At 42.7% G+C, this 144179-nt stretch overlaps 4 protein-coding genes across 8 annotated transcripts; 3 read left to right on the forward strand and 1 right to left on the reverse strand.

The window, feature by feature from the left end:
* Positions 1–6771: 6771 nt before the first annotated feature.
* C11H1orf116 (chromosome 11 C1orf116 homolog) lies at positions 6772–34227 on the reverse strand. The gene is given in 4 exon segments (XM_036202203.1): positions 6772–9024; positions 10169–10346; positions 13443–13627; positions 33031–34227. Coding segments are annotated over 4 exon segments (2379 nt in total). The 5' UTR covers positions 33533–34227; the 3' UTR covers positions 6772–7510.
* A 590-nt stretch (positions 34228–34817) lies between these two features.
* On the forward strand, positions 34818–62098 carry Pfkfb2 (6-phosphofructo-2-kinase/fructose-2,6-biphosphatase 2). 4 transcript variants are annotated; one of them, XM_036202207.1, is made up of 17 exons: positions 34818–35463; positions 36167–36274; positions 42526–42651; positions 43139–43235; positions 43622–43688; positions 43821–43895; positions 44222–44278; positions 45175–45299; positions 48310–48517; positions 48887–49033; positions 49868–49972; positions 50653–50782; positions 51433–51495; positions 51946–52010; positions 52607–52786; positions 53406–53474; positions 60203–62098. In XM_036202207.1, the coding sequence occupies exons 2-17, from the start codon at positions 36187–36189 to the stop codon at positions 60266–60268; spliced, it is 1668 nt and encodes a 555-aa protein (XP_036058100.1). In that variant the 5' UTR covers positions 34818–35463; positions 36167–36186; the 3' UTR covers positions 60269–62098. The 4 variants fall into 4 exon arrangements, with proteins under 4 accessions (XP_036058100.1, XP_036058097.1, XP_036058098.1 ...); XM_036202204.1 differs by having other exon boundaries at positions 53402–53474; positions 60203–60258; XM_036202205.1 differs by lacking the exon at positions 53406–53474.
* Positions 62099–63356: 1258 nt separating this feature from the next.
* On the forward strand, positions 63357–73882 carry C4bpb (complement component 4 binding protein beta). 2 transcript variants are annotated; one of them, XM_036202780.1, is made up of 6 exons: positions 63357–64489; positions 65017–65183; positions 67183–67359; positions 67935–68028; positions 72996–73122; positions 73678–73882. In XM_036202780.1, exons 1-6 carry the CDS (start codon positions 64434–64436, stop codon positions 73831–73833), a joined length of 777 nt encoding a protein of 258 aa, XP_036058673.1. In that variant the 5' UTR covers positions 63357–64433; the 3' UTR covers positions 73834–73882. The 2 variants fall into 2 exon arrangements, with proteins under 2 accessions (XP_036058673.1, XP_036058672.1); XM_036202779.1 differs by having other exon boundaries at positions 63357–65183.
* A 12692-nt stretch (positions 73883–86574) lies between these two features.
* On the forward strand, positions 86575–133510 carry C4bpa (complement component 4 binding protein alpha). The gene is made up of 11 exons (XM_036201983.1): positions 86575–86740; positions 88962–89144; positions 90832–90931; positions 92111–92196; positions 92352–92543; positions 96028–96210; positions 102195–102389; positions 109986–110174; positions 116530–116697; positions 132838–133013; positions 133346–133510. Exons 1-11 carry the CDS (start codon positions 86575–86577, stop codon positions 133508–133510), a joined length of 1803 nt encoding a protein of 600 aa, XP_036057876.1.
* Positions 133511–144179: the final 10669 nt, after the last annotated feature.

The following is a 144179-nucleotide window of genomic DNA, read 5'->3' on the forward strand; positions in this document are numbered from 1 at the left end:
TTACAGGGATGGACTAGGGCTATCTACGCTGGAGTTGAGACAGCTTGGAGTCTGCGTTTAAGATTTTTGGTCTGGGGTCAGTGAGATGGCTCAGAAAAGCAAGGTGCTTGCTGCCAAGTCTGATGACCTGAGTTCAATCCTTAAAGTGTCCTCTTACTTCCTTGTATATCCCGTGGCACATGCATAACACAAATAAGTAAATAGATATAATTTAGAAAAATATTTTGGTTTGCATCCTAAGAGTAGTGGGGAAGCAGGCCATGATTATGTCAGCTTTCTTTTTTGAAATTTGAAACTATTTTGCAATAATATTTAATTTACAAAAAGTTGTAAAAAAACCAAAACATTGATATTGAAAATATACAAAACTTGCAAACATAGATGAATTCTCACATAGTCTTCACCCTGTTTCCCCAAATGCCAGTATCTTCCAAGGCCCTGTTATCACATCGGCGTGTCTGTTTCTGAAGCAGGATCCAATCCGCAACCACACATTGCATTCAAGTGTTGTGTCTCTTGTCTCCTCCAACATGTGATGATTCCCCAAGGCTTCAGTTTTCAAGGCCATGGTGTTTTTGAAGAATACCAGCCAATGCTTTTGTGGACTGTCTCCAAGTTTGTGTTTGATGTTTTCTCACATTAAAGTCAGGTTGTGAATTTTTTTTTTTTTTTTAGCAAGAATGACGCAAAAAATATTAACTCTTTATGATCACTGAGTTAAACATATCTGTTAAGCATTTCTTTGCAAAGATACTATTTTTCTTCATAATGATTTTTTTTTTTTTGAGACAAGGTCTCATTAGGTAACTCTGGCTGGCCTGTGACTTGCTATGGAGATCAGGCTAACCTCAGACTCCCAGACCTTTGCATGCCTCTGCTTCTAAAGTGCTAGGATTAAAGGTGTGCACTATGATGCCTGGCTTATAATATGTTTTTGTTGTTGTTTTGTAGAGACATACTTTGAGATTATACCAATATCTCATTGTATTTTCTTCTGTGAGTTTCAGCGCTAGCCTCAACTCACAGAGATCCACCTGCCTCTGCCTCCTGAGTGCTGGGATTATAGGCGTGTGCCACCACTGCCTGGCCTGTAATATTTTCTAAATTATGCTTTTATTGCGGTCAGTCATGCTGCTTTTATTTAGCAGAATTGTAGCATGTCTCCTTTTCAAGACTTAATTATTTATGAATCTATTTTTTATCAATATGGAATCATTGGTATTTACATTTATTCCAGGAAGTATAATCCATAACTTCCATTTATTTGTTGCTCAACGTCTTTCACATTTAGCTAAGAGAACTTTGTGTTGCTCTGATATTCCTCCAACATGCCACCATCACTTTTTGAATATTTCTTTACTTTTTGGTAGCATAAGACATTTCAAGCTCATTTTGTCTTCTCTCTGCACTGGTGGAGAACTCTCCAAAGACTTTTTGCTTCCACTGGTAGGAAATAGTATTGAGAAATTAAGGTTTGGATGTTAGATGTGCTCACAGCCCCGGGGGAGATATTTTTTGTTCGCAGATGATTTCAGGGGAGACAACTAGGAAAGATATCCAAATATTTGTATATACATCTTTGTCTATAATTACCCATCATGTGTCTGTCTGTCTTTCTGTCTCCCACCTACCCACAAGTTAATGATGCCTCCAATTCCACACCAGCTCACAGGGTTCATTCTAGTCTCTGTTTTAGAATTTCTAGCTCCCTTCCCCAGCAGTAATAAATTTAGCTCCTTTATTCATAACACACTTATTCATTCCTCTAACACATAGAAAGTGCTTTAAGAATTCTAAGCCATAAATGTGAGGCATACATTTATGAAATAGTGTCTGTCTTTTTTGGAAAAAAAAAAAAAAAGCATAGTCAAAATAAGGTATGTCTATGGTTACGCTCATATGTGTATGTGTACACTAGTGTGTGTGTGTGTGTGTGTGTGTGTGTGTGTGTGTGTGTTGTGCACAGGTGTATGCATGCTTGCGTTTGTGTGTGCTCATGTGTATGTGTGTATATGCATGTGTGTGTCTGTGTGTGTGTGCGTGCACGTGTGTGTGCTTGTGTGTGGGGTACAGTAAGGTGGTACTCTCCACCTTATTGCCTTAAGACAAGGTCTCTCGCTGAATTAGAAGCTTGCTGGGTTGTTGGAGCTCACTAGGTTTCCTAGTGGCTGTACCCAGCAGGACTGCATTAGAGTTTGATAGGACCACAGGCCTGGATACCAGATGGCTGTAACTAGCAAGGGGAGGTTTGTTTGTGCCACCCCTTGGCATTGTTATAAATAGCTCTTTAGAATAAAGCTCCGGGCCCCTTTGGATAAGTTTCCAGGCCCACCCGAGTCTGTCCTGTGTTTTCTCTCTGCTTCTTAACTCTCTCAGTCTCTTATCCCTCAATCCTCAAGAGTTCCTGGGGTAAATAAGTGTGTGTGTGGGGAGGGGGGGCTGGTCCCCCACACTGGCTGGCCAGCAGGCTATCAGGATCTACCAGTTTTTGCAACCCCCAACGCTATGGGTTGCAGACATAGGGTTTTTGTTTGGGTGCTGGGGATTTTTACTCAGGTCCTCATGCTTGCAGAGCAAGTGCTCTGACCCACTGAGCCGTCTCCCTAGACAAACTTCCTACTTTCTTGTCCCTGTGCCTTGATATGGTTCCCAGCACAGTTGCATTAACATCTTCTATCTGTAGTCCATTTTGGATTCCATTTTTCCCTCTACCCACACTGAGCGTTGGTTTGCTTGCTTGTTATTTGATGGCTGTGTGAAATGTTACCAAAGTTTTCAAATTTGAACTATGTAGAAAGGCATACCTGTGGATTCCCTTCTCTCTGCTCCCACTCCCCCTTATTTCCATGGCTTCCCTGCTTGTTTTTAGTTTGCCCTTGTACTTTCTTTTGCATTAGCCTGTGTACAGATATGTGTGCATTTTCCCAGGCACCCCTTTCTTACAGTGAAAACTAGTGCAATGGGACAAATATCCTCCTGGTTCCTGTGTAGGTGGGGACCGGAAGCAGACTGGTGATGTGAAAAAGTAGACCTATTTCAGCACTGTAACGGACCTAGTCCGCTGCTCCTACCTGGTTTATGAGCAAGACAGACATTCACTGGTCCAGGGCTTTCCCAGGATAGCATCACATTTCACGTTATTTTGAACTCTGTGTCCTTGGCAAATGATCAACAAGGATGAAGATTCTGCTAGATAACAGGCAAGTGAATGACAGTCTAGAAAGCTACCTGTGTGTGCTCAGTGTCAGTGGTGACTGTGATGGTAATCCACGGCATCCCGACAGCAGAAAGGGTGAGAGAGCTCATCACATGCACTCTTCACTCTTCCAAACTAGCAGCTGATTTGTGCCAGAGAGATGCTAATCTTAGTTTTATAAAGTGTTCCAGGAACCTCAAAATATTTTTAGCTTCTATATCTTGCTTTGGGCACACTTCCTTGCTGGTGCGTAAGTTAGCAGGAACATGAAGTTGACAGTCTGGTCACAGACAATGGAAGATTGGCAAGCAAGGAAGCTGGTTTTGAAAATTGAGAAGCAGGAAGCATCAGGCTCAGTCTCAACAAGACATAAACATCAGATTCATGTGGATCCTTTCCTTTTCCGACTCCAGGAAACAAAATGTGGGTGCAGTTGTATCACCTGGAGAGTGAGCCAAAGAAGAGTGGACTACTTTGGACATCATATATTGCCAATTCCTTGCAGAATTTAGTTTCCTGAGCACTTGGCTTCCAAACTTGTATTCTCCTCTGAGAAATAGGAATTTCCATCTAAAAGGCAACACTGGTTTATTGAGTTGCTAAGACTGTTGAGTGTCCCTAAGACAGTGTGCTCTGTTAATCCTGATCATCTTAAATAGCTGGGTAGTACCATCCCCATTTCACTTACAAAAATGGTAAGATTCAGAAGTGATACATACTCTCAGATTACTTGGTCTAAAATGAATATTACATTTGAGCATGGGTTTGCGTGTCCCATAGTCACTCAGAGATAAATTTCAGAGAGGCGTTACATTTGTAATCCTGCATAGAATGATGGAAATGGACATAATTTCATCTGTCCATCCTGGATCTATGAGACTGAAGCTTCACATTCAGATTCTGCCCACACAGGCAACCAGAGAAGCCATGGAAGGGAGAGGGATGCCTTTCCGCACCCACATACCTTCACCCTTCATTTCCAGGTCAGACTCAGCACATCAGTGAGAGCCTGTACACCCCCTCTTTAACCTGCCCTTCCTCCCATAAACACACACCAATGTTTGCACACTGCCCACTCACAGGTCATGGGGTGGCTTCTGCCAAACTGTACTCCCACTGTGAAGAAGCAGAGAGCTGAGTGGGTCTGTCCAGACTTCCATGTAAGCTGGCATGGAGGCCTGCTGGGCCCCTCAGGAATCACAATAGCGTGCTCCCAGGGTAGTATGTGAGTGGTGACCCAGAGAGGCAGCTATCCACACATCTAGGGGGCACGGAGTCCACTGTGCCAGGCTTGGGGGAAGCTTACTTTTATATTTGTTAGATGGCTTGCTCCCAGCAGCAGCAAGACTCTGGTGGGAAATGGCAGACTTTAAGTCCCAAGTAATAAAGTAGAATCGTCAGTTTGGCTTTTAAAATCTTACAACCTCTTACATTAAATCTCTTGAAAAGCTTTTAACCCACTCCCACCTCCCACCCCACCAGTGCAAGATGATGAAGAGAACTCCTTCCTATCTGGGTACAAGAGGATAGACCAGTCAGATCAATTGGGTGGAGTATCACTTTTAGGGAGATGGATTTCCTCATTGGACCTTTCTGTCCCTCTTCAAAATGAAGATGGCCAGATTTGGATTGATATTCTTGCATCCTGAAAAACATCCTCTCTTCCCGTGTGTGTGTGTGTGTGTGTGTGTGTGTGTGTGTGTGTGTGTGTGTGTGTGTATTTTATGTGAGTGCAGGGAGTTGAACTCAGGCCCTCATGCTGGTGTGGCAAACATTACCTTAGGCTCTCCTCTGCTCTTCTAAGCAGAATATCCTTCTGAAGAACAGGCCTATGGGGAAGCACAGATCTTCCGATTAAACAGAAAGGGGTGGTCCATGCTGAGAATGGGGGGCTGGCCTGTCACTGTGGTGAAGATCTACAGGCGCAGGTGCAGGCTGTGTGTGGCTCTGGGTGCTGTGAGTGTGAACTTCCCCTTCTCGTGGATGGAGAGGGAAAAGGAGGCACTTCTGACCAGCACAAGGTCAGCCTTGTGTTGTTCCCAGACATCCAATTAAGCCTCGGTATTAATTGAGGTTTAACTCATAGTTCTCTCTTAACTATTTAATGGATGAATAAGGAACGTACTAGTGTCTTGAAATATACAGAGCAGGTCAAGTTAGTCCTCTAGAATTGGCCTTCTGCCTTTTGGGAGCCTGTAATGATAGAGCTTGGCCAATGTGGGAATCCTCACTAGCTCTGAGAGGTCAGGTCTTCAGCTGGAGCTGGGAAGCAGGTAGCAGACGTTTGGGTGTGTGTGTGTATGTGGGGGTGTGTAAGGGTGTACACAGAAACTGCCACACCCACACCCTACATACCGTGATGGGGTGGAGTCACTTGCTGCCCTTAATCCTAACCATCTCATCATTCCAGAAGTTTTGATCTTCGACACCAACCAGAGATGACAGGACTAAGGGGCTTCTTTCCAGCAGCAGTCACTTGCCTGCTCGTCCCTTCTGGGCATCTCCACTACCACTGGCTCACAGTTATCACAGGATAGACCACTGAAAGGAAAAGAGGGTCGTGTCTAGCCATGCCTGGTCATTTAGGCCACAAGACTCACTCATTTCAACTCGAGACATATACAACTTGTTGGGAAATTGGGAGGAAGAATGATTAAGAATGAGTTACAATATACCTCCTTGTTAAAGAAAAAATAAACGGCATCATATGCTCTTCCAAATATTAATCCTGGTGTTTTGGAAGATGCTTTAGAAGTCTGAAGGGCCTAGAACAGTGGCTAAGGAGGCTGTGATGGCAGTATGGGGTGGTAGTGATGGCAGTATGGGGTGGTAATCTGACTGGCATGACGACTGCATTAGGTGAGCTGTTTCATGTGTGTATTTCAGTGATGACTGCATTAGGTGAGCTGTTTCATGTGTGTATTTCAGTGACGACTGCATTAGGTGAGCTGTTTCATGTGTGTATTTCAAGTCCCGGGGTCCAGCTTCAGCTGTTACTAAATGGCAGAATGAATCTGATGCAGCTGGAGGGAGCTTTTCTAAAATTTCCCTCCATTCTAATAATCTCTCTCTGTCTCTCTCTCTGTCTGTCTCTCTGTCTGTCTCTCTGTCTGTCTGTCTCTCTCTGTGTGTGTGTGTGTGTGTGTGTGTGTGTGTGTGTGTGTGTGTGTATGTGCTGAGTTTCTATCATTGGAACTGAGAAAACCTGAAAACTTTCTTTAAAAAAAAAAAACCCTCATAAAATGTTAAGTGTGCGTCTGTATGTGAGTATGTACAAGTGAGTGCAGGCATCCTTAGAGGCCAGAAGAGGGTGCTGCATCCCCTGGAGCTGGAACTGGAGTTGTACGCAGTTTTGAGTGGGTGCTGGGAATTGAACTTTGGTTCTCTGCCAGAGCCTTACACACTCTTAACCATGGAGCTACCTCTCCAGCCCCCAGGAAACCTGAAGACTTTTGAATAGCAGGGAGAGGTTCAGGAACAATTCTGTATTCATAAAGCCACTGGGCTGGGCTTCCAGCTCAGTGTTGACCTGCCCTGAAACCAGCCAGGGAGACAGAAAGCAGGAAGAACAGGGACTCCAGAGCCACAGGCCATGGCACAGTTTATTATTATATTCTTCAAGCCCATGACATGGATTCTTCCAGGTAGAAATGGAGGAGTGTGTGCCATTTACCCAGCTTTCTCAGACCTGGGAGTGCCTCCTGCTGTCAGTGAGCTATGAGATCTAGAGACACGGATATGTCCCACCCTGCAAGAAGCGACAGGGAAAGGCAGTGGGTAAAGAGATACTGAACCAGCTCCCCTTGGCCTCAGGCCATTTCCAGAAGACCCTGAGAGAGAGGCATGGCATATATGAGGCAGTCTCCATCCACTGCAGAAACTCATCCCACAGCTCATGTGACCGTAGTCACATGTGCAATGTAAGTCATCTTTTAAGCATTCCATCTCCTTTGTCTCACTCAACTTGTCCACTTCTCCCTGGACTCTATTCCACTCAGTTCTGGGACACGCCGAACTTTATGCCTGTAGAATCTCAACCAAGAACAGAGTTTTGAACAGTGACTCTTGAGTTACATAAACAGTGGCAGTGATATGTAAGGCTTCTCTCTCCTTCTCCCTCCCCGTCCTGTGAGACTCGTCTTTAGATCTGTGTAAGTACTGAACAGCACAGCTGCTCTGAGTACAAACATATGCTTGGACTCAAACCTCTTCCTTCTCCACAAGGAAGATGGCAGCCCTGAGCTGTGAGGCCGAAAGGCTCTCGGTAGAGCCAGTCTCTTCTGGTGGGTTGGTGCTGGCTATGCCATGGCCTAGCTACTCCTTCAGCAGTCCCAGCTTCTTTAGCGCCTCCCTCCTGTGCCCATCAGGGATGCCCTTTGGGGATATCCTGACACTGACACAGGGGGGTCGAGGAAGCTTGTCCTGGCTCTGTCCTTTGAAGGAGAGCTGCTGGGAGCGCTGGCCCTGCTCCAGGCCAACCAATTTGGGCCCCTGGATTTCTGCAAAGTCCTTTCCCATGCCCAAGGAGGCAGGCCGGGGCCGGGAGTTACGCAAGACGCTGGGTGAGGCCTTGCCCAAGATGGGGCTCTTTCCCAGCGATGTACTGGTTTGGCGTTTGGGGTCTTTCTCTGCTGCTGAGAGATAGCTGCTCAACCCCACACCTGAACGCTCCAGGGTATTGGACTTGAAGTTTATCTGCCTCAGGCCAGGGATGCTACTTTCCTGGAGGGTCAGCCGTGGATCAGGACTGGGCCTTGTCAGGGAACTGTTTTCCTTTGAGGCCTTTGGGATAGGAATGGGCAGAGACTTGGCAGCTGTGACCTTCCCTGGAGGGGTTTCCTGCGCAGGAATCCTCTTGCCCGAAGAGGCCATTGGAGTGACAGCCTTCCCTGGGGAAGTTTTCCCTGCAGCAGAAGCAGCCCCTGGGACCATGGTTGGAGGTGCTTGCTGAACCATGGCCTGGGCCCGGGAAGGGCTCTGAGCCTGAGCCTCCCTGACTTTGAGGGTACTTGTATGTTTTACAAGTAGGCTGGGATCATCTTGGTCCTGGGGCAGCCCGAGCTTTTCCAGAGCCTCTTTGCGGGCTTTCTTTTGTTCCTGCAGGGAAGAAGGGACAGGGGCAGAGTCTGCAGCCTCGGTGTGATTTGACAGCCAGTTCTGGGGGTGGCTGTGGAAACTGCTTCGGCTGCTCTTCAATACGATATTAGGAGGCAGCCTGCGTGGCTTGGGGGCTGTGAGGGGAGCCTGTTGGGTATTTGGCTTGACCTCTGATGGCAGGGGAGCCTCTTCAGCTCTTGTGTTCTGAGATGACTGGGCAGGAGGCAGCTGTGGCTGTTGTGGGCTTTCTGTCTGGCCTTTCTCAGTGGCTTTATGGGACATAGTTTCTGAAGATATTTCCTCTTTCTTCGGGGAGCTGACCAGAGTACCAGCCTGTGGTGTGTGTCTCTTCTCTCCTAGCTCTCCAGGTGGGCTCTCTTCTCCACTTTGTCTTGGCCTAACGTCTTGAAAAGCCTCCGGTGGGGGAATGAGAACTGTGTTCAGGTCAAGGGCAGTCTGCTGGGATGGGGCTAGCAGCTGGATGGGCTGGATGGGCTTAGTGCTCTGGCTGGTCTGCCCTTTCTCAGCCTCTGCTAACACCTCAGATGTTTCCTGGCTGTTCGTCTGGGTGGTGCTTTCCCTGAGGTTCTGGCTTCTGCCAAAGTGAAGGTTTCTAGGAAGGCTGTAGGAACCAGACCGGAGGCCCAGACCGTGAGACTCAGGAGGACCGGAGGAGTGGGCCACTCTCTTTGGTGTGGGCGCCTGCTGACTGTCTCTCACCTCTGGGTTTCCTGTGGGGATTAGAGAGAAGACCGGAGAGGAGTGAGCAAAGGAGAATACCCTACTGAGCAGAAAGCACACACTCCCCCATGAATGGGGTTTGTCTGACTCTGCCTGCTTTTAACAGGGCAGCACCGTTTCCTGGAGGTCACGACGATTCATAGATCAAAAATGACAGGTTCATTTTGACTGGGAATTGATTTTTCAGAATGGTTGGAAGACATCACTTCTGAGTTGCTTCAAAGTCTTAACTCGGGCTCTCCCCACCTTCTATGCATGCCTCAAAGTCAGGGAGAGACTTGAAGATGGTCCTTATGCTTTCTCATGGGTCCCAGGTAACTGAGCCCAAGGGCAGCTCTTGCTGTCAACTGGACATGCTTTGGCATTCTACTTTCACTTTCTGTGAGAGCCTGGATGACTCTGTGGTAGCATAATGCCTTGTATCAGTGAGTGACACGGTATCTTGTTAGTGATCTTGGCAGGTATGTGAGATCCACTGGGCTCAGTGAATTAGCCTCAGGGTACATGAAGTTTCCATTTCTACTCTGTCTAAGTGGAGGGCCAAAGCCCGTGTATTTCTAAGTATTTACTGAAGGAATAAACGGTGCCAGGGGGATTGTTCATAGTAGCAAGGTTTTCTGCTTACCCTGGGACGCATTCCCCAACACCTGTGTGCCATCCCATCCTCTTCTACTGAATTGGAACTCCACTGTCTTTCTGCTGTCTCTTAACAGGGGCCTCAAGGTACCTCATGCTGCTGGAACACTCTTATCTCCCATAGTCCTGTTCTCTGGGCCGCCCAGATTAGCTTCCAATGCTGAATCATTCTCTCCTGGGCCAGTTACTTAGGCCTCTCTGACTCCTCCCTACATGCAGTATCATATCTCTTTTTGAGTTCTTCCCTGACAGGAAGGGAGCTAGCCAAACCCCTTTCCCTCCTAGGCCTCTGTTACTTCATAGAAAGTCACCAGAAGTGGCTTCTCAGGAGCCCCCCACCCCCACCCCTTCCCTCTGGAGACAAGGCTGTAGTCTGGCTAGGAGACCGCAGGCCTCCTTCTGCCTAGGAGCTTGCTGCAGAGGGCAAGTGAGGAGGTGGAGAGTGTTCAGAAGGAGACACTGGTCTTCTGAGAGTTGCCTCCCTAGACAGTCTCTTACCCTGGGGAGCCTGCTGGGTGATGGGTAGTGCTCGGAAACTTCCAGGACTGGTGGCTGGCTCTGACTCGTCCGTGGAGAGTCCACTGTCAGCCTCAGCCTCCAGGGAGCCAATGGTCTTCTCCAGGAAGAGCAGACACTCCTTCTCTTCGGCAGACAGGAAGTCGTAGCTGTTGTCACTCTGCCGGGAGAAGGAATTGTGAGGTTGGGGGCCCCCCCGAAACCCACCCTGCTGAGGGGAAGAGTACTGCGAAGCTGGCAACCTTTCCCTGGTTCTGCCCTGCAACAGTAGGCACCGAGGAGGATGGGCAGGCCACAGCCACCAGGAACCAGTTCTGAAGGTGGGGTAGGCAGATGGATGGCAAGGGCCTTTCTACTGCTTAGTCCTGAGTAAGCAGAATGCTCAGTGGCCCAGATCAGAAGCAGCCCCGGGTTTTCATTCTTGTTCCACGTGATCTTGAACAAGTATGTCTCCCATCTAATTCTGCATTGTATAAGCAACAACGTGGCTAAAACTCCATTGCATCTTCTGTAACTTCAAAGCACTTCTGCCTCCTCTCAGCCACTACCTGGCAGGCCGGTGCCACCAGCAGCAAAGTGAAAACCAAAAGGAGCTACGGGGATATACAACATTTGGTCTAAGCTTTCTTTTGGCATTTCTGCCCCTCTTCCTAACGTCTGGGTCACTTCAGCACTTACTGTCCAGACTCACCAAGATTGCTGGGGAGGGTTGTCAGATAGTCCTAGAAATATCTCGGGGAGCAGGGAAGAGGCTGCTAAATAACCCTGCCAGTCTTGCCTGTCCCTTGAAGTCATCCGTCAGATGACGGGGCCTGCATACCAAGGGAGCCTTGCCCAGACAGCTCTTGGAGTTCCTTGAATAAAGATCTTCATCACTACCCTCGGATTTCTCCTTTATAGATTAGCCAATGGAATGTGACTGTTCATACCGGTGTCCGAAGTCCGAAATAGGACACTGTCTTTGGGTTCCCAGCCTCTTAGGTCAAAGGGAAAATGTGCATCTACTGTAAGCACTCTGCCTTTTCCATGCAGGTGTGGTGGGCACACTACTGAGATCCAGGATGACCGTCTCCAAACCAACCAACCAACAAGCCCATCAACGATATTAAATACTAACATTTGGTAGAAACCACTCATAACCCTCTTTCCTTTCTGCTTCTTTTTTTTTGTTTGTTTGTTTGTTTTGTTTTTTTTTTCAAGATAGATTTTCTGTCTAACCCTGGCTATCCTGGAAATCTTTCTGTAGCCCAGGCTGGCCTTGAACTCAGAGATCCACCTGCCTCTGCCTCGTGAGTTATGGGATTAAAGGAGTGCACCACCACTACCACCCAGCTTCTTCCTTTTTTTTTTTTTTTTTTTTTTTTTGAGACTGGGTCTCATGTAGCCTATGCTGGCCCTGAACTTGCTATGTAGTAGAGGGTGGCCTTGAATTCCTGACTCACCTCTCTCTAGCTGGTAATCAACTGGGGTTTTGTGTTTGTTTGTTTGTTTGTTTGTTTGTTTCTTTCTTTCTTTTCTTTTTTTTTTTTTTTTTGTGGTATCTGGGATCTAACCCAGAACTCTGTGCTTGCAGGGCAAACATTTCCCCTGAGCTGTATCTCCAGCCCCGGTTTAAATTCTCACATACAATGAAGTTCATACTCTCCGTTACAATGAATGGAAGGCATATTTACTCCTTCACCCCAACCTTATAACACCCAGAATTTAAAATCATGTACTTTATTATTTAAAATTTTTATTATTTATTTTGTATGTGTTTGTTTGTGGGCAAGTGTGTGCTACTGAGTGCACAGAGGTCAGAGGAAACATGCAAGAGTCAGATTTTCTCGGTGCCATGTGGATTCTGAGAATCGAACTCTTCATCTCCTGAGCCATTTCACGAACCCTTTTGATTTAGACGAAGTTTTGCTATACAGCACAGGCTGTTGGAGAACATGGTCTCCCTACCTTGCTTCCCAGGTGCTGAGACTGCGCGTGTGCCAATACACTCCTCAAGAAAAGCTTTTTTTTCCTTCTCCTGTTTTATGAAGCACTGGGGATGGAACTCAGGGTTTGTAGACACTAGGTAATCAGTCTACTGTTGGGCAGCACCCTAGCCCTAGCTTTCTAAACGCTGTTTAACGCTGCTTAGCTCTCCTCTAGCCCAGACACCCCCCTTTTGGGAGAAACATGTAAGACTCAGACAGCTGATAAAACTCAGATTACTCAGGGAGCTCAGAAAGCTCCAAGATTCACATGGCCCCTCCCCAAGGTTCTGTAGGCAGTAGACAAATGCACGTGGTGGGGGTGTGGGGAGGGAGAGAGGGAGAGAGAGAAAGAGAGAGAGATTCTTTGTGAGATTATCTGCAAGTTGGTCAGGGAGCAACAGGGATACAGGTTTGAAGCTGTCACCCATGCTGAGAGTCACCCATGCTCCTGTAAGGAACTCTCCATGTTAGGAATCATCTCTTTGCTCTGTCTGTGCCCTGTCAAGCCTCCCCAGAAAAAGTCACACAACAAACACATCTTATTACTCCCTCCAAGAACCATTATGATTAGGGGTTAATATTTCCCCTATTTTAAAACTGAGGAGACTAGCTCAGTGTGGTGGTGCACAACTTTAATTTCAGCACTTGGGAGTCAGAGGTAGGTGGTTCTCTTGTGAGTTCAAAGCCAGCCTGGTTGACATAGTGAATGCCTGAATGCTATATTAGCCAGGGCAATGCAGTGAGATCACAAGCCAGTGTCTCAACTACAAACAAACAAACAAACAAACAACCCCAAACCGAGGAGACCGAAGCGTAGAGGAACTGCTGATATGCTCAAAGGAGTGCAGCCTCTATGGAGGGAATCGGATGTGTTCAGCTCCACAAGGGTCCCAGTCACTCCATTCTCTCTGTTTGTTTGTGGAAAACAGAAGCCACGCTATTTGTTGCCGAGAATTTTAAGAGTCCATGTGCTATAAGAATCTACCTTCCAGTTTCCACCACGACCTAAGTGCCTGCTCCTTTTCTCCACCTAAGCCCTTTAATCTGATGAAGACAGGGTGGCTGGGTATTGATCCTATTGCTCTCTGAGGTTGTCCCACCCAATTCTCTCTAGAAGCAGAGGTGACTCAGAAGCAGCAAGAATCCAGTGATTCAGTCCCTGGTGCAGAAGATGAAAGAGAAGGTGCAGTGAGTGATGGTGGGTGGCACAGCAAGGCAGGGCAGGGCAGGGCGGGGTGGGGCGGCGGGATGCAGAGCAGGCCAGGTTGCGAGAGGGAGAGAGTACATACAGATCCAGAGTGGGTGGAGGTGGCGCTCATCATGCTGTCACAGCGGCCGATGTGGGTCCCGGGTTCTGAGCAAGGCCCTGCTGGTCAAAGCTCCCTCTTGGGCATCGCCTGAAGCAAGGCGCAGGGGTGGTGAAAGGGACCCCCAGAGGGGAAGTGAAGGAAGTGGAGAATGTCCCAAGCTGGGCCTGAAAAGAGAACAATCAAAGCCACGTGTGAGCAGAGCCTTCGGGAAAGCACTGCTCAGGCTCTGGGGCTGTACGGCGGCAAGATACCAAGCAAGCACAGAGTTGGAAGGGGGCCATGGATGGTCCTGTCTGAACTCCACCCCCAGTCTGCATGAAGGGACACCTAAGCTGGCTTAAATGCATGCAGAAGGATGGGTTCGGGGAACAGAGATGCAGGCTACTCAGGAAAGAGTCTTCCTCTTAGCTGATTTTTTTTCCCCCTCTATGAAGCAAGGAGTTTAACTTGTAATTTCATTATGCAACCCAATACATATCACCAGGTTGAGGGCTTGAGTTCTGGGTTCAAATCCTAGTTGAACCACTTAGTTGATTTTAGGCAAATTACTTGTGAAATATGATTAATGTAAGGGTTAACGGAGAGGCCAGTTAGCACACACAGCTAGCAGATAATCAGCAAGTGAATTAAAAGGATAACTACTATCATTCCTGTAAAAATCAGACCACATTAAACCCAAGCACAGGGAACAAGAGTTTTGGAGAGAAGGGTTCTGTCTAAATGGGGAATTACAGGCTTGAGAGAAGGAACAGGGCCCTTAATAATTTACTTCTCAGAGTTATTATGAGAATAGGAAAAATGGAACAGCCTATGTAGTACAGTTTATGCCCAATAATGTCAGCTGCAATCATTGTTAATAATATCATACACACGACACTGGCACCACGTGGGCTGAAGTCGTCTTTCTGCCCTGGGCACATGGCACCTGCAGTGGCTGAGAGCAGTCCCGTTTTCCCCACACGACACTTGTATTCTGCCATTTATGCATTCTCAGTGAAGTTCCCTAGGCTACGTCAAATGAACAAGAAAAAAATGTGCAGCAGAGCTCCTCTCAACCCCAGCTTCTATGGGGAGAAATAGTTCAAGTTCATTGTAGCAATAGTAATAGCAAAAACCAAACCAAAGCAAGGAACCACCTCATCTCTGCTACTGGACTTCCCAAGGACTTTTCACATCTGTTTGTGGGAAATAGTCCACCAGAGAAGGGCAGGTCATGACTGACTCTTCTTATGGAAAATGAAAATTTTAAAGAATTATGAAGAAAATTCAGTTGCAAGGGCAAAAAGAAAGTTAGGGGAGAGCTAGAATTACAATAAATTTGATATGATTCAAATCCACATTGTGCCTGTAACGCAATGCTATATTTAATCATTTCTGCTGCTCTCCTAACAGACGGTAAACTGTCCTGGGACAGTGTGTTTTATTTGAGCTCTGGGGACTGGGGCTTAGATGCCAGTATGCATATTTTGCTGCCAATAGTTGTGCCAGTGCCAATGTGAGCTTTGGGCTGGGTTAGGTGAATCAGTCTTCCAACCTGGTCACACTGGCAAGGGTAAGGCAAGGCCTCACAAGGCTCCTCCCCTGCTTAGGAGAGGTCCATAAATGGGGCATGGAAGGATGAGCAGGATCTGGGGACAGAGAAGGTCCTGAGTCACATAGGGCTCAGAGCCTCTCAGGAGATGAGGAACGGCCCAGAAGGGAAGGGACAACAAAGAAGCCCTATGCTAATCAATACTGTGTGGGGCAGCTCTAGAATTTCTCCATGAGGTCAGTTCTTCAACATCCCAAACCCAAAAGAGACAGAAGCTCAAGAACCCTTTAGTCATTTCTGCTAAGCATTACGTTAGTGATTGTCCCGGTTCAGACAATCACTATTCCTAACATTCCACAAGGCCACTCAGAACTGCGTCTGCAGAAACATGTCTGCACACAGTGCTGAGTGTAGGCAACAGGGGTGCTCAGTCCTAAACAAGACATTCATACTGTCCCACCGAGACTCAGGGAATAGGAAGAGTGGGCAGAAAGACTGAGTGAGTCAGAAATGCGGTAGGGGTGTGTGTGTGTGTGTGTGTGTGTGTGTGTGTGTGTGTGTGTGTGTGTGTAATGTCACCATCTAGGTATGGCATACCCATGTAATCATGACCCCTCAACAACTTCTGAAGACTGCACTGGGTTTGCACAAGAATGGGCCCACCAACAGCCAAGCAAGGATGGAGGAGAGACTCAGAGCCCTATCCCTCCCTGCTGAACTATTTCCTAGGGATCGATTCAGGGGAAAAGGGAGTGTGAATTCAGTGTACCCCCTGGTGATCCCACCATTGGTCACAAGATGTCCCTGAATAAATGGGCCACACAACAGAGTCCCAAGTCATGAATCTGGGGGAAAGGGAAAGGTAGGGAAGAGGAGAGGGTGACAGGGTAAGGAAGTAAGGAAGACCGTGGGAGAGAGCAACTGGAATAAATGACACACACATCTGAAACTGTCGACGCGCTAACTTAATTAAAACAATAATGCTGTCTGAATAAGCCTACTGGGTGAGCTACTTGGATGGAGGCTTCTTCTTGGCTTTAACATACCACTGTAAGCTTTTCCATAATATTTTATTTCCCCTAGAGTAAGTGACTCAGAAGAATTTAGAGAATGTTTGCTTAGATTATCATTTGTGAACACCCAATAGGCACTGTATAAGACAAAAACCATTATTTTCAAGGGGTCAGTGTGGATTCAAGGGACTATTTTTGGCTCCCTTTTTCCATGTTTAACAAGTAATAAATCTTTAAGGTTACTCGTTACAATGAATGGGATATTTTCTCCAGATGGGTGGGGTGGTGCCTCTTACTTTCAGAGAAAATTGCTACCTTTGTTCCTCCGTGTGTGCTTCAGGCTGTCCTGTGGGTTGCTGGCTTCTGGTTCCTGCCGGGGAAGCTCACTTCACCCTTGCTTCTACACCAGAAGCAACTGGGGAGGTCCAGTGGGCACAGCTCTGCTTCACACCATCTGCATGCTGTTGCTGCAAAGCGCTCTCAGACATGCCAATAGGATCTTCAGGAGAGTCTGGTAGCATTTTCTTTCTTTCTCAGCTGAGAAAACTGGGGGTCTTCCCAAATTCCTAAGTGAAGCAGGAATGCCTCACCTTACAGAAGACATCTCAAGACAGACTAGATGTCAGCACACTCAAGTAAGGGTCATTGGCCACTCTGCTACCAAAAGCCCAAAGATCCCCTTCTCCTCTACATCATACCTTAAATCCTGTGCATTATCGGGTTCAGCTTTGTATTTCTAGGTCAGTTGGTTATCCTGACAACAGACACATGAGTAAAGAAACAGCAGGCGATGCTGTTGGCGCCACATAATCTCAGGATGAGCAAGCGATCAGCTCCTGGACCCCTATCTCTACACCCGGTTCTCCGACTCAGACCATCTGAGCAGGAAACACCTCTTCTCCCCTCTCTCCATCCCCGGCCCGGCCTGACCTAGATGTGCTGTTTTCTTCCACCAAATGTATAACCTTGAAACTTGTAGGCTGTATCAGGGCAGCAATCGAAACTCTGATAAGAAGCCAGAGAAACAAGCAAAGCACTCAAGGTGAGAGTTTGGTATCTGTTCACCCTTGACCTCTTTTGAAGACTTAAGGGTAAAGGGAACAGGCTAAGAAATGTGCACAGCCTATAGTCAGGGCCACCTACCCAAAGACACGTTAAATATTAACTACTTCTCTAAAACTAGCCAAGCCTTGCAAGAGAGTAAATAAATGGCATACTGAGCCCTGGCATCCAAAGCAGTGGGTGTGGAGAGGGCCTGAGCGCCATTCTAGGCTATCTGAATCAGACCTTCTGAACAGATCCAGGCCTCCTCAACACCCTCTCCCGTGAGCACACCCTCCTGTCTACTAAGAACTTGGCCCAGGGTCACAGAGGAATGCTGCTCTTAGGCAAGGGGCTCTGCTTTCAGTTGACTCAGCATGAGCCTTGGCTGGAGAACACCCGGAAATCAGGAGAGCTCCAGAAAGACTGCAGTCTGCACCATCCCTACAATGCTAGTCCCTCTTCTACCAGTGCTTTGAGGGAGGGGCTTGGTAGAAATACCATCTGCACAGAAGAGCCTTGTTAGACATTGCAGGTGACCCCTGCGACCCTTACTGCTCAGTTTCCCGCCTAAGATAGCCTTCAGTGAGTGAAGCGGGCTGACTCTATGGGGTAGGGAAAGATAACATTTAAAGCTCCAGCACTGATGACCAGAAACTCAACATATTCATCCAGGGCAATGGTTTTCAACCTATGTGTTGCAACCCCTTTGGCAAACCTCTATCTCCAAAATATATTTACATTACGAATCATAACAGTAGCAGAATTACAGTTATGAAGTAGCAATGAAAAAAATTGTATGGTTGGGGTCATCATAACATGAGGAACTGTATTAAAAGGTCACAGCGTTAGGGAGGCTGAGAGCCACTGCTCTAGGGCTATGTGCTGATGTCTTTTCACGCCCCCTTTTCTCTGCAGAAGGTCAAATTAGCAGCTGCATGTTACCCCCCCCCCATGATGATGATACTTTATGAGCTCTTCCGACTGCATTTCCATATGCTGCATGTCTCCCCCCCACCATGATGGTGATAGTTTATGTGCTCTTCCAACTGGATTTCCATATGCTGCATGTCCCACCCCCATGATGATGATAGTTTATGCACTCTTCCAACTGCGATTCCATATGCGATGTCCCACCCCCTGATGATGATAGTTTATGGCACTCTTCCGACTGGATTTCCATAGCTTGCATGTCTCCCCCCCCCCATGATGGTGATAGTTTATGCACTCTTCCGACTGGATTTCCATATGCTGCATGCCCCCCCCCCCCATGATGATGATAGTTTATGCACTCTTCCGACTGGATTTCCATATGCTGCATGTCGTCCCCCCCCCCCCCCCCCCATGATGGTGATAGTTTATGCACTCTTCCGACTGGATTTCTATATACTACTTCCCTAGGCAGGTACACTTGCTGCACTATTTTGTCAGCTGGGACACTTGAAGAAATGCGAAGAAAAACCTCCACCCGGTCTGGTTCTCCTTCTTAAGCACTCTTCGGCATCACCTTGGCCTGAGCCCCACTTGGCAATCTGGTTAGGCTTGGTATGCCGCAATGAAATAAAATGTGGGTGAGGCACAGCATGGCCAAGTAACTTTCTGTTTTCCAGGCTCTACAGCTATTAACAGGTAAAGTCAGAGATTTAACTAGGAGACCCTGAGTGAACTTAATCTGAGCTAGATTACCTGTGGGTTTTCCAAAGATGAAATGCTAGTCTGAGTTGGAGTTTTCCCAACATTTCCAAACCTCCATTCCCATCGAAAACAATCCAGCTCAGTCTAGGCTTTACGTATCTTCACCATTATCTCCTAACACACACACTGCACCCTTTAGTTAAATAAAGATAGACATTGAGTCATGGGAGAGTTTCCTTTAAAAATGTAATGGAAAACTGAGGTACCTGGCTCACCTATATGACCCTCCTCACCGTTTTGACCCCCTCCGCTCCAATTACTCACTTTCAAAATCATTACTTGATCTTAGTTGTTCAGAGATGGAAATTTCCAAATTCTAAACAAAACAAAACAAAAAAATTTTTTTTTCCCTTTGAGACAGGTCTTGCCAGGTATGACAGACTGGCCTGGAACTTGCTGTATAGCCCAGTAGCCTGGTTTCATACTTTCCATCTTCCAGTCTCAGCCTTCTGAGTACTATGATTATAGGTGCGTACCAGCATGCCTGGCTCTGGTTTCTGTTTGTACAATATTCTTATGTAACTTAAATAAGTAAATGGAAGAGATGTTCTCCAGTCCTCCATGAAAATATTTCAACTCTGGGGGGAGAAAACTCTCATCTGGCTTAATCTTAGGCTGACGGAGATACTTGAGCAAGAGATGAAACCCCCAGGTTGGATGTAAAGAGACTCTCGCAGCACTCCCCAGCACAGCCCTGTAGCCTTCCCTTAGGAGCCCTTCCCTAGCTGCAGAATAAGCCAGAATTGGTCAGTGATTGACTCACCTTCTCTGGGTTGGGGTCTGAAGAGAAGGAAGGAATGCCCTTCTATTCCAAAGGGCAGAGATGGAGAAGGCTTGCCTCTCTGCCGCGTCTCCTACAGTTTTCTTCTTTTGACCTCCCCCTGACTTACCTAGACAGGTAAAAGCTTCAACTGTGCTGCCTGGACACACCCTGCTGCTGACTCTCAGCCAATCCTAGCTTCTCTCCCTACTCCTCATTCCAGCTGTTGAGTCATGGAGGACTCAGGAGGGCAATGAGTGGGTGGTGCTTTTCTGCGTTAGCCAATCACCTCCTGCCCCCGCCTTCTTTTTGGCTTAGAGCCAATAGAGAGCTTTTTTTTTTCTTTTTCTTTTTGAAGGGTAGAAGTAGAAAGCAAGCGCTGGTTTGGGCTGAGAATGGAGGGAGAAAGGAGAGTCTGTCAGGGTGGAAGTAGGCCAGTGGCGCTTGATTGTCCTTCTTGAAAGGAACACAGCCGTCCGCTGGCCACTGTGCATTTCCGTGGGCCTGCTGAGAAGCGGCTTTCGTGTTTAGACCAGACTTCTTCCACTGGAAGCTGGAAGTATTCTCCAGGCTACCCTTCTGATGGCTAGTTTCCTTTTCTTTTCTTTTCTTTTCTTTTCTTTTCTTTTCTTTTCTTTTCTTTTCTTTTCTTTTCTTTCTTTTCTTTTCTTTTCTTTTCTTTTCCTTTCTTTTCCTTTCCTTTCCTTTCCTTTCCTTTTTCCTTTCCTTTTTCCTTTCCTTTTTCCTTTCCTTTTTCCTTTCCTTTTTCCTTTCCTTTTCTCTCTCTCTCTCTCTCTCTCTCTCTCTCTCTCTCTCTCTCTCTCTCTTTTCTTTTGGTTTTTTGAGACAGGGGTTCTCCGTGTAGTTCTGGTGCCTGTCCTGGATCTCGCTCTGCAGACTGGTGGCTAGTTTTGTAACCGGCTTTTCTAAGTAACTGCTCATCCAGGGACAGTTTCCTGTAGAGAGGAGGCTCAGGGATCTCCAGGTAAGGGATGGAGCTGAGTCACCTGTTCCCCCCTCCTGGGCTTGCTGACGGCCATCCTGGCCTTTTTCCTTCTGGGGAAATAGAGCCAACTTCTCTCTCTCCTCTAGGAAGTCCTTTTCTGGATTTCAACAACAACAACAACAACAACAACAACAACAACAACAACAACAACAACAACAAAAACAACAACTGCTAGAATCAATAGCCAGAAAGGAGAGACCTTGAACTCTGTCATTTGGGTCTCTAGTCCCTTTTGGCTGCTTAGAGAAGGTGGTGATGGACATATTGTACATGTAAAGTCAGCTCCCCACCAGTCTAGCAAGTCCTTCTCTTGTGGGGAGATGTTTGGCGTGTATAGGAGGTATCTCCTGCTTCCAGGAAGCAATCACCCTCCAGGTAGAGGCCGCTCATGCCAGGCGGGACTTCTGTCCAGAAGTGGCCTTAGTTCCCTGAAGGTAGCTTATCCCTAAGAGCTACCAACTTTAAAGGAATTTCATTTGCTGGCAGTAAAAGGGCAAAACGGAAACTCAGAATCAATCATGCAAGGATTGCTCAATTTAAGCCCTTGCTGTGTGTTGGGTATTATGTTCAGCATTTTCATGTCTTATTTAAGTTTTGCTTCAATGTAAAAGCATTGGCATTGTTACTATCCACACTTCATAGGAGGTTAGACGACTTGCCCAGTGAGGAAGCAGAAATCACTAGTGGTCAACTTACTTCCTCCTTTTTATTCAGTCCTCCAGGATCCCAGTCATTGGAACTGTCCTGCCAGCATTTAGTATGGGGAGGGTGGAGAGGTGGATGGGGGTGTGTGTTCCCAACCCAGTTAACCTAATCTAGATAAAACCTCGCAGGTATGCACAGAGGCGTGTTTCCTACTTGGATTTTGATCCTGAAGAAGCAAGACCCTCACTCTGCAATAACAATTTCAAGAGACTAGTGAAATGAAACCTTTTTTAATATACTGGTGTAGCGGCAGCAAGAACAGCTGGGCAGGGCATTTTGGCAGGGAACAGTGGTTTGTAAAGTCCCTGCTTTTGTGTAATTCTGGCTTTTTCCTATGTGCTGGTACCCAGAGTTACCATTTTATTCTCTTCCAGCTTAGACTCCTCCCACATGCGCTGTTCTATTGGTTTGAGATAAACCAAAGCCTTATCAAATGAGTATCTTGGGGCTTGAGAATGCCTTAGTTTTTGTTGGTGGACTCAGCTATGGTCTGTCTGTCACTTTCCAGCTCTCAGAGTTCCCAGACAAGCAGGCACCAGCGGGCAGCTAGGGGAGAGAGGGCCTAGTGCTCGTTTGTGACTGCAGAGCTCTGAATTCAGCTCATACTGGAGGGACCTCACCGTTTATTTCCTATACAGTCAAACTGACAATATCAACCATCACTATTGGCAGGCACCAGTATGATCCCAGTCTGCCTATATTTTGGAAAAAAAATTCCCCAGTGGGAAGCATTAAGTTCAAAGATAATTTGCATCCTTAATTCTAACAATTTGTGTCATTCTCTATTTCATTTCTGATGTGCAGATAGATGTTCGTGTTTTCTAGGATGACACATGGTTTCCATATCTTTTCCCTGTGATCATAGATAGGAAATAACTATGTTATCCCGGGGCCAAGATGAGGAATAATGTGGAAGGAACTCTGAGAAAGCTTGGGACAACCCAGTACCCTGTCAGCATCATATGGGGCACAGATGACTAAGATCTTCAGGGCTATGATCTGTTTCTAACACATCATCAAACATATGTGATGTCATAATATTGAGAAAATAAGAAGGGATCTCCACATCAATTCACTGCAACGGGAGCTCCACCCATGGCTGAAGTCTCTGGATTTGATCTAGGTTTATATAGATGAGTGATTTACACATTTGCTTAAAATACAAGCAAAAAGTCAATGACTCTCCAAAAATACTGTAAACAGGCAACTTTTCAACTTATAATAAAATTAGAATAGTCGGGAGGGTTCTCTATCTTTTCCCAGGTGACTTTTAAATAAAATAATCCTTTTATTTTGTCTTTCACCCTAGATAATTGTCTTGGGAAATCAATGTTTCAGGTACCTGGGCACAGCACTCTGCTGTCTACTACTCAGTTACAAAACATTACATAGAAGCCTTGGCTCCTCTCCCCATTCCTTGAAGCACACATATGTCCTGGTTGAAATAAACTACCATCTGAACTCTGGTCTTTCTTGCTCCTCATTGCCTTATTATTTTCTCTTGGATCGAGCATGGTTTTGCTTTGCTTTACTTTTTGTTTGGAAACATGAACCTCCAAGGTTCCAAGTGAATTAAGAAGGTGGCCTACAGACAAGGGAAAACTCCCAAGTCAGAACTACTTGAAATAAAGCTTGGTCAATGTAGGTCATTTGTGTCTGGAGAGATATTGCTGAGAGTTGGAAATGAATTTTTGTTTGCTGACACCCAATTACAGATCAGCTTCTAGGACTTAAGTGACCCAAGTATGGGCACACACATCCACACTCACTTGAAATCAGTGTAAATAACACTGGCCCCTTGGGGTTCCTTACAAAGTCAGACTATGGGCCCCCCTCCAAACTCTTCATACTCATGTGCACTCCACTGGACAGTGTCCTCCTTCCTTTTCTCTTGAAGGAAGATTACTTCCTTTACTCTCAGGAAACACCTGGTGCCCCATCTCTTCATGGTAATATGTGCTGAGGGTCTAAGTGTGACTTCTGAGATACTGGCAGAAAGGAAACGTTTACAGTTAAGTAGAGGCCGGGGAATGCAGAGCTGATCCTAAATAAGGAAAGACGAGGAATGAGTTCAAGAGTATAACTTGGCTATAAACTCTAGAATATGCCATAGCTAATAAGCTGCCAAGCTCTCATCAAAGGATGAATCTTACTAAGCCTAACATGAATGGAAACTAAGCCATATACTACAGTGGACGTTAGTTTCTGACACTACTTAATCATAGTTTCCAGGAGTAGGTTCTTCCCTATTTCTTTTCGGAGCTTTCTCTAGCCCACCTGCTGAGGGAATCTGGAGTTTATGTTTACAGATTGGGTATGGACATCTTCTTTCTACCGAGCAAGAAGATGGCTTTGTGTTTTACACAGTACTGTTTGTTCCTATCACATCTATGCCCACATTCTCACCTTCATATTCTCTCTCTCTCTCTCTCTCTCTCTCTCTCTCTCTCTCTCTCTCACACACACACACACACACACACACACACACACTCACTCATTTTCCTATTACTACACAACTGTTGACAGCTGAGCCATTAGATACAACATGCTCACTTTTCTATGTATCTCTGGACCCTTCACCCCCATATGTTACATAAATGCCCTCTCAGTACACTCACATATACATTGTTTTCTATTAATTTCATCCTGAAGAAAAATTTCCTTCAGACTCCAGACCTGCATCAGTTTGGGGAAGAGTGTTCTGTAAGCTGGTCAATGGCTGTCATTTTATCTTCATCAAATAACTGGGAGAATCCATTTTCTGTTGAGTTCTTTGGAGTGTAGACCTTCTTAGCCTTCTTCTCTTGGCACAGCAGTTTTTGTTCATTTCCTAAGGACAAATGTTTAAACTCCTGTATGTCTGAGAAGAACTTTATTGTTCTCTCTGTACTTGATTGAGTGGCTGCACACACAGTTTTGAGTTACCTTCTGTTAGCTCCCAGTATTGCTGTTAAAGAGCCTCCAACGTATTTGACTCTAAATGTTAGGCCCTTCTCTCATTCTAGTATTTAAAAAGTTCCACAACGATGATGACATGTTTGTAAGAGTCAAAGACTTTATTTGAAGCTGTTTCTAGTCATGTCAAAAGTTCTTGGACTTCCCAGTTAAGAGCTAATAAAATTCGATTGAGACAAAGATCTGATGATTCACTGGAATGTTTTTATGTCCTTTCAGTCACTCTACAACAAACATCAAGGTCAATGTCTATTTCCTTCTCTCTCTCTCTCTCTCTCTCTCTCTCACACACACACACACACACACACACACACACACACACACACACACACACATGGAATAAGGGCTTAAGATAGCCAAAGACAGCACAAATCTAGGTCCTTGCCCACTTCTCAGAGCATCTACTTTTCTCTTCCCTCGTTTGTACTATGACCAGACAGTTAGGGAAATAATTCCATTCCTCCCACAGTACTGAGTTTACAGATGCTGCCATTTCCTAGTTCAGATGCTCTTCCTACCCTTTAAAGGACTAATTACGACGTCTAGTTTAGCTTTCATCCCTAATACCATGTTTTCTAAAAGGCTCTCCCAGACTCACCAATTTTAATTTGCTGTTCCCACCCCATTATTTTCTTCATGGAACCTACATTCTAGTTTCTTTAGAGCACTGGGTCTTCATTTTTCCTTCCGGTGCATCTAGCAACCAGGGCAGTTTGACACAACTGTGCCATTCAAGAATGCTCACTCAATGAATCTCCTTTTTTTTTTTTTTTTTGTAATCCTGAGATATGTGACTCCATGCCCAAGAAGTAGAAATTAGGAAGAATTTAGCAGCTTACTTGAAATAGCTTCTCTTAGAGAAAAATCATTTTCTCAGTTTTCATTTTGAGAGTAAGAAAGGCAAAACCGGAGGCTCGATAGCACACGTCTATAATCGTTGCACTTAGGAAATGAGGACAAACTCAATGAGGTTCTCAAGTTGGAGCCCACCTAGATTACACAGTGAGACTCTTTAAGGAAGACAAAACAAATCCACCCCAAACAATCAAACAAAACCACAAACTGGATGTTTTGATATTAAATGAACCTAAGAGGGAGGGCACTTTTGCAAAAGATCATAATTCAGTCTGTCCCATATTCTGGAGGTTTAAGAATTTGATTGGTTTCTCCTGTAATATTCATGCTGTGGGAAAAGTAATTCAATAAAGACCATAGGGAGCATTGATTCCCTAGCCCCAGTAGGAAGCAGTTTCACTCATAAAAGTCTTTTCTCCTCCTCCTCTATCTACCATTTTCAAGTTATAACCCACCCTTTGCTTAAGTTTCACGGCAGTGGTGTTGATAATCATAAGAAAAATAATCATACAGGCATTCACTTCTAGAAATGTTGAGCCAAGTAACTCAAATGAACCTCCTGCTCCAGTAATGAAGAACCAAAAAGGCAATAAAGAATTTGGTAAATTACTAGGCCTGGAACAGGGAAAGGGTAGGTATGGTGTGGTATGTGCCTGACACCTGGGACCATGTTTCTTCTGGAGAGGTCTATTCCAGACAGGGTAGCTGACATGCTGAAAGGTTGAGTGGTACTTGTGACAGCTGAACAGAACAAGAGGAACAAGTTCTATATCCAGTGTAGGTTAAAACCCCAGTGCGCTATACCCTGAATTGAGCAGGAACACATTTGATTTATAGTTATGGTCAAATTTAGTTACTCAGTCTGGTACTTGGTGCCATTCCAAGAGAGACAAAAGACATCCAGATCAGAACAAAATTTCAAAACAAAATGTATTTGTAGGGCTTCTGTTTCTTGATTGCCTTATTTCAGGTTTGGAGATATAAAATCTTTATCAATTCAAAAAGTATGCATCTGTCACAGATAGATATCCTGCTTTGCAGCTTCAACCAAATCCAAGACTCTTTCCCAAACTTTAACAGGATAAGGGGGAGGGGGAACCCTGATTTGTGTGTGTGTGTGTAATATTGTAATACCATTTGAAAGGAGAAAGAGGTTCTTTTGTAATTATTTTATAGCTGGTATTAAAATATTTTTCAAGATGGTAAGAGACCAACTGACTACTAGTATTATTCCCATAATGCAGGAGCCTTGACAGTGTTTGAGTTTTTAAAAAATATTAAAGCACCCATTTCTTTCTATTCTTGTCAGTTTCTTGTGAGTTGTATTTGTGGACTTAGGTCAAGTTAGAAAACCCAAGCTCTGGCCGACCTTAACGACCCCAGGGTTTCTAACTGCTGACACTTAAAAATGATAGAGAAGCCACCATTTTCAAACAGATGGAAGTCCATCCAGATTCTAGTAAAAACAGGTACTCTCAACCTTACCATTTAAACAATCCATCAGCAAAGGTTACTGAATTTAAACTTCAGGGGATTTAGAAAGAAATGTAGTCAATGTAGAGAAATTTTGAATGACTTTTGGCATCAGAAAAGAGAAACACTTAACTACTCAAAGGGCGTGGGAATCAGGTCCACAAATCCAAGCTGTGGTCTGGGTTGGTAATATGTAACTTGAGTGTAGTATTCTTCACTGGCCCTTTGCCCTGACCCCAAAATATGCTCACACAACAATGTTTTCACTTCATTTATTCCTTTAAAACAAGTCACTTCATACATTTAGATATTGAAAAGTCACATGTCATAAATAAAATTAATGCATCTTAATAACAAAGGCAAAATCATGAGTTGTATTAAATGAAGTTAGACATCTTCCAGATAGCAGCAGTGCATGAACTTTAAAAACTTGCTGGCAAGTAGACAAAGGAACATTCTGAAAGCAATACTGTCCATCTTCACTAAGAACACATTTTTCTTATGCCAAGAAGACAACTTTTTTTCTGTTTGGCCCCTTTGCAATTATGTTCTAGAGCTCTGTATTTCAGGCTTTATGGCTGTTTTCTTATTTAAGGAGCTCTGCCTCTACAGTCACTAATGACTACTTTTCATTTCATAGAATTTTGACAAGCTATATGTACTTATTAGGCATTCTTATGGAAAAATTAATTTGGTATATATTTCCTGTGACACCTTGAGTCCTGAATGGCACAAAATGTGAACTGGAAACCCTTATCCTTTAAGTAATTTAGGGATTATACTCAACTAAACATTCTATACGAGTTCTGGTGCCAAGTCACAACATCTCAGTAGAAATTCTTAACCTCTTTACCTATAACTTAACCAAATCATACCTTCACCATACTTAAAATTCCTATGTACAGGTCAATGTGTTCAAAAACAAAAGTTAAAAAGTGTGCCATGCAAAATGCTTATATTCATGGCCATATACATTTCCCTTTTAGTAGTACTTTTTTCTATTAAATTAAGATGTAAACACCCCATAATTCAGTACTAACATAATACTTTGTTTTCCAAATGAAATATTTAAAGCACTGTAAACAAAATGCTAACTAATTTTTGAAGAAAAAAAATTTACTACAATCAAGCCCATCTTACATTCATTGAATTGGATGTGCTGACATATTACAATGGTTATTAAGAAAAAACCTGGGGCCGGGGATGCTGATCAGTGAACAAGCACAAAGCCCTGGTTTGGTACCTATCACTATGAGAAACAAACTAGCTTATTCAAATCAAGTGTTCCTTCAGGTTTACAAATATTGCTTGAATATCTTACTCAAAAATCAATTTCCCTAAAATATGCTTACTTAAAAATGAAAGGTTTGATGAACCTATTCTTTTAAAAACTCTATGGTGTAAACAAAATTTGAATACTGTAAAACAAGTAATAACAATCATATTACAGAAGTGGCATTTCATATATTAGAGCACAGACCATTCTCCTAATAGTGACTGAAATTAGACTTTATCATAAGAAACAGTAATTACTTATGGTAATAACTGACGGCTAGCAGCACAAGGCTGTACCTTTCCTGTCCTCAAGATCTCTAGAAGGCTACGTAAACTTTTATTCTCTAATTTTTAAAGTGCTGCAAAAATAAGGTTTCAACACATGAAAAATGTAATTCTTAGTATATGTAAATTTAAGAAGGCCACCTGATTTTTAATATATAACATGTGTTATATAATGTATGTATCTGGATCACTGTTGCTTAATTTCACATACAGCCTACCGTACATTTCCAAAAGGACAGAAAATTCAACTAGGGCATCTTGAAGGAAGTAGCTAGAAGACAAGCAAGTTCGGCATTAACAATTAGGGGCTATATAGGTAGGGAAGGAATGTTACCTTTGGATTGTTTTCTGGGACTTGAACTCGACAGGATATTCAAATGGCATAATGGTATTAGTTCCTAACAACAGGGCAAAGTTGGCCAGTAACCATATGTTTATATTCATTTCTCATTCATAGAGAGCAATTAAGAAACCAACCATGTATCACTAGCAAAAGATGTGGTACCATCCGGATGTTTTCATATGGCTGTCACATCATAAAACTCCCAGGGACATTCATTTGGACTAATACCATGACTAGGGAGGGCATCTTCATAAAAGCACACTGAATCTTTAATCAAAAGAAGAGGGGGGGAGGAATGGAATAGTAGGGGCAAGAGTGTGGTTTTTATTCTACCACTACTACTCTCTCACACTAATATAAACTGTCTCAGTTGAATTAAAAAAGAAACTCCTGGAGGATAGGCAACAACTGAACAAGCAGGAAGGGGTTCATTAGCACAAAGTTGCTTTTAGTTAGGGTACAACTAAATTCACAGATCTTTCAAAATTCTCAAAATGAGTTTACTCACATTAATAAATAATTTCAAGAGCTTAATAAGCACAGGAAAAATATAAAACAACAAACCTTTTAAATTCTATAAGGCTTACTAGATTGTATTTATAATCAACATAAATTAACAATTAAATAATTTGCATATAATGCTTCACCTTGAATGTTCTACAATCAGAACACTACTCTAAAACCAGTTTTCATATCAGCAAATCATTAAAAAGCCTTTTGGAAAGCCATTTGACTATCAGTGTCTACCTGGCAACTGGACAAATCAGGTAAAAGATGAAACAGGACAAGAAGTAATCCTCTAAATAAATACTAAACAAGATCTATAACAAACACTTAGAATGAAGAGTTTGATTTTTAAGACACCAGCACTCATTCTTTTCTTTACATTTACTAAACTAATCCTTCTCTGTAGATAACACAGACTTAGTTTTAAAGTGACAGGAATTTATCTTAAAAAAATAGAACATGCCCGACACATTATAAGTTATTCAATAAATACTTGTTGCATGAACAAACTTCTGGATCCCAAATTTTAGAAACAATGACTATGGATGCTCAAGTGGTACAGGAAGGCAAACTTTATAAATATGATGCATAAAACTCGATTTGATGGATGTTACCCACTGTTACATTTTTAATGTAGTTTTAAATTAAATATTTTATACAGGAAATAAAAGAGATAAAAAAATCAACTGGTCCAAAGAGACTTTTGTGAAAGTCATTTGCACATGTCACAAATGCCAAATGTTCAGTCAGTGTCCTAAGCTCACTTATGCTATCTTTAAGGCTCAGTAAAAAAAAAAATGAAATATTTTCAATTTATATGACATTGCCTGACTTATATGTGCACAAAGGGTATTCAAGAAAAGCCATCTGGCCAGGTATGGTGGTCCCTGCTTGTTATCTCAACACTCAGGAGGCTGAGGTGGAAGGATTACTTCAAGTTTGAGGAGACTGGTCTACATAGCAAATTCTAGGCCAGCCAGAAACACATAGGGAGACCCTGTGTCAAAGCAAGAAAGAATGTCATCTGATGACTGAAGCATTCTTTGTGAATTGTCTAACTGTTCCTTAGAGGAACAAAGTTTCTCTCTAAACTGTTCACTTTAATGTTCCTTCATTTTACATGGTTACCATGGCCTAGTAAAAGGCTAAGGGTTGACCTTAATTTGAAAACATTTGCTAAGATACACGGGAAAAGATGGAAATGCTTTAAAGTACACCAATGGTTGTCAGAGCTACTTAAATGAGATCAAGATAACAAAACTCCACAACAGTATGCCTCTTTACATTGTATGACAGAATACACACCACACTGGAACTTAAAGATCCCTGATCTTTAGAAGAATTAAGAGGTAGAAGACTTTACCTGGAAGATTCTATAGTGAAGCTAAGTTTGAGTGGGTGTGCCTTGAGGATCAATCCATCAAGCAAATGGCTACATATCTGTCACTAGATAGCAGTATTCTGAGAGAGCTGCATAAGGCAAAGATTTTAAAACTTTTTATATTTTGGAAGTGAAACAAACCCAACCAATTGTTTAAAAACTGAAAGCCAAAAACCACAGGTAAACAGTATAACTTGCAGAAATGTGGACTATCCAAAAGATCAAAGTGGAGCTTTGAACACTGCCATCTATGAAATCAATCAAAGCATACCATGGACACTTTAGAGGAAGACTTGTTTGTAAGAAGTGCTTTCAGAGAACAGCAGAGGGAATTAAATCCCCTCGGACAAACTTATATGTAAAACAGCAAAAGAAAAAAACAAAACAAAAAACACTACAATTTTAAGATACTTTTTGAATTCTAAAATAAGTTAGCAATTAAGAAGGCATACCCTGCTTCATTAAAAAAATGTATCGAATGTGACAAACACCAACAGTGAATTGCATTAAATAAAACAAGAGGCCAACGGTCTTTTAAAGCTTCAGGAAGCTGCGTCAGGCACCTTTCCCCTTATACATTCCACTTTTATACACTAGAAATCTCCAACAGGACCCCATTCCTGTTTTAGATAACATTCTCCAGGAATACACGCATCCCTGTAAAATTGCTTTTTATGCACTTATAAGTTGTTAGATACACTTATAAAGTCTACCAAATTGCAATATAAAATTTTTTTTTGACAATTCTGAGTGTCTTCATTGGATGAATCAATTCAGAATTTAGAAACTACCAACTCATTCAAAGTTATTAAAAAGGAATCAACTACTGGAGACACTGCAGTGTATGTCCAGTGACCCTCCGCAAGGCTTTCCACATTACCTAAAACAGGATGTTTTCTTCTATAAGTTAAAGCCGCTGGGTGCTGGTTTACAATAGAATCCAGTCTTCAGGTCAGCATCAGAAGTGGCCCAAGCCACCTATTCCGTCACCCTAGTAGGAAGAGGGCATGCCACTAGTGTAGCCACACATCTGTAAACTTGCACACTAATTTTAATCTTAACAAGGATTTCAGTGTCAGTCATACTGGTTAAGTTAAAAGGATGGTCCAAGCACTGTGTTCTTCTATTCTGTAGGGTTATGAATAGCTGATTGGAAAACCCAGAGCCTTCTGGATCTGTGAGGTAGTAGGCTCCAACTCTTATCCATGAACACATCACACCTCTCCAAAGTTGGTATGGCCTGTCTCCTTGGCATGGTCCCTTGCTTCCGCTTGTCCAGTTAACCCCTTCTGACACACCATGCATCTCAGGGTGAAGCGGTTTACATCAGTAAACTGTCTCTTTCTTCTAGCTTCATCAGCTAATTCCAGAGCTTGTACAAGAACAATATCATCATTTGAGGAGAAAATGGTCAGAGGAGGCGTATCTGGATCGGGGAAGTTACGCTGCAGCGGGTCATAGTGGATGCCATCGTAGATGAGCAGCACCCTTTTGGTATACCCCGCATCTTCCCCAAAACGATCAATTCTGACTGTCTGTGTATCCACTACACATATTTCACATTGATAAAACTTAGACAGAATTGATATCTCAATTGCTCCCCCCCAAGTGTCATCCCTTTTGATCCATTCACAATACTCCTCATTAGTTTTCCCCAGTATCGCCTCACTATAGAAGTCTGGATCGCTTGCTACAATTTGTGCTATGAGGCATCTCATGTCAGGGGCACAAGCCGGATTCAAGACTCCTCCTTCAACGACATAGTACACACTGGTAAAGAGGCAAGAGTTGTCTGCAGGGACTGCGGTTCTGGTAAGCACAGGCAAAGGTTCCCTGACATAGCTAGGAGCACCGTGTTTGGAAAATGCAGGTGAAGCTTTTGGTCTGTTTTGGTCTTCTTCAACAATCAGCATGTCACCTGTTAAAAATAAAACAAATCCAGAACTGCAGAGAAGTTACAGATGGGGTGTTTATTAGCCAACTCGGTAAATTATGAGCCAAATGGGTTCAAGCATGAAGTGGGTTGCCAAGGAGAACATGACTTTGTAAACAAGAGACCAGTAACACCTAAGTTTTGTTGGTTTTTTTTTTTTTTTAGCTCACTGTCGCACCCCAACTTTTAAAGACAAAAACCTTTATGTAAAAAGTTAAGTGGAAAAACAAAATCTCCTATATTCTTCATTTAAAAACAGGAATCTTTCGGCTGTTCACCACAGACTAGGTAGGTCACCAGGGTGTTCTCCTTGCACTTGGCATGACCATTTGATGTTTAGAGGGGGTCTTGACACAGAACGGACAGTTTTTAAAATGGTCAACACCGATGTTCAAGTTTTAACACTGGGGGCAAAACTCTACAGTTAATACAGTCCAAGTAAGTGTACACAAAACAAATGATAAAAACAAATCAACAAAGGGGAAAAACCATTTTAGACAAAACCGGTACCTCGCCTGCCGGCCTGCTGATGAGGACAGGCAAAAAGAACCACCGTATCAGCGGAAAAGGGCCCTGCTGTCCTTTGGGGAAGCAGAGAAAACAAAACAAACGAGATGGTCGCAAGGTGGACCTGCAAGCAGGCTTGGGGAATCGGGAACTCCAGGCTTTTCTCTGGACACCTGCCCCTGCCTTCCCGGAGCTCGGTCCTCGAAGCCCCCAGCGCGCCCACCGGCACCTTGCCTTCCTGGCTCCACTCTTCTCCCCTCAACGTCCTCCAGCACTTGCCCGGCCCCAGCCGGTGCCCGTACCTGAATGGATGGGCAGGTCCCCGAGCATTGTGTCCCGGTCGCTGAGATCCAGGCACTCGGGCGGGTAGCCGACGAGGATGCGCTGACTGCCCGGAGCGATCCCGGTGATGGCGGCGATTTGGCCCTGAAGTTCCCGTAAGCGGGTCCGACAGGACAGCCCCTGCAGGACGTGGGTGCCACCCTTGGCCTTGCAGCGGAGCCGCCACATCGTGTCGGCCGGCCGGCCTCCTGCGGGGCCAGCTTTGGTCCCAGCCGCAGCCCGGGAGACGCCGCCGGAGCCACCTGCGGGGGGGACCCCAAAATGGCCGCCCTTCGCCCCGCCAAACATCGCGAGAAGTGGCCGCTGCGGCGCTGCTTCTCGCGACACCTCGGTTAGGGACCCGGCGTCGGCCCTCCTTGCAGCGCGGACTCTTAAAGCGCTAAGGGCGGCTTGAGTGCAAGGCTGGAGGTCGGCCAGCTTTTCGGGGCGCTGCGGTGGGGCGCCCCGCGCGTCCGCAAGCATTTATGCTCCAGGCAGGAGGGCGGGGAAGGAGATCCCGAGTCTAGCAGAGCAGAATGTCACCTTGCAGGGAGGTCGGAAATGATGAAACAGCAGCAGCAGCAGACCTTCCAGCAGCAGGAAAAGCACACTCGTAGTTGGGAAGGTAAACAGATGCCAACATAGGTCACAGGACCCGCCCCACCGTCAGAGACCGCACCGAACTGATTCATCGAGGCCGAGTCTGCACGGCCGGACTCCTCGATGAGACGAACTTGAAAGCGTCCATCCGCCACCCCAGAAAGACTGTATGAGGTCAGCAAGCTGTGCCTAGGGCGATTGCCTGACTCAGGTAGAGGCAGTGTCCGGGAGGACTGACTCCCGTCATCCGGATTCCAGTTCGATTCCTGGTATCCAAACAGGAAGACACTTAAGCCCTCACTGTGGCCGAGGTGTGGCAGGAGACGGGGAAGAAGAGGCATACCAGCCAGACACACTAGCCAGTTTCCAGTTTTCGTATGCGGAGAGTCCGAGACTGCCTTGAACTTTAAAAAAAAAAAATGTGCAGTAAACGCCAGATAATGACCCAGTTTATAGCACGCGCTAACACGCTGAGGTTGTAAAACGCATTCTTGGACTGTCTGGAAGATGACCCGACTCCTTGGTAAAGAAGGAAGGAATAAAAGCAGCACCAGTTTTTTCATTTTTCACACTTTAGCTAAAGCGGCAATCCTCCCGACCCCCGACCCCCGCCCACACGGGACTGTCAGTCGAATCAAGCCCCAAGGGTGTGCTGGGGGAACTTTGAAAAGTAGTTTTGGAACGTGTAAACCCCATTGAAACAGCCTCTGCCCATGAGTCAATTACAGCAAATCCTTCCCTCTCCACCCCCACACCAGGAGCGGGTGCAGTTTTCCTCCTTGGTTCTTCCAGATGACCACAGAGAATAGAGTCTGGGTCGGGGTGGTAGGAGGACATAAAGGACCGTGGTTTGGAGTGACCTGGAGAAGTCACCTGGGTCCAGGGAAGCTCCGGGTTCCGAGCACGGTTGGCTTAAGGTTCCAGGATCTGACCATAAGTCGTAGCCAGTGAGGCATCTTTAAAAGCAAATTGTCTACCTCCGGGAGACTTTGTCGGGGGGACGACCAGATCTAGCCGGGATTCGGGAGTGAAGGCGTTAATCTGCGTCTTCACCAGACACTCCCACTCAAGATGTCAGTCAAGTAGGTCTCGCGAGACAAAGAAAAAAAAAAAAAAAGGTAAGGCTTTTTTTTTTTTTTTATTAACCCCGCCTCCAGCTCCATTGGTTCCCAAGCAACGATGCCACCAAGCTCCACGGAGCCGGCTGGTCTGGGAGCCGGCTGCCCTGGGCCATCACAGGTCCTCCCTGAGGCAGGTCCGCCTCCCTAGGAGCCCGCCTCCCGCCCTGCAGGTGCTCCATTGGTTCAGCCTGCCTCCAGGTGAGGGCTGACGCGCTGGTGGGCGGAGCCAAGCGGACCACGTGATGCTCCCCCCACCCCCCCCCCCCCCGTTCCAGCAGGGGAGCCCAGACTTCAGTCAATCTGCCAGGTCTGGTTCGCGGCGCTCCGGTGGCGACACCCGGTCCACAGCCTGGAGGACGAATAGGGCAGGTCGAATAGGGTGAGCGAGAGTTGAGCAGCCCGGACGCGAGGATGGGGTGCTGCGCGGGCGCGGTGCAGGTGCTGAGCGAAGGTGCTTAGCCCTTTCGGGAAGTGTGGCTCCCCTGGCACTCCTGGGCGTGCAGACCTTCGGGGACGCTGAGCTGCAGCCGGTGAATTTGTACTGTGAGGCGAGGAGCAGTGCAAGGTTTTTCTTTTTTAAAAAAAAAAAGAACCTTTTGTCTTGAGCTCCTTGGTATCTATCTATCTGGGTTTGAGAAGTGAAACTCGTCCCTTCTACCTAATTGATATTAGGACCCAAGGCTTATTTAGCAGGTAAGTCATTCTCTTCCGCTGAGCCCCAGGGAGTAGGGAGGGAGGCTTGAGAATGGAGAACACTGGAGGAGAACGTAACGTGCTAGGGAGATCTCAGACCCGTTACATCTTCCTTCTCCTGGAGTACATGTTTCTGCCCCGTCCTTCTCTCCACCGTTCCCGCTCTCTCTCTCTCTCTCTCTCTCTCTCTCTCTCTTCTCTCTCTCTCTCTCTTCTCTTCTCTTCTCTTAAGACTGAGTTTTGCTTTTGGATTGAGATTGCTTTCTTGATAACGCATTTGACTTATTCTCACCTCCACCTCACTTCTAATAGCCACCTCTGTGCCTCCCATATTCTTAGAACTAGAACGTGAGGTCAAGAAGCTTGGATAAGCACTTTTTAGTCGGTTATCTTTGTCAGTTCTATAAAACAAAATGAGGTGATCATGATAGGAAAATCCGCTTCATTAAAAGACTGTTGGAAAGCGTGCTGGATTTGAGATAGATGAATGTGAACAAGGTCAGCAAATACGCGCAAAGTTGGAGTGCAGCTCTGTAGGTGAGGAATCAGGTTTGTGACTTATCCTAGAACAAGTAGCTGTGAATTGGGAGGGAGAGGCTGGCCCTGAATCTTCTAGGGGCTCCTTGCTTGTAGTACACTAATCTCTGTATTGTTTATAGGGACATCTTCCTTCCCACCCTTGTATTTGATTCTCTTTTCCCAGGTGCCTTCTGAAGAACTACCATGTCTGGGGATAGTTCATCTCGCACAGAACACAGCAGCAGCTGTAAACCTCATGCTTCAAACCTTCGGAAGGCAGGGAAGAAATGCTGTGAGTTCTGGTAGAGTGAATGCTGCCCCCTCTTTGTCCTGGAAATGTGTTTGTATCCTAGACTCCCTTGCTCTGTGGGAGTGAACAGTAATTCTTGGGCACGGCAACGTACATTTTATTTATTTTGTGACAGGGTTTTATTACAGAGCCCTGGCTTGCTGGGTACTTGCCGTTTAACCCAGGCCACCCTGAGACTCAGGCAATTCTCCTACTTTAGCCTCTTTGAGTACACATGTGTGCCACTGTGTCTGACATGACATAGGATTTAAAACAGAGTCTACAAAGTGGGCAGTTTCCTGTCCCAAACAAGTAGGCTTATTGAAATGTGTCTTTGGAGTGGACTGCTGTGTGGCCCAGAGTTTCTTGCTGCTTTCCTTGGCTATGGGAGCACTTGCCTGATGTTGGAAACTAGAACAGGTTATTATATACGTAGGATGGCAGAGTGTCAAGGTATGGGATTAATCTGGGGCTGTCACTCTCTGTTCCCTTTATCTCTTGGACTGTGTTCTAGATCGGTGACATGAAACTGTGGGCCGAAGCCGGGCAGGGTGGTCCACACCTGTAATCCAAGCCCTGGTGAGGTAAAGGCAGCATCAGGAGTTCAAGGTTGTGCTCAGCTACACATACTCAGTTCAGAGTAAGCCTTGTCTCGAAAAAAGCAAACAACCAGGAGTTGTAGGTAGAAGCCAGTACTCGTCCTGTACCTCCAGGCCTGAGGATATCGAGCCCTGACATGTGACTCTTGGTGTCTTGGGTCCCTATATTCTTACAGGGCTAGCCTTGCATTTTGTAGATTCCTTCATATAAGTGCAGAGAGGGGCAGCAATGGTGGCAGGGGAATGTTCCCCTGTCTTTACATTCCTAAGCAAGGTTCTAGAGTTTCCTAAAAGTCTGGGGCATAGGTCCTCAGATGTTTGCAGAACCCTCACAAGAGTTTTAGCATGCTCGGTCTTCCTTGTGGAATACACCTTTCTTGGAACCCTTCCAGTTGAGTAAGAAGTGCTTCTGCATGGGTGGGTGGAAGGAGGTGGGTGGTCAGCTTGAGACCAGGTACTGGATGTGTTCCGAGTCTACCCCAGAGGCTCCGTCATGGGGTCATGCTCTTTTATCGTTCCATGACACATGTCCTGGGTAGATGCAGGTCTAGTACTCAGCTCAGCACACCTCTGTGGTTAGGGCAGGAAGTCAGTACGGAGGGCAAACTGTCTTGTGAGTAAACTAGGCAACAAGATGCTTAATTGTAAACCCTTTACTGGGACTACCTGGGTTTGAACAGTGGTTTTCCTGTTTCCTAGCTGTGCACCTTTGAGCAATTTGCTTAACCTCTCTCTCCCTCAGTTTACTCTTTTTTTAAAGAATCAAGCCTCCCTTCTCTCTGTCCCCTTTGACCCCCCCCTCTTTTCTTTCCCCTGACAGTGTCCCACTATGTAGCCCAGACCAGCATTAAACGTGATTTTTCTTGCCTTAGATCCAGAGTGCTAGGATTACACGTGTATACCACCCTCTCTCTCCCTCCCCCCCCCCCCCCTCTCTCTCTCTCTTTCAGAGCTGAGGACTGAACCCAGGGCCTTGCGCTTGCTAGACAAGCGCTCTACCACTGAGCTAAATCCCCAACCCCGACCACTCTTAACTTAGTTTGCTCTGTTATAAAGTGGAGATACTAAGGTTGTTCTCCCGGGAGTGATGTGAGAATTAAATAAGAAAATACAGACAAGAGGAAATGTTGGAAGTAGCTGCTGTGTATGATTTCTCACAAGTAACTCTACCTTTTGTATTTACTCTGGAAACAATACATATAAGTAGTATTATACTCAGATGCTGGCAGTACCTCATAATTTAAGAGCCCTTTATTTTTTCAGTGAAGAATGTTTTCTATTGTTTGACAGTATTATAACTCCCATGTTCTGATCCAGTGTGGCCCTCTTAAAGGGAATGTGCTCCTGTTACTAGGTATGTAATGCAAACGACAGTGGAGAGGGATGGGGGTGGACATCAGAACCAGCTAGTTCCCATCCTCAGCCCTCCTAGCTCTGCCTTGCTCTCCAACTAGCTGCTGCTTCTGCCTTCCTAACCCTTCATAGCTCCTCTACCCGACGGCTGTTGATTAAGAAGCATAATCCTAGGTTTTGTTTATGATTTCTAGACTCACCTCTGCTCCTGGCCATAGTTTTTCTTTTCTAATCTCTATCCTTATAAAACTGCTTTTTCTACTCAACTGAGTTGTCATTTATGTACCCAACTTTTCTTACCTCATGGTAGGAATGAGATTGTGAGATCCTTAGGAGAGTTTTGTTTTGTTTTTTTCTGTACTGTGCACAGAGACTTGGCTGTTTGAGTGTTTAGACAGCTTGTTCTGGTCCACTAATGAGAATAGAGTCATGGGCACCTGATCTACTCTATTACTGTGTCCTTTTTAAAAACCTCACCACGCGGTAGATATCATTCCTAAGTTGGGAGACCCAGACTCACCGGTGCATTGCGCATCATGTGGAGAAGGTCCCTTGTTATAGACTTGCCGCCTGCCTCGTGTTGCTTTATTTATAGCTCAGCTGCTGTCTCCTTGCTGCTCCTCACACCTGCGAGCTAACTTTGAGTCTGGGAAGTGACTGGGCTTCACTTCAAGCCAAAGAATGACTGTAAGGAGCCAAGACCTCAGGAGCCTTCCTGGGACTTGTGTTGCTCCTGGGATGGGGTTGTAGGCATGCTGGCTGGGGTCCTCTTAAGGTACCCAGGTGAGTGGTTTCAGGGGTCTCTGAGAACAGGAAATGAGGGACCTATATGCTTTCCTTATTAAGTCTTTTTTCTCTTTCTCATATTTTGGTTTCTTTTATTTATTTTTAAAATATTTTGAGTAGATCTGGAGAAGACAAGTATATTTTCCCCTAAATACAAAAGTAGTGCATGTTTAGGAAACTCAGACAATTAAAAAAGAAAACATGGAAAGTCAAATCTCTTCCAACCTCTCCTATCTCTGCTAACATCACTTCTTTTGGATGTTTAGTTCTGGTGTATCCCATTACCAAACATAGGTAGACTCATGACATACATAGTCTGTCTGATGCCATTTCCTTTTTAAGTAGTTATTATTCTTTGGACTCTTTTTATTTTTTACATGTTGGTAAATCCATGTTGACCTCATGCTCCGTTGTGTGAATCTCATCTGATAATTGTTTGAAACTTTTCACTGTCGTAAAGAATGCTTCAGTGAGCACCTTTATAGGTCTCCGTGCTCATGTCAACAGCATTTTGTACAGACATCAAAGGAGCATGACAGACCCCGTGAAAGCCCTCCACCATGTTGTAATGTGTTTTGTGAAGTTTCTGGGCCTTGAGATGTATTTGCTGGAGGTTGCCTGTTACTGACCAAGGCTGCACTGCCCAACAGAAACCTCAGTTTTCTTAGTGTTTGGGTACAGTTCTTCCAACTTGATTATTTCATACTCAGCAGTCAAACAGCAGTAGATAATCAGATTTTATAACTTTTAATGAATACAATTAAGATCACAATAATGATAATGTTTTATGGGTTGCATATTCAAAATACTGGGCCTGTTTAATGTGGATAATGGAAAAAGTCCTTGGCCGAGAGGAGACCAGGAACCATTACTCTCCTAGACATCCTCCCAGATAAGCTTGGAGAGCACAGTCATGTTTTCCATGAGACCCTTTGTTATGTGCTAATGTGATGGCCAAGAACCAGCAGATAAGGCTGAATAGGCAGTCATGAGATCAGTAATGTGGTCAAGAAGCCTGACCTTGACTTTCTTCCTGTGGTCCTGTGGGCCAAGCTCATAAGTTCTCTGGGATTTAGTTTTTCCATTTATGTGAACGAAACTCTCAAGCTTTCATTTTTACTAAGCATGCTTATAAAGAGAAATGAATTGAAGCTGGAAAAAGCAAGTTTAACTCTGCATAAAAAAGACAAAAGGATTTCAGGATGGGAACAGTTTTCCATTGTATGTCAAGAGATGGTGTGACATATCTCTAGGTCAGTCAGTGTGAAGTACCTTCCACTCACCCAGGTGGTGCTTTTCTTTTAACAGATAGGAACAAAGTTCCTAGCTTTTCCAGCCTGGCAGGTTGAGATAGGAAGTATTATTTAGGTTTTTGTTTTTGTTTTCCCCAGAAAGTGAGAAGCCCTGGTTATAGCAGGTGTGTGTGTGTGTGTGTGTGTGTGTGTGCGCGCGCGCGCGCGCGCGTGTGTGTGCATGTGCTCTAGGCTGAGGCTGGAAGAGTGATGCTGAAGAGTAGGAATATGGAGTGCCTGTGCCTGTGGCCCAACTCTGTTATTTTTTGTTGTTAAGCTTTCTAGCTTTCTCTGTCCAGCATGGTGAACACAGAGCAGCTACTCCCTGGTTTCTTTCAGAGCAGCGCCTAAGCATGCTTTCATTCTAAACTTTAGGGAGGGGAACAGCACCATTGGGGGAAGTGCCTAATGGGCTAGAAGATGTGGACAGAGAGGCCTGTAAGTGCAGCTAATGAGCCAAATCATCAGGCATCCGGAGGAGTATGTGATGAGCTGGAGACCACGAAGACTTGGGGGGGGAGGGTTGGGGGGCATTTTACTGCTCGGACCGGGCAGGCCTGTTGCCTCCTGGGGTAGGTGCTCAGGGACTAATGCCCACGGAGGCTACCAGGTGTTGTTTACTTACTTCTTAGCTCCTTGTGTGGATAGAGATGGGAACTGCTTATGCTGCTCATAAACTATCTCGGTGGAGCTCCTGTGCAGAGTCAGCAATTTCCCCCATGCAGCAGGGGCTGGATTCTCGGTGGGTGGTCTCCTACTTCTTTTTGAAGGAAAGAATTCAGAGAGACTATTAATAGAATGCTTAAACAGAAGTTAATTTAGCAAAGCTAAACCAAGTAAAGACTCTAAGGAGATGGAAATGGGTGTCTTCAGGGCAGGAAGCAACCCAGCAGGTTCTGAACTATGGATCTATTAGGTGGGTGCCTTTGTCCTCCCAAATCATCCCAAATCATGGTGGGCCACATCCCCCTTTTAGGATATTTCTTCCCATGATCCTGCGGACGGGGAGGTGTCACAACAGCAATGCACACGACATTATAATGATGTCAGGTCTTGAGGATGCGGACCGTCAGTGCAGGTGTGTGGGGAAATGCCCTGGTGCCATAGTTTCTGGCACAGTGAGAACAGCCTCACTGCAGCTTTAAAGAGGCTTAGCCTCAGAGTGGCATTGACCCCGTCAGGTGACGCTTGTTGCAGGGTCCCTTTGGAAAAAGGTGCTGGAAGCAGACGGTCAAGGTGGTCTTCTTCCTCTTCTTGTCTTTCGCCATGGAGAGAGCCTACAGCCTGAGCTCTCCCTGGTGACGTCAGCTTGGGTCTTGGCTTCAAGAAAGGGTTGATGAGGCATGAATGCAGGTCTTTTCTCCACCTCTGCTTGGTGGCGACATGCACAGGGAGGAGCCAGTTCTGTGAGTAAACTGAAAAAGGCCTCTTGTGAGGGGGAAGAACTAGGCCGCACAGGTCTGGATTCCAGTGGCACACCTGCACTTGACTAATTTTGTGCTGTACGAGGTCACTAACTGTCCAAGCCCACCAGCCCAGTGGAACCTATACGTGTAAAGGAACACTCCTAAGAAAAGTTAGTTACTATGGAAAGGTCGGTGTCAACTGTCCTGCTTACCAGTCGTCCTGCCTTTATATGAGCTGTGGAGGCAGGCAGGCCTCCATGCCCTGTGCTTGATACTGAACCTTTATGGAGTCTATTCAAACCTTTCTCCTGCAGGCTTTGGCGACCAAATGGGACTGCGGTTTAGAAATTAAGTGGGGAGGAGTTCATGACCTGAGTGTGGTGGCCAAAATAGCTTGAGGCAGGAATTTTTTTTGCAGAGACCATCAAAGTCTTGCCTGTGGCTCTGGAGGGATGGGTGGGATCCTCAAGAGAGGCACTCTGTGGGACCTATTTTAAAGTCAGTCTGTTTGGGGTGCATAGAATCATAGCTACAATGTTATTAGACATTCTCTCTCTTCCCAATCTACTGTTTCTTTTTTCCTCTTGGGAACCTCTCTGAATGAAGACTTAGGAAAAAATGCCGGGGTGTGGGTTCTTTATGGAAGTCTGCATGACCCTTTAACTCTGTAGCCTCAGTTTGCCTTCTCACCCTTCCTGGACCTTTGCCCAGGAGGCTTGTGAGGATTAAATGAGATGATGACTGTGAAGTTCCTCATCTGGACAGAAACCTCACGAGACGTGTAGTCATTTAGCTCTACCTGCTTCGTTTTCTTTTAGCATGGGCCTCCTACATGACCAACTCCCCAACCCTCATTGTTATGATCGGTTTGCCAGCCCGGGGGAAAACTTACGTGTCCAAGAAACTAACACGCTACCTCAACTGGATTGGGGTACCCACCAAAGGTAGGCGCAGGCCCTTCCTCGGGAAGGGAATTGATTAGTTCTGGGGCCCCACGGGCCTCTGAGAGACTTAATCTTCCGAGCATGGAGGTCCTCTAATACTTCTGATGGAAATAAAGATCGCTTCCTCATTCACTGGATTTTTTTTCTGTCCCCAGACATGTCTCCTCCAGGCCTAGGCAGATCATCCTAGTTTTGATAGAATGTCTTTGGTAGAAGTAGTCAGAATTAAATGAGACTATGCTGTCTGAAAACTCATGGCACATGTGTCATGTTTTGAACCTTAATGATACCCTGATGAGACAATAGCCAAGGAGATGGATGCTCAGCTTCAGCTTGCCCACGTTCCTCACCTAAGTCAGGACTTTAAACCAGCTTGTCTTAGTTTGGTATTGTTTCCGACATACATGGTGCTTTTTCCATCCCATTGGCCACTCTGTTAGGCCAAGAAGCCTCCTTTAGTGGGGCCATCGTATTGTTTTTGCTGCAGTGTTTAACCTTGGGGTATATCGGCGTGAAGCGGTCAAGTCCTATAAGTCTTATGACTTCTTCCGACATGACAATGAGGAGGCTATGAAGATCCGCAAGTGAGTCTTCATTTGTTTTTTAAGGCCTGATCTAAGTCAACTGTTTCTGGGCAGTTGTGAGACTGAATGTGTTAGGGCCCAGTTTTTCTCAGGAAATATCTTGGGGGCATTTTAATGCATATGATTAGACTGAAAGATCAGCTTGGGTGGGTGGTAGCAGACAGGACTGTAGAAGATGCTTTTGTGTGATGTCTGAAGAGGTGTACGGCCTATAAACTGGACATGGAGGGAGTTGTAGGATGGTGTGTAAGCTTCCATGGGAAAGTTGAAAGATTTAGTTAGGGGAAGCATAACCAGACAGAAATTGAGTGGGCAGTACAGCTGTGTGTGTCTCCAGCCTTGTTTGCTCTTAGGTCTTGTCACTGATTTCCTTTTTCTCCTGGCAGACAGTGTGCTCTGGTAGCACTGGAAGATGTAAAGGCCTATTTTACTGAAGAGAGTGGGCAGATTGCGGTAAGCCTAGTCTGCTTACCCTTCGTCTCCACTCTTCCAGCATCCTGGTTACTCAGCCCCACCTGGAGTCGGCCTTGGGCGGTGTTTCATTTTTCCCTTCCCGGTTATTTGCTTTGTATGCTCTCTGCCTAGGTGTTCGATGCTACCAATACCACTCGGGAGAGGAGAGACATGATTTTGAATTTTGCTGAGCAGAACGCCTTCAAGGTGGGCTCTGACTCTATGTTGGAAGAGAAGAGAGGTGTGGAGGTGGGAGCTAGGATGGAGAGATGGCAATGTAGATCCCTTTGACTCTGATGAACACAAGATTAGGATATCTGATTGTGTCCACTTGGGGCATAGGCCTATCCTTGAGTGTTTTTGTTTAGATCCTTTCTCTGACCTTTATTTAGACTGTAAGGCAGGGTGGGGGGGACACTTTATAAGGAAATCCTGAAGATGTAGTAGTAGTTGGGTGGGGTAGGTGAGTATGTGCTTTCAGTTAACAGTCCGGCATTTTTAACATGTTTATCATGCCTTTGCTCCATGGCCAGGTATTCTTCGTGGAATCTGTCTGTGATGATCCTGATGTCATTGCTGCCAATATTCTGGTGAGTGTCATCCCTGTCACCTTTAGTCAGCCAGTCTCTCAGTCTCTCTGTCGCTCTCCTTCTTAAAGAGAGAGAGAGAGATTGAGAGAGAGAGAGAGAGAGAGAGATTGAGAGAGAACTCTGGGTAGTGAAAGAAAGAAGGAGATCTTGTTTCTCTGGGAGCATTTTGTACCTTTGAATCTTCTCTTGGGAAAAGAACCTGGGTTTGTGGAGAATACAATAAAAATGAGTTGCTGAATGGGGAACAACTTAGGCTGGGAGCCCTGGCTTTGTGTCCTGACATTACCCGATGGGGGACCTAAATGTTGTGCCAGATTAGACTTCTTTTTCCTGTTCAGCCACCTCCTAGGAAGGTTATTGATTCAGTAGTTGTCTAACGTTGTGATCCACATTGAATATTGCACTTCTGTGCCCTGTGGGGCACAGCACCAGACAGTACTCACTGGGTAGATTGTTTTGTTCTGTGCCCATGGGCATCTCTGTATGCTCTCCCAGAGGTGCCTTCACATCATAGGAGCTGGAGTTACCTTTGAGGAAGAGGCAGTGATCCCTAAGTCAAATACTGGGTCACATCCCCTGTGCTGAGAAGCAGTGGGGAAATCGGGGTCCACTCTGTGTTTGCGGGGCAAATACACAGAGGGCTCAGGGCTTAGAAGCAGCGTTAGCTGCATGACTCCCTCTGTCTCTTGGCCAGAAGGCAGGCACATGACTCCCCGGTTGTCTTCCCTTTCTTGGTTGCCAGGGTCACAGGACAGGATGAGAGTGTTCAGTGAACGGGCAATGCCAGTGCTGTAGTGAAAGCTGTTTTTATGACTTCTGTTGTTAGCAGTGGCTATTTGTAGGAGGGCTGTTAAGAACAGAATTCTGACTGGGCCCTTATGTTCCTGTGATTTCAGGAGGTAAAAGTGTCAAGCCCTGACTATCCCGAAAGGAATAGGGAGAATGTGATGGAGGACTTCCTGAAGAGAATTGAGTGCTACAAAGTCACTTACCAGCCCCTTGACCCAGACAACTATGATAAGTAAGGTTCAACACCATGATCTGAGGGTTGAGGCAGGAGGAAAAGTGTCTTTCTCCCTCTTGGTCTCATTCTTCCTGGTAATCTAAACCTGTGCTGTTCACGTCATTTCACAGAACGAGGTTTTTGTTTTGATATTGTCTTAGTTAGGTTACCATTGCTGCGATAAAACACCATGACCAAAAGCATACTGGAGAGGGAAGGGTTTATTTGGCTTGTACTTCCACACTATAGTCCATCACTGAGAGAAGTCAGGACAGGAACTCAAGCTTGACAGGAACCTGGAGGCAGGAGCTGACTGATGCAGAAACCATGGAGAGGTATTGCTTATAGGCTTGTTCCTCATGGCTTGCTCAGCCTGCTTTCTTATAGAATCCAATACTACCACCCCAGGGATGGTACCAACTACAATGTGCTGGACCCTTCCCCATCAATCACTAAGTAAGAAAATGCCCGATAGCCTCATCTTAGGGCATTTTCTTAATTGAAGTTCCCTGTTCTCGGGTGACATTAGCTTATGTTAGGTTGACATTAAACTGTCCAGCACAGATATTTATGTGGGTTGTGTGTTTTAGCTAACCCTACTTAACCATATTTTCCTATCGTCAGTTTTTCTAATCTCTAGAGCAGGGGTTCTCAACCTGTGGGTTGGGAACCCCTTTGGGGGTAGAATGACCCTTTTTGAGGGGTTGCATAACAGATACCCTGCATGTCAGATTTTAAATTATGATTCATAACTAGCAAAGTTACGAAGTAGCAATGAAAGTTTTATGTTTGGGGTCACAACATGAAGAACCGTATTAAAGCGTCTCAGCACTAGGGAGTTAAGAACCACTGCTGTAGAGCAAGGTTTTCCATCTGAGCATTAGTGGCTTTTTGAACTGTGGAAGTCTTTGGTATAGGACTACTCTGTGTACTCTAATATGTGTAGCAGTCTCCTTGACCTCTATCTACTAGGTACCAGAAACACCTCCAAGCTGTGACAGCTGAAATGTTTTTAGCTATTACCAAATGTCTCCTAGGGACCCAAATTGTCTCTAGTTACAAAGCCTTGCTCCAGATTCAGCAAATCTGGACTAGAATGCTGTAGGGTATCTCTTAGAGGTATGTCATCAGTGTTGAAGTTTGCCATATATAATCTGTATTTTAGTATATATGCTTGTTACATATATATCACATGAACTCAGGGACGCTGCCTGACAGAAGGAGAAATGTCTGATCCATGTTAGCCATCCTGACTGTGGTAATGTCTCCTAATGTCTCCTAATGTCTCCAGGCAGTGAGGCATAGAGTACAGACTGATTGGCCTGGTGTAGGGTATAGTGACATGTTAAGTCCATGTTGCAGAAAGGCGGTGTATGTATGGAAACCTGTAAGAACATTGCCTTATGAAATAGTGTGTTTTGTTTTGAGTTTTTGAGACAGTCTCAAGGAGTCCATGCTGACCTTTAACTCACTATGTAACTGGGATGACCTTAAACTCCTGACCCTTGTACCTCCCCCTCTGTAGTGCTGGGATTATATTTCCAAGAAACAGTGTTATGCCCACTAATTTCTCACCACTGTGACAGAACAGTTGGCATAAGGAACTCGGGAGGGACCTTTGCTTTGGCTTAGTGTTCAGCAGGTACAGCAGCACCGTGGTGGGGACAGCGTGGGAGCAGGACTGGCTCCCCCACCCCTCCCCCCATGGCGGTGGAAGGCTGCTGCTTGCTCACATCTCAGAGGCTCAGAAAGCAGAACAGTTGTGCTCACCTGCCTTTCTCTCCCCTCTCCCCCCAGTTTTTGAGTCATGATCTCACTATTCTAGGATAGCCTTGAGCTCAGGGCAATCCTAGTGCTGAGATTACAGGTGTGAGCCCCCATGCCCGTCTCCATTTTCTCTTTTTATTCAGCGCAGGACCCTCTAGACTATGAGATGGTCCTGTCTATAGTCAGGGGAGGGTTCCACCCTTACTTAGACTTCTGTGGAAACACCCTCACAGACATACCAGAGGTGCCTCTCTAGTGCCCTAGGCAGGTCTTAATCCAGTCATGCTGAGTATCAAAACCAGCCATCACAGTACGGTGCATAGCCCAGGATTAAGTCACTGGAGTTATCCCATTAATGTTTTGAACTTTGATTTCTTCAAATGGATTTCCCAGAATACAAGTATTTAGAAGCATTTCCATAAGAAGTGGCTGAAAGGCACTGCCCTAGATATGGCATAAGAAGATACCTTCAGTCTCTCTAATTCCTGTGTAGAAAAGCATTCTACAGAAATATTTATGTTTATAAGTATGTATGTTTATAGAGTTCATCTCTGGTGGTAGGTCAGTGGATGACTTACCTTATTGTATCATTTTCTCCTATCATTATTTTGAATAAGCTCTTATTACTCTAATTTTAAGAAAAATCCTATGGCTACAAAGCAAATAGTTAGTGGCAGTGTCTTTGAGAGAGGTTGATTAGGTGGTGCAGGGTGTAGCAGGCACTCTGGGTTTTTCCTTCCTGCCTGCCCCTTCCCCCCCCCACTTGCCATGCTTTGTCTAGATTTTGACCACATTATGTGGGACCCACAGGTGTCTCACCAAATTTTGAATTGAGCAAAATCTTCAAGGCACTTAGTCTAGCTCTGGGAAGTGTGAATTGTGTTTCCCACACTTGCACATATGGCATGACGCAGGATAGACACGGAGGAGATAGTATATACTTGTTGGAAGTTCAGTAAATTGTATGCCGTCTTCATTTGAGGATGTAATCTATCTCTTAATGTTTGGTTGTTCTGTATATGAGGCAGTGATGGGGAGAGAAGGAAGAGCTAGCTGACAAGGCCCGGGCAGTGTACAAATCATTCTCCCCATCCGTTTTGTTGGTTCATTTGTCTGAGTCAGGATCGAACTGGAGCCGCTCCTGCCTTAGCTCCTAAGTGCTGGGGTTGTCGGCCGGTGCCGACAGCCTTGCTCCCTGCACACCTCACTCCTCGTCTCAGATTTTCTTACCGTGGAATTCCTTCTTTCTGCCCTATCCCAGGGATCTGTCTTTCATCAAGGTGATAAACGTAGGCCAGAGATTTCTGGTCAACAGAGTCCAGGACTACATCCAGAGTAAAATCGTCTACTACCTTATGAACATCCATGTCCAGCCTCGCACAATCTACCTCTGCCGGCATGGAGAGAGCGATTTCAATCTTCTGGGGAAGATTGGGGGTGACTCTGGCCTTTCGCTTCGAGGGAAGCAGGTGAGTAGTGAGCCAGCAGGCTGGATTTCCTATGCTTAGAGTTAGAAGGGCGTGCTGGAGGTCATCTGTTTTATCCCCTCCTGCTTAAATCCCATTTGGGCTTAGGCTGTGGTGTCACATAGCCAGGCAAGGGCTAAGGACATTCTCTGCTTACTGTTCCTAACTCTGGATTAAAGTGTGGGTCACTTGAGACCCTTTCTGCTGTGATCATTCAGCCATCAGGAAATTATTGGGCACTATTTATGATGTGACACAGAGTCCTCCAACTGAATTTCATTTCCTCTTGGGTTTATAGTTTGACCATGGCTAGTAGTCTCTGTGTGTGGTGTGGTGGGTTTTCTTTGTTTAGCTTTTATTTCCAAACCCCAGTTTGCTCAGGCTTTGAAGAAGTTTCTGGAGGACCAGGAGATCCAGGACCTCAAAGTGTGGACGAGCCAGTTGAAGAGGACTATTCAGACTGCTGAGTGCCTTGGGGTGACCTACGAGCAGTGGAAGATACTGAATGAGATTGATGCTGTGAGTCGGCGTTCCTGATTGACACTCTCAGAAGTTATAACCTGGGTAACTTAGAAAACCAGAATCATCACCTAGAAACTGCGGAATCTGAATCTGGCCATTTCAGAGAGAAATGGTTAGACGAGAAAGAGGTTAACTATTCCTCATCAGGTGCTCTTGTACCTGAGCCCAAGGCAAGACACCAGTCTTGAACTGAGCCACTGGTGCCTGCAGAGATGGCGCTGGCAAGGACTCATTGTTTCCCTCCTAGGAAAGGCAAATCCCTAATCATGCAGTCCTGTAATACTTGCTTTGATCATTCTGCCAACAGATCTGGGAAAGTCTTTCCTCAAATTTTTCTTGGCATTCTTTATTGCTTAGCCCATATATATATATATATATTTCTTTTTGTTTTTCTTGATACCAGGGCTCACACTAGCCCAGTTTGGCCTGGAACTCATGATCGTCCTGCCTCAGCGTCCCGAATATTGAACTGACAGGTCGGCTTAGACGCTTCCTTTTCCATCCTTCTCTGCCCTTCTGTTCCCTCCACAGGGTTTCTCTTCCCTCAGTTTCCCCTCCTCTGATCCCTGCTCCTGTTGTCCTGCAGACGCTTGCTGACCTGTGACTTCCCTTGCGTAGTAGGATAGTGTAGCAGCTCGAGCTAGAGAAGCCGCCTCTCTCCGAAGTGCCTCCTACCCACAGCACCTGTGGCAGCTGACTTCTTGGCCACAGATAGGTGCAATACCCAGAAGGCCTCAGCACATGGCCTCCGCACATCGTGAGGCACTGGTGTTCCTCAGTGTCACCGTCCTCATCTGGGATGATGGCCTGAGGCTGCTGTGGCTCTTGCAGGGCGTGTGCGAGGAAATGACGTATGCAGAGATTGAGAAGCGGTACCCCGAGGAGTTTGCACTTCGGGATCAAGAGAAGTACCTGTATCGATACCCTGGTGGGGAGGTGAGGCTTCATTCACTTGGAGTAGCTGTCTAGTGCTCTGCTGGGCACTTTCCTCAAGGGGAGGAGAAGGGGTGACCTAGGAATCCCTTCTTATCCTGCCTTTGGTCCACTGCTTAATTCAGCTTAGGCAGTCAGTGCTCTACATTTTGTTAACTTTTTAAGATCCCTGGGGAACAAGGTGACAAGATGCTTTTGTGTTGAGAATGTTAGAGAATGAACATGATCTTGTCACTTTTTTCCTTCTCTTCCCTCCTCCTCCACTCCTCCAAGCAGATAGAGTCACTTAAGTAAGTACAGGGCATGAGTTACTTCCTTTACCATGTTTTAGGCACTATCCTTTTTAAAATGGCTTTCTGCCCTAGGGTATGTGTGGCGAGGGTAAATGAAATGTAATGGCAGAGGTTCAGGAAACTTGTAGAACTTTTTTGTTGTCTACACACTGCCTATTAATCTCTGTGAGGAAAAGAAATAAATTGCATTTCTTGAACGGTGGTTTTTGGTCTAAGTAATTGCTTTTGAAAGATCTGGATGTTCTTAGGAAACCAGGGCTGGGCAGTTAGGCAGCAGAGAGACACTACGCCTCCCCTGCCAGAGTAGTCTCTTGATTCTGGAACTTAGCCACCAACTTGGCTGCCAGCGTGCACCTGGCCTCTTACCAGCTCTCCTTACTTCTCCCAAAGTCATATCAGGACCTGGTGCAGAGACTGGAGCCTGTCATCATGGAACTGGAGCGTCAGGGCAACATCCTAGTCATCTCTCACCAAGCCGTCATGCGCTGTCTCCTGGCCTACTTCTTGGATAAAGGCGCAGGTGCTGTTTGAGGGGAGGGTGGGGGCAGGGGATAACATACACAGGGACAAGGCTGGACGTGGTAGTGCCGGGATTCTTGACTACTGGCTCTCCTTTTTTTCCACTCACATTAGAGTCCATTCTTGAGGCTGTAGTATGGAGCTCCCAGCAGCCATCGGTCCACCACTGCTCACTTGAGTCTGTTGCTACCAAAGCTGGCAGTGGAGGATGGCTGGTTGGCTGCTGCCTGATCTGCCTAAAGGGCCACCTCCAGCTGACGTCACTGGCAGCATCAAGGCCCACAGTTGAATAGCTTGTCTGTCTAATTATTGCAGGTGGTTTATTAGGACTGTCTTCACCCTTGGGGTGGGAATAGAGCAGTTTTAGGAAGGCAGTAGGAAGTACTCCTCTGGCCTATCTTTCTCCAGTCCTTAGGCCGCTTGAAGCCTTGCATTTCAGATCTACACTGGCCCTTAGTTCCCTCCTTACCACTCGGTAGCTTGGGTGGCTTCTTTGGACCTGCCAGTTTTCTGAGTTTAGGGGAAATGCCATGCTACTCTAGGTGATGGTCAGGATAAAGAAAACTCATGAGCCCCTTAGATTCTTGTTTCCTCAAATGACCTTATTCTATAATACTAAGACTTCCCTCACCGGGAATTTTTGTCTTTCAGATGAGTTACCATACTTGAGGTGTCCTCTCCACACCATCTTCAAACTTACTCCTGTGGCCTATGGTAACTATGAGCTTGAGCTGGTGAGAAGTGGGATCTGAGGACCATCAGGAGATATATATATATATATATATATATATATATATATATATATATTCTCTGTGTAGCAGGAATGTTCTGTTAGTAGCTTCCGCTTGAAAAGAGCATATGCATGCGTGTTTCTTTGGAGCACACATGTGCCCCGGTGTGTGCTCGACCATGCTGAGACTGAAGAGTTTTCTTTGAACTGCCTCTTGGTGCCTTTTCTCTCCTCCTCTCTACCCCTACCCTCTCCTTGTTGGTTGTTTATTTCTTGTGATTGGTTTTATTTTGTTTTGTTTTGGGGTCTAGCCTGGAACTCTAGGTCGTGTGGAACTTGTGACAGTTCACCTGCCTCAGCCTCCAAGTACCGGGGTTTCAGGAGTGAGCCCCCATGTCTGGCTCTGACAGCTTTTCTTTCCTGTTTTCTTTCAGGTTGCAAAGTGGAAACAATTAAACTCAATGTGGAGGCTGTGGACACACATCGTGATAGGCCGACTGTAAGTATTTCCTAGTCACCTTGAATCTTTGAATCATTGTCATCAAGAGGCTTGAGTTTCTTTTAAAAAGAAAAGCAAATCCAGAATTTGTGGCCTGTAATGGTCTCCTTACTTCCAACAGGGATAGATGAAGGGATTTTTAGTTTGTAAATGAGTATCTCTTTCATGAATCGTAGCCCTGAAAGTCAGCTCCTGGGAATCGAGTTCAATATAGAAAGTGTTTGGCTGAAGTGAAATGTACGAATTCCCTTGCTGCACCCCCAGGGAAGTCTCCATTTACAAAGCAGGATCTAAGGGGTCATTGCCAGTATAGTCCGGAGCTGCCAGTCAGCTCCTTGGTCTGCTCTTGGCAACCTGTGTGGACTTAAGCAACCGCCTTTGTTGGCTCCCTTACTGCTCTTCAACGTGGTGCCCAGGGATCTTCCCCTGTGATGACCCTTTTATTCCTCTGGGGCGATGGGCCCAGACCATGCCCTGCTCGGTCCTGTGTAGAGAAGCAGGAGGAAGAGCGGTTATGCTCGGCAGCTTTGTGTGACCTCGATGGGTAAGGTTTGGTATGGCTTTCATGTATGTGGTGTCCCTCCATTTCCAATCAGCACAACTTCCCCAAGAGCCAAACCCCTGTAAGGATGAGAAGGAACAGCTTTACGCCTCTGTCCAGTTCGAACACAATAAGGCGTCCAAGAAATTACAGTGTTGGGAGCCGGCCCCTCAAGCCCCTCAGCCCTCTCCGTGCCCTGGACATGCAAGAAGGGGCGGACCAGCCGAAGACCCAAGTCAGCATTCCGGTGGTGTAACTGTGTGTCTCCTCCAGCTTTGGCCTCTTGCCCTTGCCACTAATCAACCAACAAGTCATTTAACTTTACCCTACTCCTGTCCCGACATTCATCTGAACATGGAATATGAGCTCATGCGTGTGCAGAGCAGCCTTAGCCTTTCTCTAGTGTAAACACCTCAGCCGGGGGCAAGATGGCAAGTTGGGTCTTTTTAGGACAGGTTCCCAGATGGGATGGTCTGAAGAAAGAGGAGCCAAGCATGAGTCATGGGCTTGGTTCTTCTGTCTCCTCATGTCTGGCCCACTAATGTCTCTGTGAGGTGTGTGGGGTGTGTGGGGTGGGGTGGGGGGTGACTTGGGAGGGAGTGCTGAATAGAGAGAGATAAAAAACCCATTTGTCCTTCACCTGTGTCCTTTTAATCCGTCCTTACACTCCTTACTTAACTTCATGTCTTATAGCTTCTCTTTGGGTTGTCTGGTGTGGTGCATGGCATTGTGGTGTCTTAAAGGAACGGATGGTTGATAGGAGTCTGAGCTCCATTGGTGCTGTGGGGCTGTAGGTGGGTCTGGATCTGCACTGGGAGTCTTTTCCCTTCCCTTCTCCCTTCCTCTCCAGCCAGGTCCTGCAAGGGTCAGCCCAGGCTACAGACCATCCACAGAAAGCCCTGGAGTTTGCAAGTGGACCTAGGGTGAGAGCTCTTGCCTCTTTTCCTGAGAAACAGCCTCAAGTTTTTGCTACCCTGGGGAGCTGGCTCTAAGGATGTGGACATGTTTTGGTTTGTGTTACTAACTAGAGGAGTCAGACAGTCCTTTGCTGGTGTGGAGTGGGGCTGGGGGTGGGGTGAAGTCCAGTTCTTGCAGATTCACAGTTCAGACTTTTTGTCCTGTGGCGCGCAGTTTCTTTGCATTCCAGTAGCTTTCCTGCTGGTCTTTGGGGCTGTTTAAAAGCACCTGATCTACCATTGAACCCTGAATTTCTCCAGGCAAAAGGCAGGGTGTTCAGTAAGTTCAGTAAAGCTGCTCATCATTCTCCAGTACTTTTTAGAATAATTTCCTTAAGCTAAGTTTTTACATGAAAAATTATTTTTTGAGCATGAAAGTTTTGATAATGAATTTAGCCTCTTATTGGGGCATTTTGTTGGTATTGGGAAGCTATCTCAGTATTCCAAGGAGTCTCCTGAAGTTTGGCTCCTGGAATTTTCTATGTATCTATTACTTGCTTAAAAGGGATTCTCTCTGCTTTGGCCGGGGCCTTGTCCGCTGAGCTCAGTACTAGTTCATCCATGTACACTTTCCTAAGGGACAGATCTAAAGGTCTCCTGAGATTTTTCAGAAGAGACAGGGGACTTCCTATCTCTCAGTTGGCCGTGTGGGGCCGGCTGGTGAGAGAAAGTTAGCAATCTTATATGAGACTTTGTCTTGTGATAGAGAACTTTGTGAATGATTCTTATCCAAAACAGTCCTTGGACTGTGCTGTAGAATTTTGAAATATATACATGCCTGGGTTCCCTTGAGTCAGGCTGAGTGCTGCCTCAAAATCTCTGGGTTTGGAGCCACTTTCTTAGTGGTCAGTCCCAGATTGAGAGGCTACTTGAGGGGCTGTGGAGATGTCTCAGCCATTCAGAGCACATGCTGCTCTTCCAGAGGTCCAGACCTTGGTCCCTAGCTGTAGTTGGAGAGCTTCTCTCCAGCCCCCACCAAGCCCTATTAGTCCAACAGCCGACTTATAAAATAAACACACAAACATTTATATTATTTAAACTGTTTGGTCATTAGCTCAGGCCTACCATTGTCTAGTTCTTACTCTGATATTTAGCCCATTTTTATTAATCTATACTTTGGCACGTGGCTCGTGGCTTACCAGTATCTTATGTCTTTTTTCTCATGGCGGTGGCTGGCAGCGTCTCCCCTCAGCCTTCATTTTCCCGCCTTTTTTTCTTTCTTGTCCCGCCTACCCTATGCTTCCTGTCTGGCTACTGGCCAATCAGCATTTTATTTATTTTAACCAATCAGAGCAACACATTTGACATACAGAACATCCCACAACACCTAGCATTCATGATGAGTGGCTTACAGCAAGCAGCCTGTAACTCCAGCTTCAGGGGATCTGGTACTCTCTCCTGGGCTGCCCAGGTACTTCATATATGTAGCTCATATATACATAGATACACAAATACACAAAAATCCCACTTTATTAAGCTGAATAGAAAAAATGCCAATATAGTGGTATCTTAGACAAAGTATGTATCAGACTGGAAATTCTGAATTCTTGGGTCTGAGGCTGGGGCAGAGCACAGTTTTCAATGAGTTGCCCCCTCAAAGGCAGGCTGCTTTGTTAGAAAGGTATTCTAGGTTCTAGACTCATCTTATACCTTGGCATCACAGGGGGTGTGCAGCCCCACATTACTCACTTAAACACATACCCTTGGATCCACACTGAGAATTTAGGCAAGGTGAAGGTACACGGAGATAGAGCCTGATGGAGGTCATCATCACAGGTGGCTGGCTGACTTCTGGCCTTGAGTCCTTTACCCTTCTTCCATCCTTTATAGAATACTTGAGTCAGTTTCAGAGGCTGCCTGGATTCCTGAAACTCATCAAAGACAAAGACACTGGGAATTCCTGTTAGACACTGCTCCTTGTCCCCTCTGGACCTGTGTTTGTGGGCACTGGCCTTGTGAGGAAACACATGCAGAAAGACAAAACAGAACAATCATTTTCCATTTCCTTGCCCTGGTATTACAGACAAAAGAACAACAAGCCAACCCTTAGGAGGCCAGGCATGTATGTGTGTTAGGGCGGGCCAGCTGGGACTGGATAACCTATGTGGGGGAAGGCTTGTTCCTGGAGGAAACTGAGTCTCCCTCTCTCAGCAGCCATTGATTGCCTGTGGATCTAGAGTAGGTTTTTCTTCGTGTATACATGTATGGGAATGTAACAATTACCTAGAAGAGATTATGAACTTGAAAGAGAGTAGGGAAATGTTGGCGGAGTTGTACGGGGAACAGGAGGGCTAGAATACAGTACTCATGCATAAGATACTAAAAATAAAATTTAAAAAGACAGGAGATGTAATTGGTGCATGGATTATCAAAAGAATCAGACAGGCTAGGAGAGCTGGCTTAGGAGGAGAGCATAGCCTGTCTTCTGACTGTTTTCTTGCTCTATGGCTATGAGACCCCAAAGGTTTGGGATGTCCTCTCCCACAGTGTGAGGATGAGATGTGATCTAGGTGGTATGCCTGGCACTTTTACATGGTTCCTTTGTCTGCTGTTTAGTTACTAGCAGCTCTGGTCTAAATTGGCATTCAGTCCCTTCTGCTGCTGCCAGGTAAGAGTAATTCAGAGCTACTGAGTGGGAAGAGGAAGAACACTGGTCTAACAACTAAGGATCTAGGCTCCAAGAGGAGACGTTGCTGACTCCTGAGCTAGCCTGGTGTAATAGCGTCTTCAGGCAGGGGTGGTTCACTGGGCCGTCATTCTGACTCTGAGTCCACTCCTCGCTCTTCCAGCTTCCCTGCTAGTTCCCTCCTGGTGTAAGAAGAGCTGGGGTAGTCTTGTAATCCCTGGATAACAAGGAGTGGAAGTTGGAACTGAAAAGCAGCAGGGGTTTCAACATCCTTCACCTTGTAGAGCAAGATCCTTCAGAGGAGCTGAGCAGGAGAAGCAGGAAACAGTGGAAAGTGCTCTTACTCCAGAGTTGAGGGAAGTTTCACTTCTCAGCTTTCCCTCTTGTTACTTAGGGCTGGGAGATTACCCTGCTGTGCTTGTGTGTATCACAAGCCCTACTAAGAAAAGGTGACTTGTAGGTACCCTGTATCGAGGCTTTCAGTTTTGCCGTGGAGGGAACAGGTGAAGACTTGAATCTACCTGTGTAAAATGGAAGAGAAAAATAATAGTCTGTATTTATTTATTTATTTAGTTAGTTATTTTTAAACTCAAAGCTGAATGGAAGTTGAAACCCCAAAGAATGGTGGGAGTTGTAGCTCAGTGATAGAGTACTTGCCTAGCATGGAGGAGGCCCTGGGTTCAATCCCCAGTCCTGGGGAAAACCAAAACAACACTGAGTGAGAAAGTCAGGAAATGGATTTGAGAGAGAAATCTAATAGAGAGTTAAAGAACCGCTACTGTCCCATCTTGTTTCCAAACTAGAATTTAGCGCTTACTGATCATTGATGTAGGACCTTTTCTCATGGTAAAGGAATCATTTCATAATTTTTAGACAGGCATTATGCTATGTGTGTGTGTCACTCTTCCTGGTTCCTAAGAAGTCAGTTAGGGATGCAGCATGTTTGTGTTCCTAGACCATTAAATGGTTGAGCATTTCAGGCAAGGGTCTGAGTAATCCTCTTTGAAAACACAGTTGATCTGTAAGTACCTCATTTGAGAAAACAGTGTAATTGTTAGGGAATAAGCCTGCCTGATGATTCTTCTGGGACAGGTGTGATCTGGGTTCCAGAGAAGCTCTTCAGTGCTCGGAGTGGCCAGTGAACGGGGAAGCGCGTCAGGTGCCCGGGGCAGCTCCTAGTGATGGGGTTTCAGGCACACCCCCTTGCCCTTGCTAGTCTCAGAAGAATGATCTGTTTGGAGAAGTTTTAGTAAATTACCCAGTTTTCCTTGTATTCGTTTTTACTTGTTTGTGTTTTAAAGGATTTTTATTTTAAAGCTATGTAACACTTGAGCCAGGCAGCAGGACTGCCATGCAAGATGTCTACTTTTCCCTAGAGGTGATGGACACACATCAGAAGTGTGGCTGAGAATTTTGTTTTATAGTGTCCAGAAGATGAGAGGTCTGTTTGCCAACTGTCTCTCATTGTCCTGATTGGTAGTCTATTTACATCACTATCATTCCCTGCCTGTTACACATGTCCTTCAAGAAAGGAACTGAATATTGTACATGTTTCCTCTATGAAGAAGTTCTGAACACTATGACTTTTCATAGATAATTATTTGTAGCAGTGGCCAACTTCTCATTAATTTTTAAAAGATGACATTGTAGATTACGTGTATGACATTTTGTGATCCTAGCTAAGGAAATGCTATATGAGGTGTGACTTACGGAAGTCACAGTAACAATAACGCTGTGACTTTACTGGAAGTTATTTCATCCGGTCCCCTGCTTCAGGGCAGGACTTCCTTTGTACCATCTGTTTCTGATGTCTCCTCACACTGCTCTCACTGAGAATGCTGCTGTTTTTAGTCTGCTGTGTGTTTGCCCTTAATCTTACACGAGGGAAATGTGCATCCAAAAACTGATCTCAAGAGTGATTCAAAGTATTTCTTTTCTTAAGCCTTTCACTGGGGTGTGTGACTAATATTCATGTGACTAACTTTTTAAAGAAACTTCTGAATTGTGTGTAGTTTTTTGTTGTTGTTGAGGCAACAAGGTCAACTTACTCAGATGTGGTGGCTTTTCTGTGGCTAAGGACCTGTCACCAGTGGGGCGTGTGATATAGAGGGTTTGAGCACTGCTGGTCTTAATTGGGGGTGTGTGATACAGAGAGGGCTGAGCGCTGCTGGTCTGGATTGGGGAGTGTGATACAGAGAGGGCTGAGCACTGCTGGTCTGGATTGGGGAGTGTGATACAGAGAGGGCTGAGCACTGCTGGTCTGGATTGGGGGAGTGTGATACAGAGAGAGCTGAGCACTGCTGGTCTGGATTGGGGAGTGTGATAGAGAGAGGGCTGAGCACTGCTGGACTGGATTGGGGAGTGTGTGATACAGAGAGGGCTGAGCACTGCTGGTCTGGATTGGGGGTGTGTGATACAGAGAGAGCTGAGCACTGCTGGTCTGGATTGGGGACTGTGATATAGAGAGGGCTGAGCACTGCTGGTCTGGATTGGGGGTGTGTGATACAGAGAGAGCTGAGCACTGCTGGTCTGGATTGGGGAGTGTGATAGAGAGGGCTGAGGCACTGCTGGTCTGGATTGGGGAGTGTGATAGAGAGGGCTGAGCACTGCTGGTCTGGATTGGGGAGTGTGATATAGAGAGGGCTGAGCACTGCTGGTCTGGATTGGGGAGTGTGATACAGAGAGGGCTGAGCACTGCTGGTCTGGATTAAAATGGGCTGAATTTAGGAAACCCAATAACAGAGTTTTATTGCAGATTTCTTAGGCACAGGTCTGCTGAAAGTGATGTCAATCCTTAGTTGCATTCTGATTTATTCTTGTGATAATTGATAATGAAATATTGCATTGGGTCCATTTAAAGTGTATATAATTGTATTCAAAATGTGTTTTATGTGCATGTCTGTATAGAACGGGTTAATAAAGTTGTTGAGTAACTTGACCTTATCAGAAGGCTTCTGGTTTTATTACTATTATTATTATTTTATTTGGTTTGTATTTTGAGTTGTTTTTCCCATCTACTGTCTTCTAAAACTGCCTCATGCTAGACTAGCCGAGACTTAGCAAAGCAATAGAAGGTCTCAGAATGCCTGGCATCGAGGGTCATAGGCCTGACTCTCTTCCACCACCTTCTGGGGGAAGGTGGGAGTGCATCAGCTTGAGTTGTCAGTCACTTGCACCTTCTGGTACCTGTGCAAGAATTAAGAACTACAATAGACCACACTACACGGAGCTTCTGTTATCTATTGCAAAGAAAAATTTAGGAGGTCTTTCAGAATTTACCAGGCTGTTGTTTCTAAAATACATCCTGTCTGTTTCCAAGTAGACTTCAGCCAGTGGTATGAGGTAGGATTCAACTTCTCCTGGAGCAGAAGATACCAATGGGTATCCACTCTTGCCTTATCCCACACTGCGCCAGCAAGGACTCAGAGCTCATTAGTAATTCAGAATCAGAGGCTCCCTTCTAAATCAGCAAGATCACTAGATGATTGGATTCATAGGTACATTTAATACTTGAGAAACAAACTTTCTCAGGAAAAGAATTTCTTACACGGTAAATGTTCAATACCAGTTCATGGGAAGAAGTTGATCTGCTCTGGCTACTGGTTTCAGGGTGTACTGGGGTAACCATAACAGTTGGGGCCCTCATCAGAAGCCATATAGCACGTGACTTCATTGCTACTGTGTGTGTGTGTGTGTGTGTGTGTGTGTGTGTGTGTGTGTGTGTGGTCGTGTGGTCTCTTGGCTAATAAAGCCTGTATTACCACAGAGATCCAACCTATGTCTGCTTTGTATCTTAGATATGTAACTTACAGTCCAGTTCTGAAACAGACACGCACCCTGTTATCGTCATAAGGTCAGCTTCTCTGGGAAAGACGCCATTAAATGGCTAGGCTATTAATGTTTAGCTGAGTCCTCAGGGCAGGGTGTGTGCAGGCATACCAGTGTGTCCTTACATGTGTGTGGATGTGGGGATGTGCAGTAATGAATAGTTGGGTTGGGGATGGATTCTCACTTTTCTTTGGGCATCTGGCTGTGGTATAATGGCTTTGCTTCTCTTTCTGACTCCTAGGAAGTGGATACTGTGCTGGCTGAGCATAGACGCCCCTCCATGGCATCCCTCACATTGCTCTCCTGATGGTGTGAGGCTGAGCCAGACCTCTCCGAGGAACTGGATCTACTAAAAAGCCTGTGATGCCAGCATCACTGAGGCTAGAACAGGAAATTGAGTGGGAACTTCTCATTTGAGGCTACCAAAAGTGAGGCCTGGAAAACCTTCATACATTTCTTCCCTTCATGCCTAACCAGGATTATTACTACACTGTGCCTCAAAAATCTTTAACAGCCTGAACGAGTTAGTTCTTATCTCTTTGGAGTTTGCAAATACCGTTCTACTTAGGCATTCAATAGTCTACCCCGGACTGCCTGCATCAATAGCCGGAGGTCTCCCTAACGTGCGAATGCACTGCTTTAGAATCGGTTTCTAGGTGAGGGTGAGCTTCAGGAAGCCCTTCCTGCTCAGTGAGGGCTGCTCATTGCATCTGTAGGAGGTGAGCGGACTGAAATGTAACCTGAGTGCTAGCCGTTACCTCTGGCAGTGTGGGAAATGAGACATTTGACCAGGTAAATGGAAGGCGTCAGCTCAGCCCTGAAGGGCCTCTTCTCTGATGACAGAAGAGGAGTATCCATGGCTCCCTTTTCAGTTAGAGAAGTTTTTCTTGTTCCATACTCTTTGGTGCAGGGTCTGGCTGCCAGACTTCCCCAAAGGGGACCAGCCTTCACATTCGCTTGTAGCTACTATGTTTTCTCTCTGAGGCTTGTGTTTCACACAGCCGGAGAGGACTGATTCAGTGCCTCCCGAGGGGTTGAGAATGAAGGCTAGGTCGGACCATCTCCACCCCACCAGGAAATAAAGATGGCTTCTTGGTAATAAATAGGCAGAGGCAGACATGGCCCTTGCATCTGTCTCATTGATACGGTCTCTGGGAAAGCTGTGGCTCTGGCTGCAAGAGCAGTGGTCCTGTGATGGGGGCCTCTGCTCTAGCTGTCACTACGGTGATCAGCTGGTCTCCCATGACACTTGACAGATGGAGCATGGCCTCTGTGCATCAGTGAGTGGATGCCCCTCCCAGATGAATCAGATTGCTGCTGTTCCTAGATCGCTGAGTGTCAAAAGTGAGCACACCGTCACTCCGAATGCTCTTCTGTTGTGTTGTTCCTGAAGAATGCAGAAGGCGCAAAGGGTATTTTACCTCCCAAGTAGAATCTGGTGTTTTTCCATTTGGTTTTTGTTTGTTTCCTCTTCACTTGAAATGCTCACTTGTTGGGCAGAAAGAGTGTAGCAAGAAAAGTCGTGAAATATAGCTTTTTCTACATGGTTCTTTTATATATCGTGGGCAGTTATGGGACGGTTACCTAAGTAGGATGTGGTGAACTGCAGGCAGGCAGTTCAGTGTCTCCCACCTGGCAGCTGGCTTCATATACATATCACTTGGAGGGAGGCTCCTTGCTCTGCTTAGTGTAGGGAATTTCCCTTGGCTGCTTGCAGCATGCTGTACCACAGGCTTTTGTTCTTGTGGCACAGGCTGATTTCTGTATTGAAGAACACTCCTTTCTGACGGTCCGATGGTATTTTTATGAAGCTATTTATTGTATGTGAGGATTTTGCATGTATTTAATCAGAATGTCATCTATGTTCTGTGTTCTGCTAGCTGTGTAGGTGAATCCTAAGTCTAATGTCTGTAGTATTACCTTAAGTTAAATTTGTAGAGCATAAATACCTGTGTGTGTAAAAGAATGATGACTATGTTATGATAGTGCATTTTTAACATTTTTTTCATTAATTTTATTATAAACCAAGAAATGTATTTCTCTGGAGAAAAGTTCTCTCTTGGATAGTAAAACCATGCTGAAATATCTGAGTTACATAAACTGCTTTTGTAATAAAATAAAGTTATTTTTAATTAAAGGGTGCAATGAACTTTTCAATTCATACACAAAAAGACATCATTTGGTACATTATAGATGTACATAATGTTAGTATTTTCCAAAATGCGCTTGAAAGTTTTTAAAGAACTGATTCTGAAGTTATCAAGTGTTATCTGTGTTTCCAGCTATTGGTGTGACGATCAAGTTCCTCTAGCATTTCAGAGTCCATGGCATTGTTACAGCCATGAATTGTTACTAGACATTTATTCATTGGTGTACAAATATTTAATGACTGCCGGTTGATTGCCAGGTAATGACTCAATCCAGTTCTGGGAAGCCATAGACAGGCAGGTTAAATGTACCTTCTTAAGTGAGGGGATGGTATTAACAGCCTTGGAGGCCTTTGGAGATGGGCCCTTACTTCCTGGTGGGCTTTTGAGCCCATTTCTTGCTTCTTTGGTAACACTAAAAAGGCAACATAGGATTTACATTACTCTATGAAAAGGCAAAGTCATTGTTGAGCTCTATTAAGGTAAGGCTACTTACTTCCTCCTGCTCAAGAAAACAGGGTCTAAGTTTTACCTCTGTTCCTGGGTGGAGAGCTGACATTCTAAGCCTCTCAAAACATATGCTATTTTCTTTTAAGAGTTAACCAGCTGGTAGAACGCTTGCCTAGCAAGCACAAGGCCTTGGGTTCGATCCTCAGCTCAAAAAACAAAACAAAACAAAACAAAAACCAACAACAGCAACAACAACAACAAAAACAAAACAAAACAAAAAAAATTAGTTAACCAGCTGGACTAGTCAATCACCTGGCCAGGATCCTGCCACCCCCACCTCCACCCCCCCACCCCACCTCAAGTCAACCCAGGAAATCTGATTTGCTTGATGCCATGTTAAGGAGAGGAAAGAATAATTAATGAAATCAGGCAGCATCCAGGAAGAGGCAGCTGTAAACCGATAATGAGGTGATGTCCTTCCAGAAGCTTCTCCTTCAGGCAAAGAGTGCTGCTTCCCTCGGGCAACACTGCAGAGGCCCTCTGCTTTCTCTTCCTTCTTTCTTCCCAATCAGCCCAAAGTAGAAGCTTGCTTTCCCAGGCACTCTGGGATGTCTCATTCTTTCTCTGAAGTACCCCACCCCCAGTCCCAGTGCAGCTGCATGCCAACCTCCATTGCGTACTACACGGCTTTACTTCCTCCTCTTCACCTCGCTCCTCATGGCTCCTGCCAGGGTTTGCAGGTTTGCCTGCTCTGTTGGTCTTTCCTTCAAACTCTAATAAAATCGTTCTCAGGTTTCCTTCTGACTCTGTTTTAAAATTCTTTTATCAACTAGATTAAGAACCCAAAAAGAAGTTCTTCGTTTCCGGTAGTACTTAAACCTCCAGTCTTCAGTACTGAGCGCGGGCCTGAGCTGGCTAATGTGGAAACTGATCTGGTATAGATGAATGTACTGAGGCATTCAAAACAAGACTTCTTTGGCTCACAGAAGGCTTGGCTCAGAGCAAGGCCACTGCTGCCTCCAAGGAAGACCGCTATCAGAGTTTTTGATAATGAGCTCTAGCTATGAAATGTGGATGCCGACTCGGGACAGGTGCTTGTGTTGAGCTTTTTCTGATTCAAGGTTGAAGACTATCATTGCTTCTAACACTACTTCACTTCTTCCAGAACACTGTGACATTGAAACACTGGCTGACTGCCCGTGGAACTCCTACCACCAGATGAAAGCAGCCCCTTCAGTGGCTTCTGGGTAGACTTGGCCTCTCTGGTGTCTTTCCCACTGTGGCGGTACTGAAGTCTGATAAACTCAGCTTCTGCCTTTGTGTCTTTGGTGCGCTCATTCCCAGCTTACATTATCGTCCCTGCCTGTCAGTACTATCTCTGTCACAGAAGAGGATTTAGAAAAGGACGGAGGAGGTGACACTCAGTTTGGTCTTCACTGGGAAAGTACCATCAATCAGTGCCCTGTCTTCAGCCCCCAGAGCTGGAGAGAGCTGTAGGCAGTGGACTGTAAACACAGGCAAATATTGACAGAAGTCAAGGTCATGGAGGACCGTTTGGCCCATGCCTGTTGGGGAAGGACAAACCTGCGGTTTAAAGCGGCTGGTCAAATGGTTTGCATTTCTAGAAACTGGGAAATTTAAAATTTTAAATCTGGCAGCTCTTTAATTGTCGTTGGTGGTTACAAAGCCACAGACTACACTGTCTTCTTTCTCCTGTCCTTCCCTGTTACAGGAAGGGCTTTTCTTTTTCATGTTTGTTCCAGGAGGAAAATAGAACTTCTCTAGAAGGAAGTTGTTCTGGCCCTAAGTGTTTAGAAGGGCTTTTGATCGAAATCACGGTTTAATTTCACTCTGGGTCAAGTAACTGCTTGCCAAATGCTTTGTTGGGTTGTGTGCTGTCTGATGTGGCTGATTTCTGCCTTAGATGGTAAGTGTGATTTCCTTACAAGATATTTCATGTCTGTTTGTGGTTTAAGAGGCATTGTATGTACAGTTTTAATGAAATTTACATTTATAATATTTATTAAAAGTTCTCAATTATGGTATATGCTCTATACTCATTGGGGACCTAGTATGTATTAGTGGTGATCTTGCTTCCTCTGACGGGTGGTCATTGCCGATTTGCTCCTTTTGTTCTGAGACTTCCCCAAAAGTGACAATTTCAAAATCCTGAGATGCTAACTACTGAAAACTCTAGGACTGATGCTTGGGAAGGAATTGCTTGTCCAGGAATAGATAAGTTGTGATTGAGTTTGGCTACAGTGCCTGTGATCTGCTTGGAGACATAACTTCAGAAATTCCTGGAGAATGAGGATTGGGATGTACATGCAATGGGAGGGAGAGGACATGGTGTGATGATTAGTCCCCCAGAGTCTTGGCAGGAGGAATCCAGTGGGGTGCCCTTACAGCCAGTGACACACCAAATGATTCTGTTCTCTGTTTTCTTTCCAACAGCGAGCTGGTCGGAACTTCCTCCAGTGGACAACAGCGTGTTGGTTGCAAAGGAAGAAGAAGGACGGATTATGGGGGTGTACCTTTGTATCAGAGGCTACCACCTGGTGGGAGAGCAGTCTTTGGTCCTCAGTCTCTCAGAGAAATGGGAGGGCTCCTCCCCTGAGTGCCGCTGTGAGTTTGGTTTTTCTATTCATATCGACATCTCCTATATTCCATTATACCCTGCTTCCTACAAAAACCAACAAACAAATAAAAACAACTCAATTTCTAAGAAGCTATTCTCCATCTCTCCCAGGTGCTTCAGAGATAGGATCTTGCTACAGTAGCCCATCATGTTGGCCTGGAATTTGATATGTAGCCCCTAGGAACTTACAACCTTTCTGCCAGTGCTGGGATTCCAGGCACATCACCCATGCCTGTCCATCATGTTACTTTTAAATTAGGAGAAACTATATTCTCAATTTACATATCTGATAAGTGAGATTAAAGTGGCTTGATCCAGGAGACAAAACTCATATTATCTTATCTTCTATAATGACAGAGCATAATTCTTCCAGATCATTTTGTTATTATACTTTCTAATACGCTGTGTTAATTTTATGTATACATAACATTTTGAAGTTTTTTTCAATATGAAAAAAATATTTATGGGACTAGAGAGATGGCTCAGAGGTTAAGAGCACTGCTGACTGCTCTTCCAGAGGTCCTGAGTTCAATTCCCAGCAACCACATGGTGGCTCACAACCATCTGTAATGAGATCTAGTGCCCTCTTCTGGCCTGCAGTCATACATGCTGTATACATAATAAATAAATAAATCTTTAAAAAAAATTACATCCCTCTCCATTGACTCCTGATTTTCAACAAGAAAGAAATAATTAAAATATATAAGAAGAAAGAAAGAAAGAAAATGAGTAAGTGTATATTTGGCTACATGAAAGAAAAGGAAAGCTTGAAACATAGGCTTAAGATACTTGAACAATGGGGCTGGAGAGAAAGCTCAGCGGTTAAGAGCACTGGCTGTTCTTCCAGAGGTCCTGAGTTCAATTCCCAGCACCCACATGGTGGTTCACAGCCATCTGTAATGAGATCTGGTGCCCTCTTCTGGCCTGCAAGCATGCATGTAGGCAGAACACTATATACATAATAAATAAATCTTAAAAAAAGTATATATAAATATATATATTTGAACAGTGTTCACCATAGCAGTATAGTGAACATGCTACTGATAATAGTAATAACTAGTTATGTCCTTTATTATGTGTAGTACAGTTGTCAATCATATCCTTTGTTTTTTTGTTTTTTTGTGTTTTTTTTTTGGTTTTTCGAGACAGGGTTTCTCTGTAGCTTTGGAGCTACAGGCCTCGAACTCACAGAGATCCACCTGCCTCTGCCTCCCGAGCTGGGATTACAGGAGTGCGCCACCACCGCCCGGCAATCATATCATTCTTATGCATGACCATGTTTGCAACACTATTCCTGGGGAGACATGAAAAATGTCTCCCATTCCAGATAGGGAATTAGTGACAGACCAAAGTTAAGGATACTGCTGAAGCCCAGCTTGGTGAATCAGTGAGTTTACTGGGGTTATTTACAGAACTGTGGGGGGAGGGGCATACTTACAGGAGCAGGAATGACGCAAAGACAGTGGCATTCCTGAAAGCCCACCTGTGCAGCATTTATGATGGCTCACAAAAGCTGGGACCTGCAGCTCTCTGTACAACTTACAGGCAAGCTAAACAGGTCGAAAAATCTCTTCAGGGCCACTTAGCTGGTCTGAGCAGCTCCCAGCAGTCCTTGTTGCTTGTGTAACCTTAGGGAGGGAAGAACCTTGTGAATCTAGTCAGATTCAGGAAGTTCCTGAGGCTTCTTAGCTGTTTTCTTGCTGAGTCTTTTCCCTTTAGAACTTCCAGAGTCTTCATGAGCCTTCTTTTGAAGGTCGTAGGTCTTAAGGAGTGTTGGAGGAAATTTCCACACAACAGACTCCTTCCTTTTTGTCCACTATTATGGTACCTTGGCCTTTTCTCATCCTGCATGGGATAATACATATCTATCCTTTTAGATACAGGTGCACATTAAGTTCCGAGTTACTATTATTTTTCTGAAGCTTGGGGAAGCATGACTTTTACTTTATCCCAGCCTCTTAGAGCACTGACTGTTCTCTTCTCCAGTGGGCCACTGTCCCGAGCCGGTACTGGAAAATGGCAGGATCAATTATTCTGGACCTGTGAATGCAAGTGACAAAATCATGTTTAAATGCAATGATGGTTACATCCTCAAGGGAAGCAACTGGAGCCAGTGCCTAGAGGACCACACCTGGGCACCTTCCTTGCCCATATGCCGAAGTAGTAAGTACTGATTAGTATTGTCGCTCCAGGGTAAAATTGCTTTTTGGTGCCATATTAGCATATAAACCAGAATAAAACCTTCACTTCCTGTCTTGTGAATTACTTTTCCTTCTTCTACGACACAAATTTTCCTTGTTCCTTTCTTTCTTTTCCCTCCCCTCCTCTTTCATTTTCTGATCCTCCTGCCTCCACTTCAAGAGTGCTGGGATTATTGTTATAATTCCTGTTATCCGACGCTGGTGCTTGAACCCAGGGCTGCATGCGTGCTAGGCAGACACTCTACCAGCTGAGCCACACCGTAATTTGCTTTCTTTTGCACTCTACCCATTGGCAGCCCTACAGAGTATAGCTCTGTTCCTAGAGCTCCGCCAGTCAGAAACGATTCCCGGTTCCTTGTAACTCAGGAGATGAGCTGGGGAAAGAGTCTTTTCCATGGACAATTCTGATTTTCATGAGAGAGAATGGATGGAGTGCATGTTCCCGGCTCTCACTTGTACCAATATGAAGATGGCAGGTGGTAGAGTACACACAGTGTACTATCCTGTTGATCTCACTCCAGGCTGTCTTCCCCTTAGGAGACTGTGACCCTCCTGAGATTCCTAGCCATGGCTACTTTGAAGGAGAATCTTTCACTTCAGGATCTGTTGTTACTTATTACTGTGAAGACAGGTAAGCATGGAGTACCCTTTGTTTCCTAGTTGGAGCAGTTACTTTCCTATAGCTGTAATAAAACACCACCGCCAAGACAACATGTAGAAGGAAGGGTTGATTTGGGTTGATGGTTCCTGAGGGATAAGAGTCCATGACCATCATGGCAGGGAGTGTGACAGCAGGTGCAGGGTGGCTGGAGCAGCAAGCAGAGGGCTCACATCTTCAACTGCAAGCACTTAGCAGAGAGCATGAACTCAAGGGCATGCGTCTTTAAATTCTCATAGCATCCCTCTAATGACATACTTCCTCCAACAAGGACATACCTCCCCGAACAGTGCCACTAACTAGGAGTGAAGTATTCAAGTGCTGGAGACTATGGAGGACATATTTTTCAGACCACCACACTAGTGAAAGTATTCTATTTGATAGTTAATGGGGTATCAACACTGTTGGAGTTTTCTACTGAGGGAGAATGTGCTTTCTACATTTCTAAGATATTCTCACTTATTCTAACTACTACAGTTATCAGTGCTGTACCTGACTGTGGGTGGGTCTACAACTAACATATCTAGCCTCCAGTGGGTGAGTGGTCAGTATCTTTTTTTTTTTCTCCCCCAGAGCTGAGGATCGAACCCAGGGCCTTGCACTTGCTAGGCAAGTGCTCTACCACTGAGCGAAATCCCCAACCCATGGTCAGTATCTTGACAACAGCTTCTAGGCCAATGGGTTTTGTGGCTATTAAGAGACTTCATAAGAAGTACACTCTTATTTTTCCAACAGATAATGCGTGGATAGCACTTTATCATATGGGAACCTTCTACATAGCTTGTGCTTGGTCCACAGCTTGTTTTGCTTCCTTGAATGTGATGGAATGAGCTTCTGACGTCCCATACCTTGCTTTGTATTTGAAATGTAGAATGGCCTTAAGTGGGAGGGCCAGATATGGGATGGAAGCCATCTAGTATCGAAGCAGCCCTGCAGATTTCTGTGTTCTCTTACCACGCAGAGGAGGAGGAAAGCCCGTGCCTCATCTGTTATATTTGTGGCAATACTTTCATTTTATCGTAACAGACAACCCTCAAATATTTCATAAACAATCCAGGTCCTTGGACCTTGTTTGGATTAATGTCTCCTCAGTGTAATGCAATATTTGAACAGTTGTTGGTTTGGTCCATTCCGCTAGGTCAGACATTGTTATCCCATGGCATATTGTGAGGCTGTGTAAATAACACTGGAGAACCGTGGTGAAAGTCCACTGATGGCTTCCCAGATGAAAGGCGAAATAGTCTTGCCTCTCAACTACTGTATCAGAGCTGAAGAAATCACTGGACAAATCCAGTACATAGGACACAATGGTTATGGCCCAGTTGTATTTCCAAGACTTTAACAGTGTTAAGTATAGCCAAATACACCTTATTTAATATTCCCAGTTACCAGCTGTCTTAAGCTATGTCCCATCGGGCCTTTGGGTAGGGCATGACAACAAATTAAAGGGGGTTACACACAAGCATGGTGATGTTTACCTTTCCCAGTTCATGGATTGTCGCTGTAACCTCTTGGTGCTCCCCCATACCTTTAGAAAGTAGTGGTATATGGCCTTGGCGTCAGTGGAGTCATGGGTATGGTTTCTCGAGACTGGCTTTATGGCCAAGATGTGTTTGTTTGTCATGCACCTTTACCCATGGTAGTTTGCAAGCACCTTCCCTGTGATATGTCTACTCTCACACTATGATCAGGGGTTATGGCATAGACCTTTGGGGGCATATGCCCCAGACTCAAAGTGAGTACTGAGACTGTCCACCAGAGCTCTCAGTTCCTGCTAAATGGTTCTTAGACTCCGCTGGAGTTCCAGATCTGTGTATTTTTGGCACCTGGAGCTATCTGCATCGTGACTCTTCCTGTATTACAGGACCAATATGGAGCCAACTCTGTGTGAGGAGGCTGTTTCAGGGGTGTGGAGCTGGGAACAAGTCTCTAGTCACTGTTTCCTCCAGAACCAGAGGCTCACTGTACTGTCTGGCTCAGGGGAAGCCTTGTTTCTCATGACATTTCCAACTGGAGGATGGGCCCAGGTTTCCCCCTTTATTCCCACACATACACAGGGTGCCTGTTCTGGAGTTCAAAGGTTCACACTGTCTTTTCAGGAATAGGAGTTGGAATCTTTTCTTAAGGGAGTGATTTCCAAAGTTTTATTGTCCAAACTTGGCTGCTTATTATTGCCTGACAATTTCATACATGTAAATAATGTATTTTGGTCGTTTTCATGCCCCCCCCCACCGCATTGCCTCCTTTCACTCATCTCTCACCCAATTCCACCCAATTCCTTCTTTCCAACAAGTTTCCCCATAGTCCTGTGTTGTGTTGGGGGACACCCACCCAGTCGAATGGGGCTGCTTGCATTGGGAGGCTTCCTGGCCCTCTGCATTGCTCTTTCACCACTTCGGTGTTTACTCCTTCGGAGTACAGCACACCCCTGTATTTCGTCTTTGTCTCCACTGAATCTGTCACCATCTGAGTGCCTTTTGGTGTAGTTGGCATAGCATATCAACATATGGACATCAGAGCTCAGACCTGACTGGAGGTCCCCAGTGCAAGATGACATCTCTCGTCTCTACTGTACACGTCACTGTGAGCACCAGAAAAAGTCACAACACACGTTGTGTGTTTCATTCCAAGCCCCTTCAGATATGACTGCAGTTTCTTCATGGGTGTCTAGATTTCACTTGGCACGGGGATGTCTTTAGAGTTAGACCAAGTGTGTCTAGTGACCGCCGTTAACCACGCCGCCAGTACTCCACATTCCGTTGTGGTGGTTGACTGTGACAGCCGCTGCAGTACTGGGGAGAGGCCACCAGCCTTCTTGTCCCACAGTCTCAGTAGGAGACTGTTTTTTGCTTGGACTTGGCTCTCACTTCCACTACCTCTAGAGGAGTGGAGGGGTGTCTTAGGGGGATGCAGGCAGATGGTGTGAGTCCTTATCGTCAGGGGATCTCCATGTTAGGTCTCCTGTGTCTTGGTAGAGTCTCCTGAAGAATCATACGTGTGAATGCTCATCTGCTAGCTCAAGCTTCTTTGCTGAAGTGTCTTTGCTGTTGACTTACGCCACTCTGGCATCTCTTTCTAACTTTAGTTCTCCCTATGATCTTTCCACTCATAAGCCAGTGTTATTTCCTCCTTTATCATTTATTTATTTACTTATCTATCTATCTATCTATCTATCTATCTATCTATCTATCTATCTATCTACCTACCTACCTACCTACCTATCTATCATCTATCTATCTATCTATCTATCTATCTATCTATCTATCTATCTTGGTTTTGCAAGACAGGGTTTCTCTGTGTAACAGCCCTGGCTGTCCTGGATCTTGCTCTGTAGACCAGGCTGGCCTTGAACTCACAGAGATCTGCCTGCCTCTGCCTCCCAAGTGCTGGGATTAAAGGCATGCGCCACCACTGCCTGGCAAATTTTATTTATTTTTATTTTATGAACATTAGTGTTTTGCCTCTATGTATGTCTGTGTAAGGCGGTCGGGTCCCCTGGAACTGGAGTTACAGTGTTGAGCTACCATGTGGGTGCTGGTAATTGAACCGGGCCCTTTGGAAGAGAAGTCGGTGCTCTTATCCTTAGAGCCATCTCTCCAGCCTGTTATTTCCTTCTCGATGGCTTCTTTGAGCCAGCATGATTGTCTCACATTGGCAGCAGTGGCCACAAAGTTTTCCCACACTGCTTTGTTTGTTGCCTTCAGCCTGGCTACCAATGTTTCTTGGACTTTTGCGGCATGCATGTACATACTCCCAGCGTGCTTCTCACAAGTCACAGAATGGGGACACATCAAATCACATTAGGTGGCTGAGGCCAGCCTAGGATTTCCCTGGCAGAACCCATGTCCACACCCAGAATTGGCCCACACCCAGAATTCCCTCCTGGAATTCTGCTGACAAGGCCAGCTTTATGAAAACTCTCCTCAGGAAGGCCTCAGAGGCTTTAGGAGTGACAACTATTTCAAGATACCAAAGGAAGAAATCAGAGGACTCCATGGCAGTTTGGACATCTTTTATTATCAAGCAATGCTTGCTAGCATCAGGCCAGAAAACAGGGATCTGTACCGTTCTTACAAGCAGAGCAGCATCTCTATACAGAGGGAACAGAGGGAAACTGGATTCTAGTACTCAACGCTGCAGTCACAAACTTCTCAAGGGCCTGGTCTGCTTGTCCACCAGGCCTTATCTTCTTCCTTCTCTGTTTTCCTGTCTTCAAAGGAGAGAAATGGCTAGCAAACCCCGCCCCCTCCATCAGCAGGTATGCCTACAGTCTGCAGAACATCTGCAAGAATGGGGTTGCTCTAACTGCCTCAGATACAGAAAATGGGATGTTTCCCACAGAATCCAAGAGCAGAAACCCTAAACAAACAAACAAAAATTGGAAATGTAATGATTTAGAGTTTGGACCCTTAAAGCACTGTAATAAGGACTGACCCTCCTTCAGACGGTCTGGTCTCTCTCCTTGATGGGGCCCCTGCCCTTCCTTTCTCTTGCTTTAATCTGGGTCATGGACCTTCATCAGCCTTTAAATCCCACTTGTCAGTTTTGAATCGCCTTTTGCTTTTCTGATCACACACCACTGTCTTCATGTATTCCATTCACCTGCACCTACATTTTAGAGCTTAATACAGATGCCTTAAACAGGTTATGATTGGTCAGACACCTCCCCTCACCTGTCCCCCCAAAACACACTGGCTCTGAAGTTTGTAACTTTCTGCTGTGTTATTCTGGGTTGACTCATCCCTTGGGTCTGCCCCCCATTTCAGGAGTGCTTCATAGCTGTTTTGTTAGAATGAGGTAACTAAAGTGTACACTAAAGGCTCGGGAGCAGGAAGGTGGATTTGATGTGAAATACAATACTGAAATACAGCTGCACAAAACCAGTCTCCATTGCTCAGCTAGGAAGATGCAGAGGCTAAGCGTTGTTCTGACATCTGCAGGTACCGTTTAGTGGGCACACGGAAGCTGCAATGCATTGATGGGGAGTGGACCGGTTCCTATCCTACCTGTGAGCCAATTCAGGAAGCTCCTAGATCTGCTGAACAGATTGCCCTTGAGAAAGCAATTGTAAGTAGGGACTGTTATCTGTTTTGTTCTTAGCTACAGTCTCAGGACTGACATTACTCTTGGCATATGCTTAGTGAATATCTGTTCATTTCTGGGTAATGTTTTTGAATGGGTAACATTGACCTGATTGCAGAAGGGGCCTCATAAAATACCAACTCACATTTCTAGATAACATTCACATTCATCACTGTCATCACAAACACCTCACAAAACCTTCTTACGGGATGTATTGCCTCATTTGGCATATAAAAGAAGGTATATAATTATACTCAGTGCCTGAGCTCTGGAAGCACTGGCCGCTGTGAGAAGCTGATCCAAGTCTAGATTCCAACACATTCTGAACACATTTATTTTCCTTCAGACTCACTTTGGCCTGTATTTATTCTTGGAGAAATATTAATGACTATATGTTTAAACCAGAAAATGTAAATGACTGATGACATTGAAGGCTCAGATCCACGTGGAAGTTCCCTGGGTTTACAGCTTAGTGGTTTCAGAGTAGAGAGCTGAATCTCAGCTCCCCGGTTGTAACTTTAAACGTTTTTCTTTCCTTAGCTTGCCTTTCGGGAGAGTAAGGACCTTTGTGTTGCCACAGAGAGCTTTGTGAGAAGACTGAAGGAAAGCGGACTAACCATGGAAGAACTGAAGCATTCCCTGGAGATGAAGAAAACTAAGCTGAAGGCAGATATTTTACTGAAATATCAGAGCTAAGCAAGATGGAAACAGAAATACCCAGTGAATAAACAGCTTCTGAAGGTGCTTGCAGGTCACTACTTACTGAGCTGAAATGCAAGGTCATGTGGCCATACAACTGGTGTACTGTGTGTGCTTTGGGGGCGTGTGTAGGAATTTTACTAAGAATGTAGATGGGCCAGCTGTGGTGGTTATCGGCTGCAGACCAGAGTTGGCAACATGCTAATGGAGAATGTAGAGATTCATTCTTTGGATATATGGGGAGTAAGAACTCATGCATCTGATCTGAATGTACCTCACATGAGACATGAATTGTAAGTCAAAATTTTCTGAGACAGGAACTAACCTTTCAATCTGGAAAAATATATTTATAACAATTACATCTTTAAAGTTACCTATTGAGTCCCATACTCTCCCCAAGCACTAAAGATTATTGCCAGTGCTATTGATTATTCTGACAACTTGATAGTAAGTCCCTATTGCTGAAGACACCACATACTGCATGGAGAAATCTATCTGATATTTAACTGGAAGTTTCATCCCTTCTGGGTAATATTCATAGTGCTGGGAGGTTCTGGACATGCTACCAGAGGAGAAACGTAATCATTAATTTCCCTCAGCTGTGACCCTGCAAGCTATATGCCCATTGGTGCAACAGTGGCACAAATGTTAGGGGAATAACCAACCACTTTTTGATTGGCTTCAAGGCCTTCTTCATGACATGGAACCCATCCCTGACACCGTGTAAGTGGCCAAGACCTTGAGACTAGATAGATCATAGGTCCTAGGGGAAATGTACCACTATGATTCTGCAAAAGGAACATAGCAGTAAAATGACTCCTAATGACATACTGCTATATCCATATATCAGTGCATCACTCAACACTCATCAGAGAACCTCCTTCTTGCAGTAGGTGATAATTTAGACAGAGACAATTGGACAGTATGCAGAGTAGAGACTTTGGAATTGCTCAGCTCTGAATGGGATATTTTTATCACACCACGACCCTTAAAACTTGGAGTTATGCAGAAGAGAGGGTAGAAATATTTAAAAGCTAGAGGTAGTAGATAACTTTAAGGATACAGCATTTTTCAAGACAAAATAGGAAAGATGCAAATATGAACTCACAGAAACTATGACAGAATGCTAAGGCCTGCACAAACTCAAGCAGGGAAAAAAAATCCCAGCATGGAGGACAAGAAGTGGCCATGGCCCTACCCCTGGCTAATATGCTATTCTCAATTAAGAGCTGCTGGGAAAGGGAATATTACTTCTCTTCAATGGAGTAACATTGCTGTATCAGCCACATTCTAGGGCAGGCCCCATGTTCAGGAATAGTTAGTCAACACAAATCAAATTCCATGGTTTTAGTAATATTTTTTCCTTTCCTTTTTGATTTTGGAGACAGGGTTTCTCTGGAATAGCCCTGGCTATCCTGGAACCCTCTCTATACTACAGTCTAGCCTTTAATTCACAGAGATCCACCTGCTTCTGTAGATGAATTTCTAAATTAAAAAAAAAAAACAACAACTCAGAAACTGTTTTATTACTCAGGTGTATTATTCAGCCTTCAAAATGCTCCAGAATCCCGCCCATTCCAATCAGCCTACACATTCTATAACAGAAATCACGAGAGGTGTTGATATTTCTAGGTCCCAAGGATTTCCTGGTATAACAAGAGTATGAGGGGTATTTTGGGAGCTGCTTGGCTTTCTGGGATCCAGACTTTGAGAACAGGTTTCAGGCAACAGCCAGTGTTTCTCACAGAACCAAGGGGATGACCTTATGAGCAGGGAGTCCTACACAAGGCTACTTTTCAGCAAACAAAACAGGATTGCTCTCAGTCAATACTCAGGCTGGAAACTTGTAGTAGCAAAAGGGTTCCGGTTTGAGATCCATAATTTACTGACCTCTTGAGTAAGCATGGGCATATAACTTCATTAATGTGCCTCTTCCAAAACTCAGGTTTGAGATTTGTTTTGGCTAAGGATCTGGAAATAGTAAGACATAGTATGCTTTTAAAAATTACTAATTTTAAAATAAAACAACTTATTAGGTTATCTGTAAATATTTAAAATCAAGCTAGAACTGATCTAGATGCTTCTACTCTGCTAATTAACTTTTATATCACTGGAAATCATTATGCTAGTTGCTGGAAAGAACAGTCATTAAAATTACAAATGCCCAGCTGTGAACCTATGAGCTCCAAAAAGGTTTGGCAAGATGTTTGCATAGGTGTTAAAGTGGCATGAATGTTATGGGTATAATCACCATTCTTAACTACATCACAGGAAACAAAAACTTTTCACTAATCTGAAGAAAGAGATGCCTATTGCGGTACAAGAGGCACACAGAACACCAAATAAATGGGGCCAGGAAGGAAAGTCACCATCACACATTAACCAAGCATATTAAACATTCTTTCTGCCAGGAAGGAACATCTTTCTGGTGTTGTTCCATGAGGTCTGATGGAGACATATCATTTAAGACTGAGTGTTCCAAGGTTTCTCACTCTCTGTGTAATGTCTGGCTATGAGTCTCTGTATTTGTTACCATCTGCTGCAGGAGGAAGCTTCTCTGGTAATGGCTGAACAAGGCACTGATTATGAGTAGAGCAGAATATCATTAGGAGTTGGTTTATTACTACAATTTTCCCTTTTTCTTGTTATTTATTATATTTGTGTTTTAATCTTACACATCAGCCATGGGTTCCCCTGTCCTCCCCCCTCCCGTCCCTGCCCCCACCTTTCCACCATCCCCTCCCCTCCATTCCCATGTCCTCCAGGGCCAAGACTCCCCTGGGGATTCATTTAAACCTGGTAGATTCACTCCAGGCAGGTCCAGTCCCCTCCTTCCAGGCTGAGCAAAGTGTCCCTGTGTAAGCCCCAGGTTTCAAACAGCCAGCTCATGCATTAAGGACAGGTCCGGGTCCCGCTGCCTGGGTGCCTCCCAAACAGTTCAAGCTATTCAACTGTCTCACTTATCCAGAGGGCCTGATCCAGCTGGGGGCTCCACAGCCTTTGGATCATAATTCATGTGCTTCCATTCCTTTGGCTATTTGTCCCTATGCTTTTCCAATCTTGGTCTCAACAATTCACGTTCCTACAATCCCTCCTCTTTCTCGACAGTTGGAATCCTGGAGCTCCACCTGGGGCCTGGCAGAGGATCTCTGCATCCACTTCCATCAGTTATTGCATGAGAGTTCCAGCACGACCTTTAGGGTGTTTGGCCATCTGATCATCAGACTAGGTCAGATCAGGCTTTCTCTGGACCATTGCCAGCAGTCTACAGAGGATGGATCATTGTGGATTTCTGGGGACCTCTCCAGCACTCTGCCTATTCCTGTTCTTATGTGGTCATCATTTATCATGGTCTGTTATTCCTTGTTCTCCCTTTCTGTTCTTGATCCAGCTGGGATCTCCTGCTCCCCTAAGCTTTCTTTCCCTCGAAACTTGTCCTTCATTACTCCCACTGTCATCCAGGTTGTTCATGTAGATCTCATCCATTTCTCTGTCATTGGACAATCCCTGTGTCTTTCCTAGGGTCCCATTTTCTAGGTAGCCTCCCTGGAGTTATGTAGCAGTCTAGTCATCTTTGTTTTACATTTAGTATCCTACTATGAGTGAGTACATACCATGTTTGTCCTTCTGAGTCTGGGTTACCTCACTCAGGATGATTTTTTTCTAGATCCATCCATTTGCCTGCAAACTAAATGGTCTTATTAAATAAAAAACACAGAGCCAGATATAGGGGTGAAAACCTGAGATATCAGGGGAAATAGGGAAAGCCACAGCGAACTTCACCTCACCAACTCTGCAGCTTCCAAAAGCGAGCTGCTTCCTGTCTACCCACACCTATATTTCTTGCTGTTCTGCCATCTGATTTGCTCTCTCTGTCCAGCTACATCACTTCCTCTTCCTGCCCAGCTGTCACTTCCTGTCTGTCTGTATAGACCTCCAGACCTCCATGGTTAACTAGTATTGGAATTTAAGGTATGTGCTACCACACTTGGCTCTGTTTCCAGTGTGGCCTTGAACTCACAGAGATCCAGACAGATCTCTGCCTGCCAAGTAATAGGATTAAAATTGTGTGCTGCCATTGCCTGACTTCTATATAGTGGCTGGCTTTTTCCTCTGATCCTCAGGTAAATTTTGTTGGAAGATGCAGTATATTGGGGGACACAATACAATCACCACATGTTTCTGCTTCATGAGTGGTGAGATGAAAGATGTGTGCCACTATTGCCTGGCACTTTTTTTTAAAGAGAAAGAACATGACATCTTGTGGTGGGGGGGAGTTAGGAAAATATTATAAAAATATGCCATGAAATTCTCAAAGAATTCTAAGAACACCAAAATGTTTCTAACAAAATAAAATAAGTAAAATGACCCATTGTGACAGAAGTCGAATTAGGCCCAGACTCTTCTCTACACCTGGTGTATGAAGCCAGGTTTCTAAACCTTATGTGGTGATATTGTTACTGCCTTTTGGATAACTCAAAAGCATGGTGGTGATGGCACATGCCTTTAATCCTAGCACATGGGAGGCAGAGGCAAGTGGATCTCTGTGAGTTCAAGGCTAGCCTGGGCTACAGAGTGAGTTCCAGGAAAGGCACCAAAACTACACAGAGAAACCCTGTCTTGAAAAAAAAAAGAGTAGATGACTCCCAGCCCCTCATCACCATGTGAAGCATGAACCTAATTATTCCTATCAATAAAAACCAGGAGTCAGATATCAGGGTAATAATCTGAAAGTCCAGAAAAGCAGAGGAGTGACTTCTTACCTCTCCAGATCCTGTCTCCTCACTTCCTCTCTCTGCCTCCTGAGTGCTAGGATTAAAGGTGTGAGCCACCACTGCCTGGCCTCTATGGTTAACAAGTGGCTGGCTCCAGCCTCTAGTCTCTCTCCAGACATGCTGTATTTGTCAGAACACAAACCAAATATCACATAGTGCCAACCATGGGTCTGAGATGGTGCAGTAACATGAGTGCATTTTCTTCTCCTTACTTAAAGATACAGGAGCCTGAAGGCTTTCCTAAGGCACTTTAATGTCTTAACGTGAAGTTTTGATTTGTTTTTTTCAGAAAGGGTTGCTGAGATGCAAGAAACATGGAACATGTTCAGGCAATAGCATGTAACTTGGGTTGGCTTGAATGAAACATGAGCAATGGTGAAGGATAGGAAGGTTGTTTAAATCCAGCTAACAGAGTTTTAAAACGTCTGTCAGAGAACTTGTACTTCTTTTGTTAGGCAGGATACACATGGCTTTCAAGGAGTGAGATGAGAACAACACCTAGGTGGATTTCTCACAGTGGTAAGGAAAAGCACCTGTAGCATGCATGGGTCGAGGTGGAAAATGATTGAGATGGAGAAACCAGTAAAGGGTTACCGCAGTGGTTCAAGTATGTTCCCCAAAGTTCGTGCTGGAGACTGCGCCCATGGGTCTACTGCTGTGATGAAACACCAGGACCAAAAACAAGTTGGGAAGGAAAGGGTTTATTTGGCTTATACTTCCACTTTGTAGTTTATCACTGAAGGAAGTCAGGACAGGAACTCAAGCAGATCTAGAACCTGGAGGCTGGAATTCGTGCAGAGGCCATGGAGGAATGCTGCTTGCTGGCTTACTCCTCTTGGCTTGCTCAGCCTGCTTTCTTATAGAACCCAGGACCACCAGCCCAGGAATGGCACTGTCCACAATGGGCTGGGACCATTGATCACTAAGAAATGCCTTACAGACTTGCCTACAGCCCCATCAAAAGGGAGCATTTTTAAAATTGAGGTTCCTTCCTCTCAGATAACTTTAGCTCAGCAGTTCTCAACATGTGTGTTGTGACCCCTTTGGGGGTGTCCAACAACCCTTTCATGGGGGTCGCATTTCAGATATCGTGCATATCAGAAATTTACATTACGATTGATAACAGTAGCAAAATTAGTTATGAAGTAGCAATAAAGAATTTTATGGTCGAGAGTCACCGTAACATGAGAACTGTGTCAAAGGGTCGCAGCGTTAGGGAGGTTGAGAATCACTGCTTTACCTTGTGTCAAGCTGACATAAAACTTTCCAGTGCAGGAGCCGATTAGGGTTTACGGATTAGTGTCCTCAGAATGGATTGGTACCGAGTGTGTTAGTCATCACAGGAGACCTGACAAAATAATTGAGTCCAGTTCCATTCCTTCCTTGCCTCATGCCTGTCCTTTTGTCCTGCCTGTCCTTTTGTCCTTTACCTCCTACTGTGGGACAAGGCAGCCCGCAAAGCCCTTGCCAGCAGCAGACCCTTTGGTTTTAGACTTAAGTCTGCAGCAACATAAGAAGGAAATCTCTGTTCTTTATAAGGCACCCCGTCTGGGGCATTTTGTGACAGAAACAGAAAACAGACTGAGACATCCACACAAAAGATACTGATAGTCTCAACTATTCTCACAGCAGAGGAAATTCAAATGAAGCACAGGGAATGTGTGCTGTGGAGATACTTATGTCAAAATAACTTGTGAACTTATTTTATTACGGAAGAAGTATTCAAAAGTATGGTGATTTTATTTGTACTGAAATGTGATTTTATTTGTATGTTAATAAATAAAGTTACCTGGGGGTCAGAGCTAATAGCAAGCCATAGCAGAAGCCGGGCAATGGTAGCACATGCCCTGAATCCTGATCACACATGATCACAGGCAGATCTCTGTGTGTTCAAGGACACCACCAGCATAGAGACACACGCCTTTAATCTCAGTACCAACCATAGATACCTGGAGGTCTGTATAGGCAGACAGTGAGGAGGAGGTCATGTGGTTGGGTTTACAACCAATGAGAAGGTAGAACAGAACGTCAATAAAATGACAGATACACAGGAAGTAGCTCTTTTTCTGAGGGGAAGGACGGCAGCGGCAGTGAGGGGTAAGAAGGCAGCTTTAGTCTCAGCTCTTAGCTACTGCTCTGACCTCTTGGGCTTTTAACTCTGCATTTGGCTCTGTTTCTTATTTAATGAGATCATTAAAAGCAGCCATGAAATTCTTTGCTTGAGGACCTAGAGTTCTCTCTTTATATGTGCTGTGTGTGAGGTATTTGACTATATTGTACAGCCAACAATAATGTGAACAGAACTTAGGAAAGTAATCAAAGACAATGATATACTATGGAGTGGTCTTCCTGCTGGGGATATTTAAAAGATGAGAATAGATAAGTTCATTAAAATGAAGAAGTTGTTTGTTTGTTTTGTTACTTTAATAAGAAAAAGAGCTAGGCATGGCAGAGACCAACCTGATCTATGTAATGAGTTCCAGGCCAGCCAGGGCTACATCTAAACAATAAAATAATTTAAAAAAGAAGGGATTGAAATGTATTTACATTTATGGATGAGAGAGGAAAAGGAGTTCTTAAAAATTTAAGAGAAATTTGAAGAATCAGGAAAGTTTAGGGTTGATTATGGGATCTGTCTTAAGCTTCTTCTCCCGTTGCAGTGATAAAATATCCTTTCAAAAGAAAACTTCAGGTTTTTTTGTTTTTTTTATTTTTTAGCTCACAATTACAGTCCCTCATGACAGGAGATTGAAGACTTCATGAGCTTGAAGTAGCTGATCATATTATGTTCTCAGTCAGAAGAGGACAATGAATGTATGCATGTGCATGTCTTTTATCACCCAATACCCCCTGCCTAGGGAATGGTGTCACCTGTGGTGCCCAGGTCTTCCCACCTTAATTAACATAATCAAGATAATCCCCCCACAGACATGCCCAGACAATTCTAACTTTTGCCAAATGGACAGCACAATCGCAGGAGTCAAACAGGGAAGAATGATTTAGAATGGAAATGTTTGACAATGGTAAAGACTTCATAGAAATTATCAGAAATACATGGAAGACATTTGAACTTGCAAAGGCTTTGTTCTTGACAAGGGCGACATCATGTTAAAGAAGGAAAGGGCGCTTGAAGTTTTGGCAAGACTGCAGGAACACGTCGGGCTGAGTAAGAGACAAAATGAACATGTAGAAAAGAGCCATCTCTTTACATTGGGATTGACAGGAGAGGGAAAAGAATGCCATGTATAAAACTAATACAGAATGAGTTTTTAGTAAAAAGCAAAAGGATCTGTTGTGAGTATGGCAAGCTAGTCTCCTTGGAGAGGAAGCTCTGTGCCCACCATAGCAGAGAGCAGAGCAAAGAGCTTGAACACATAGAAAATGATACTTTGAAGATTGAACTTTTAAGGTATTATTTCCTCCAACTCAACTTTCAGGACTTTGTAGAATTGTCCTTGATTCGGATTCTTATCAAATTAAGCAAGTCTCATAGCTCTGTGAAGTGACTGTGCTTTCTTTACCTCTAATATCCTTCTCATTTTCATCTAGTAATTTGTGATTATCATTCAAGGCCCATCCTAAATCTCACACCTCTGTCAAACTTCCCCGAGGAGCTCATTTTGTGGGGGTGTTAGTGTTTATTACAGAAAATAAATTATGATACCACAAAGAATTTTCTTTTTTGCTGTGCCAATCAAATCCAAGGACCTTGTACATGTTAGACAAGTGCTCTACCACTGAGCAACATCTCCAGCCCTTGATTTCCTAGACAGGATCTTATATATATAGCCCAGACTGATCTTGAATTCCTAATCCTCCTGCCTCAGCCTCCTAAGTGCTACAATTACAAGCTTGTATCACTACATCTAGTAAGAACTAATTTTTTTTTTACATTTATTAATTTATATGGGGGCATTCATGGCATGGCAAGCGTGTGGTCATCAGAGTTGGTTCATGCTGGGGATGACACTCAGGTCATTAGGCTTGACAACATGCACATTTACCCAATGAGCCATCTCACTGGTCCAGAACTGCTTTTCAATAACAGTCTTTTGGGCACACAAATCTGAAACTTTAGGATTAACAGATTAAATGGACCATGTCAGAGTTTGATGTTATTTGTAGATTTATGTGATATCTAACACTACTTGCCTCTCCATCACATTCTTCTGAGTGGTAATCGGTGTGAGGTCAGCTTCTGGAGACCATTTGGTGCCTGCTGGTGGGTAGTTAACATTTGTTGAGCTCTGAGTATGTCCCAGGCACATTATTACACAACAGAAACCCAATTAAAAAGATACATTCTGTATCAGTTGTACCTCCTTGTGCCTCATGGAGACAAGCAAAGAGCAAGTCCCCCAGACCTGGGATCCCTGAACGCCCCTGGGCCTAGTGTCCTGGGAAGAGGCTCTCTTGGGTTGGAGTGGGTCTGGACTTTTCAGGGTTTCTAGGCTGGTTGGATTTATGTTGCATAACTCTTAAGATTATGGGGGGAAAAGGAACATTCTGGCATCTAATTCCAATCACCCTTCTAACTTAAGGGAAATGGTTGGCAGAAAAGAAAATAAATAATTGCAACACATGATCAAGACTGCGGCTGGTGAGGAAGGAGATTAGGTAAATACCACTGCTTCAGTCTGTTAATCATTCACTGGGACAGAGGAGAGTTTCTCCCTGTCCACCTTTATTTACCTACCTCTGACCAGCCACCTGCGTGGGTGGAATCCAAGGACCACATGTGTGGGGAGAATCCAGGGACTTTTTGGTGGAACAATTATTGGCCACCTTTAGGATATTGTGATCAGCTGTCATCTTGGGAGAAACCAGTACAGTAGAGATCAAGGCATCATCACAGAGTCATTTCCTCTGCTACTACAGGTCAGTGAGCTACTGATCACTTGGGTGGGGGGTTGTGGGTAAAGCTGACCATCAGGCCCTCTAGGAGATACACTTCTGTGTTCTATTTTTTTTTATTTTTGAGATTACAATTTGATTACACTTTCCCATTCTTTTTCCTGCCCCCATGCATCCTTTCTTGCTCTATTTCAAATTTATGACCTCTTTTTTTTTTTTTTTTTTTGTTAATTCTGATTGCATGCGTATATTCCTAAATATAACCTGTTCAGTTCAGGTAATGTTACTTGTATGTGTGTTTTCAGGGCTGAATGTTTGGCATGGGACAACCAATTGCTGTGGTTCTTCCCTGGAGAAGACCACCTCTCTCACTCCCAGCTTTCCTAAGTTGTCTATAGTTCTTTGTGTGGAGAATCAAGGCCCTGTGAGCTCTCCCCCATCTAGTTTTGTATATTCACTGGTGTCCTCCTTGTTCAGCTCATGTTCGGGAGGTCATGTTGGTGGGTTTTACTTGTGTAGCTTCTGATGTTACTAGTTACAACCCCACAGTAAACTACTTGAGACCTTGGCTCTGTCAACCTTTCTGTCTTAACGCTTTGCTAGGTGGCGACACACGCCTTTAATTTCAGCATTCAGGAGGCAGAGGCAGGTGGATCTCTGAGTTCGAGGCCAGCCTGGTCTACAGAGTGAATTCCAGGACAGCCAGGGCTATACAGAGAAACCTTATCTCGAAAAACCAAACCTAATCAAAACAAAACAAACCCAAACTATATTTGCATATTTATACATGGAGTTACATTATGTGTATTATGTTTTTTTTTTTTTAAGTTAAAAAGTCAAGAGTTGTGTATGGAAGCCACTATTCCTTTAGAGTCGCCCACCACCTCTGGCTCTCACAATTTTTCCACCTCCTCTTCCTCATTGATCCCTTAGCTTAGGGGAGGGAGGGGGTTGATGAGACATCCCATTTAGGACTGAATGCTTTGAAGCCTCTCATTTTCTACACATTGTCCAGTTTGGGGTGTCTGTGTTAATTCCAATCTACTGCAAGAAGACACTTCTCTGATGAGGCTTGAGTGAGGTACTGATCTATGGGTATTTCGATATCATTAGGGGTCATTTTATTGTTATGTTCATTTAGCAGAATAATAGTAATAGATTTTCTTTTAGGCCCATGACCTATCTAATCTCAAGTTCTTGACCAATTTAGCAGTGCCATGTTTGGGGTTCCATCTCATGAAGTGGGCCTTAAATCCAATTTAAAAAGTGTGGTTGTTTACTCCCATGACATTTGTGTTACTATGTACCAGTGTATCTTGCAGGCAGTTCTCTGTGGTAGGTCTCAGAGTTTGTATGTGGGTGATATTGCTGATCACTTGTCTCCTCCACTAGTGTGCAGAGCACCTTCCAGTACCACAAACGCTGGTTAGCAAGGGTGAAGCTTCTAGTTAGGAATCAGCTCATTTTTCTATGTTTGATGACATAAGTATTGCTGTCTTCAGAAATGGGAACTTACCATCAGGTGGAAAGCAGCCATTAGCCTTAGATGTAGCCTGTGATATTTGGTGGTATAAGATGTCTAGTTGGGGCATTGTCTCCTCCATTATATGGTGACTCTATTTAAATTCCTTTCATAAATGTAATATTTTTAGGAAGCTTCTGCAGTAGCATGTTTCCACATCATTTTCCAGACGGCCTTTAACATTAGTCATCACTCCCCATATCCCTCCTGTACCCTCCTTTTCCGGTCCCCTCTCCATTTAGTCCTCCTGTTCTAGCTTTCCTTTTGTCTGTCCATAAGTCTATGCTGTATAGGCTTGAATATATTGGCACAGGAAAGGACTTTCTGAACAGGATGCTGGTAGCACAGGCACTATGACCAACAATTAATAAATAGGACCTCATGAGGCTAACATGCTTCTATATAGCAAAGGGCACCATTGTTTGGGCAAAACAGCCCCTATAGAATGAAGAAGAAAAACATCCTCTTTCAGGAATCTTTACCAGTTATACACTGGCTGGAAGGTGAGTATCTAGACTACATGGAGAATTTTAAAAAAGCACTGAGCATCAAGAAAATAAATAATCCAATTAAAGATGGGGTACAGAACTAAGCAGAAAAATAAGTAGAAATTTCCCAAAAGATCAAACACAAATAGTTGAGAAACAAAGAAATGTTCAACGTCTGTAGCCATCAGGAAATGGAAATTGAAACAATTTTGAGGTTTCATCTTACTCCAGTCAGAATGGCCAAGATCAATAAACAAATGGCAGCACATGCTGGTAAGGATGCCAGGAAAGGGGAAAACTTATTTGTTGCTGGTGGGAGTCCACACAGATACAGCCATTGTGGAAATCAGTGTGGAGGGTCCTCAAAAACTGAAAACCAATCTACCACAAGATTCTGCTATTCCACTTTTGGGCATATGCCCAAAGGACTCGACATCCTTCTGCAGAGATATTTATTCATTTATATTCATTGCTGCTCTATTCATAGTAGCTAGAAATTGGAGATAGCTTAGATATCCATCAACTGATAAATGGATATTGAAAATGTGATTCATTTACACAATGCAATATTAGTCAGCTGTTAAGGAAGATAACATGAAATTCACAGGTAAATAGATGAAGCTAGAAAAAGGAATCATCCTGAGCTAAGTAACCTAGACCCCAAAAGACAAATATTGTGTATTTTCTCTTATATGTGCATGCTAGCTCTTCAGTCTTTAATATGTGTCTACATTCTGAATATCCAACAAGGTTAGGTGTCTAGTAAGGGACTAGGAGAGAGGAGGGCATCTCCTGGTTTGCAAAGTTGAAACACTGTCTTCTGCTCCCTGCTGACCTGAATTTATTCTCTGGCTTCAGATATATCCTCCTTTGCAAATTCACTTCCTTTCCCTACTTGGAATGAATTTCTCTTCCCACAAGTGGTCTTTGCAGAGGTGAGTCATTGTTGTTTCTTGTGGTAACATCCTTACTCACCTCTCCTCTTCACATCTAGGCTGTCACTTCCTTGAAGAGGTAGATATTGTAGCATTTATCCCAGTGCTTTTTGATAAGTAGATTAAATGGTTGCTCATTAAATTCAGGTTTTCTGGCAGAACCAATGTGGGCAAAGCATCCGCAGGCTGTGCGCCCCACAAGAGCTCCACATGGGAGGCTTCATAGAAACAGGGATGCTGTGGCCTGGCCCTTCTCTAGGCTCTGGAGAGTCTCTGACCCAACTTTGTTCCAAATGACCTTCATTGCTGCTCTCTGGGTTGCTGTTTTTGGTGAGTAGTAGGCAAAAAGTCCAGATGGACAACCAAGTGTTACTTACAAGACTTAGGATGAGATAGTTAAGCTAGTGGAGATCCAGTTTCAGCAACAAAGGATTTATTTTGCCATCTAGAGCTAGGTGTTTCTAGGTTTTGAAATAAACTTATATTGTCTAACAGTGATTAAACACATTTCATGGCTTGGGATTGGTCTGGAATGGAGAAGTGAGAAGCAAACTTTTGGGGGGGGGGCGCCACCCAGATACCAAATAAATCACATGTGGAGGCTTATTCTTATTCATAATTGCCCGGCCTTAGCTTGGCTTGTTTCTTTCATTAACTTAAATTATCCCACCCACCTTTTGCCTTTCGGCTTCTTACTTCTGTGGATCTCATTTCTACTCCGTGGCTGCTGGGTAGCTGGGTGGCTGGCTCCTGGAGTCTTCCTCCTTCTCTGCATACTTCTTATTTTCCTCCCAGACTTCTTCTTTTATATATTCTGTCTGCCTACCAGCCCTGCCTATCCTTTTTCCTGCTTTGTTATTGGCCATTCAGCTCTTTATTAGACCATCAGGTGTTTTAGAGAGGCAAAGTAACACAGATTCCACAGAGTTAAACAAATGCAACATAAACAAAAGTAACACACCTTAAAATAATATTCTACAACATATCCCCCTTTTGTCTAAATAAAAAGAAAGGTTTTAACTTTAACATGGTAAAACTATGCACAACAAAAACAGTTATCAAGTAAGAATCACACTACAATATTCTGTTCATATTCAGAGAAAATAATGCATTATCTATCCTATCTTAGTGAATCCAAAGTTTTACACCTAACTTACTTTCTATCATAACCCAAGGAAAACTGCAACTGTAACTATCTAGTCTTCAACTCCATAAAAGACCCAGAAAAATGTAATATTATCTAACAACAGAGACATTTGGCTGCCTGGACAGCCACCCAATGTTCCTCAGCAATTTGGGGCATCCATCTTTAGCCTACAGGTCCAGAATATCTGGCAAACTTTCCCGTGAAGCAGGAAATTTGAAGGACAATTCTGCCTTGTATTGGCAAAGTTCATCAGTTGCTTTCCTCTGTGTCCTGCAGAATATCTGGGAGACTCTTCTGTAAAGCAGGAATCTTGAAGGACTGTCCTGCCTTGTTTGGGCAAAGTTCAACAGTCTTTTTCCTGTGTGTCCTTCACATTCAGTATGCACAGCACATTGTCAGCAGTCAAAGGCAAGAACAGTTTCTTTGCCACAGTGAAAGCAAACTCCATAAGGAGTTTCTTCAGTGCCCATCATCTCTAAAATAAATTGGTGCTGCCAGGAGCAGATGTGTCTCATTGTCATGAAAAACCTTAGGTTAACAAAACATTTTAAATGTCATATTCCATAGGCCTTTGAAGTGTTTGAAAACCATTTATCTATCTAAAATATATCTATATATGATCTTAAAAACATACCTAACACATCTACAAATTTGATGGTTATAGATGACTAACTACTGACCTATTTCTTGATTGTCATATATAGTTTATAACAATAGCTTTCAAAAACTAGAATTTTACCGTACATTTTTAAATGAACTGCAATAGGTACAATACCTTAAACAACAGTAGAAATATATATATATATATATATATATATATATATATATATATATATACACACACATTGTAAAAATAACTTTAAATTTGTATCAATATACTATACACTATACACTATTCATTTTTGATAGGGAAAATTGGATTAAGATATTTATGTCCCAAGAATTCTATGCTTTCTCTTCTATATCACCCAGGCTGGACTTGAATTCATAGTCTTTCTTACACATCACCATGTCTGGCTTATCATGTCAGCCCAAATGGTTCAAATGAAATAGTGTGTTTCTGTTAAGGCAAATTTATAGGAATTTTTGGCTTTTCATAGATGCTTTCTGAGCAGAGATGAGTAATATAGGCAGATGAAATTTATGACTGTCTCCCTTTTAGAAAAATTATTTTACATAGTAGGGAAGAGATAAAAATGTATTCCTTTTATCATCATTGTTATTATCATTTATCAACAGACATATGTGCACATCTCTCATGAACTCATGACACGGGAATAGAACATTTATGATTTTTTTTTAGAGGAGGAAAGAACTGTTTTTCCTCTACAATCATAGCATTGAAACACTAAGATGCTGTGTCTTAGGTATGACATTTAGTGTTGCTGTCCTCTTGGTGTCTAGGTAAATGCGGTCCACCACCTGATTTACCTGATGCCATGCCGGTAAGTGAGATGTACCAGACAGACTTCGAAAGCCCAACTTCCCTGAAATACACTTGCCGCCCCGGCTACAGTAGGGCAACTTCAAGCCAGACTGTTTACTGTAAACCTGATGGGAAATGGCAGATTAATATCGCCTGTGTCAGTAAGTATCAACATTCATTTTTCTCACCTGTGCATTTATCAGTTTTAGAACGCTGTCTCGGGTTGTATAATCACTGAATCTTAAGTCACTAAGGAACGAGTGAATTCATCAACTAGCAATTTGATTCACATGTATGAATCTTCTGGAAAGCAGAGTAAAACAAAACAAAAAATAAGAAATAAGCTAATTGCAATGAAGATCACTATACTGTGCTGGTTAGTTTTATGTCAACTTGACACAAACTAGAGTCATCGGAGAAGAGGGAGCCTCAGTTGAGAAAATGTGTCCATAAGATCAGACTGGAGACAAGCCTGGAGGGCATTTTATTAATTAGCAATTGATGGAGGGGGGGCAGTCCACTGTAGGTTGTTCTATCCCATGGGTTGGTGGTCCTGGGTTCTATAAGAAAGCAGGCTTACTAAGCCATGAGGAGCAGGCCAGTAAGCAGCATTCTTCCACAGCCTCGGAGTCAGCTCCTGCCTCCAGGTCTTGGCCCTGCTTGAATTCCTGTTCTGACTTCCTTCATAGATGGACTGTGATGTGAAAGCATGAGCTGACTACATGCTTTCCTCCTCAAGTTGCTCTGGTCATGGTGTTTCATCACAGCAATAGTAACCCTAACTAAGTTTTCAGTAACTCACCAGGTACTTCTTTAAATAAATATTAGGACTAAGGCCTGGTGTGAGATACTGAACACCTTCAATCCCAGCACTTGGGAAGCAGAGGCAGGCAAGGACCTCTCTGAGTTGGAGGCCAGCCTGGTCTACACAGCAGTGTTCAGGCCTGCCAGGGCTACGTAGTGACGGACCATGTCTCAAAAACAAAAAGAAAAGAAAAGAAAGAAAGAAAAATATTGGGGCTAGTAGGATGGGTTAGCAGGTGAAGGTGACCTGAGATTGATCTCTGGAACTTGTGTAAAGGTAGAAGGAGAGATCTGACCCTCCAGAGTTGTCCTCTGAGCTCCACATGCAGGCTGTAGCCAAACCCCAAATAGCAATAACAACAACAATAATAAAAATAGTAATGATAATAATAATAATGATAAACTATTCTGGGGTTAAATGGCCAGAAAGTAGCAATCTTACCTCAAACACGTGGTGAGCATTGCTTTTATATACAGAATCCGGAATTTAAAAAATATATGCATATACATACATACATACATACATACATACATACACACACACACACACACACGTACGATATGTAAATACATACATATATTAAGAGAAGGAAGGCGACCACAGTGGCTGGTGAATATGATTAAAATAAAATGCTATCCCTATATGAAAGTGTCATAATGAAACCCACTATTTTGTATACTAATTTAAAAATGAAGTAAAATCATGCATAAAATAAAGTATTTTGTGGACTTGGAAGAGTAGCTAATTTACTGTGAGCAGGGCATACATTCTGCACGGTCCCCAAGAGTAATGGCACACAATGTCTGCTTTCTCTTTTTTGTTCCTTTTTATAATCAAGAAAATGATTCTTGCTAAAATACACTAGGGTGATTAAAAGAGATCAAAATGTGTGTGAATTTTCTCTCCAGAACAAAAATTCAGTGTGTCAAATTCAGAGACAGGTAGGTCTTTCTGAATATAGAGGTAGACTTAGGTCTGTAAGTTTCCAGTGGTAGCATCTGTGAATGGTGGGACCACTTACCATCATTTTAATTTTCCTCTAGAAAAATTGTGCAGGAATCCAGGAGACTTACAAAATGGAAAAGTAGAAGTCAAGACTAATTTCTCCTTTGGATCACAGATAGAATTCAGCTGCTCAGAAGGGTGAGTGTGAGGTAATTTAGAAATAATTCCAAGTTAACTTTAAAAATTAGCTACATTCAAAATTTAAAGTGATATTAAGAGTATGTACGAAGAATTCTCACTTCTACCCGTTCTCCATGTACCCTATTCCTTCCTATATTTAAACAAATGGATTTACTTTCATCAATTTCTTTTGTATGTTTGTAGTGTTTCCTCATTCAAATAAAAGTAAGATACTAGCACATGTTCTTATATTTTCCCTTTCTGATAACAAATTTAGTTTATGTTTAAGCTTTTTATATAGGGAAGGTGGCAGTGGAAATAGCAATGTATATGACTATATTTCATTGCATACAATGTGTGTGTGAAATTCTCAAGAATAAGTAATGTTAAAAAAAAAAACACCCTGAATCCTGCTGAGTTTAATGATGCAAACCTTTAATCCTCTACTTAGGAGGCAGACACAAGTGGATGTCTGTGAATTTAGGTAGGTGTTAGGGAACATACTCTAGTCCTTTGAAAGGGCTCTTAATCACTGAGCCATCCTTCAGCCCTCTTACTTGTTCTTCTAGGAGTTTTTATACTTGTTTTATATGGTTCAATTTTTCACTGCTATGTAATGTACAATCTTAACATGCATATTAATTTAAATAGATCATTTGGAACTGTCACTTGAAATGCATTTTGAAATATTTTCTTCTACTACAATGTGTGATGATTTTTTAAAAATTGAATTAAGTTTTATTTATTTTTTTTTCGAGACAGGGTTTCTCTGTGTAGCTTTGCACCTTTCCTGGAACTCACTCTGTAGACCAGGCTGGCCTCAGACTCACAGAGATCAGCCTGCCTCTGCCTCCCGAGTGCTGGGATTAAAGGCGTGTGCCACCACCACCCATCGAATTAAGTTTTAAAGTTAGCATACAGAGTGATGAGTTCCATGATGACATTTTTGTACATATGTGTCACTATACTTTTTGACTTTTAATCTTTAACACACAAAGAAATGGGTTCACCAGGCGTCCTCAAACATGTGGTATATTATACTTTGTTCTACTTTGCTCCTCTCTCCCCAAAACCCTCCATGGTGACTCCTTAGCTGAGAAAACATCATTTCTTCATTTTAATATTTGTCTAGTCACCTTTACACAACTTTATTTAAGGTGGGAATTCCATTAAAATCTTTGCCCTTCTCTGATCTAGATATATCTTAATTGGCTCATCCACTAGTTATTGTGAGATCCAAAGTAAAGGAGTTGCCTGGAGCGATCCTCTCCCACAGTGTGTAAGTAAGTAAAGAATCTTTTTGACTTGTCTATAAACGTAACTGTCTTGGGGAATGATTCTGTATGTCCTTCCTAATGCTTGTAACCTCCACATACATTTGCAAGAATTGTTATCATGCCCAACCCTAACATTTCTTTCTCTTCTACTAATTTCTCAGTTGTCAAGTGTGGTTCCCCTCCAGACATCAGCAATGGGAGGCACAGTGGTGGTGATGAGTTCTACACATATGGCTCCTCCATCACCTATAAGTGTAACCCCAGCTTCACGCTCCTTGGCAATGCCTCCATTACCTGCACCGTAGTGAACAAAACAGTAGGTGTTTGGAGCTCAAGTCCTCCTACTTGTGAAAGTAAGTCCCAGTGCTAATTCTGCTTTCAACTGTTCACTTATGTTTTGCTTAGAAGAAAAGAAGAAGGGGAATTTATTGTGGGAAGTAGAACAATTTCAAGATAAATGAATGGGTGTGTGTGTGCATCTATTATTTGGCTAAGAGATATTCAATGCATTAGAGTGGCAAATAGCACCATATCACATTGATTTGGTAAAGTAAGAATTTTTCATTCATCTATAGTCCGTTCAAAGGTGTTAGCTACACACAGACAACCTTCCCTGGAGAGCATCCTGGACATGCCAACAACTTAGAATAGAGCTCAGAAGTCCAGGTTCTTTGGTTGCATGGCATTTCCATATGGAAATGTGTTTTTTCTAATTTCTTTAGTAGAAGAAAGAAAAATAAATTCTATCCTTTGGCTGGGAGTGACTACATTGCCACCTTTTATTCAGAACTAGTAATATGTATATATTCTTATATCCTATTTTTTGGACTAGAGTATTTATCAGATATAAGAATTTTATGATGAAGTCTTTAATTTTTTTTAAAGTATAGGGCATGCCATCTGCAAACAGGAATACTTTGGCTTTTTTCTTTACTATTTGTATTTCTTTATTTCTTATTCTCGTCTTATTGCTCTAGCTAGGGTTTCAAGCACTGCAATTGAAGCAAGAGTAGGCACCTGAGTATCACTACAGATTTTAGAGGAAATACTCTATTGGCTATAGTATAGGAAGCATGTAGATGCTTATATTCACATCTAAGCACCAGGGAAACCAGGAATATCAAATGTGCAGGGTTGTCTCTTCAAAGGGAGACATGTATAACCTGTTTTCCACCCAGAAGGCTGGGAATGGATGCGGTGAATAGCCTGGTGACCTCTGTACTATCTGTATGGCTCTTATCTTGAGCTTGTTTATTTCAGCCAATCTATAGCACTATTTCCCCCTAGATCCTTCTCATGAGCATTGTCTACCTTGAGTCTACTTGCTCTGTTAATCCATAAAACCTGTCTTTACGTAAGATAGCACTTGTGCTTTGCAAGAGTTTCAGGGCAGTCATGTCCTTGTCTCTGTTGTACATGTGGGATTAAGTTATTTATCACAAGGAAACTTTTCCCCAAATTGTTCTGTGCTTAAATATGCCTAAAATAAATTACCTGGAGTCAACAGCAGTTACTGAGCATTAAGCCACTCAAGCTATGTGAGTGGCCAGGCCCTTGCCCTGAGGACCTCTAACTGCCAGGTTCCACCCACAGAATAACTGTCCTAACTGCTGGACCCAACCCCCACCCTACAGAGTAAAAGCCCAATCTCTGGACCTGAAACCCACAAATCTCCACCCTGGAAAGTTCCACCCCCCTCCCAAGAAACCCTGTATAAGCCCTGTATCCTGTTCAGTTTGCTACTGTTTCTTGCCCCAGCCACCATCCTGGTTTTTTCCCCTCCCAATAAATCTCTTCTTGTATGAGGTTTGTTGTGTGGTGTGACTTTGTGGTATCCCTTGGCTTCTGGCGGACAGGATAACTTTCTATCAGAGCTGTAACACTTATATTGAGTCGTCCCGTTCCCCCCCCACCCCCAGCCCGTGGATTGACACTCTGCTGGCTGTGGTGTTTACAGATCCCTCCCAGCTATCTGACACACACATGTTGGCTCGTTGTTTATAGCCTTTGTAATGTTGAGGTGTGGGCCTTCTGTTCCTGCTTTGTTCAGGAATTTTATCACGTAAAGATGTTGAGCTTTGTTGAAGGTGTTACCTGTATCAGTTGAGATGATCATGTGATTTCTGTACTTAAGTCTATTTATATGCTGAATATAGTACCTTACTGATTTACTTAGGTTGAAACCACGTTGGATCTTTGGAATGATATCAACTTGGTCGTGGCATATGATCATTTTAATGTTTTTGGATTTGGCTTATAAAATTTAATGAGAGGTTTTAAAGTCTGTTTTGGTCAGGAAAATTAGTCATCGTGTGGGTCTTTGGGATTGAACTCAGGCAGTCAGGCTTGGCCAGCAAGTGTCTTTATCCACTGAGCCACTAACTTTTACCCTTTGGCCATTTTAAACATCTTGACTATGATACGTTTTGGAGGGAGTCCGTCTCTTGGCATGTCTGTTTTGGGTTCTTGTATTTGAAATCTTTTCTCTACATTTGGGAAATTTTTTGCTATCCTTCCATTGAGTAGATGCTGTCTGCTTTTAGTATTATCTTACTTCTTTCTTCTATGGAGGGGATTCTTAGATTTTTCATCTTCGTCTGGGATGATTAGTGTTAACCATCAGCTGGACAGAAGTAGAGTCAGTCACCTGGAAAACAGCCTCTCAGGCATGCCTGTAGGAAACCCCTTCATTGTGTTAACCGGGGTGGAAGAGTTGTTTGCTCATCTCCCTCTTGTCCACAATTGCTGCTCTGGGCTTTGCCTCACTAGAGACTGCAGCAGACTAAGGCTCCCTAACCTGAGGATGGTTTTTGATTGTTTGATTTACCTCAGGCCCATGGGGTAGCTCCGTTGTAGGAACAGATTTTCTTTCAAGATTGTATCTGTTCTGCTACTGCCTCTAAAGTCATATAGTCCTGTGGCAAAAGGGACTTTTCTTCATGGCTGGCCCCATCTGCCAGAGGAATCTCTGTCTTACAACTGGACCTGAGGCTTATGAGGGTTTTCAGCTTGTCTTGAGAGTCAGACTTGCTGATTTTCTGTCTGGCTTAGCTTCTAGGTGCCTTCTGCTCCCCTACTCCATAGAGAACTGAGTAGCTGAGGCAAGGGTCTCTGTATCAAGGGTCTTCTCCATCTCTGCTCTTTTCTGGCATCCATTTCAATTATTTTGTGGATATCTGCAGCTCTTTCTCTATTTCTAAATGAAGTCTAGTTTTTTTTCTTATTCTGACGCCTTCGCTGGCTCCTTCAGAGACATTCCCTGTCTTTTTCAATAAAATTCCTTCTACTATTTATGGTAATTCTCCAAGATACATTTCTTTTGTGGTACCCAGGGCCTCATACATGCATGGCAGGTGCCCTCCCACTAAACTATATCCTTAGATCTCAAATTATCTGTCGTGTGTGTGTGTGTGTGTGTGTGTGTGTGTGTACATGCGTGTACGTGCTCAGGTACATGAGTGTCATAGTACATATGTGGAGGTCAGAGGACAACTTTGGAGGTTAGTAGTGACCTTCAACCTTGAGGCAGCCCCTCTTCCACCCTGAGACAGGGTCTCACTATATATGCCTCCCAAGGACTGGGATTAAAGGTACACACTACCATGTCTGGCTTTGCTTCTAAGAGGCATACACCAAGATAACTGTCCTTCCAGCATTAGAGAAGTCTCCTCACTTATTATAGGATCACTGAGCCTACAGATGTATGCTACCATGCTGGATTTTTATGTGGGTTCTGGGATTAGAACTTAGGTCTTTGTGTACACTTTACCCACTGGGTCATTGCCCCAATACCCTTTAACTTCTAAAATCTGCTTGTCTTTTCTCATAATTCTTTAGGAATCACCTGTTCTCAGCCAAATATTTCACATGGAATAATTATTTCTGGATTTAGAACTTCCTATGAACACAAAGACTCTGTTAGAATTACCTGTGCGAAAGGGTTCACCCTCAGAGGCAGCAGTTTCATCCATTGTGAAGCTGATGGAAACTGGAGTCCTTCTCCCCCCATCTGTGAGCTCAGTAAGTATGGACCATGAGTGACTTTCACTGTCTGGAACCTAAAGAATGTGGGGACATACATTCATGTCTAGATTCTGAATCACAAAATTGTAAATTTGGATTAGTAATATTTACCTTGTTTTCTTGTTGGAAAGAAGGGTGACTTTAGTACTCCCTGCAAGGTCATCTGTCATATGTGGTTAGTCACACTCTAGTCCTAAGGAGAAGCGTTGATGTTGTAGACATAGAAGATTAGTATACTTATGTAGTGGCATTTGCTACACCCATGACCTTGGGCTATAAGGCAAGGGCAGTTCTTTGCCCAGCAGGCCATTTTGTGCCAAGAAGAAAATAAACTTCCAAACAGAGTATCTTAGAAGCCCAATATTCTCTTGGAGTGAGGAGAGAGATGGCTCAGTGGTTAAAAGCACTAACTGATGTTACAGAGGATCTGGGTTCAATTCCCAGGCCATCCAGTGTCTGGTTACACCAGGTCCCCTTTGGGCTGTATAGCCCAAGGTCATGGGGTGGAGCAAATACCACTACAGACTTATATCATTCATTTTTGGCAGTTAAAAGATAAATTGGCTAGCAAAATGATGTTTGAAAGACAGGTAATAAAATGTCCCTTTCTAATTTTGTACAAAAGTGTTATATGGCCTAGACACTCTAAAACAATTAACTTGTGGATCTTTTCAATAGTGATAAACGTTCTAATGTTAAGTTGGAACTAGCCTTGGTTCATAAAAAGAACTGAAGCAACCAATCAAGTGTAGGCAATATAATTACCCTAATTTGGCAGGTGAGGACACATTTTCAGAAGGTAAGTGGCTTCCCAAGGTCACACAACTGCTCAGGGGAAGAGGCCTCTGAGGCTTTATAAGGATATTCGTAGTTTTATACTCATGAAGCATTATGAGTCTTTATCTTGGAGACTTCTGTAACAGTGGTACAAGTAGTGGGTAGGTCTCTACCCTGGAGAAACATCTATTAAACTGACCAAAATAAGTAAAGAACCACTCAGCGCATCTTGGAGAATACTCAAGGAGTTACAACACATTGAGAAGCAATTGTTCAGCAAATCCATGGATACTTGATAGAAATATTGAGAGGCCATTGTCTTGAACTAGCAACAACAACTCACTGAGAACTGTTTCTGTGAACACATAACTGTCAGTTCTCATCTGCTGCTGGGTGAAAGATATGCGTGGGATAGGCTGTTATTGAATCTTGTGAATTTTCTAAAGTTCCATGCTGTGAAAAGCTTATGCTAAGCAGATGTCAGCAGCCAGACGTCAGGTCTATTCATCTACCCACCTTCTATTACATAGGATGGAGAAGCCAGGTGAGGCAGCTGCAGCAACTGTATCCTCCTGTTTCTGAACAGCTCCGTCTTGGAAGAGAAATACTCTAGTAGGTTAGCCAGGAAACTATCACCTCCAGTTTTCCCCATTTATAGACTTGGAAACAAACAAATATTGATGGATTTCATTCTCTTGACTCTGGGCTGTAGGCTTTGTGTACTTGGTGGTGGGTACAGCTGAATGTAGGACTCCTTACTGACAGACCTCTTCTCCCATTTCACAGCCCCTACACTACAGAAAGGGTTCTGGTGAAGGAATGGACTTAGTCTTTCCAGTTCCTGTCTATAGCACAAGAAAACCACATTACTGGAATTAAGCCTGATCTCAGAAAGATAAACATCATATGTTTTCTCTCATTTTTGGTTTCTAGATTATATATCAATACATAAAATCCTGTGTGAGTATATGCCATAAAAGTAGAAGTAAAATAGGGGGCCAAAGGGGACTAACAGGAGGGTAGGGATGAGAAAAGGGAAGTAGGGGGCATAAGGGGATCTGCTCATTGTATATACTATATACTTGTATGAAAATTCCCTTCTGTAGCACAGTACTGTGACTAGTTAATATACACAACAAAAATAAAATATTCTAGAGTAGATTTAGAACAGGTTTCAGAGACTTTGAACATCCTATACCCCAAGAGTCCCCTGACTTTAATTGGGCCTGACTATGAAGTAATATCTGCCCCCAGGGCATATATTTTTTTTAAATCCCAAACACTGGGCCAATCAGATAATATTGAATGTTAGCCATTGTACATACTATTTATAGAGGCAGATCATCTAAAAGTGTAACAAGAGAATCAAAGAGAAAAGTTAGTTGTTCCAGGTAGTTAGGAAGACTATGTGGATGCTCAAGGTTGTACTTTCTGAGGTATGACATTAGATGTCACATAGTTGAGGGCAATAGATTCAACTTAAGCACTTCAGTCAAGACACAAACAAATAAGAAAACAAAGAAAATCACAAGTTTCAACAGTGATGAGGGGAAAAGAGTATTCAAATCATTATCATTTTCTATGTCCAGTTTTCAGGAAATAATGGTCAGATATGAAGAAATCATCAAGAGTAACTCACACCAAGAAGCAAATGGTGGCAATAAAAACTGTCTTGAGTTGGCCCAAATATAAGACTAAGCAGAAAATATTTTCAAAATCACTATTATAAACAAGTTTTAAGGCAGTGGGACCTGGACCTGTCCTTAGTGCATGAGCTGGCTATTTGGAACTTGGGGCTTATGCAGGGACACTTTGCTCAGCCTGGAAGGAGGGAACTGGACCTGCCTGGACTGAATCTACCAGGTTGAGCTGAATCCCCAGGTTCAGTCTTTGCCCTGGAGGGGATGGGAATTGGTGGTGGGGGGAGAGACTGGAGGAAAGGTGGGGTCGGGGGTGGGAGGAGGGAGGACAGGGGAACCTATGGCTGATATGTAAAATTAAATTAAATTAAAAAAAAAAAAAACTAGGCTGGGTGGTGGTGGTGGATGCCTTTAATCCCAGCACTCGGGAGGCAGAGCCAGGAGGATCTTTGTTAGTTTGAGGCCAGCCTGGTCTACAGAGTGAGATCCAGGAAAGGTGCAAAGCTACACAGAGAAACCCTGTCTTGAAAAACCAAAACCCAAACAAAACAAAACAAAACAAAAACTAGAGGAAACATTCTTTAAATAACTAAAGGAAAGTATTATGACAATGTCTCATCAAACAGAAATGTCACTAAAGATAAATTATTTTAAGAATGAAATGCAAGTTTGAGAATTGAAAAACACAGTAAATAAATAGAGAATTTACAAGAGGAGCTCAGTAATAAAGCCAAGTAAGATGAAGAGAGAATTGACGACTTTATAGACAGAAGCAAGAGAGATGGTGCTATTTGTAGCATAGAAAGAAAGAAAAAGAGAAGAAAAGAGGAGCAGTGTATAAGAGAAAGAGTAACAAGCATTTCAAAAGGGGAAGAGAGACGAAGAGAAAATTATTCTGAGAAAAAAATGATCAAATATTTCCAAATTTGACATAAATATTTAATCTATACATCCAAGAAGCTCACTTGAACTGAAGAAGGCTACATTTTAAAAGATCAAGGCCTAGAGATACCCTATGAAAATATTGAAAGGTAAAAATAAACAGAAAAATGCTTTTGAGAGGAAGCAGCAAGAAACACAGCACATCAACGAAAGTAACATCAGGGTTTTCATTAGAGATGATGGAAGCCACACGGCAGTGAGGAGATAGAGTTATAGTAAAGAAAAACATGGACCCACAATCCAATGAAACATATCCATATTGTTGGAAACAACACAACAGATATGTAGCTGGAGTTTTCCTGTGTCTGCCCAGCTCCTGCAGCCACTCAGATCCAAGTAAACACACAGAGACTTAGATTACTTATAAACTATATGGCTGTGGCAGGCTTCTTGCTAGCTAGATTTTACACTTAAATTAACCCATAATTCTTATTTATGTTTAGCCATGTGGCTTGGTACCTTTTTCCAGTTCTGCCTTCACATCTTGCTTCCTCTGTATCTGGCTGGTGACTTCGACTCAGCCTTCCTGTTCCCAGAACTTTCTTCTCTGCTTGTCCCGTTTATCCTTCCTGCCTGGCTACTGGCCAAACAACATTTTATTTATTAATCAATCAGAGCAACACACATTCACAGCATACAGAGAGATATCCACAGTACAGATAAGATTACTACTTTACAAAATTTGTGTTTTGCGTATTTATGATTGTGGAGAGAAAAACAGAGTGTGCTGTGTATTTATAGCATCCAGTCTCACTTCAGCTGTTTCCTTATTGTTCTTGAGCTGGGGACCCAACCCAGGTCTTTACACACAGTAGGCAAGCACGTTTACTACACTCTGTCATGGACTCTTCATTTCTTCTGGTAGATTCCAGCTAATACCTGCTGTTTTTATAGTCAAATATATCTTTGTCTACAGCTATCACCCTTTGCTATTATTGTTAAACACAGCACATTTCTACATGTACTTAATAACTCAATTATTTTCATTTTTAAAGCATGCTCCTTAAAATCCGTTGTATAGAAGAAATGGGCTTACTTGATTTTTTTGTGTCCAGTTTCCACATCTGGGAGCCAAATAACTGTGGATTTAAAATATTTGAAAAGATGTATCTGTACTAAACATGTACAGACTCTTTCTCTGTTGATAGCTCCTAAACACTCTACTGAAATAGTACTTACTGATATTGGCATCATCCTAGACAAATCAGCAGCTAAAGTATGTGGGAGGAGGAGGTATGTAGTTTATGTGGAGAGACTGTGTTATTTTATACTACAGACTTAAGCATCTATGGACTTGGGGTCTTTAGAAGTCTTGAAAACACATCTCCATTGCTAACTAGGGATAGATGATTATATCATCCTCTTACTTCTTTATTATCTCTACAGTGACCTTTCTTGCGCTCATGTTTGCTTCTAGCTAGAGAAAATTGCTCTCTTATTTCTTCTAAAGATTGTCTTTTAACAATAATAAATAATATCAGAATGGTTACTATAAAAAGCCTAAATTGTTACCAAGATTTGTGGAAAAATTAGAGCTCTATATACTGCTGGTGGGAATCTAAATTATTACAGATATTTTAGAAAATGATTTCAACAGTTCCTCTGAAGTATGAGCATGTGGTTACTGTATGATTCACAGTCAATTTCCTAAGTATCTATCAGAGAGAAATATAAACAGATATATACACAGAAGGTTTTGCATGAAAGTTCAGAGCAGCATTGTTCTTAACAGCCAACAACCCAAATACCCATCCATGGGACAATAGTGATAAATTGGTATAGCTATACAATGGAATATCATACATAATAAAAACGAAGTACTGATAAATGCTGGCATGGATTAATTTTGGAGTATAGTTTCTAGTAAAAGAAGCTAGCTACAAAAAGGGAAAGAAAACACTTTGTGTGAGTCCATTTATTTAAAAAGCTCAATGTAGGAGTAATACTAAAAACATGGGGTTTCTTCATGAGATGAAAGCGATATCCTGAAATTGGACAGTGTAGAATCCTGCACAACTCCACGAATATTAAAGACTGTCAATCTGTACCTTCTGAAGGATTTTACTCTACATTCCATGGTGAATGTTTGGAGATACAACACAATGAACATCCCCTCCCCAGATAAATCTGTATTACTTATAAACTAGCAGTACCAGGCAAGGGAAGAGGAAAGGCCTCAGAACCTAGGCTCAAAATTGTTAGTGCTCTGTTTGCTTTTGTTCTGAGTTGTCCTGGATGAGGGGAATGACTTTTGTTCAGTTTCCCTAGTCAAGAAAACATACACACTTAGTTTTTGCTGCCTATGAAAGTTTTCCTGGCATGTTCTTTTAACAAGCCTAATGCTTCAATTTAGAAACTAAACTGTCTGAAGTACAATGGAGAGAAGAATTACTGTTGAGTGTAGTTGGCACAGCACATAGAGAGCATTTGGTAGTGCCTTTGGTGAGAACCTGTCAGGTACTAGGCCAATCTTGGCAAACGTCCTTATACATTTTCTGGTGTGGTCAACATGAACTATGGAAGATTCGTTCCTGTTGGTACCCTTTGATGAGACATGCTCTCTGAGTGCTATGGCAGCCCTGTTAACCATGTCCTTTTCTCTTGTTCTTGTTTTATGAGCAGATGGTTGCACTAATGTACCAGACATTCCACACGCTTCCTGGCTACGACATCCCAAGCCAACAAAAGAAGACATATATCCAGTTGGGACTCTGTTATATTACAATTGTCAGCCTGGCTATGAGCCTGCTATAAGACAGCGGATGGCTGTGATTTGTCAGAAGGATTTCACCTGGAGCCCTTTCAAAGAATGCAAGGGTGAGTTCTGGTTTCCCAAATGTGTGTGGGTATTAAATATCTAAGTGATTGGACCTTATACCTTATGTGAGTATAATTTTAACACTTAGAATAAAACTTGAATACACTATTTTGACTAAAGTAGAAGGTATTTAGTATCAAAAGTGATCATAAAGTTTCAGGGGCTAAGATTATAAGTCTTTCTGTAGGCAACTTTAGAAATGAACAAAAGAAACAGATATAGAAGCCAGACAGCACACAGGTCTATGTTTCAGCTTCACTGCTGGGGGATCTGGTGAGATTCTATAGTCCCTCCTCCCCCATGTGAAGTCTAGGGGTTCTGGCAGATGGAAAAGTCCATGAGACCATTATGAATTCAACAAGCTACAAATTGGCATATGTCTATAGTTGTTGAGCCACAGGTATGTCAACCTAACAGAGTTCTTGCTTCAAGAAGACAGGTACTAACTCCTGACCCAGAATTCTTACCTCAGTAGTAAGGGGCTTGCTCCTTTTTACCTCTTTGTCTATTTGTGGGAACAAAAGAGAGGCTCAGGTGTGTAATTACTATTTTGCAGACCTCAGTGAAATTTCTAAGAAAGGAAAATTGCCTCATTTTTTTCTATCTAGCAGAAGCTTGTCATTTTAGCAGTAAAAACACAGACTCAGACTACAGGGCATTTTTAAAGCTATGGGTCACATGTATTGAAACATGTATTAATGGATACAAACAACAATATGAAGTGGTTTTGATTGGCCTGTCAGTGGCATGTCCCATTTCAGGGCTTGAAAGATAGAGGAATTGGATCATTTGGTCAAAGAAAAGTAAAGTAAAAAAAAAAAAAATCAACAACCAATAATGGAACATGCAGGAACTCTGGGATGACTATAAAAAGACCAGACATATAAACACAGTCTAGATGAAGAAAAGAAACACAGATCAAAGGGACAGAAAATAGTTTCAACAAAATCCTAGAAAAAAATTTCCCCAAATCTAAGGAGAGCCTATCAAGGTAGAAGAAGCATATAGAACACCAAATAGACTGGGCCAGAAAATAAACTCCCTTGACATTTATTTTTTGTTTTGTTTTTTGAGACAGGGTTTCTCTGTGTAGCTTTGTGCCTTTCCTGGATCTCGCTCCATAGACCAGGCTGGCCTCGAACTCACAAAGATCCACCTCCCAAGAGCTGGGATTAAAGGTGTGCGCCACCACCGCCTTGCTCTCTCTTGACATTTTATAGTTAAAAAACCCTAAGTACATGGTACAAAGGATATTGGAAACTGCAAAAAAGAAAGGGCAAATCATTTAATAAAGACAGGACCATCAGAATAACAGTTAATTTTTCAATAGAGATTTTAAAATGCAAAAGGGAGATCTTTCCATTTTCTGATATCTTCAATTTCTTTTTTCAGGTACTTAAAGTTCTTGTCATATAGGTCCTTCACTTGCTTAGTTAGAGTTACCCCAAGGTAACTTGTGGCTATTGTAAAGGGTGAGGTATCTCTGATTTCCTTCTCAGCCTGTTTGTCGATTATATATAGGAGGGCTACTGATTTTTTTGAGTTGATCTTGTATCCTGCTTTGTTGCTGAAGGTTTTTATTAGCTGTACCAGTTCCTTGGTAGAATTTTTGGGGTCACTCATATATACTATCATGTCATCTGCAAATAGGGAAAGCTTGACATCTTCCTTTCCAATTTGTATCCCCTTAATCTCCTTATGTTGTCTTATAGCTCTGGCTAGAACTTCTAGCACTATATTGAATAAGTTGGGTAGAGTGGACAGCCTTGCCTTGTTCCTGATTTTAGTGGTATTGCTTTGAGTTTCTCTCCATTTAATTTGATGTCAGCTGTTGGCTTGCTGTAAATTGCCTTTATTATGTTTAGGTATGTTCCCTGTATTCCTGATTGCTCCAAGACCTTTATCATGAAGGGGTGTTGGATTTTGTCAAATACCTTTTCTGCATCTAGTGAGATGATTATGTGGTTTTTTTTCTTTGAGTTTGTTTATATGGTGTATTACATTGACAGTCTTTCATATGTTGAACCACCCTTGCATCCCTGGGACAAAACCTACTTGATCATGGTGGATAATTGTTTTGATATGTTCTTGGAGTCTGTTTGCCAGTATTTTATTGAGTGTGGATTTAACTGATGATCTACAAGTTCAGAAATACAACATGCTAACCTAGACATACCTAGCAAAAGTATTAGTCATAATCAAGGGAAACAAAAATGTTTCATGGCAAAAACACATTACAGTGATTTATGGCCATTATGCTGTCTCTACAGTGGATACCAATAACTCTTAATATCAATAATCTCGATTCTCCAATAAAGAGACAGACTAACAGATGGGGTTAGAAAATGGGATCCATATTTTTTCTGCCTCCAAGAAACACACTCTACTTTAAACAATAGATATCAACTTAGGGTAAAAAGATGAGAAAAGGTACTCAAGAAAGTGGAACTAGAAAACAAGCAGGGTCAGTCAGCTATTTTGTTACCTGACAAAATAAACTTCCAACAAAGACTAGTCAGAAGAAATAAAAGGTCACTTCATACTCATGAAAGGAAAATCTACTAAGGGAGAATTCTGACCATATATGCACCAAATTTAGATACACCCAGTATCATAAAAGAGATACTATTAGACCTAAAACTACAGATTAATCAAAACAGTGATAGTAGATGACTTTACTGCCTCACTCTCGCCAATAGACAGTCAACCAGACAAAAACTGAGCAGAGAGACACTGGAATTAAGTGACATAAATAAAACAGACCTAACAGACATCTATAGGATATATTAAAGAATACCTTCTCAGCAGGCCATAGAACTTTCTTCAAGAGTAGGAGACAAAGAAAGTCTCAACAAATATGAAAAAGTGAAATAACATTCTACGTTGGCCAACAATAGAATAAAGATGGATGTCAATGAGAATAAAAACTACAGAAACTCACAGAAATTAAACTACACTCTAATGAATGATAATTGAGTCAATGAAGAAATTAAAAAGAAACTTAAAAATTCCTAGAAGTAAGTCAAAATGGAAACACAATATGTCAAATCTATGGAATACAATAGAAGGAGTTTTAAGAGGGTACTTTATAGTACTAAGTACCTACGTAAGTTTTTTTTGAGAGCTCTCAAACTAATAACTTAATGATCCACCCCAAAGCCATGGTGAAGTGAGAATAAACCACACGCAAAATAGAAGATTGGAAAAGATAAACCAGGGTCAAAATTAATAAAATACAGCAAATAAACAAACAACAATACAAAGACTCAATGAACGAAAGAGTTGGTTCTTGATGAGACTTACAAGATTGACAAACCTATGTACAAATCAACAAAAAGAAAGAGAGAGAGGACCCAAATTAACAAAATCATAGATGAAAAGGGAAATGTAACAGACACTTAGGAAATTCAAAGGATCATAAAACCATATTTTAAAAACCTATATTCCACTCACTAGCAAAGTCTAAAGGAAAGGGGTAAATTTCTAGATGAATATCACCAAAGAGAGTTGACTCAAGATGAAGCAAATAATTTAAAAAGACATACAAAAGCCAACAACATAGGATCAATAATAAAAAAATCTCCCAACTGAAAAAAAAACTCAGGGCCAGATAGATTCAGCACAGAATTCTTTCTACTAGACCTTCAAAGAATAAGTAATAACAATACTCTCTAAGTTATTCTTTAAAATTTTTTTTTTACTAATTCTCTATTATCCTGATACCAGAATCAGATAAAACCCAATGAAAAAGTAAAATTATAGGTCAATGGTGAACATAAATGCAAAATTTCTTAGTAAAATAATTGTAAACTGAATTAAAGATCATATCCACCATGATCAAGTTAGCTTCATCCAAAAGATGAGTAGATGGTACAACATATGTAACAATAAATGTAATCCACCAGTAAATAAACTCAAGGCCAGAAACCATGAGGTCATCTCAGTATCTATAGAAAAAATCTTAGAGGAACTCATCATCTCTTTATGATAAAAAGCCCCAGAGAAACTAGAGATTCACAAGCATATTTCAATATCATAAAGGCATTATACAAGATGCTCACAGTCCACACCATGCTAAATGGAGGTGAACCCAAAGCATTTCCACTAAAATCTGGAAGCAGACCAAGCTTCCTACTATTTCCATGTATATCCAATATAGCACTTGAACTCTTAGCTAAAACAATAAGACAAGTGAAGGAGATAAGGGGGATATGGATGTATCGAGGTCCTTTAGGTACCAGCCCTAAATGCCTCTTTCAGGGTCCAAAAAAGACATTACAACAAACAAGGGAAACCTAATAATCTGAGGGTGAAAAAATGAATCTGCTCATACCACACTTTGTTGCATATCTCTTTATTCTTCTTCAGCTACCAAGGATTGCAGCTTTTATACACTCACAATCAGCAATTCTTTGGCAATGATTTTTTCAAAAATAGATTAAGAGCTACACCAGGCTGTGAATCAACAATTGCAGACATGTTGTAATTCTCGTCCTTAGGCATCTGTGAATGTCTCAAGTAAGGTCCTTTTGCCTGGACACTAATACTGACCAACTGTTCGCCAATAAAGATAATTGCAGGAAGAAAGACTTCTAAGTTTATATTGGGAAATGGAACAAAGATCTGGATATTAGAAACAAAGGCTTTTTGGCCATGTAACTTACTTTCACATAGCTGGGGAAGGTCATCCAAATATACCAAAGAATAGGGGAAATTGTGCCCAATAAATGATCAACACACTGCTAAGCTGTGGGAATAAATTCCAAAATTGTAACAGATGGGAAGAGCTATGGCTTCACAAGAAATCTTAGAGCAAGAACAGCTGTCAATTCAGAAGGCAATAACTCCAAAATGCCTTACATGATGGTTTCCTCCATCAGAATTCATGTTTCTGGTTGGTTGGCCTTCTAAATGACAGCTGAGCTCTCACTGCCTAATCTTGTGGCATGCAGCATGGATAGGGAAGGAATAAGTGTCCTTATTTGCAGATGATATGATTCCTATACATAAAAGACACTAAAGAGTCCAGTGAAAACACTTATAGCTAGTAACTGTATTCAGCAAAGTTGTAGGATACAAAATAAACATACAAAATCAGTAGCCTTATCTTCCAGTGATAAACACAGAGAAAGAAACCAGGGAAACAATCCCATTCATAATAGCCTCAAAAATTATCTTGGACTAAATCTAAGGAAATAATTGAAAGACTCATACAATGAAATCTTTAAAACAGGGAAGAAGTTGAAGAAGACACCTGAAGATGGAAATATATTATTTCCTCATAGTATAGTAAGATTAATATTATTTAAATGGCCATCCTACCAAAAAATCTATGATTCAATATAATCCTTATCAAAATTTCAATTTTTCATAGAAATAAAAAACATAATCTTAAAATTCATATTGAAATACAGAAGCTCCAGGAAAACAAAAAAATCCTGACCAATAAAAATATCACTGGAGGTATCACAACCCCTGATTTCAAGTTATACCACAGAGCTATAAGTAGTAAATGCATCATGGTACTGGCATCAAAACAGACACATTGACCAATAGAGTAGAACGGAAGACTCAAATATAAGATCACACTCCTAAAACCTTCTGATTTTTGACAAAGAGGCCAACAGTACACATTGGCAAAAAGACAGCATCTCCAACACACTGTGTTGGACAAACTGGATAACTCCATGTAGAGGAATGGCACCAGATCCTTAGTTCTTACATCCATATGGATCAAGGATCTCAATAATACCTGATAGCTTGACTCTGTTAAAGGGCAAAACAGTGAATATGTTCCAACTTACATGCACAGCAAAGGACTTTCTGAACAGTCTGCCAGTATTCAAAAGAATAAATACTAATGACTGAAAAATATTTTTTAGCATGTTCAAAATCTGTAGGGAATTTTCAGGCAAATTAAACTAGTTTGTGGTTCCATTTTACCAAAGTCAGAATGGTTAAGATTAGGAATAAGGAATAAGAACAAATGCACTGTGAACATGGGGAAAGTGGATACTTACTCATTCATTCTTGAAGTACGAGCTGGTACAGCTACCATTGAAACAAGTGTGGAAATTATTCAATAAGCTAGAAATAGTTCTACCATATGATCCAGCTATTCCACTCTTGGGCATATACTCAAAGGGCTCAAGTCCTGCTATAGAGATACTCACTCATCTGTGTTCATTGATGCTCTATTCACAATTGTCAGGAAATGGAGCTAGTCTACATGTCCATCAAATGATGGATGGATAATGTAAATGTGATAAGTTTACACAATGCATTATTATTCAGTTGTTATGAAAAATAAAATTTTCAGGTAAATTGCTGGAGCTTGAAATCATTCTGAGTGAGGCAACCTAGGCCTAGAAAGACAAGCATTGCATGTTCTCTTTCACATGTGGATAATGGCTTTGTATCTTTAGATATGTGTTTAAATTGTAGTACCCATAATAATCAATAAAATAGGAAGGGCCCACAACATGATATTTCAATGGAAGGGAGAAAAAATTGCAGTTGATATAATGAGGGCAATGGGGCATAGTGGAATAGGAAAGTTTAAAAGGGAGGGTGAGTGGGAGGGCAAGATAGAGGAGAAAGTATGGGGAGAGATAACACTAAAGACTTTTTTTAAAAAGCCATTTGGAAACTCATTACTTTATAATCTTCTTAAAAACATACATACATGCATGTACAAAGAGTTTAAATGGACTTATCTTGTAATGGGGGTTGCAGACAACAGTGCCTCTCTCGGGCATCATAAGCTATTTGAATAAAAAGCACAGTGCCACATATGGTTACTTCTTTAATAGGTGTTGGTCAGTGGGGTACCAAAGACCCTTAACAATTATAGGTTATTGCCATCACTCATACTTCAGTCATAGAATATGGAGAAATCAAGTTTATATCAATCTAGATGCTTTATCCTTCATGGCCGTCTTTCATTGGATTGTGAGGTGATGTGCACACTACCAGGAGGGGGAGGAGAGAAAGGCAATCATTAGTATTATCCAGCTGTGAACTGTTGCAACATTGGCCTGGCAAGATATGCCCACTGGTGCAATAGAGGTATACATGTTATGGGAATAACCAACCACCCTCTGCTTGTATTTAGAGACAGGAAACAGAGCTGTTATCAATTGATGACTGCTAGGAAATGGAAGGTCAGATTTTTTTGTTGTTTTGTTCAGGATGCAGTCTCAGATAGGCTACTCGTGCTTCAGCAGGTGGCCCTACACTGGTGCACATGCTGGTAGCATCAAGTGCACTCAGTGTGTTGAAAAAAAAAGTATGAACTTGAGAGAGGCTAGGGGAGCAACTGTTGTGGAGAGAATTGGAGTTGAATTGATTAAAACACATTATATGCATGTTTGAAATTACCAAACAATGAAAGAATGGCTTACTTGGAGAAAGTGACTGGACTTGAGTTTTTTTTTTTTTTTTTAGAAATTCTACAGGAGGTAGAAACTGAGATTTTGGGTTTCCTTTTCTGTGCCCCAAACTTCTCTTTGGAGTTGCAGAAATTGAGTCATTAACTGTAAGAAACTCCTTCATGATGATTTCATTGACCCTTATTCTCCATTTTTGTTTTCTAGAGATATGTTGCCCAGTACCAGACCCAAAGAATATTAGAGTCATTCGACGTACAAGCATGTATCCTGAGAATGGCTGTACTTATTTCCATGATGAAAAAGTATCATACAAATGCCATAATGGTAACACCTTTTCAGCTACTTGCAAATCAGATGGCACATGGTATCCCAGAACTCCGTCATGTGTTCAGAGTAAGAATGAATAGAACTATGTTTTGTGGGGGAGAGTTTCTTTTTTTTTTCATTTTTTAAAAATGTATTTATTTTATGTGTATTGGTATGTTACCTACATATGTGTCTGAGGGTGTCAGATCCCCTGGAACTGGGGTTACACACAGTGTGGGCTGCCATGTGAATGCTGGGAATTGAATCTGGGTCCTCTGGAAGAGCAGCCAGTGACCTTAACCATTGAACCACCTCTCCAGATGCAGAATTTCTTTATATTAATAGTGTGGAGATTATTTAAGGAAGTTTTATCAAGAGACCAAATGCAGGAAAATGTAAGGTCAAGGCTAGCTTGGGCAGCATAGTGACAAGGATGGACTACATAGGAAATCCGGTTATCTTTTGCTGCATTGTTCCCTCCACTAAACTAGTGATTTTCTTCATCTCTAATACAATTTGGCTTTGAAATCTACTTTATCAGATACAAGAATAGCTATTCTCCCTCATTTTTGGTTTCCATTTGCTGGATAAATCTTCTTTTAAACTTTGACTCTCAGTCAGTGAATGCTTCTTGGAGACCACAGAAAGTTGCATCTCATTTTTGCAATCAGTAGTCAGCCAGGGTCCGTCCTTCTGTGGATGATTTGAGAACATTTATGTGGAAGGTTATTATTAAGGGACAATGACCAGTTCCTGTGATGTTGGTTGTTTCTCTGGTCGGTTGAATTGCTGTTCATTCTTTGTGTTCTCCTCTCTTTGTTTACTCTGCTGGACATGATTCCTTCCTAGCTCTCCTTCATTCAGCCATTTCTCTCACGGTGTTTATTGTGCTCTTGTCATTGAAAATGTCTTCCTCTTCTGCATAGAGTTCCTTTTTGTGTCTTCTGTGGTAGTAGCGTGGTGGAATTAACTGCCTCAGTTTGAGCTTGACTTGGAATAGCCTTTGTTCTCTGTCAGATTCAAAAGATAGCTGTTATGGTCAGTTTTAATTGTCAGCGAGAATCACCTGAGAGGAGAATCTCAGACAGACAGATTAGGTAGGCCTGTTGCTATAAATGCCGGGGGTGGAGGTGGGGACTGTTTTAATCATTTTAATTGATATGGGAAGACCTACCTTGAGCATGGGTGATACCATTTCATAGGTTGGGCCCTGGACTGATGAAAAGGTGAGGATGATCTGAGTGTGCATGTGTGTTTTAATCCCCCCTCTGCTTCCTGACTATGGCTGTAATGTGGCTAGCAGCTTTAAGCTCCTGCTGCTTACTTCTCCACAGTGATGGATCTGGAACTGTGAACAAATAATAATCTTACTGCAGTAGTTTGAATGTAATTGGCCCCATAATCTCACAGGGAGTGACACTATTAGGAGGTGTGGCTTTATTGGAGTATGCATGGCCTTGTTGGAGGAAGTGTGTCATTGTGGGGCCAGGCTTTGAGGTTTCCTATGCTCAGGATACTGCCCAGTGTTTCAGTCCATCTCCTGTTGCCTGCAAGATAAAGGACTCTCAGCTACTCCTCTAGTACCACATCTGCCTATACAATGCCATGCTCCCTGTCATGCTATAAAATGGACTGAACCTTTGAAACTATAAGTGAGCCACCTCAATTAAATGTTTTCTTTGTAAGAGTTGCCATGGTCATGGCGTCTCTTCACAGCAATAAAAACCCTAAGATATCCATCCTAAGTTGCTTTTGTTGGGGTGTTTTATTGCAGGAACAAGAGACACAACAGACATAATGACTTTGCTGGTTATAGGAATTGTTAGGTACCGATTTCAGGGCTTAAAGTATAACATTCCATAGTTTCCTGACTTTTAGACTTGATAAGTGAAAAAGACCTGATGTTTTTTCTGATGCTTCTTTTGTTGTAGTTATGTTGGCATTGTCCCCTTCCAGCTTTTAATATTATCTCTTTGCTCTGTGTATTTCCTATCGTGAGTATAGTATGTGATAGAAGGGGCCATATCTCAGGTTGGAATCTCCATTTCTTTCAAAATGCCTCTTATTTTAATGCTTGTTTCTTTCCCCAGATCTGGGACCTCTTTTGCTTTACCTTCACTGAATAGATTCTCAGCGCCTTTAGTATCTGTCTCTATTCTTTCTCCTGCCTGTGGATTCTCAAGTGTGTCCCCTCACTCACATCCCAGAGTCCTTGGATGCTGTTGTCACAATCATTTCCTTTTCTTCTCGTCGATATTTGTATGTGATATTCCCTCAATCTTGTCCTCTGTCCCGACATCCTGTCTTCTACTTGTCAAGTTGGGAGTTGGTTGGCACCTTCATTGTATTTTTCCTTTGATTCGTGGAGGTTTTCTTTTATATTTCTGTGTTTTTCAAAAATCCCAGTTTATTTGCTGAATTTATTTCCATTATACTGGCTTTTTTAAAATATACTGCTGTTTTTCTCATCCATTTTGCTGACTTTTTCCTCTATTTTTCTATCCGAATGCTGAGACTAAAGGCGTGTGCCACCACTGACTGGCTTAGACAGACCCTTCAATGGTTAACACTCTAACTATTGCTAGATGAGTACCTGAGAGAAACAGCTTAAAGAAGGGAAGAACTATTTTGGCACATCAATGGAGGTAGGTTAGTGATCAATTAGTGATCAATGCAGGAGGATCCACTGCATTGTGGGTGATGCCATCTTGGGCTGGTGGTCCTGGGTTCTATAAGCATGCTGAGCAAGCAACATGTAACAAACCAGTAAGCAGCACTCTTCTGTGGAATTCTGCATCGGCTCCTGCCTCCAGTACCTGCCCTGCTTGAATTCCTGTCCTGACTTCCTTCAGTGATGAACATCAATGTGGAAGTGTAAGCCAGATAAACCCTTTCCTCCCCAACTTGCTGTTTGGTCACGGAGTTTCATCACTGCAATAGAAACCCTAACAAAGACAGCAGCTTCAATTCTTTTGAGTCTATGATGAAGTTGCAATGGGATGTCATGGTGAGGAAACGCTGAACACTTCATAGTGGCCAGAAAGCAGAGAGGTATTGGAAGAAAGGGGAATAGAGCACGATACTTACTTCAAAGACATGTCCACAGTGTCCCACCTCTGACAACTAGGCCCTAGTTTCTAACCTTTCCACTACTTCACCTAAATGCCATCAAATTATGAATCTATACATGGATGTAATCTCTTGAAGAAATCAGAATCCTCATGATCCAATTGCTTCATTAAAGTTTGAACACTGTTGTACTGGGAGCCAAAACTTCAATTCCAACACCTTTTTGAGGGAGATACTTGATGTTCAAACTGCAGCATGCGACTCACATGCCAAATTGATCAGGAACATGACCTCAACTGTTGAAACAAAGGAGGTGCCTTTAGAAAATGGAGGCAGAGATGCCAGGCTTTATTCTGCTTTAGAATAAAAGGCATCTACCAAGCATCTTTGGGCTCAAGTGAGGAGTCTGTTTGCCATAACTGGGAGGTCTGTGTGGGGTGCAAAGCTAGTGGAACATAGGGGTTATTTTAGAGAATTTAGTATATAGACACATTGCAGCAGCAAGAGTCTCCATTTCTGCTGATATTTTCTTGAGCTGATATCTTCCTCAAGGGAAAATGTGTGGCTTGCTATAGGTGGGAAAGTGGCAGTTTAGATAGTCCTCTCTGCAGCTAGTTTCTCAAGTTGCCTTCATCTCTAAGTGATCAATGCAGCAATCATATTTTGGGGTTGCATGTCCTTAGCCCTCTCATCTTCTAATTGTTTAACCCGTCTACTCTGTAGTCCTTAAAGCAAGTACAGATTGAGGTTGAGCAGTCAAGAAAGTCAAACTCATTCCTGCAGTATTTATCTATCAAAACAAATCACAGTCTTCAAGGGTAGAAGGTGTCTAGTAAAGACAATTGCTACTGTGGCTTTTTGATTACTTCCAGCCACAGTGTCATATCAAGGACATCAATGATGGAATGTTGGAAAGTCCATAACGATGACTGGCCTTGGTCAATGGGAGTCCATGTTGTTGGCCCCTGCGTGTCTTCCACTCAACCACCATGAAATGCTTTTCCTATCCCCTCATTCTACTTGTTGGACTGCATGGTGAAAAAAGGAAATGACAGGGGATATCTAACTTTAACTGGTAGATATCTACTCGGTCCTTTAACACCTCTTAATAGGGGATGTGCTGCCATTAACACACACAGTGAAAACCTTCAACCTTCCTGCCCACTCTGTGTGTCGACCACTTCCTTGCCGGGATTCCAGTATTCCAGTATTGTGCCTAGTATTCCAGTCTTTCTCCTTACAGATATCTGTCCAGATAAACCCTTCATCCTATCTCAATAATCTGAATGTAGTCAATTCTTGGGCCACTTCTTTTCAGGTGTGGCCACCTACAGCTTGGCCTATCAGGAAGGGCTCCCCTTTGAGAGGACTCTGACAGGGTTTAATGGAACCTCCATTCACTTCAGCTTGTATACACAGAGCAAAGTGCCCATCCATGAATCATGCTGAGACCTTTCCTCATCCTGCCCATGAGCTAGAGTGGAGAATGCCAGAAGTGTGAGTTAAGGCGGAAGCAGGGACTGAGATTCCTAGAGTGCGTTTTCAGAGATGTCGTCAGATTCTTCCAGTGTTTTATCCCAGATGTTTCATTTCTATTTTATACCTGGCTTTATAACTTGATACATTTCACAGAGCTCACTTGTGACAAATGATTCTGGCTATATGGTCAGTTGACCCAAGGTCAGGAGCCTTGTCTAAGGACTAAGTAAAATGGTAAAATGCCAGGATTTGTGTTTCAATCAGCATGTAATTCTCATCTGCAGCACACATCCTTCCTTCAGGACCTCAGTAGCCTATGATGTGCATTTCCCACCAACATTTGAAGATTTCACTATTATAGCCAGCTTCAATACACAAAGCCCAATCCTAGAGACTAACATCAGCATGATTTCACTATAGACTCACCCAGATCTGCTAAACATTCCTTGCCAAACAGAAGCACCACTCAGACATGGCACTCTCATGTGTCACCTAATATAAGGGCTTAGAGCAAGATTCCCAAGTAGAGATTATGCTGCCTCTAGAGTCTAGAAAGGACTGCTTGGTGTTCAGCTCCTTCCTTATAGTAGGATGTTCAAGTGGCAGTCATGTGGCTTTAGCTTCAATGGATACCTAATAGTTACTGAACCTTGAAAGTAAAAAAAGAATTATCAGTGTGGCAAGTCTTGGACAATTTATATTCTGTGCATTGGAGTACCATCATGCTAGCCATTTCATGCTCATCACTAGAATTAGCATGATGCCATTAATATATTGGATCAATGTAATGTGCAATGGATATCCAGATTATCAAGGTATCTTTGTACCTTCTAATGCTGCGACCCCTTAACACAGTTCCTCACGTTGTGGTGAACGCCAACCATAAAACTATTCCCATTGCTACTTCATAGCTGTAGTCTTTCTACTGTTATGAATTGTAATGTAAGTATCTGATGTGCAGATGGTATTAGGTGACCCCCATGAAGAGAACTGCTGTTTGACTGAAGGAAAGCAGGAGAATTATCACAGCCTGAGACCCAAGATGGAAGTGTAAGCTCTTGACATTTCCAAGTGTGTCAATGCTGTTCCTAACCTCTTTTTTGAAGTGGATGGAGAAAAACAGGCCTTTGCTAAATCAGTGACTTTATTTACTCAAAGCTGAATTATTCTTTTATAGTAAATATATCACATGGGGTTCAGCTGTTGTTATGAGAAGTCTGAGGTCTCCAAAATCCAAACTTTGGAGTGAAGAAGCTGGTGAATTTAATAGAAATACGAGAATGGCCATTTCAACATATTTAGTTATATAAGAGTCTTACTGTCTTAGTTGGGGTGTCTATTGCTGTGAAGAGACACCATGCCCAAGGCAACTCTTATAAAAGAAAATAGTTAATTGAGGGCTTGCTTACCGTTTCAGAGGTTGAATCCATTGCTTTAGTCTTGTGTAAAGGTGAAGCTTCATGGCAGGAGTGTAAGTTGGAGCGAAACTATTTCCCCAGTCATGAGGCAGAGAGGAAAGAAAGAGACAAGAGGGCTGGAGACACACAGTGTCCATAAAGAGAAAGCCTCTAGTGACCTAAGAACCTCCCACAAGGCCCCACCTTGTAAAATTTCCAACACCTACCAACAGTGTCAGCTGGGAACTAAGCCTTTAACTTATAGGTCACTTCGAGAAATTCACCATCCAAATTCTAACAGTGGGTAGTTTGAGACTTCCAAATTCCTGAACCTGAGGCTTCCAGGAAGGTCATTCAAGTGCATGGCTTTGGTCCAGGGATCTTCCAGGCAGGGAGGAAAGAAGGACAGAATGAACCAGCCACAACACACAACTCTGGGGAAGCGCTGTTTGACATATTTCACAGGCTCACCTTCTCTCCTGTGTTTTATCATCCAGGTTGTGATTTTCCTCCAGAAATTGCCCATGGACATTATACTGTCACATCTAATAAAATCATGCCAAATATGGCAACATATCAGTGTGATAAAGGATACAGCCTGGTTGGAGAGGCAAATATCTCCTGCCTATTTTCACAATGGAGATCAGCAGCTCCACAGTGTAAAGGTAACTTCCACATTCTTCCCACCCCATGGCCACATGGGTAGGATTGTTGTCAGGAATGGAGAGCAAAGTTATTCCCTGACAGATGAAGGATAAAACATTTGATTATTTTTTCTTGTAATTATATGATTTTTCTTTTCTTTTATGAATTTTTCTCCTTTTTTATTTATTATATTTGTGTTTTAATTTTACACATCAGCCATGGGTTCCCCTGTCCTCTCCCCTCCCGCCCCTGCCCCCACCTTTCCCCAGTCCCTCCCCTCCATTCCCAGCTCCTCCAGGGCCAAGACTCCCCTGGGGATTCAATTCAACCTGGTGGATTCAGTATAGGCAGGTCCAGTCCCCTCCTTCCAGGCTGAGCAAAGTGTCCCTATGTAAGCCCAAGGTTCCAAACAGCCAGCTCATGCACTAAGGAAAGGTCCAGGTCCCACTGCCTGGGTGCCTCCCAAATACTTCAAGCTATTCATTTGTCTCACTTATCCAGAGGGCCTGATCCAGTTGGGGGCTCCACAGCTTTTGGTTCATAATTCATGTGTTTCCATTAGTTTGGCTATTTGTCCCTATGCTTTTCCAATCTTGGTCTCAACAATTCACACTCTTACAGTCCCTCCTCTTTCTCGACAATTGGACTCCTGGAACTCCACCTGGGGCCTGGCTGAGGTTCTCTTCATCCACTTCCATCAGTTATTGGATGAGAGTTCCAGCATGACCATTAGGGTGTTTGGCCATCTTGTTGATTTTCTCCAAGAACCAACTCTTTGTTTCATTAATTTTTTGTATTGTTCTCTTTATTTCTATTTTATTGATTTCAGCTCTCAATTTGATAATTTCCTGGCATCTGTTCCTCCTGGGGGATTTTACTTCTTCTTGTTCTAGAGCTTTCAGGTGTGCTGTCAAGTCACTAGTGTGAGATTTCTCCAACTTCTTTATGTGGGCATTTAGTGCTATGAATTTCCCTTTTAGCACTGCTTTCATAGTGTCCCATAAGTTTGGGTATGTTGTGTATTCATTTTCATTGATTTCTAGGAAGTCTTTAATTTCTTTCTTTCTTTCTTCCTTAACCCATTGGTAATTCAGTTGAGCGTTATTCAGTTTCCATGAGATTGTAGGTTTTCTGTAGTTTTTGTTGTTGTTGTTGAAATCTAACTTTAAACCATGGTGGTCTGATAGAACACAGGAAGTTATTCCAATTGTTTTGTATCTGTTGAGATTTGCTTTGTGGCCAAGTATGTGGTCAATTTTAGAGAAGGTTCCATGGGGTGGGGAGAAGAAGGTATATTCTTTTTTGTTCGGGTGGAATGTTCTGTAGATATCAATTAAGTCCATTTGAGTCATAACATCAGTTAAGTCCATTATTTCTCTGTTAAGTTTCAATTTGGCCCATCTGTCCAGAGGTGAAAGTGGGGTGTTGAAGTCTCCCACTATTAATGTGTGGGGTTTTATATGTGATTTAAGCTTTAGTAATGTTTCTTTTACATATATGGGTGCCCTTGTGTTTGGGGCATAAATGTTCAGAATTGAAACTTCATCTTGGTGGATCTTTCCTGCGATGAGTATGTAATGTCCTTTATCATCTCTTTTGATTGATTTTAGTTTGAAGTCTATTTTGTTGGATATTAGGATGGCTACACCAGCTTGCTTCTTAAGACCATTTGATTGGAAAGTCTTTTCCCAGCCTTTTATTCTTAGTAGGTGTCTGTCTTTGAATTTGAGGTGTGTTTCTTGTATGCAGCAGAAAGATGGGTCCTGTTTTTGTATCCATTCTGTTAGTCTGTGTCTTTTTATAGGTGAATTAAGTCCATTGATATTAAGGGATATTAATGACCAGTGATTGTTCATTCCTGTTATTATTTTTATTTTTTGGTGGTAGCATGTGTGTACTTCTCTTCTTTGGGGTTTACTGCTGTGGTGTTATCTATTGCCTGTGTTTTTGAGGGTGTATCTGACTTCCTTAGGTTGGAATTTTCCTTCTAGTGCTTTCTGTAGGGCTGGGTTTGTGGATAAGTATTGTTTAAATCTGATTTTGTCTTGGAAGGTCTTGTTCACTCCATCTATGATGACTGAAAGTTTTGCTGGGTATATTAGTCTAGGCTGGCATCCATGGTCTCTTAGTGTCTGCATTATATCTGTCCAGGTCCTTCTGGCTTTCAAAGTCTCCATTGAGAAATTGGGTGTTATTCTGATGGGTTTGCCTTTATAAGTCACTTGGCCTTTTTCCTTTGCTGCCCTTAATATTCTTTCTTTATTCTGTACGTTTAGTTGTTTAATTAATATGTGGCAAGAGGACTTTTTGGGGGGGTCTAGTCTGTTTGGCGTTCTATAGACTTCTTGTATCTTCATAGGCATTTCCTTCTTTAAGTTGGGAAAGTTTTCTTCTATGATCTTGTTAAATATATTTTCTGTGCCTTTGAGTGGATATTCTTCTCCTTCCTCTATCCCTATTATTCGTAGATTTGGTCTTTTCATGGTGTCCCAAATTTCTTGGACATTTTGGGTCATGACTTTGTTGGCTATAGTGTTTTCTTTGATTGATGAATCTATGTCTTCTAATGTATCTTCAACACCAGAGATCCTCTCTTCCATCTCTTGCATTCTGTTGTTTGTACTTGCCTCTGTAGTTCCTGTTTGTTTACTCAGATTTTCTATTTCCAGCATTCCTTCTGCTAGTGTCTTCTTCATTTTTTCCATTTCCCTTTTCATTTCTTGGACTGTTTCCCTCATCTGTTTCATTGCTTTTTCATGGTTTTCTTTCAGGGACTTATTGTTTTCTTCTGCTTTATTTGTCCTTTCTTCTAGTTTTTTTATAGCATTCTTCCCATTTTTTGTTTGTCTGTTCCTCTACTTTATTTTTGATTTCTTCTATATAAAGCTCTAGCCTCTTCATGATGTTACTTATAAGGTTGTTTTCTTCTGCTTCTTCCATTCTGTGATGTTCAGGTCTAGTTGTTGGAGAAGGGCTAGGTTCTGGTGATGCTGTATTGCTCTTTATTTTGTTGTATGTACTTCTGCTTTGGTGTCTGCCAATCTCCTTGTGGGTTCATTCTTGGTCTTATCAGTACACTTGGTCCAAACAGAGCTGACAGATTTAGGGAGCCTCTCTCTGGTCCAGATGGAAGCTCTGGGCCAGATGGGAGTGCTGGTCCAGATGAGAGTGCTGGCTGGATGGGAGCTGGGGGCTGGACTCTGAGTCTCAGCAAGTCCCTTGGGGTCTCCTTATCTTGTCCAGATGGGAGTTCTGGGGCAGGATGGAAGCTCTGGTCCAGATGGGAGTTCCAGGGCAGAATGGAAGCTGGGGGCTGGTCTCTGAGCCTCAGGAAGTGGCTGGGGTCTCGGGCAGATGGGTGTGGGGCCAGGGCATGGAGGTTGTAGGGTCCACTGGAGGGTCTTGGAAAGGGGGAACCTTCCTGGTGGGGGTGGGGGTGCTGCCCTATGGCCAGAACCTGGGTCCCAGTTGGGCAGGCCTTCTCCGGAGTGGCTGGTGCCCCAGGCTGTGACCTAGGTGCAGGCCTCTCTGGATGTGATCCCAGGTACTCACCTCTGGTCCAGGTGGGAGTTCCAGGGCAGGATGGAAGCTGGGGGCTGGTCTCTGAGTCTCAGGAAGTGGCTGGGGTCTCAGGCAGATGAGTATAGGGGCAGGGTGTGGAGACTGCAGGGTCTGCCTGCAGTCTTAGAAAAGGGGAACCCTCCTGCAGGGCCCACCAAATGAATTTTTTTGTTTTTAATACATTCCAACCTCAGTTTTCCCTTCCTGCCTTCTTCCCATGCCCCATCTTAACCTCTGCTCTCCTTCAGATCCATTCCTCTTCCATTTTCCTTCAAAAATGAGCAGGCCTCCCAGGAATGTCCACTGAACTTGGCATAACAAGATTGGATGAGACTAGGCACAAACCATCATATCAATTTTGGGCGAAGCAACTCAGTAAGAGGAAATGGATCTCATGAGCAGACAAAATAGACAGAGAGACCCCTACTCCCACTGTTAGGATTCCCACAAAAATATCAAGCTACAACCATAACATATATGCAGAGTTCTTAGTGCTGTCCCATGCAGGCTCCATGGTTGCTGCTTCAGTCTCTGTGAGCCCCTATGAGCCTTGCTATGGTGATATCTGTCGGCCATTTCTCCTGGTGTCCTTGACCCCTCTGGCTCCTACATTTCTTCCTCTTCCTCTTCCATAGGGTTCCTGGAGCTACAAGGGGAGGAACCTGATGGAGATCTTCAATTTTGGCTCTCTATTTAATGTTTGGCTGTAGGTCTCTGCATCTGCTCCCATCATCTGCCAATAGGAGCCTCTTTGATGACTATTGGGTTAGGCACCAATTTATGAGCGTATAAGAATATGGTTGGGAATCATTTATTGATTTTTTTCTATTTGTCTAGCCTGGGATGTCTAGCCTCTATTCCTGGTCATCCAGGCAGCATCAGTCATGGGCTCCCTCTCGTGACATGGGCCTCAAGTTAGACCAGTCATTAGTTGGCTACTCCCACAAGTTCTGTGCCTCCATTGCCCCAGTACAACTTGCAGGCGAGGTAGAGAATAGGTTGAAGGTTTTATGACTGGGTTGGTGTGTCCCTGTTCCACCTCTGGAAGCCTTGCTTGGTTATAGAGGATGGTTGGTCAGGTTTTGATCCCTCCATTACAAGGAGTCCTTATTAGGGTCATCCTCAATAGACTCCTGAGTTTCTACTGGACTGGGTTTCCACATCACCTGCCCCCCAAATGTCCTCCAATTCCAGTCATCTCTTTTAGTGCTATCACCCTTCACCCCTTCTCCCTGTCTGATCCCTCTTTGTTCCCACCCCCACTTGCTCTTAGACCACCCACAAAATCTATTCTATTTCCCCTTCCCAAAGAGACAGACCCATGCATCTCCCTTAGAGTGTAGCAGGAATCTTAACAGGTTTTATTAATAAGAACAAACCTGAGGCCAGTTATTGGGGTGAATGCTGGAAGATCAGAGACACAGAACAAGCCACAGCTTCCTCACCTTGCCAGTTCCTCAGCTGGTTTTGTTTCCTCAGACTGCAAGTTTCTGAGTCCTCATCCCAATGGCTCTCAGCTGAGCTGCAGCTCGAAAGCCTGAATGCTTAACCAGCCAAATGCTTCTAGTTTCTGGTCTTCACGCCTTATGTATCTTTCTACTTTCTGCCGTCACTCCCTGGGATTAAAGCCTGGATTTCTGGGATTAAATGCATATGTCACCATGCCTGGCTGTATCCTTGAACACACAGAGATCCACCTAGCTCTGCCTCCCAAGTGCTGGGATTAAAGGCATGTGCTACCACTGCCTATCCTCATGTTTAATATCATGGCCGTCCTGTTCTCTGATCCCAGATAAGTTTATTAGCCTGCACAATATTTTTTGGGAACACAATACCACATTTCCCCTGTTTTTGTCTAAAATTTAAAAAAGCTTATAACTAATACAAGAAAAATCATATCCAATAAGTATATACAATATACACAGTCAAGATTACATTAATGATGTCTAGTCCATTAACATTTGACAGATTCAGACAAAAAACTCCATTATATATAACAATGTCCAGTCCAGTAACATTTGAAAAATTCAGACAAAAAAATTTTTCATTACTTATCCTATTTAAAACATGTAGTTCCTTTTTAAAAGTATATTCAAAAATTGATCTTTTTCTTATCATATTCATATTATCTCTTTTTTCTTTTCATAAAAATTCCAATAATCTACCTTTTGTCATTTTTATATCTTTCCCTTTTTCTTTTTAGTGTAGATTCAGTGATCTACCCATTTATCCTATTATTTCTTTATCTTTTTTCTCAGGGTAGATTCAGTGATCTACCTCATATCTATATTAGAGCATTCCTGTTACTTAGCCTTCCTGGGTCTGTGGATTGTAGCTTGATTATCATTGACTTAACAGCTAATATCTACTTATAAGTGAGTACATACTGTGTTTGTCTTTCTGGGTCTGTCTGGGTTATCTCACTCAGGATGATTTTTTTTTCAAGTTTCATTCATTTGCCTGAAAATTTCATGATGTCATTGCTTTTAACAGCTGAGTAATACTCCATAGTGTAAATGTACCACATTTTCTTTATTTATTCTTCTATCGAAGGACATCTAGATTGTTTTAAGTTTCTGGCTATTATGAATAAAGCTACTATGATCATAGTTGAGTAAGTATCTTTATGATAAGAGGAAGCATCCTTTAAATATATGCCCAAGAGCAGTATATTTGGGTCTTGAGGTAGGTCAGTTAGCAGTTTTCTGAGGAAGTGCCATAATGACTTCCATAGTGGTCGTATGAGTTTGTACTCCCACCAGCAATAGAGGAGTGTTCCCCTTGCTCAACATCCTCACCTGCATGAGCTGTCAGTTGTATTACTGATCTTAGCCATTCTGATAGGTGTAAGATGGAATCTCAAAGTGGCTTTGATTTGCATTTCCATGATGGCTAAGGATGTTGAACATTTCTTTAAGTGTTTTCTTAGCCATTTGAGATTCTTCTGTTAAGAATTCTCTGTTTAATTACATTGGAAGGCCAGCAGTGAGCAGAACTGAGGGCTTCCCCAAAGCTGTATTAAAAAAATAATAAAAAATGAATTCTCTGTTTAGCCCTGTACCTCATTTTTTTAATTCAATTATTTGGTTTGTTGATGTCTAATTTCGTGAGTTCGTTATGTGTTTTAGATAATAGTCCTCTGTCAGATGTGAGGTTGGTGAAAGTCTTTTCCCATTCAGTAGGCTGCTGTTTTGTCCTATTGACAGTGTCCTTTGCCTTATAGAAGCTTTTCAGTTTAATGAGGTCCCATTTATTGATTGATGTTCTTGGAACCTGTGCTCTCAGTATTCTGTGCAGGAAGTTGTTTCCTGTGCACGTTTAAGGCTATTCCCCACTTCACTTTCTCTTCTGTCAGGTTCAGTGCATTTGGTTTTATGTTGAGGTCCTTGGTCCACTTGAACTTGACTTTTGTGCAGGGTGATAAATACGGATCTGTTTGCATTCTTCTAGATGCAGATATCTAGTTAGACCAGCACCATTTGTCGAAGGTGCTTTCTTTTTTTCATTGTGTGTTTCTGGGACCTTTATCAAAAATCAGGTATCCACAGGTCTATAGATGTATGTCTGGGTCTTTGATTAGATTCAATTGAACACTGTTTTTATGCCAATACCATGTTTTTTTTTATTATTATAGCTCTGTAATATAGATTGATATCAGTGATGGTGATACCTTCAGAAGTTCTTTTATTGTGTCAGATTGTTTTAGCTATCCTGTTTTTCTTTATTTTTCCATAAAAATTTGAGTATTTCCTTTCAAAGTCTATAAAGACTTCTGTTGGAATTTTGGTGAGGATTGTGTTGAATCTGTAGATTGCTTTTGGTACAATAGCCCTTTTTTTTTTTTTTTTTTTTACTGTGTTGATACTTCTGATCCATGAGCATGGGAGCTCTATCTATCCTCTGATATCTTCTTTGATTTCTTTCTTCAAAGATTTAGAATTTTTATCATACAAGTCTTTCACTTGCTTGGTTAGAGTTACTCCCAAGCTATTTTATATTGTTTATGGCTGTTGTGAAGAGCATTGTTTCCTTGGTTTCTCTCTCAGTTCATTTGTCATTTATACATAGGAGGGCTACTGGTGTTTTTTAGTTAATCTTGTATCCAATCACTCCACTAAGGTGTTTATCAGCTGTAGGAGTTCCCTGGTAGAATTTTTGGGGTTGCTTATGGACACTATCTCAACATCTGCAAATAGTGACATTTGACTTCTTTATTTCCAATTTGTATTCTCTTGATCCCCTTAACTTCTCTTATTGCTCTAGCTAGAACTTCAAATTCTATATTCAATATATATGGAGAGAGTGGACAACTTTATCTTGTTCCTGATTTTAGTGGGATTGCTTTGAGTTTCTCTCCATTTAATTTTATGTTGGCTATAGGTTTGTTGAAAAATACCTTTGTTAGGTTGAGGTATATCCTTTGTATCCTACTCTTTACAAGACTTTTTTTTTTCATTTTTCTTTATTACAAAATTTTCTATTCACTCCACATAGCACCCACAGATTCCCCCCTCCTCTCTTGTCCCACCCCCCAGCCCAATCTCCCAAGCAACCCTGCATCCCCCAAATCAAGGTCTCCCATGGGGAGTCATCAGAGCCTGGCACACTGAGCCTAGGCAGGTCCAAGCCCCTTCCCACTGTACCAAGGCTGTGTAAGGCATCACACCACAGGCACCAGATTCCCAGAGGCCTGCCCATGCACCAGGGACAGATGCCAATCCTCTTGCCTAGGTGCCCCCCAAACAGTTTGAGCCAAACAACCATCTTCTGTATCCAGAGGGCCTAGTCCAGTTCCATGGGGGCTCCACAGCCACCAGTCCACAGTTTGTGGGTCAGTCATCTCTCTTTATAAGACTTTTATCATGGAGGGGTGTTGAATTTTGCCAAAGGCTTTTTCAACATTATAATAAGATGATCATGTGCTTTTCTTTCATTCAATTAGTTTATATGGTGGATTTCATTGGCAGATTTTCATATGTTGAATCATCCCTATATCTCTGGGTAGAAGCCTATGTGGTCATGGTGGATGATCTTTTTGGTGTGATCTTGGATTCAGTTTGCCTGTATTTTATTGAGTATGTTTACATCTATGTTCATAGGGAAAATGACCCATATTTCTCTTTCTTTGTTGCATCTTTGTGCGGTTTGGGTATCAGAATGACTATTGCTTCATAGAATGAATTTTTGCAATGTTCCTTCTGTTTCTATTTTGTGGAATAATTTGAAGAGTATTGGTGTTATCTCTTTGAAAGTCTGGTAGAATTCTGCACAGAAACTATCTGTTCCCTGGCTATTTATTTATTTATTTATTTGTTTGTTTGTTTGTTTGTTCATTTGTTTAGGGGGGCTTTTAATGACTGCTTCTATTTCCTTAGATTTATTTAAATTGTTTCTGTGATCTTGATTTAACTTTGGTAAGTAGTATCTACTAAGAAAACTGTTCATTTCTTTTAGATTTATCAATTTTGTGGAGTATAGGTTTTTAAAGTATGTCCTAATGATTCTTTGGATTTCCTTAGTGTCTGTTGTTATGACCCCCTTTCTGTTTCTGGTTTTGTTCATTTGGATATTCTCTCTCCATCTTTTAGTTAGTTTGGATAAGGGCTTGTCTATATTGTTAATTTTCTCAAAGAAGCAAATCTTTGTTTCATTGAATCTTTGTATTGCTCTTTGTTTCTATTTTGTTGATTTCAGCCCTCAGTTTGACTATTTCCTGCCATCTATTCCTCTTGGGTGTATTTGCTTCTTTTTGTTATAGAGTTTTCAGTGTGTTGTATGAGATCTCTCCAATTTCTTTATGCAGGCACTTAGTGCTATGAACTTTCCTTTTAGAACAGCTTTCACTGTGTCCCATAAGACCAGGTGTGTTATATATTCATTTTCACTGAGTTCTAGAAACTCTTTAATTTTTTTTTATTTCTCCCTTGACTCAGTAGTCATTGAGTAGAGTTGTTCAGTTTCCATGAGTTTGTAGGATTTCTGTTGTTTATCTTGTTATTGAAATCCAGCTTCAATATGTGTTGGTCTGATATGATCCAGGGGGTTATTTCAATTTTTTTGTATCTGTTTCGATTATTTTGTGGCACAGTATGTGGTCAATTTTGGAGAAAGTTCTATGAAGTGCTGAGAAGGTATATTCTTTTGTGTTTGAGTAAAATGTTCTATAGATATCTGTTAGGTCCATTTTGTTTATAACATCTGTTAACTCCAGTATTTTTCTCTTTATTTTATGTTTGGGTGACCTATCTGTTGGTGAGAGTGGGGTATTGAAATCTCCCACTATCAATGTGTGAGGGTCAGTGTGTGATTTAAGCTTTAGTAATGTTTCTTTTACAAAAGTGGGTTCCCTTGCATTTAGGGCATAGATATTAAGAATTGGAATACCATCTTGGTTAATATTTCCTTTGATAAGTCCTTCCCTATCCTTCTTGATTAATTTTGGTTTGAAGTTTATTTTGTTAGATATTAGAAGTGCTATACCAACTTGTTTCTTAGGCCCATTTGCTTGAAAAATCTTTTTCCAACCCTTTACTCTGAGGTAATGTCTATCTTTGATGTTGAGGTGTGTTTCTTGTATATATAGGAGAAGGATGGATCCTGTTTTCACATCCACTCTGTTAGTCTGTGTCTTTTTATTTGGGAATTTAACCCATTAATATCAAGAGGTATCAATGACCAATGATTATTAATTCCTGTAATTCCTGGGGTGTTTTTTCTTTTTTTGCTGTTTTTGATGATGGTATATAAGTGAGTGAGTGAGTGAGTGAGTGAGTGAGTGAAGGAGGGAGGGAATGAGTAAATGTGTGTGTGTGTGTGTGTGTGTGTGTGTGTGTGTGTGTGTGTGTATGCTTCTCTCTTTCTCTCTCTCTCTCTTGCTTACAGACTGTATGGCTGTGGCAGGCTTCTTGCTATCTAGTTCTTATATCTTAAATTAACCCATTTCTGTTAGTCTATACTTTGCCACATGGCTTGTGGCTTACCAGTGTCTTTACATGTTGCTTTTCATGGCGGCAGCTGGCGGTGTCTCTCCCCAGCCTTCTATTTCCCAGAATTCTCTTCTCTCTTGTCCCGCCTATACTTCCTGCCTGGCCACCGGCCAATCAGAACTTTATTTACATAGAGCAATATAAGTTTTCCTGCCTGGCCCAGTCAAGATAAATCTCTCTTATCCGCCAGTCCCACAGTCACTCAGACCCAACCAAAAAAACATACAGAGACTTACATTATTTAAAAACTGTATGGCCATGGCAGGCTGCTCGTTATTTACTTTTTCTCTCTTAAATTAACCCATTTCTGTTAGTCTATACTTTGCCACATGGCTTATGGCTTACCAATGTCTTTACATGTTGCTTTTCATGGCGGCAGCTGGCGATGTCTCTCCCCAGCCTTCTATTTCCCAAAATTCTCTTCTCTCTTGTCCCGCCTATACTTCCTGCCTGGCCACTGGCCAATCAGAACTTTATTTACATAAAACAATATCCACAACAAATTACATATAACAAAACAATTATCAAGCAAGAATTATAGTTATAATATTTAGTCTATTTGTTTTGGCAAAATTAAACAAAATATTCTATCTATCCTATATTTATGAGTCTAAGGTTTATATCTAACTTATCTTTTATCATAACTAAGGAAAATTATACCTATTTAGTCTTTAACTACATCAAAGACCTCAGAAGGATATAATATTACCTGAGAACTGGGAGAAGGATGCAAGCAACTTTCGGGAGGCTTGCAGGGTAGACAGAGACAGCTGGCAGCCTGGACAGTCACCTAATGTTCCTTTGTAAAGTTGGGGCATTTGTCTTCAGCCCACAGGGCTAGAGTCTCTCAGTCACTTCTCTCAGTGGCCTGTAGAATGTCTGGCAGTTTCCTCTGTGAAGCAGGAACCTGAAGGACCATTTTGTCAAACAAAGTTTAGTGGTCACCTTTCTATGGATCCTGCATGTTCAGTTGATCAAACAGTCCAGGCAAAAAGTTTCTTGCCCAAATGGCTATTTTTGTCAAGGTGAAGATAAACTCTATATGAAGTGTCTTCTATGCCCATCCTCCTCTCTGAAGTAAATCGGTGCTGCCAGGAGCAGACATGTCTCACTGTCCAGAAAGTCTAAATTTTTAAAATATTTTAAATGCCATATTCTGTAGATCTTTGAAGTATTTGAAGATTACCTATCTATCTGAAATATATCTATGTATACCTAGAAGACTTAACTAACATAGCTATAAGTATGATTATCATAGATGACTAATTATTAATCTATTTTTAATTATCCATTACAATTTTAAATGAGCTGTACAAACATAATACCTTAAACAAGAGTAGAAATATACACACAGTATAACAAAATTAACTTCAAGTTTGTATCAATAGACTAAAATCTATAATAATGTAAAACATTTCAAACAAGTTGTTCTTTAGAAGTAAGTTCATTAATCTATTCTTTCATCCTATTATATCTATATCATATCCCCTTTTTTTCTTTAGAAAGAGATTACATTTATAATCAACCTGATTTAAATAAAAGTATTGGTTTTTCTCTGTCCCATACCAGAGGGCTCTTCTGATTTGGGACACAAGAATCTCTTAACCTTTTCTTTTAGCAATATCCCTGGGTTTAGAGAAGGAGTGAGCCAATTCCATCTCCAAAGCCAGCTTGAAAATTTTGGGAATGTGGGCATAGTTTTTCTTACTACTTGCTGCTGGAGCGGGGCACTGTATCTTATGGGGACACAAAGAAAATTTTAGGATTATGGAGTAGTCCATGAAGGTATATAGTTTGAGCCAGTTGCCTTGAAACCATTCTGGATGTTGGATCATCTGGGCCATGGTGTCATTGGAGACCTTTCAGGGGGTCTTGGCTGATCAAAACTGATGTATCTTAATCTGGAACAAATACACAGCCTCTGGCTTTCTATGGAAACAAAAGCAGAGACTCTTTTCTAAAGCAACATATCCTTATATCCAAATTTGAAGTCAAGGTGTCTTTAAAATATACTGATTGGCTTAATTCCTCTGCCTTTACAATCAAATATCTCTCTTTAGTTAAAATCCCAAAGACAACACAATCCAGATTATCTGTGTAATATCCATCTTTTATGTGGCTTATTTTTTTATACTACCTTTACTGTCTCTTTAAAGACTTTATTTTTAAAAATTATTTGTTTATATAACTGTATATATTTTTTTCTCTTTCAAGCCTATGTACATTTTTACACATATTGTAAAGCATTTAAAGTCTTGTTCCATCTGAATTTATCTTATTGTGAATCAATTGCTTTAAATTGCAGCATTTCTAAGGCTGAAATACTGCTGTGGCTGCTGGCTCTGCCCACCTCAGCTTTCCATCATGGTGGTGTCACAGTTTACCGCCAGCTCTGGGTCTGGAGCCATGCGTACCATCAACTATCAGAAGCAGTTTCATCAAAGCAGCGCATAACCCAGAAACCTTTCTTTTTTCTTTCTTTCTTTCATTTTCTTTTTTTTTTTTTTATTAGCAAAGGCTAAATCTACCACGCAGCAGAGTAAAGCACCACTTGCAGACGCCTCATCCCCGCCACACTGCAGGTCAGACGCACACGCCAGGAACCCACCATAGTAGCTCAAACCGGCAGGCTGCTGCTAACTTGAGAGAGACAACTAGGAAGCTGCCTTCAGCTCCGTCTTAGAATCTTTTTTTTCAGGTTTTAGGTGGAAATTCTTGCCAACACGTTGGGCACCATTTGTAACTAGAGTTTTCCTGCCTGGCCCACAGTCAGTACAAATCTCTCTCACCCACCAGGCCCATAGATGTTCAGACCCAACCAAGTAAACACACAGAAACTTATATTGTTTACAAACTGTATGGCCGTGGCAGACTTCTTGCTATCTAGTCCTTATATCTTAAATTAACCCATTTCTGTTAGTCTATAAGTTGCCACGTGGCTGGCAGCTTACCAGTACCTTACATCTGGCTTGTCATGGCGGCAGCTGGCAGGTCTCTCTCTCTCTCTCTCTCTCTCTTTTTCTCTTTTGTTTTGCTGGTGTGAGATTATTTCCCATGGCTTCCAGTGTGTAGTTATCCTCCTTGGGTTGGAGTTTTCCTTCTAGTACCCTCTGTAGGGCTGGATTTGTGGATAGATATTGTTGAAATTTGACTTTATCATGGAATGTCTTGTTTTCACCCTCTATGATGATTGAAAGTTTTGCTGGGTATAATAATCTGGGCTTGCATCTGTTTTCTCTTAGAGTCTGCAGGACATCTGTTCAGGTCCTTCTGGCTTTTAGAGTCTCCATTGAGAAGTCAGGTGTGATTCTAATAGGTCTGCCTTTATATATTACTTGCTTTTTTTCTCTTTCAGCTTTTAGTATTCTTTCTTTGTTCTGAATATTTAGAATTTTATTATGTGGTGAGGGGATTTCCTTCTCTGGTCTAATCTATTGGGTGTTCTGTAAGCTTCTTGTATGTTTATAGGCATCTTTCTTAAAGTTAGGAAATTTTTCTTCTATGATTTTGTTGAAAATATTTTCTGGGCCTTTGAAGTGGGATTCTTCTCCTTCTTGTATTCCTATTATTCTTAGGCTTGGTCTTTACATAGTGTCCCAGATCTTTTGTGTCAGGAACTTTTTAGATTTAATGTTTTCTTTGACCAATGTCTATTTCTTCTATTGTGTATTCTATGCCTGGGATTCTCTCTTCCATGTCTTATAGTCTGTTGGTGATGCTTGCATTTGTGGTTCCTGTTCACTTACCTAGATTTTTCACTTCCAGAATTCCCTCATTTTGTATTTTCTTTATTGCTTCCATTTCCATTTTCAGGTCTTGAATAGTTTTATTCATTTCCTGGAACTGTTTGTTTGTTTGTTTTTCCCTGGCTTTTTTTTAAGGGATTCATTCAGTTCCTTTTTAAGGACCTCAATCATCTTCATAAAGTTTGTTTCAAGGTCTGTTTCCCTGTGCTTGAGCTGTGTTGGAGTATTTAGGGTGTGCTGTAATAGGATAGCTGGGCTCTGGTCATGACATACTGCTTGGCTGTTATTGTGTTCTGACATCTAGGCATCTGGGTTTGGAGTGATTGTAGGTTTAGGTGACAATTTCTGAGTTAGTCCTTGTTGGATGGATGTTTTGTTTCTTGGTTTCTATTTCTTCTCTTGTCTTCTGATAAATGTGGCCTGTGGTTGAGCAGGGGCTGGAGTGGAGGCTGGACTTCTGACAGCAACTGTGGTCGAGTTGAGCACAGGCAGAGCAGGGAGTCTCTTCCCCAGTTGGGGGGATGGAGCACAGTGATTAGAAAGGCTCCTGATTGGGGATAGAGTAGGGAGACACCAAGAGGGTGAGAGAGTAGGGGAGTTTGGCTGGCAGGCAGCTTACCTTGACTTCTTGCTTCAGTCTGTATGGTATCTGGTAGAGAGGGGAGTCTTTGCTCAGATTGGAGGCTGTGGCATGGCAGCTAGGAGGGTGCTAGACTGGGGAGGGTGGGAGGGTGCTAGACTGGGGAGGGAGTGGGAGGGTGCTAGACTGGGGAGGGAGTGGGAGGGTGCTAGACTGGGGAGGGTGGGAGGGTGCTAGACTGGGGAGGGCAGGAGGGTGCTAGACTGGGGAGGGCAGGAGGGTGCTAGACTGGGGAGGGTGGGAGGGTGCTAGACTGGGGAGGGTGGGAGGGTGCTGAGACAGAGGGGAGTTTGGAGGAGGGCAGCCTACCCAGACGTCTTGCCGTCAGTCAGTAGGGTCTCTGGTAGAGTCAGTTTTGCTTATTTTAAATAACTAATACAAACAGATGATATTCCATACAAAACCACAGAAAAACATGCATAATATTATTTCCTTCTACTTCTTCCTCATGGTCACAGTATCAGCCTTCTTAAGGCAGCTCATATTCTCAGTTTCTTATATGTATTTTAAGAAATATTATAGAAGCAAAACATGTTATAATTACACCCATAGGCCTGTAAAGAATTCAACAGAACTTGTTCTGGTACCAGCACAATCTCTGTTGGGCTCATTTCAAATAGAGTGATAGGTTTTGCCCTCAGAACTTTTGCCAAGGTTCCACCTACCATGATGTAGATGTGGTGTGTTGAGAAAACACAGTGCCAATTAGTTATAGGGAGCAGGAGGAGTCAGGATTAGGTCTTATGTTACGTTCATGTAATATTAGTATAACTATATTCATAGTAATTTGTGATTTATTTGGCATAATTGTCCCTACTGCTCACAGAAGATCAAAACTTCATGATTAGAGTCTTGCAGAACTATTTACAGTAAGAGTTAATGTGTCAAGAGAGAGTCTGGTGTCATATACACTGTTACAAATACCCTGTCATGTTATTTAAACATATTATAGCCATGGAAAAAGTTCTTACCTTCTTTTTATCTGAGTTTTCTTCTTCACAAAATGGGAAAATAATACTCACTTAGCAGGAGGATCATGGGACTTAAGTCAAAGTCATATAGAATACATAGATTGTTATGCTCAAGAAAAATGCTCATCAATATTTTGCTAACAAAATAAATGGAAAGCAGAATAAGCTACACACAAGATTTTTTTTTTTTTTTTGCTACAGGCTATTATGTTTTTCTCCTCAGATCACAATTATCTAAAGCATGTTTTCATTATAGCTCTGTGCCAGAAACCAGAGATAAGGAATGGATTGCTGTCTGCCGATAAGGATCAGTATGTTGAATCTGAAAATGTCACCGTCCAGTGTCACTTTGGCTTTGCCATACTAGGTTCCCAAAGTATCACTTGTTCAGAGAATGGAACCTGGTACCCAGAGCTGCCCAAATGTGAGCAGGTAAGTGGCACAAATCAAGAAGTTCTGTGCCATCAAACACTAAGATGGCTTCCCTGCCAATAGTGCTGACCTATGACTTGTTGTGAATCATTTCTAAGTCGTCCAGAGAACCTGTGTTTTCCTCAAAGTCTTTTGGTAAATTGGCACAGCATATTTTCCTATTTTCGTTTGAGGATATGCCATACTGAATCCTGTCAAGAATGAAATTCCATAGGCCTAGGAGTACTGCCTCCTATTTTTTTTTTTTTATGACCATGTAACATAATGTTGCTCTATTTCTTAGCGATCGTCTGGAGCCACTCACTGCTACCCCAAACCTCCATCTCTTTCAGGAGACCTCTAAAGACTGTGAGCATGTATATGCAGGCAAGAAGTTGATGCAATGTCTGCCAAATCCCAATGATGTGAAAATGGCACTAGAGGTGTACAAGCTGTCTCAGGAGATTAAGCTCTTAGAGCTCCAGATACACAAAGAAACACAAACTACCCTGGAGTGATGACTGGATGCTCTCTCAAGAAGGAAGAAGAAGCACAGCGTTGTCTTTCTGACTTCAGTGCCAAAACAGGTTGCCTGCACTTAGCACCTTTGGTCGCTTTGGCACTAATGTCCATGATAATAAATACCTGGTTAGGATAATTCATTAAAGCATAATGTTTTAAGTTTACAAAATAATTATTCATCTTGTGGTTCATAAATTTGCTTTTTCTGAATATAACGTGCACATATTTTCAATTAAAATTCAATTTTGCTCTTGTATTCATTTACTACTATATAAAACTAATCCATTTTATTTAAAAATATGAGGTACGAAATTAATCTTAGTGCACTCACACTACTGTGTCCCTGGACAGCCTCTATCTCACAGTCTTACGTGTGCACATCAGCCAGGCCCTTAGAGTTCAGAGTAACTGCCAACATCCCCCATCCCCCACCCCCTACACCCATCCCGGTCCAGGCTACCCACCGGAGGCTACCCAATCTCCTCTGAACTGGGAAAAGTCCCTCTTTCATTCAGGCCGCATGTCAGCCACCACCCTCCTTGAAGGGAACTCACGTAGTCTCTGACCTTACTCTAGCCCCAGAGAAGGAAGTTCAAAGGATTGATGACTATGAAGACCACATCAGCCATCTTCACATTCTCAAGTCTTTTGTCTGACTTGATCACCGTTTTCTTTGATATTGAATGAACATGGCTGGAGCCACTTCCCTAACACCAGAAGAGAAACCCTATTCATGATTGTTTTTATCTGAGTTCTCTGGGGGCACCACATATTCCAGGCACCAACTCCTGCTCCCTCTAAGCCTTTCTCATTCTTGTCTCCATGCCTCCTGTCTCTTCCTATGGGACTCTGTGGGGAACTTTAGTCTTTTCATTGACTTTCCCCAAACATTCCACAAGCGGGCCAAAGTACATAGCACATTTTCACGGGGCCTTAGAGGAGACAGATGTGCCTGAACGGCTAGATAGGCACATATGATGTGGAAAGCTCCCATCTGCCATCATCAAAGCCAGTACCCAATACTAAGAGGTGACTTGAAATTCTTTCTTGGATGTCTGTTTTTGTTCTTCCCCAGATACAAGCATGTGTGGCAGCTGATTTACTTAGAAGGTGGTTCTGATAAGCACTAAGAGGGGATGCTGGCAAGACAGGAAAAGAAAAGACAGCACAAGAGGACCATTATAAAGGGTGTTGTTGCTGTGGCTCCCAGGGGCCCAGTCAGGCTGACAGCTCTCTGTGGACCTATGGAATGTGACTCTGATCTAACTTCCTCCTGGTGAGGACCTGGGGTGTACATCCACTTGCTCACTCCAGCAGCATTGACTCCCGGAGGCAGCAAAGCATACTGAAAGGAAAGGGGCCAGTGTCAGGGAGGTGTTTGTAGTGGACTTCAGGGTAGACCAAGGATGCAGGAGCAGGTGCTGTTCACCTTGTCTAGTCACCTATCAGCTGACACGTTGTAGTTAACCACTCTCTATGCAGCTGCCATGGGTCCTGTTAGGAACCTGGGTTGTTGTTCTGTCTTCTATTGCTGCTGGCGCAATTCCCACCCAGTTTTGAGAGTGAGTCGCCTCTCACTGTAGACTGGCATATACTGATTCCACCTGCTACATTCTCACAAATCAGACATTTGCTGAACCCTCTGGAAAAACTACTTAGTTAACACTTTTTAATAATTCGGCAACCATCTGAACACATTTGATGCCCACTTGGTTGTCGGTGTGGCGGTGCATCATAAGCTCTGGCGTTCTCAGGATAGCATTCCTTTCCCTGATTTCACTGTTGAGATGCCTTAGGTAGGACAATGTTCGTCTCGTCTTCATTGCTTACAACAACTATGAACTCAGAGAATGAAAGTGAGTATTAGGAAAGTGGTTTAAACCAATCTTGCCGGTAGAATGTTCAAGAGAAGGAAGGAACATTCAACCATTGGCTCACTCATCAATGATGTGAGTGAGGGCAGGGGAGGAGGTGATACTTCATAGCAAAATAGTAAATAAAATTCCAATCGACTCACCAGGAGGTCTGCAGATATATCACCTTAAAAACGCTTACACCACAGGTCTCTGTTAGGGCTGCACAATTTTAAACAAAGGAAATCCAAGCAGATTTTATCTTGGCGGCCTCCAGCACACCTCTCCAGCTGCTTTCAGTGTCTTGTGGGAGAGGAGTGCACACGGGTCAGAGTTTTGGGGCCAAATAATAATAATTATATGGCAGGATTTTGCCCCCACACCTGCTTTTGCTAATTCTTTCTCCATATATTGCCATCAGCATTTGAGACTACATCTCCCTCCTCTTGGCACCAAATGTCACTGCAAAATATCTCATTCATTAGATAATTATTTTTAAAAACATGAGTTTTTTGTAGTTTATTAGGTGCTAGTTGAATAATAATATTTAAAAATTTTATTGTCACTTACTACTTGTGTTAGATTTTATTACATTTATTCAATAGTCCAGAGTAGATTATGATTATAATTATTTTGTGTACTATACATACTACACTTAAATTATTAATGAGTTTCTAGAATGTTGGGAAGCTAATTGATATATTAAATGTACTATATGTACTAAATGTATTATATGTAACCTTACTAGTTATTTGTAGCTTAATAAAGTGGTTTGAAAAGTAGGATTAAATCAGAAATATTATTTCCTTCACTCCCAAAATTAATTCTACAATTTTATAAGTGAAATTAAAATTGCCCTCTCTGAAAAACCACCTCCCACCCCATCTTACTACTATCTTAGAATAGACACTGAGCACACTTCTGCCTTCCTGCCAGCAATGTTCTCAAAGCGTTATGTGCCACCAGCCATAGTCTTTAAGGCAGAGAGGAAATTTGTGAGTCCTTTGCTTCCTGCTTTCTTCTTTCCTCACAACCTTCACGGATACACATGTTCACTGCTGCAATTAACCTTCCATTTAAAAATGTATTCTTTTATTTAAATGACTCAAAAGGGATCTAAAATAAATATGGCATATCTAAAATATTTTTTCTTTCCTTGCATTTTAAATGTAACCTTTGTATTTACATTTTCACTTCTGTAAGTAATTCAATAAATTATACACCAGAATACAAACACACCTATTTCTTGACTTAACAGGTAAATATTTTAAAAATAAACTATATCCATGTTTAAAGAAATCTTTCCTGTCTGGATCCACTAAAAATTTCTATTTTCTTACTCCCACAGGACAAGTGTTAGCTCTTACTACATTTCCTCTGGATTTATATTCATATTTTCAGAAAACACATTTTTTCCTCTTTTCTTTTTTTGTCTTTTCAAGCAAGTAAAAATGGGAACTGCAATGGTACATGTTCTTTTTGGTAGGTAAAAAGAAACATAATTTTGAATGGAAGTGTATTTGCTCCTAGTAAAATAGGAAAAATCAGTTTGAAAGTTAAAACATCATGGTCTATTTTGTAAGAAGCAGGGAAAAAGCGAATGGGGAATGTCAGTAGCAGACATCCACAAATCTTCAAATGTATACATCATCAGTCTACATGTACTGTTGACTTATTGAAACAAACAAAATCTACACTTTGTGCAAGGAGTGAAGCAGCCAGCAGTATCCAAGCACGGCCATGTACACCCTGTTGGAAATAAAAGATCCCGAAGACAAAGAAAATTGAGTGGAGAGCATCCTCGAGGCAGACTCCTTAACTGTGGTACAGGAGAACAATGTGGTGCGTTTACAACTATTCAGGCCTTGAAGACTGCATAGATGCAATGATCAGGGGGTGCACCCCTGGAATCTGTGTTTTTAGTGAACACAAAGTGTTTTTGTCTCATTTAAGGTGGCCTTCTCCTCCTCTGATTGGTTGATGCAGGGATACAAGTATTCAGATTAATCAGCTGGGGACACCTTATAGGGACAGTTTAAACCAGTGGTCCTCAACCTTCCTGATGCTGCAACCCTTTAATACAGTTCCTCACACCGTGGTAACCCCACAACCATAATATTATTGTGGATGAAAGTTTCTGTCCCGTCTGGTCCCATAGCAGTTCAGTCCCAAATAAACATACAGAGTCTTTTATTAATTAAAAACTGTTTGGCCTATGGCTCAGGCTTATCATTAACTAGCTCTTCAAGTGTTCCATAGTTTTACCTATTTCTCATTACATCTTTCGTCCCAGGTGGTGGTTCACAGTGTCTCCCCTGACTCTGCCTTCTTCTCCCTGTCTCTCTGCTTGGATTCCCCAACTGGCTCTATTCAGCCTTGACATAGGCTATAGCAGCTTCTTTATTAACCAGTGGTAGTAACACATATTCCCCGTGTACAGAAAGACCATCCCATAGCATATTATTTTCATTGCTACTTCATAACTGCAATTTTACTACTGTTATGAATCTCAATGTAAATATCTGTGTTTTCTGATGGTCTTAGGCGACCCCTGTTTGCCTAAGGGCCAAACCATTTGACTTATAAGGGGGTCATGACCCACAAGTTGAGAAGCCAACGTTTAGCATATCTGGAGTGTTTGATTTCCAGATCAGTTTATTTCTGCTCAGCCCTGGTCCTCTCATATGGATACTGTTCCCCATAGCAGCCTCAGATAAGCAAGTCACAGGCAAACTTCCATCTCAAAGCTGTTGTCCAGGGAACTCAATTCATGCAATATTTCCTAGAAATGAGTAATTTCATTTCTTCTTCTATCTGCTTATTTGTTCATTGTTTTACTTGATATTTCTATTTTTGAATAATTTCCAAAGAAGTTTTTTAAATTTTAGGCATAAAATCTTTGTTATAAATATAATTATTTTATATCTTTATTTCCACATTCCTTAAAGTTTATATTAAAATTAAACATTTTATCCCCCTCTTTAATTTTTTTATGGGGTGGGGGGAAGTTGAAATAAGTTTTCTCTGTGTAGCTTTAGAGCCTATTCTGGAACACATTCTGTAGACCAGACTGGCCTTGAACTCACAGAGATCTGCCTGGCTCTGCCTCCCAAGTACTGGGATTAAAGGCGTGAGCCACCACTGCCTGGCCGACATTATTTTGTTCAATGTGTATGTTGTGGAGGGTGCATGCATGCCACAGCATATGTGTGGAGGCCAGAGGGCAACTTGTGGGAGACAGTTGTCTTCTTTTGACACAGAGGACCCAGGGATTGAAGAACAGAGGGCATCGGGCTTGACAGCAAGCACCTTTACCAGCTGAGCCATCTCTGCCAGCCCTTTTCTTTTCCTTTGTCTCCTTGATGTAATACCAAAAGGCATTATCTTAAAAACAAAACAAAACAAAACAACATGTGATTCTCCTTAGAAATGTATAGTACTCCCAAGGATTTACTTAAGCATAGGAAATCAGTAGGTGGAAGTTAATCCTAGGAGGTTGGCCAGAGTCAGTTCTGTGAGAGAGGAAGGACCAGGACAGTACGGACAAGGAGTTGTTTCTATGATGGGTCACACAGCATATTCTGCGTTGTATTAGACTTCTCTAGGTTGTGAGATTGTTCATGTCATCTTGCTTTGTTCTATTATTTCCTCACGCAGACATATTATGATTTGTCTCTTTCTTTAAGGGAGGAATTTAGGGTTGTTTCAGTTCCTTTGTTTATTTTTTTATTAAGAAAATTTCTATTCACTTTACATACCAACCATACATCCTCTTTCCCTCCTCCCTTGTAGCTCCCCAGCCTTCCCCCCTACCCCCATTCCCACTTCCTTCGTCAGTTCCCTTGTTACTACACGACTGTGAACACTGCCACACATCTTGGTGAACTAACTGACTGTCACATAGATTTTATTTTCATAGATACATTTTCAAACCTAAGTTTGCCTCTTGGCTGTGCTATGTAAGAGCTATATTTTAAAACTTCTTTGTTGCTTGATTATTTTCTTTCTGGGAAAATGGCAAGAATGAAAGAAAGCTTCTAAGAGAACAAACAGGTTAGTCTTGAACACATCAATTACATGTAGACAAGACCAGTGACTGGCTTAATAGCAAAAGTATGAATAAGAATGGCTAGAAACAGTCCTCAGTATCTAAGGATAATTTCTTCTTATTTCCCCACCCTTAAAACATAAAATGTCCCAAAACATTTTTTTTTGTTTTATTTTTAATTGTCCTGTTTCTAAGTGTTTGTAACATTTCATTTTTGGATTTATTTATTTTATTATTTCATGTATATGAAAGTTTTGTGTGCATATATGTCTATGCACCTGGTGTCTGAGGAGGTCAGAAGAAGGCACCGGATCCCTTGGGACTGGAGCTGCAGGCTGCTGTGAGTCACCATGTGGGTACTAAAAATTGAATCCAGGTCTTCTGGGAAAGCAGCCAATGGTTTTAACTGCTGAGCTAAAGCTCCAGCCCCCTTAAATAAAATTTTTTAATATAATTGTATGTTTCACAAAAGAGAATGATTTATTAAGTGTTATTATGTACTATAATCCAATTTTTGAAACCTGGAGTATTGCCAGGCAAAGCCTGTGCTCGGAGATATGCATGTGTGAATGCTAAGTGGCAAGGTAAAATATTGTTATTATTTTCCAATATTATAGAACTAGTTTGCCAGCAAGAGCTGGCAGAATGAGTGTACTATTGTTCTTCAATAAAAAGGTGAAGACCACAGGACAGGAAAGCATCTATACCCCATTCGTCAGCTTCACTCCCCACTACATAAAGCTTTTCTTCAGTGCCGCAGTAAGCTCAGATTTGGTTCAAATTCATTAGATACTAATGGGTCATGTGACTAAAATTCCCCCCTAAGAAGACTGATGGGAACTGCAGTGATGACGCAGAGTTTGGGGTACTGCAGGTCCAGAGTCTGGTGACAATCTGGGGGAGTATCTTTAGTGCCCTTAATTTCTACTCCTTGCCCACTTTTGTATTTCTCCTAACGTCCTTGTGATTTGTGTGAAACCTTTGGAGGTTACGTTAACAGGTCACAGGGTTACATCAATCCAGGAGATGAGAATGTCCACAGACGGCATTGGAGCCCAAGAGCAGGGGTGCCCTGCTTTGCAGAAACCCACCGGAGTTTCTACCAATATATTCGAAAAGTGTTGATTTTTAACTTTCTTGGTTGCTATAAAACTTCCATGAAACCAGGGCCACACAGAATCATGAAATTTGAGAAACCTGGTTCTATGCTTCTGGGCCACGGTCACTAATATTTGGCTCCAGAATAAAATGATCTCTTATTTCCTTTGAAGTAAGAGCTGTGGTTTTTGTTTTGTTTTATTTTTCTTCATCCAACAGTGTTTATGGATTACTCTCATCCATCCTCTTGAGTATTCTATATTACTTGTAATGTATACAAGATGTAAATACTATGAAATTTTTGTATGGTATTGTTTAGGGTATAATGTACAATAGCTTGTGCGTGTTCAGCACAGACACAACCACTACATCCCTACCTACACAATCTACCAGTCTATCATAGGCAGACTGTCTTGTGGGTCCATCAGTAGAACCACCCTCCCAGTTCCCTCCCATGGGCAAGCAAGACAAAACCAAGCCCTCGTATACTTTATCACGTTTGAAGATTAGCTGAGAGTAAGGAGTGTTTTTTCTGCAGTTGATTATTTACAAGAATAATGACTGACATGATATCTACTTGAACTCATCCCCTCTTGACCAGCCAACCACTAACCACATCTCTGGAACTTCAGATTTTGAGCAGAACATTTGCTTGAAAGGAAAGAATGTTACCGTAATTCTGTTCCAGGGAGGGGTAAGAATGTCAGTGAGAGGGGAAAAATCCAAGGCAACGCTGGAGTCTTCCTCCGTCTTATTCAGATACCTGCAGGTCAGTCATTTACTAAACACTCAGACTACCTTGGGGAAAGGGTTGAGTTTCACCACCTCGAGGAGTACAGAATTGGGGAAATAGTAATGCCTAACAAGGAAATAAGTCACATAGTAGATTAGGAATGTATGGCACCATTTTTCTGATTGTGAAACACAATGTGTTGGTTTGTCTACTCCCTGGATTTGGGAGTAGAAGTGGCAAATGGTATTGGTTACCCAGAGAAGTGAAAGGGCTGGGAAGAGCAAGCGTACCCCCAGCACAGGAGGGCCTGGAGTCTCTCTTCAGAGACTCCATCTGGCCACAGACCTTTGAGAGGGAAGAACAGTAGACTGATAAGAGGACACCTGTTACCCTCTATGCCATCTCTCAAGAGAGAGTTCAGTCTTCCTTGTGTCTCCTCCTGTTCCTCACTTTTCCAGAGTTAGCATTGTGCTCTGGCTTTTAAAAAGTAAAGACCTTTAACCTAACTGTAAAAGCCAGACCAGTCCGGCATAATTTAACTTTGACAAAGTTATAGAATTGTTTTACTTAATATCTCATGGAGAAAGACATAGAGGTAGAGGTGCACGCCTTTAATCCCAGCACTTGGGAGGCAGAAGCAAGTGGGTGTCTGGAGGCTTGAGGCTACCCTGGTCTATAGAGTGAGTTCTAAGACAGTCAGGGATACACAGAGAAACCCTGTCATGGAAAAAAAAGAAGCCTCACCATAAAACTCCTATGAGAAGACAGAAGAGTGAATGTTTACTCCCTGTTTAGGCAACAACAGAAAGAGAAAAGTTGGGTTACATTAAATAATAATAATAATAATAATAATAATAATAATAATAATAATAAACTCTTGTGTTTAGAGAGATACTATCAAGGATGACTAGAAAGCTGGATGTGGTAGCAGACACCTGTAATGCCAGCACTTGGGAAGTAGAGGCTAGGAGACAGAGAATTTAAGGCGAGTTTGGGCTACCAGTATCTCAGAGGAACAGGTTTTCTCTGTAAGTAAAGAAAAGGTGAAGAAATAACTTTCACAGGATATCAACAAAAAGTGGTGTGTTGAATTAAAAATAGTTATTTGAATGCACGTTTCTCCAAACAAGCTGCAAACAAGTGCATGAAAATATCATCAGTATCACTTTTCATTAGGGAGAAAAGTCACTTTTCATTAGATCAAGCTCTCAGTGAGACACCATGCCCACAACAGGCAAGGCTATTGTATCTCAAACAAACAAACAAAAACAAAAAACATAGTAAACAAAAGCTTATAGGGAAAATGTCAAAAATAGAAGCTTCCTGAGTTATGGGCATGAATGTAAAACAGAGCAGTAACTCTGGAACAGTTTACCATTGCTAAGAATGTTGGCAGCATTGACGTTGATCCAGGAGTCTCTTGCCTAGCTATAGATGCCCTAGAAAAAAAATGAATGTTCACACAGAAAAATGTATACAAACGTTCATGGCAGCATTGTTTATAACATAAATGATCCCTAACATGACAGATTTTCCTATGATTCTCAGATGTTATTATTGTCATATATGAATGCTACAGAAACCAGACTTTGGGTTTTGAAGATTGGTGTTTTCCTGAGCTAACAATATGCACAGTGCAATGTGCTCAGCGGATGCTGAGCAGTGAGGGGAACCTTTAGCTGCCAGTCACACATGGAAGTGGGAGGGGAAACGAGTGGTAGGCCATAATGAACTGTGCTGCCAGTGGGGTTCTAGGATGTTGTGTTTTATGATTTTGATCCTGTAATGTTTACAAAATGCCCAGTTTGTGTACATGAGATTTTTAGCACTTTATTACAAAGTAGGCTTTGTAGTAGATGGTTTTGTCTTAGTGTTCTGAATATACTTAATGGAGATTAGGCTAAGGCATACTCCTTGGTGGGTTTGTATCAACTTGACAGGATCTGGGATCTCCTAGGAAACAAGACTCTAGGCGCATCCATGAGGAGTTACCTCAATTAGACTAGCCACTAGTCATGCCTGTGAGGGATTATCTAGATTAGACTAGCCTCTAGTCATGTCTGTGAGGGTTATCTTGATTAGACCACCCTCTTGTCATATCTGTGAGAGTTATCTTGATTAGATATGACCCTCTGCTCTTGTCTGTGAGGGATTATTTTGATTAGACTAGCCTCTAGTCATGCCTGTGAGAGATGAAGTTTGTTAATTCAGGTGAGAAGACCCACGCTAAGGAAGGGTGGCACCTATCTTTGGGCTAGGGTCCTGTGCTAAATAAAAGAGAGAGAACTAGCAGTGCACAAAGATTCATTGCTCCCTTCTTCCTAGTTATGGATACAACTTGGCGCTTTCCCCAAACTCTTGTGGCTAGCACTTCCCACCTGAGAGACTGCTCTCAAACTGTGAGCTAAACTACACCCTTTCTCACTTCCATTGCCGTTGTTAGGGAATGTTACCACATATCACAGCAACAGGAAAAGCTAAACCGAGACAGCAGGTTAGCGCCAGTAAAATGCACTTTTCATTTATGACAACAGTTTGCAGTGGGACAAGGAGACACCAATGGACATTTTTAGTTTAATCCATCGACAACCCACATGTCCATCTGTTGAAGTTGCACAGAATATGGGACGGTGACCAGATGCAATGGTGTTACTGAGCCATGAGAAGTAAGGGAGCTCTGATGCACATTTTGGTAGAGATTAATTAAAAAATACATACTAAGTGGAGAAAAATCCGGTCGCAGTGGGCCACGCGTTGTAGCACCTCAGTTATATGAAATATCTAAAACAGGAAGATCTGGAAACACAGAATTTGGCTAGTGGTTGCTAGGTTTGGGGAAGAGAGAAAAGAAATGCTTACTAATGAGAGTGTGACTTTGGAAAATGTGATAAAAAATGCCCTGAAGTTCAGTAAAATACAGAACCTCACAGAGC

This window comes from Onychomys torridus, chromosome 11 (assembly GCF_903995425.1).
Source record: "Onychomys torridus chromosome 11, mOncTor1.1, whole genome shotgun sequence".
In the NCBI taxonomy this organism is placed as follows: domain Eukaryota; kingdom Metazoa; phylum Chordata; class Mammalia; order Rodentia; family Cricetidae; genus Onychomys; species Onychomys torridus.

Excerpts from the sequence above, each read along its gene's own strand:
- Pfkfb2 (XM_036202207.1), top strand. The coding sequence starts at position 36,187 with ATGTCTGGGGATAGTTCATCTCGCACAGAACACAGCAGCAGCTGTAAA. Across the intron at positions 42,652-43,138 it reads GATTGGGGTACCCACCAAAG|TGTTTAACCTTGGGGTATAT; the intron begins GTAGGCGCAGGC and ends TTTTTGCTGCAG. Across the intron at positions 51,496-51,945 it reads ACTTACTCCTGTGGCCTATG|GTTGCAAAGTGGAAACAATT; the intron begins GTAACTATGAGC and ends GTTTTCTTTCAG.
- C4bpb (XM_036202779.1), top strand. The coding sequence starts at position 64,889 with ATGGGAGGGAGAGGACATGGTGTGATGATTAGTCCCCCAGAGTCTTGG. Across the intron at positions 67,360-67,934 it reads CTTGCCCATATGCCGAAGTA|GAGACTGTGACCCTCCTGAG; the intron begins GTAAGTACTGAT and ends TCTTCCCCTTAG. Across the intron at positions 73,123-73,677 it reads TTGCCCTTGAGAAAGCAATT|CTTGCCTTTCGGGAGAGTAA; the intron begins GTAAGTAGGGAC and ends TTCTTTCCTTAG.
- C4bpa (XM_036201983.1), top strand. The coding sequence starts at position 86,575 with ATGTGGGCAAAGCATCCGCAGGCTGTGCGCCCCACAAGAGCTCCACAT. Across the intron at positions 89,145-90,831 it reads GATTAATATCGCCTGTGTCA|AAAAATTGTGCAGGAATCCA; the intron begins GTAAGTATCAAC and ends ATTTTCCTCTAG. Across the intron at positions 92,197-92,351 it reads TCCTCTCCCACAGTGTGTAA|TTGTCAAGTGTGGTTCCCCT; the intron begins GTAAGTAAAGAA and ends CTAATTTCTCAG.